The sequence below is a fragment of the Peromyscus leucopus genome, chromosome 10 (genome assembly GCF_004664715.2).
Source record: "Peromyscus leucopus breed LL Stock chromosome 10, UCI_PerLeu_2.1, whole genome shotgun sequence".
Lineage (NCBI taxonomy): Eukaryota > Metazoa > Chordata > Mammalia > Rodentia > Cricetidae > Peromyscus > Peromyscus leucopus.
The window spans coordinates 4,419,224-4,538,480 of NC_051071.1; the positions used below are offsets into that span (position 1 = coordinate 4,419,224).

At 40.0% G+C, this 119,257-nt stretch overlaps 1 protein-coding gene across 1 annotated transcript; it reads left to right on the forward strand.

Annotated features, from left to right (window-relative positions):
• Window positions 1–22,858: 22,858 nt before the first annotated feature.
• On the forward strand, window positions 22,859–94,273 carry C10H2orf73 (chromosome 10 C2orf73 homolog). The gene is made up of 6 exons (XM_028891547.2): window positions 22,859–22,967; window positions 52,205–52,412; window positions 60,468–60,621; window positions 73,174–73,289; window positions 73,983–74,051; window positions 91,414–94,273. The coding sequence occupies exons 1-6, from the start codon at window positions 22,945–22,947 to the stop codon at window positions 91,585–91,587; spliced, it is 744 nt and encodes a 247-aa protein (XP_028747380.2). The 5' UTR covers window positions 22,859–22,944; the 3' UTR covers window positions 91,588–94,273.
• The last annotated feature ends 24,984 nt before the right edge of the window (window positions 94,274–119,257 follow it).

Consider the following 119,257-nt stretch of genomic DNA (forward strand, 5'->3'; position numbering starts at 1 on the left):
TGCTGAGCTCCTGAGGTGGGTTCAACAAGACCAGAGCAAAGAACTCCGACTCCAGCTGAGTACCTGTCTCGGCCAGTGGGATCTTCAGCAGAGACCCTAGAAGGGGGAATGGTGAATGAAAGGGACAAGAGACACAAAGAATTGACAGCAAGACAGTATTCTAATCAAGCTGCAAAATTTTATTTTTCTCAGGTGGGTTTTATAGAAGCAGATCAGGAAACTTTCTTTGAGAAAAGATCAGGGGACTGTTGAGTTGCCAAGCAACCCAACCGAGCAACCTAACCACAAAACATTGTTACTAATGGTCACTGTAGCAGAAAGATAAGGAAATGTTAAGTTATTTTCTAGTAACTCAGGACTTGTCCAGGCATGTCAAAAGTTTCTGGTTAGTGGCTCAATACTGGACAACAGAAACTTAACTCAGGCAGGCAATATGGCATGACTCTTAAAACTATCCTTGGCAAGTACCCATGTAATAAAATAAAAGGGTGGATATGTAGTAGGCCAGGTCCATAGGGTCAAGGAAATTGGCTTAGACCAGTTGCAACAAGTTGGCCAAGGCATGCACATAACATATTCCTTAAGGGAGCTATTTTGTCCTATCTTCTATACAACTAAGGCTCATGTTTAAAGAGATAAATATGAGTCTGGAGTAGATTATATTGGGAGGAGACTATCCTCAGCCTAAGATTCTTGCAGAGATGATATCTAGTTTAAGATGAGAAATAATGACAAGCTCAGCAAACATACAGAACAATAAGCAAATGCTAATTTTGCAGGCAATTGCCTGTCAAAATGCACATTGACAAACATGGTATTTCACCCATGGGGAGTCTTCCCTGTGAAACTCTTCCCAGGAGCATGAGGTTAGAACACTAGCACACCCTACATCAGACTGAAAAAAATGATACCATGGACTTAAGCAAAGACAGGTGCTGTTCAGCAGTGTTATCTTCCTAGGCAAAGTACATCCATCTTTAGGAGTTCAGCTGGGCCTGTTCACAAAAGGTCATCACAGTATCTATTGATGAATATCAACATTCTGTCATAGAATGAGGAGTGCAGAGGGCCATGGGACTGAATTGAAACATTCAGCCTCTCTCTTCCCAACTAGTTACATATGCAATTCTGCCCTAATTGCACATGGTCTGGGGAAGAGGCCAAAGTACATAGGCTGGAAAGAACTAGGAAGGACGGTTCCATTAGGTGGCCATGTGGAAATCATCATCTGTGCTGGGTACCTTCCGAATAGCTCCTCCAGCCTGTCCCCTCACCCATGATCTGTAAGTATAATAAACTCATTGTTTCCCCCAGGATGAAATTTGGCAGAATTATACCTCAGTTTGTCTGTCCTTGGGACCTTGGGGAGAAGGGTAGATGTTGCTTACATCTCCTCCAGGAAAGGAATTTTAGCAACAATTTCACAAAGCTCTTTCCCATGGAACTATTTCCTGAACTCTGCTCAGATAGGAAGGATAAATGATGGACCCAGTGAACAGTAAAGCCAAAGAGGCTCAGAGGAGTCAGATTTGCCAGGGGTCTCAGGAGTAACAAACAAGAAAAGCAGTCTGTGTTATGATTTTGTATGGGGGAGGTCCTAGTGGGTAGAACCAAGGTGCCCATGATAGGTGAGAGACAGATGCCATACAGACAGTGCTCAGTGAAGAGTTTTATTTGGTGGGGGGCGGGGGGAAGGGGAGAGAGAAAGAGGGAAGAGAGAGAGAGAGGGAGAGAGAGAGAAGGGCAAGGGGTGTACACTTCATGAGAGGAAAGCAGAAAAGAAAGAAGGGGTGGGGTTTTACCTTTTACAAGCAGGGTGGCACCAAGGGTCAAGATTTCAAGGGGCAGATCAGAATATTAACATTTCTCCATTTTGATTACTATACAAAAGAGGTGAGTTATGGGAGCAAGTAGGGGAACAGGGTTGCTGAATTCTCGAGGCTACTTCAAGCTGGAAAGGGACGAAGTGGAGAGGGGGAACCAGCAGTCATGCATGGTGGGAGGCATGAATAAAGAAGCATCCAGTTAGGGGGTTGGGGATTTAGCTCAGTGGTAGAGCGCTTGCCTAGCAAGCACAAGGCCCTGGGTTCAGTCCTCAGCTCTGAAAAAAAAAGAAGCCAAACCTGCCGGGCGGTGGTGGCACATGCTTTTAATTCCAGCACTCAGGAGGCAGAGCCAGGCGGATCTCTGTGAGTTCGAGGCCAGCCTGGGCTACCAAGTGAGCTCCAGGAAAGGCGCAAAGCTACGCAGAGAAACCCTGTCTCGAAAAACCAAAAAAAAAAAAAAAAAAAAAAAAAGAAGAAGAAGCATCCAGTTAGCTGTCATCATGGAGATTTCAGGCATCTGTTCCCTGAGTGAGCTGTGTCACTGTGAAAAATCTCAGGCCTCTGTTCATTTGAATGTGCTGAGAGGGCAGGTACTAGGAGAAAAAAATAGATTGTTATCATGAATGAGTGAGACATGACAGCATGTATGTCTTTCATTGGGACATCTTGGAAAGCTAGATTCCAGTTGCTGGGAGGTGCCCACCGAGTCCGGAGAGGTGGTACCAGCAGTGAACTGAGGATGTGTGTAGTGGGTAGCCATTCCAGCTTGGATCTGGAAGTTCCAACCCCCATTGAGACTCTGGCAACTGTCACGCCTATGAGGCGGGGCCAAGGGAGGCGCCTGGGGACCCGAGAACTGGATGGGCCAGTGCTCTCTCTGTGCACTCTCTCAGTGCTGGGATGCTGAACGGTGAAGGTGGACTGTGCAGAGCTCTGGAGAACACCGCTGGACTGTGTTACACCTTCCCCAGACCCTGCGACCTACCCATTACTTAATTTGTGAGTTACGCCATTAAATAAATATCCTTTAAACTACGTGGAGTGGCCAAAATAATTTCTCCAATATCTGGCGCTCATGTGGGGCAAACTCCAAAGGCCTGGGCGGCTCCCGCCCTCTCCTCCCTAGCTGGTGGGTACCTAAACCCGCCTGCAAAGTTCCATATAACCAGGGAACACCTACATGGTTCCATTCCCGGAAAAGGGAGCAGCTAGTCCAATCTCAATTCCCTAGCTTAGCCCCAGACCAGCAAAAGAGGCAGGGGAGTGCTAGCTCCGATTTCCGCCATCTCCGCCATTTCCACCATCTCCCTCTGACTCCAGCCAAGATCGCCAGCAGGCCCTGTTTTGGAGCTGTACCAACGCCACCTGCTGGCTGAAAAATGCTACTACATGCCCCCAAACCCACGAAAGGTAAGCGTATTGTTTCAAGTAAAGGTACTTGATAATTTTACACCTTAAAATTTACTAACAAATTTTGAGTAATTCATGTAATATGGCCGACAACATTACCTCACAAGAATTTAAAAACCTTTTTGCCTGTATGATGAATGACATCTTCCTGGAAATAAACGACATTCCTAAGGCATATCTGGGCTATACCATTTTGGCATTCATCATAATAATTCACACAATGTTCAAACACTGGTTTAAGAACAAAGATGAGCCGGGCGGTGGTGGCGCACGACTTTAATCCCAGCACTCGGGAAGCAGAGGCAGGCGGATCTCTGTGAGTTCGAGGCAGCCTGGGCTACAAGTGAGCTCCAGAAAAGGCGCAAAGCTACACAGAGAAACCTGTCTCGAAAAAAAAAAAAAAAAAAAAAAAAAAAAGAACAAAGATGAGTCATTATTGGGACTGATACAGGCTTTAAAAGATAGCAATGAAGGCTTACAGAAAAAGATTCTCTCTCTGGAATCTGCTTTAAAAGATAGCAATGAAGGCTTACAGAAAAAGATTCTCTCTCTGGAATCTGCTTTAAAAGATAGCAATGAAGGCTTACAGAATCTGCTAATCAGGATTTACAAAACAGGCTTGTACCCAAAATTGATTTTATTGATAATAAATATGAATATTTAATGGATAGAACACTAACTCTCCAGAGTGAAGTTGTGGATACTCAGACAGTATATAAGGAAGAAAGATTATCGTTAATTGATAGGATAAGGTCCATGGAATCATGTGTTTCTGAGGAACATAAAAACTTCTATGATTCCATGAGAAATATGGAGTCCCTTGCAAGAGAGGAGGTTCACTCCCTAGAACAGACCCTAGGTGCTCGTTTGCAAGCCCTAGAAGAAACTCTCAGTAAACATGACAAGTGAACTAGTAAGCAGAAGGTCAAGACCATAGAGGTTGTAACATCTCCAAATGACTCTCATACAATGGCTTATCCTGTTATCGTGCATGAGAAGCCAGCAGATGACACACACCCCGAGCCATATATGACATATACATTACAAACAATTTCAACAAGGGACTTTAAAAATATAAAGGAAGCAGTAGTTACATATGGGATACATTACACATATGTAAGACAGATGGTAATTCGTGGTCTACCTCACATAGAATCATTCCAGATGACTGGCATCAGTTAATTTCAGCTGTTCTAGAATATAGCCAGCAGTTACAGTGGAAAAGCTGGTTGAGAGAAGAGGCAAAAAATTTAGAACAACAAGGTAAAATTAGAGGTTTTGTGATCTCCCAAGATCAAATACTTGGTGAGGGATGTTTTGCTGACAGGAATGTACAAGCCACTTATGATGAGCACACAATATCCCTATGCCGTACAGCAGCTCTAAATGCTTGGGAAAAAATTCCAGAACCTGGAAAACCAACTGAGGTATACACAAAGATATTTCAGGGACCACACGAACCCTTCACTGATTTTTTACAAAGACTGAACACAGCTATAACAAGAGCTGTGTCAGACAAAGAATTAAGAAAAGTATTAACTGAGTCCTTGGCGTTCGACAATGCTAATGCAGAATGCAGAAGAATACTTACACCATTAAAGATCAGATCAGCTCCTTTGGAAGAATGGATTCAATATACTAATGGTGTTCAGTCTCTTAACTACAGTAATGAGGCTTGGATAGGAGAGACAAATCCCAGAGGTGAAAGAAGGCCCCGTGTTACCAAATGTTTTAAGTGTGGTACACCAGGTCATATAAGTAAAAACTGTACATGGGGTACTCCTAGAAGTAATACTCCTTCTAGGAATAGCCTAAACAGGAGACCCCAACCACCTCCTGGATTATGTAGAAGATGTGGCAAAGGCCGACATTGGACCAGTGAGTGCAGATCAAAAATAGATAAACGAGGCAACCCTTTACTGGTGGGAAATGCCTCAGGGGGCCTCTTGCAGGCCCCCAAACCAAACGTAGTACGAACATTCCCAGCCACTGTGGAAGAAATTCCTCTCCAGGACAACTGAATAAACCAATGCCTAATGTAAAAACCGATACTGCAATGGATGATAAAACAGCTTTGATAGATGGATCACAGTTTACAAAGAACACTATAAAACAAATATTTTGGCAGACTTCCATAAATGAACAAAGACCAAAGCTTAGAATTCGAATTAATGGCCTGGTTCTGGAGGGCCTAGTAGACACAGGTGCAGATGTGACTATAATTACACCAAAATCATGGCATCTGAATTGGCCTCTTCAAGAGGTAGATGTCCAACTGTTAGGGATTGGCACCCTATCTCAGATAAAACAGAGTTCGAGATAGGTTGAATGCATAGGGCCAGAAAGACAGAGAGGAAGGCTGAAGCCATATGTAGCAAATGTAGCAGTAAATCTTTGGGGCCGAGATCTGTTACAACAGTGGAATACCCAGATTAAAATTCCTACACTTTCAGAAAAGGAATAAAGACCAATGCATGTTTCTAGGAATAATATCATAACATGCTATAAAAATCAGTCACCAAACATTCAGGCTGTTCACAAACAAAGCACGACTGTTGTTGAACTCTCAGAAGTACCAACTGCCTTACCTTTAAAATGGCTAACTAATAAACCTGCCTGGGTTGTACAATGGCCTTTCACAAAAGAGAAGCTACAAGCTTTAGAACAGCTGGTTCAAGAGCAGTTAAATGCTCAACACATTGAAGAATCTACCAGCCCTTGGAATTCTCCTGTATTTGTTATTTAAAAAAAATCTGGTAATTGGAGAATGCTGACAGATCTGAGAGCTATTAATAAAGTAATTCAGCCAATGGGCTCCCTACAGACTGGGATGCCCTTGCCCTCTATGCTACCAAAAGAATGGCCTATAATAGTTATTGACTTAAAAGACTGTTTCTTTACCATACACTTACAAGAAAATGATAGAGAAAAATTTGCCTTCACAGTACCTAATTATAATAATTCTCAGCCAGTCAAGAGATATCAATGGAAGGTCCTCCCACAGGGAATGTTAAACAGCCCTATATTGTGTCAATACTTTGTGCAGAAACCATTAGAGATAATTTGTGTAAAGTTTCCACAATCCATAATTTATCACTATATGGATGATATCCTATTAGCTGATCCAAAGTTAGATACATTAGAAAGCATGTTTGAAGAAGTAAAAAAAGTTTTGCCTCGCTGGGGACTGCAAATTGCTCCTGAAAAAATACAAAGAGGAGATTCTATTAATTACTTAGGATATAAGGTAGAGCTATAAATAATTAGATCCCAAAAGGTACAACTAAGAAGAGATAGATTGAAGACTCTTAATGATTTTCAAAAGTTATTAGGAAGCATTTCCAACTTACTGGGTATCATGGGAATACCCAAAGATGGACTACAAAATTTGGCTAATACTCTAGAAGGGGACAAAGAATTAAATAGTCCAAGAGAATTATCAGCCGAAGCTGAGAAGGAATTGGCTCTAGTAGAAAAGACAATTCGAGAAGCACATGTGGATCGTGTGGATCCAGAACTTAAATGCATTCTTGTCATATTCCCCTCCAGACATTCCCCAACAGGTATTTTGATGCAGAGGGAAGATATTATATTGAAATGTATATTCCTACCATGTAAACCAAATAAGAAATTAAAGACTTATATAGAAAAGATCTCTGATTTGATTCAAAAGGGTAAATTAAGACTTCATCAGTTGACAGGAATGGACCCAGCAGAAATTGCAGTACCATTAACTAATGAGGAAATTTCCTCACTATGGAAAGATAATGAATACTGGCAGAGAGCCTGCAGTAACTTTTTGGGAGAGATTAACAACCACTATCCCAAAAGCAAGAGAATAGAATTCATAAAGAAGACTGAATGGGTCCTTCCTCACATTGTATGACAAAAGCCAATTTCTGGAGTCCTCACATTCTATACTGATGCAAATAAATCAGGGAAAGCAGGATACAAATCAGGAGACTTAAGTAAAGTGGTGCAAAGTCCATATAGCTCTGTACAAAAGGCAGAACTGTATGCCATTCTTATGGTACTGATGGACTTCACAGAACCCCTCAATATAGTCACTGACTCTCAATATGCAGAGAGAGTTGTTTTACATATTGAAACTGATGAATTTATTCCTGCTAATACAGAATTAACTTCATTATTCATTCAATTGCAGGAAATCATCAGAAAAAGGGAACATCCTATATATATAACACATATCAGATCCCATACAGGTCTGCCAGGACCTTTAGCACAAGGTAATGATGAGATTGATCAGTTACTAATAGGTAATGTGCTAGAATCTTCAGAATGTCATAAGAAACACCATGTAAATAGCAAAGGTTTGAAGAAGGATTTCTCCATCACTTGGCAACAGGCTAAGGATATTGTGACAAAATGTCCTACTTGTTCCATCTATAACCAAACTCCATTACCTGCAGAGAGTAATCCAAAAGGTATACAAAGAAATGAAATTTGGCAGATGGATATGTTTCATTTTGCAGTGGCCAAAATAATTTTTCCAATAGATGTGTTCTTCAGGATTGTAGGAGCCGTCATATCTGCCATTTCTCTGGAGGTAGAGGTGCATCCATCTCAGTTGGTGTCCTTGGTTGGGGGTTGGCAACCTCAGAGCTGGTGCCAGCTGGTGCAGGGTCTAGTGTATCTGGGGAGCCCCTTGGCCCAGGCAAGGAAGGAAAACCGCAAGATATGCTCGAAAATGGGTGAGGTTAAAATGGGCTCTGGAGATTGCTAGGTTTCATCAGACCAGATTTCTTGATACAGTAGCAGAACTTTTCCCAGGGACCTGTAGATATCTGTAAGACAGCTGGAAAAGATTTACATCATAGCAAAAGGATTCAAAATCCGTAGAAATTTAAGGATTCTTAAGAACTGTCTGTAGTCAATGTTGTATCAGTTTATCAAAGCTGCATTTATCAATATTAAATTTTGAACCTCTGGAGTTACATCTGAAAACCATCTATCCTGTACCATGAAGTCTGTGAATGAGGTATACCTATCTGTAATTTTAATAGGAAATATATTAATGAACTGTCAGTAATCTTGGGATTGGAGCTGTCAAACTGATACACCCTGGTCATCAAACATCATCAGATCTGAGAAGGATAAATTTAAGACGTGAGACAGCTTTCCAGCTACCTAGGCAGCAATCCCAAGTCTCTCTGTGGTTGCTGGGGGGGGGCAGAACAGAAGCCCCAAAGGAAGCATTTGTTCAGCTGATAGGCCCAGAAGATCTGACAGATTTTTTTTTTTTGTGGAGTAGGAATTTGGGGAGGTTGTCCTACCTGTCTTAGGAAAGAGGACTATCTATCTGTTGCTCCTCTTTATTCATGGTCTGGACAGGATCTCAGCATTTTGCTGCATGGCTGCCTTGCCATAAGCTTTCAGGGGAAGGTTCAGTGGCCATCTATCTTCTTGGAGATGATACAGGATGCTACTGCCAGGAGCTGACATGTCTCTTTACCTTAAAAAGCTTTTATATTCTCAGATCTCTACAGGTGTTTGAGGACTGGGGGAACAATATCTGTTAGATGTATTTATGACTTTGAGAGCATATGTGCATATATATATTTTTAAACCTGAATATACAGGTTTCCCAGTTAGTTATGGCATAATGAATTTAGCAAGGGCAGGGTGGGGGCTAACCTTAAGCCTAAATAGACCTTGAGTGAGGAGAGACATTCTTTAAGCTGTTGGCTGTGATATCTGAATCTATTACCATTTTTCAGAACCTGTAGCTGTAGTTCTGATCTTTGAGTACAGCCATATTATAATCTTCAATGACTTATATAGAAATAATTATTTCTTAAGCTGTCTCCTGAGAAGGCAAAGACAAGTGACAGGGAAAGATCCCAAGGCCAAATGAGAACAGGAAAAAAGGGGCTTGTGAGTCAGGGTGCAGCCTAACTCTGAATGATTTATATAGACATAATAATTCCTTAAGGTCATATAATGTCATCTAAGTTCTGCATAAAGAAGGTCAAGTGCAGAATCTTATTGCAGAACCATTTTAATTAATAAATTTCAACAGGGAGCACAGGATGATATATTCTCCATAGCTGCTACAAGCTGAACTGGGGCGCAGCTGTTCAGGACCCAGGCAATGGGTATTTATAATCTGATCTAGCAGTAGAGGAAGAAAATAATTACATTTGGCTGGGGATGGTCCACATCACATAGACAAAAATCTCTGTTGGCATCCATGGCAGGGAAAGCTCTACATGTTCTGTAACTGCTGCTTCAATGTTTCTGCCACCCTGATGGAATACAGACTAGAGACGAGAGTTAAAATTTTATGAATTTATTTGAAGCTTTCAGGCCTATAGTTTTGGTAATTGGAGACCAGGAGAGAAAAAAAAATGCCATCTTCAGGAATAGACATATGAGAAAGACTCCTCAACTGGAGCCGGGATGGGACATCTGAAAAGCAGCAGTAGACTCATGCCTGTAGGTTTAAAATTCTGAGCTTGTGACCCAAATAGTATCCAAATTTAATGTTAAAATCCAAAATTTAAAATCTTATGTCTTGTATATATTAGTGGGAGCAGTCTTAATATTACACATCCCAGAGGCTCAGGAGAGAGAACTACAAATGGTGAGGACTATTTTTGGGAAATAGAATCTCAGCACACTGAGCTCTATAGTCCACTTGCTTTAATTCCTCTGGCATAACATCCTATTTACACAGCTTCAGTTCTGCTCTTGTGCCTAGCTCCTTTCTTGCCTGGTTTCTCTCTATATTTATCTACTGTTCCCTCTAAGTTCTATCTTTATTCTCTCATCTTAATTCTGCCTCTAGATCCTTTTCATCTTGTTCTTACCCAGCTAGTACTTCCCCATCTGACTCTTCCTCATCTTCCATCTCATCCACACATTCTCTCTGGTCCAAATCCTCCTTATCCCTCTCTGTTCTCTCTAAGTTCTCCACGTTCATCCTAAGTCTCCCAGGAATCCAGTTATATACTCAAGCAATAGCAATCCCCTGGTCGAGCAAGGTCACCAGGCTTGAATTTTACAAGGTCATAAAGGCAGGTAAGAATTTTCCTCAGGCAGTGACCGCCAGGCTTTCTTTTATAATCCAAAATGGGAGTGGCAAAAGAGGAGGTCAACTGAGTTCGAATGACCGGTTGGTATATCAAAAAGGGGAACTACGTGCTCAGTCTACATTCCTAGAAGTGGTTAGGTAAGAAGTTAGGGGTCTATTAGTAAGGTTGTATAAGAAAGGAGGGTCTCACCCTAAATTGCACAAGAAATAAAGCTATCCACCTGACCTAGGAGACAGGTGTTGTTTCATTTGGTCTTGGATGCTTGATAGGCATTTTAGATAAATATACTGTTAGTTCTTGGAAGCATGCAAGAAAATCATTTTAGGAACCAAATTATTCCTAAAAGCTAAAATATCACCAAGACTTCTTAAGCCATGACTTGACCTTTGGAGAAATCCTTGACCCAAGTAGTAGCTTTTGTGATAATAGCTGAATTCCATTATGTTTTCCTGTGTCTTACAGCACTTATGTATTAGTGCTGCTACCCTATCCAACAGGAGCATAGGAGCATGCTGTCCCCACCCCCCACAGGAGGGGCAGCTGAGGACCACCAGACCAGTAAGCTGGAAAGTTGGCTATATTGCCAACATGTAGTTCCACTGATGCCCCCGAGGGAAATATATATGTCTCAAGGCCCTGCCCACACAAGTGGTCATGGAGGAACAGACAGCAGACTAAGACTGGATGGACCTCTCTCCACCCCACCCAGATGGTTCAAGTGCTGGGCGCCCCCACCCACACTGCCCTTAGTAATATGACCTGCCTGTTTCGACCTTAGCCCAGATGGTGGCTAGACCATGTTGTTGCCCTTATTTAAGATGGTGCCACCTGATCACATGATTGTCCCTATCAAATATGGCACCTGACCACATGACCAAGTGGTGATGGAGCAGCCAGTGGAGCCCCATTTCAGGGCAGCAAGAAGGCAGGCTGCTAGAAAAGGGAGGGGCAGGGCTCCAAGCCATGGTGGAGGGGGACTCACATCAAACTCCAGTAGGTGGAACAGGAGGTTCTGGTGACAGAGGAGAAGCGACAGAGAGAAAAGATTTAAGTGATACAATTACAGACAAGGAGAGGAATTAGGAGCAAAGGACAGGCCAAGACAGCGAGCTTTGCCTGATGGGCAATTTTACATGTTACAGAAAGGAACACGGCTACAGGTAATGATGTAATTGCTTAGCAGAGGCTGAAGGAGCATGGGGTGGGTGACAGGGAGAGGGCTGGGGGCTGTAGGCACATTTTTCCACAATGAGGTTGTGAGACCAAAATGAGCCATGTTAGAAATAAGACCAAAATGCTTTCACCCAAAAACTAAGGCCTAAGATTTCTCCTTCTAGGAATAGGCCAATAGTTACTGAAACAAGTCAGTCCAGATTCCAGAAACCAGGAAGTATAAAAGTACAGAGTCACAAGGTAGTCAGGAGGTAATGACTGCCGGACTATAGAATGTTCCAACCCTGGTTTCCAGGGTAACTGACCATAAAAATGTCCCCACCTGAGGGCAGCCAATGAGCAATGGTGGTTGGCAACCACCCCCTTAGAAGTAAGATAAAGCCATGATTTCTAGAAATCCCTAGAAGCAAGCCAATCAGAATTGTACTTATACTAGCACCCCTAAATGATGCAACCTTGTGATTTTTCCCTTTAAAAATTGAGCTTGCAGACAGGCAGGCACTTCCTCCAGCCTCCACTGTGTTGGATGTATTGGACAAAGTCTCTGCCTAAGCTTGTATTGCTTTTGGATATCCAGAATTAAACCTTGCTTTTGCATTCCGGCTTGCTCATCTTTGGTGGTCTCTCTGGGGGTCACAATCTGGGCACAACAAGGTATAACAGCAAAAGATAACTAACAGACCATCACCACAATGGCATGAGCCATAGAGGGCATAGGCCTGAGGGGCTTAGAGCTCGGAAGAGAAGTGATACCAGCATCATGATAGAATCCTCAGTTGTGGGAAAATGGCCAAAAGGGAAGGGAAGAATCTTACAGATCCAATAGGGTAAAGAGTTTCCCCATGGTCCTCTGGCCAGAAAAATGGTGGGTGGTACAGGGTCCCAAAGCTCCTCAGAGTGCCACAGGCAGAAGAAAGTGTGGAACCAAAATGCTTTCACTCTAAAACTAGGGCCTAAGGTTTCTCCTTTTAGGTACATGAGTTACTGAAACAGGCCATGAGTTATTGGAATAGGCCAGGAGTTACTGAAACCAGTCAGTTCAGATTCCAGAAACCAGGAAGTGTAAAAGTACAGAGTCACAAGGTAGTCAGGAGGTAATGCCTGCCAGACTATGGAATGTCTTCTCCCTGGTTCCCTAGGTAACTGCTTGACCATAGAATGTCCCAACCCTAGTTTCCATAGTGACTGTGTAATCACCAGATGCCCCATCTGGGGGCAGCCAATGAGAAATGGTGACAGGCAACCACCTCCTTAGAAGGAAAATTGAATTGTGATTTCTGGAATTCCTAGACACAAGCCAATCAGAATTGTACCCGTACTAGCACCCCTAAATGATGTAACCTTGTGATTTTTGCCTTTAAAAACTGAGCTTGCAGAGAGGCGGGCACTTCCTCCATCCTCCACTATGTTGGATGTGTTGGACGAAGTCCCTGCCTAGGCTTGTATTGCTTTTGGATATCCCAAATTAAACCTTGCTTTGCATTCCGGCATGCTCGTCCTCAGTGGTCTCTCTGGGGGTCACGATCTGAGTCCAACAAAAGCAGTGGGATTGCCTGGCAATGCTGGGTGCCAATGTTATGATATTGTATGAGGGAGATCCTGGCAAGTAGAGCCAAGGTGCCCCATGGCGGGTGAGAGACAGAAATGCCATGCAGACAGTGCTCAGTGAAGTTTTATTTGGTGGGGGGGGAAGAGGGGAGAGAGAAAGAAGGAGGAGGGGGAAGGGGTGCACCACCTCATGGGAGGAAAGCAGAAGAGCGAGAAGAAGGGGCCGAATATTTCCTTTTACAGGAAGGGCAGCGCCAAGGGTCAGAATTTCACTGGATGGATCAGAATGTTAACAGTCTGAATTACTGTTTCTCACTGTGGCTGCTGACAAAGCTTCCTCCATCCCTGACACAGAAGGAGCAAGGACTCACTGTCTGCAATGCTCCCCATGGCTACTTCTTGAATGACTAAAAAGTGTTGAAATATCACAACTTCTTCTTTTTATTTCCTTATTTTTATTGTCAAGTACTTATTTACAGTAGTGCAAAAGCAACAGATAGAGGTGGTTGGCTTTTATAATAGTCCCCAATGACCTCTGTCTCCAAGTCTTTGTGACATTATGTAATTTTCCCTCTTTGAATGAGATTAGATCCAATAACTTTCTTCCAATGAATGGAATTTATCAAAAGTGATTAAATTTTACTTCTGCATTTAGGCCGTTAATATTTCCTTGGCTCATTCTTGAGTGTTGAACCATTCTTGCATTCCAGGAACACATTCCATTTGGTGCTAGTGTTTTTTTTGTTTTTTTTTTTCCTCTCTTTTTTATTTTATTTTACAATACCATTCAGTTCTACATATCAGCCACGGGTTCCCCTATTCTACCCCCCTCCCACACCCTCTCCTTACCCCCAGCCTACCCGCCATTCCCACCTCCTCCAGGGCAAATCCTCCCCCGAGGACTGTAATCAACCTGGTAGACTCAGTCCAGGCAGGTCCAGTCCCTCCCTCCCAGACTGAGCCAAGTGTCCCTGCATAAACTCCAGGTTTCAAACAGCCAACTCATGAAATGAGTACAGGACTTGGTCACACTGCCTAGTTGCCTCCCAAACTGATCAAGCCAATCAACTGTCACACCTATTCAGAGGGCCTGATCCAGCTGGGGGCCCCTCAGCCTTTGGTTCATAGTTCATGTGTTTCCATTCATTTGGATTTTTTTTCAATAATTGAGTAAAACAGAAATTTATTATAAGCCACAGTCGTCCTAGGGACCTCCATACTATATATATAGCCTCTATGGTTTTATGGGCTGTGGTCTGATTGTTCTTTATTTTATATCTAGAATCCACTTATGAGTGAGTACATACCATGACTGTCTTTCTGGGTTTGGGTTACCTCACTCAGAGTGATTTTTTCTAGTTCCATCCATTTGCCTGCAAATTTCATGCTTTCATTGTTTTTCTCTGCTGAGTAGTACTCCATTGTGTATATGTACCACATTTTTTCCATCCATTCTTCCGTTGATGGGCATCTAGGTTGTTTCCAGGTTCTGGCTATTACAAATAGTGCTGCTATGAACATAGCTGAGCATGTATCTTCATGGTATGAATCAGCATTCCTTGGGTATATGCCCAAGAGTGGGATGGCTGGGTCTTGAGGTAGTTCGATCCCTAATTTTCTGAGAAACCACCATACTGATTTCCACAGTGGTTGTACAAGTTTACATTCCACCAACAGTGGAGGAGTGTTCCCTTTGCTCCACATCCTCTCCAACATTGACTGTCATTGGTGTTTTTGATCATAGCCATTCTGACAGGTGTAAGGTGGTATCTCAGAGTCGTTTTGATTTGCATTTCTCTGATGATTAAGGATGTTGAGCATTTCTTTAAATGTCTTTCAGCCATTTGTGATTCTTGTTTTGTGAATTCTCTGTTTAGCTCTTTAGCCCATTTTTTAATTGGACTGTTCAGTATTTTGATGTCTAGTTTCTTGAGTTCTTTATATACTGTGGAGATCAATCCTCTGTCAGATGTGGGGTTGGTGAAGATCTTTTCCCATTCTGTTGGCTGTCTTTTTGTCTTATTGACTGTGTCTTTTGCCCTGCAAAAGCTTCTCAGTTTCGAGAGGTCCCATTTATTAATTGTTGTGCTCAGGGTCTGTGCTGTTGGTGTTTTATTTAGGAAATGGTCTCCAGTGCCAATGCGTTCAAGAGTGCTTCCTACTTTCTTTTCTATTAAGTTTAGTGTAACTGGATTTATGTTCAGGTCTTTGATCCACTTGGACTTGAGTTTTGTGCATGGTGACAGATATGGATCTATTTGTAATCTTTTACATATTGACATCCAGTTATGCCAGCACCATTTGTTGAAGATACTTTCTTTTTTCCATTGCATAGTTTTGGCTCCTTTGTCAAAAACCAGGTGTTCATATGTGCATGGATTAATGTCAGGGTCTTCAATTCGATTCCATTGGTCCATATGTCGGTTTTTATACCAGTACCAAGCTGTTTTTATTACTATAGCTCTATAGTAGAGTTTGAGGTCAGGGATGGTGATGCCTCCAAAGGTTGCTTTATCATATAGGATTCTTTTAGCTATCCTGGGTCTTTTGTTTTTCCATATGAAGTTGAGTATTTTTCTTTCCAAGTCTGTGAAGAATTGTGTTGGGATTTTGATGGGGATTGCATTGAATCTGTAGATTGCTTTTGGTAAGATTGCCATTTTTACTATGTTAATCCTACCTATCCATGAGCATGGGAGATCCTTCCATTTTCTGGTATCTTCTTCAATTTCTTTCTTTAGAGATTTAAAGTTCTTATCAAAAAGGTCCTTCACTTGTTTAGTTAGTGTTATTCCAAGGTATTTTATATTATTTGTGGCTATTGTAAAGGGTGATGTTTCTCTGACTTCTTTCTCAGCCCTTTTATCATTTGTGTATAGGAGGGCTACTGATTTTTTTGAGTTGATCTTGTATCCTGCCACTTTACTGAAGGAGTTTATCAGCTGTAGGAGTTCCCTGGTAGAGTTTTTGGGGTCACTTATATATACTATCATATCATCTGCAAATAGTGAAAGTTTGACTTCTTCCTTGCCAATTTGTATCCCTTTGATCTCCTTTTGTTGTCTTATTGCTCTAGCTAGAACTTCTAGTACTATATTGAATAAATATGGGGAGAGTGGACAGCCTTGTCTTGTTCCTGAATTTAGTGGTATCGCGTTTTCTCTCCATTTAATTTGATGTTTGCTGTTGGCTTGCTATAAATTGCTTTTATTATGTTTAGAAATGTTCCTTGTATTCCTGATCTTTCTAAGACCTTTATCATGAAGGGGTGTTGGATTTTGTCAAAGGCTTTTTCAGCATCTAATGAGATGATCATGTGGTTTTTTTCTTTCAGTTTGTTTATATGGGGTATTACATTGACTGATTTTCATATGTTGAACCATCCTTGCATCCCTGGGATAAATCCTACTTGGTTGTGATGGATGATTGTTTTGATGTATTCTTGGATTCGGTTTGCCAATATTTTGTTGAATACTTTTGCATCAATGTTCATGAGGGAGATTGATCTGTAGTTCTCTTTCTTTGTTGCATCTTTGTGTGGTTTGGGTATCAGGGTAATTGTAGCCTCATAAAAAGAGTTTGGTAGTGTTCCTTCTGTTTCTATTGTGTGGAACACTTTGAAGAGGATTGGTATTAGTTCTTCTTTGAAAGTATGGTAGAATTCTGCACTGAAACCATCTGGTTCTGGGCTTTTTTTTTGGTTGGGAGAATTTTGATGACTGTTTCTATTTCTTTAGGGTTATTGGTCTATTTAAATGGTTTATCTGGTCTTGATTTAATTTTGGTATGTGGTATTTATCCAGAAAATTGTCCATTTCTTCCTGGATTTCCATTTTTGTGGAGTACAGGTTTTTGAAGTATGATCTGATGATTCTCTGGATTTCCTCATTGTCTGTTGTTATGTCTCCCTTTTCATTTCTGATTTTGTGAATTTGGGTGCTCTCTCTTTGCCTTTTGGTTAATTTGGCTAGGGGTTTGTCTATCTTGTTGATTTTTTCAAAGAACCAACTCTTTGTTTCATTGATTTTTTGTATTGTTCTCTTGTTTTCTATTTCGTTGATTTCAGCCCTCAATTTGATTATTTCCTGGCGTCTATTTCTCCTGGGTGAGTTTGTTTCTTTTTGTTCTAGAGCTTTCAGTTGTGCTGTTAATTCCTTGGTATGGGATTGCTCCATCTTCGTTATGTGTGCATTTAGAGAGCTATGAATTTTCCTCTTAGCACTGCTTTCATAGTGTCCCATAAGTTTGGGTATGTTGTACTTTCATTTTCATTGAATTCTAGGAACTCTTTAATTTCTTTCTTTATTTCTTCCTTGACCCATTGATGTTTCAGGTGGGCATTAATCAGTTTCCATGAGTTTGTGGGTTTTCTATAATATTTGTTGTTGCTGAGGTCTAACTTTAAGGCATGGTGGTCTAATAAGATACAGGAGGTTATTCCTTTTTTTTTTTTTTTTTTTTGTATCTGTTGAAATTTGTTTTGTGTCCAAGCATGTGGTGAATTTTTGAGAAGGTTCCATGGGTGCTGAGAAGAAGGTATATTCTTTTGTGTTGGGATGGAATGTTCTGTAGATATCTATTAGGTCCATTTGAGTCATAACATCTGTTAGGTCCTTTATTTCTTTGTTAAGTTTCAGTCTGGTAGATCTGTCTTTTGGTGAGAGTGGTGTGGTAAAATCTCCCACTACTAATGTGTGGGGTTTGATGTGTGTTTTAAACTTTAGTAGTGTTTCTTTTATGAATGTGGGTGCTTTTGTATTTGAAGCATAAATGTTTAGAATCGAGACTTCATCTTGGTGGATTTTTCCCATGATAAGTATGTAATGTCCATCCTGATCTCTTTTGATTGATTTCAGTTTGAAGTCTGTTTTATTAGATATTAGGATAGCTACACCAGCTTGTTTCTTAGGTCCATTTGCGTGGAAAGCCTTTTCCCAGCCCTTTACTCGGAGGTAGTGTCTGTCTTTGAAGTTAAGGTGTGTTTCTTGTATGCAGCAGATGGATGGGTCCTGTTTTCTTATCCATTCTGTTAGCCTGTGTCTTTTTATAGGTGAGTTGAGACCGTTGATATTGATGGATATTAATGACCAGTGATTGTTAATTCCTGTTATTTTTTGTGGTTGTGTTGTGTTGTCCTTCTGTGGTGTATGTTGGTGTGGGATTATCTATTGCTTGATTTTTCATGGATGTGTTTAGTTTCTTTGGGTTGGATTTTCCCTTCTAGTGCTTTCTGTAGGGCTGGGTTTGTGGACAGGTATTGATTAAATCTGGTTTTATCCTGGAATATTTTGTTTACTCCGCCTATGGTGATTGAGAGTTTTGCTGGGTATAATAGTCTGGGTTGGCATCCGTGGTCTCTTAGTGTCTGCATGAGATTTGTCCATGATCTTCTAGCTTTCATAGTCTCTATTGAGTAGTTTGGTGTTATTCTGATAGGTTTGCCTTTATATGTTACTTGGTCTTTTTCCTTTGTGGCTCTTAATATTTTTTCTTTGTTCTGTGTGTTTAGTGTTTTGATTATTATGTGGCGAGGGGACTTTTTTTTTTTTGGATCCAGCCTATTCGTGTTCTGTAAGCTTCTTGTATCTTCATAGGTATTTCTTTCTTTAGGTTAGGAAAGTTTTCTTCTATGATTTTGTTGAATATATTTTCTGTGCCTTTGAGTTGGTATTCTTCTCCTTCTTCTATCCCTATTATTCTTAGGTTTGGTCTTTTCATGGTGTCCCAAATTTCCTGGACGTTTTGTGTTACGACTTTTTTGTCTTTAGTGTTTTCTTTGACTGACGAATCTATTTTCTCTATTGTGTCTTCAGTGTCAGAGATTCTCTGTTCCATCTCTTGCAATCGGTTGGTTATGCTTGTTTCTGTAGTTCCTGTTTGTTTAGTCAGGATTTCTATTTCCAACATTCCCTCAGCATGTGTTTTCTTTATTGTCTCAAATTCATTTTTCAGACCTTGGAATGTTTCTTTCATCTGTTTAATTGCTTTTTCTTGGCTTTCTTTGATTTCTTCTCATTTTTTGTTCGTTTTTTTTCTTCCATTTCTTTAAGGGAGTTTTTTATTTCCTCTTTAATGGAGTTTTTCATTTCCTCTTTAAGGGAAGTTTTTATTTCCTCTTTGAGGGAATGTTTTATTTCTTCTTTAAGGGTCTCTATCATCTTCTTAAAGTCATTTTTAGGGTTGATTTCTTCTGTTTCTTCTGTCTTGGTATGTTCAGGTCTTGCAGGTGTAGAATCACTAGGTTCTGATGTTGCCATATAGGTCTTTATGTTGTTGCCTGTATTTTTGCACTAGCGTCTACTCATCTCTTCCTCTGTGTGGTGCAGGTGGTGTCTGTGTCTGAGAGTGCCTCTCTTGTTCTAATTTTTAGTCTTGGTTCAGTAGGAGTTCTTGGTTAAATTGGTGCTATTAGGCTATTTCTTCAGGGGCAGCTGATCTCAGTTGGTGAAGTATATACTTATGATTCTGGTGATCTGTTTTGGTGGCTGGGCATTGCCTTCTTCTATGTTCCCAGGTCACAATTTGTTCATTTGTCAACTCCTCAGCTGATCTTGTTTCTTCAGACTTCAAACTGTAGGTAGGCATCTGAATCCTCTCCCAGATGGGTTTCAACTGAGCGGGATAGTCTCACCAACACCTCCAAGTTGTTGGGTTTCGCAGGATCAGCAGCTGGGCTCTGGGTTGTCCTCAGATGGAGTGTTCAGATTTGTTCTGGTTCCGTCCCACAGAGATAGCTTCTTCCCCGGGTGTTGGGGTTAGAGGTGTCCCTGTTCCACGCTGTGTCTGCTTGTCTCCATCGCTGGGCCTGTCTACCTCTGCGGTCCGCCGTAGGGCCTGTATGTCCCTGTCAGCCGCCGCCACTGGGCCCATCTACCTCTGCAGGCCGCTGCTGGGCCTGTATGTCTCTGCCAGCTGCTGCCGCCGCCGGGCCTGAATGTCCACAACTTCTTCTTGATGCTGCTTTCGTCTCTTAAAATAAAGTTTCTAAGATTTCTTCTCCTGAATCTAATAGCCAGTTATTAAATCCTCGTTGGTTGGCAGAGAAAGTAACAAAAAGGAAACTTAAATCAGGTTTGCCTCGGCTTGTTATAAGAGGATTAAAATTATGGCTGTTTCCAAACTCTGGAGAAGCTTGTAAATGCTGCAGTAATTAAGTTCAACCTGAAAACAAATTCCATTTACAGTTCTGTAAGGGAAGGAAGGGTAGGCTAGAACGATAGAATGAAAGGCTCAGGAAAGCTTAATTTGGCAAACTGTTTTCAAAAGAATAGCATCAACCTAGGAGGTATCAGAGGTAAACCAAACTATTCATCAAGTGTCTCCTTTTGCTTCTCAAAGTTCTCAACTGTGATTCTTTTTTAGGCTCAAACTTTTAGACTTTTCTTCTTAATGGAATCTTAAGTTGCCTCTCCACTTTACTTGTGCTACAGAAGAAGGCATCTACCCACCCACATCAGTCACTACTGCTCAGCGACCAGTGGCAGTGTCACACTGTGGCACCAGGTCACAAGCTGCAGTCATGGCCTTTGTGATTACATGCTCATTCTTGAATCATTACTGTTTCTGTTCAGCTGACCATGGCACTTGTACCTGTGTCGGCGCTTACTGTGAATGGTGACTTTCCACAAGCAGATATGGCACACTGAACCTTTGCACCCATCACTGAATAACTATCCTTCTCCACTGACGCAGCCTTCAGTCGTCAGTCTTCCACTCCCCATCCGCTCCTGTCACAGTTTGATTTCAATTGTTCTAAATCTGTGATTAAAATGATTTGATCTAAAACTTAGTCTCACAACACAGTGCTCCTAATCTTTACAATCTAGTCTACAGGAGAAACACCTTGCTCAGGGTATCATGTCCCATTGTTACTACCATGCTTTAAAGCTAAAGGTGGACAAGAGTACATGGAAGGCCATGATGTCTAAAAGTGAGAAAACGGATGCAAAAGCAAATGGTAGTTGTTTACTTCTGGCTGGATAAGGTTGAAAATAGTAAGGGCAGCAGGGAGAAATACTTATTGAGGGCTTATTTTGGATTTTGTTTCAGTTTGAGTTGTGTGTTTTTAAAAACCATCTTTATAACATTTTATTTTGTGTGTGTTTGCATGTGCACAGGCATGTGCTGTGGTGTGCATGTGAATGTCAGAGGAAAATCTGGGGCAGTCTCTTTTCTTCTTCCACCATATGGCTGTAGGGATCAAACTCAGGTTGTCAGGCGTGGCTGCAAGAGCAAGATCTGGCCAGCTTTTTTTTTTTTTTTTTTTTTGAGACAGGGTTTCACTCTGTCATCTGTATAGTCCAAGATAACCTGGAACTGTGAAGTCCACATGAGCTCAGATCCCCAGTCCTACTTTTGTTTTATACATACATGGTTTTGTGTAACTATATAAAATGTAGGAACCACAGATGAGAGAAAATGCATAATTTTTGTCTGAGAATGGCTTAATTCACTTACTCTGTTTCTACTTGCATCCATTTTCCTGCAAACAACTTCATTCTTCTTTGTGACTGAAAGTTCCCTAGGCACCACCCACAGGTCACATGGCTTGATAAAGCAGCACTAGCTATTAATTGCTCAGCATCACAATGCTTAATAGAATGAAGACATTAGTCCACAATGCAAACAACTTGCTGCTCCCAGGGCCTTTGTGCCTAGTCAGTTTGATCATTAGGATAAAACTAGGTATCTCCACGTGGATACGAATGCCTGGTTCAGCAAATGTGCACTGTGACCCCCCTCCCTTCCTAGTTTTCCAGTTCTCCAACCCATTTCCCTCATATTTGCTTACCCACACACTCCCTCCTCCAAAAACTCACACACCATCACATATTCACACACCCTCCCAGCTCTTTAACAACACAGTCCACACTCAAGTATGTAGGTTGCAGAATGTCAAATCTATCCACAATCTATTTTCCTAGGTCTGACAGGACTTTAAGAGATGCTTACAATGGTCTAGGGTCAGTCTCCACTGAACCACATCTGTCCCAAGCGAATAGAAATATGCAAACTGACTTTGGTGTCTCATGATTACAAAACTCCTCATACACAGGAGAGCTCAGTTCAACAGAAACCTCTCTAATCCCATTTTCTTTTCTATGCAGGAAAACACTTCAGTTATCACATGTGCCAAAGACATTTGACTCTGGTAGTGGAAACTGGGAAGCAATGCTAAAATGAAGTAAGAAATTCCAGGGCCAAGGTGAATGTCAAGCCTTTTCCCCCCAGCTTGTGCTTTGGGGAAAGTGCAGGCATGCAAGCCCGACTCTGCAGAAACCTGCAGTCCCCTGCACCCACTCTGCTCAGATGGGGTAGATGCACGCACCACAGGGAGCCTCATTTGCAGAGGAGTGTTCCTTTGTTCTGTTTTAAAGCTCACCACAGGTCTGGCGACGGAGATTCGTCAGAAACCATGGTAAAGTGGCAGCCAAGCTTCCTCACGGGAATTAGGACTTGCACAGCGCAGAATGAATCATGGAAAGCAGGTTTCCCAGGCAGCTGGGAAGGCCTGGAAGCCATCCTCGCTCACTACTCAAGACCATCATGGTCCTCACGAGGCTGGCTCTACGTGGCTCTCCGACTGGCTAAGTTCAAACTGATTGCCCAACCTGAGGCCAGAGATGGGAACAAGAAGTGGCTAAGTTCAAACTGATTGTCCAACCTGAGGCCAGAGATAGGAACAACACATTTGCTGGCTCTTACCCTCCCTCTGGCTTGGGGCCAGCCACGCCCGACTGCGAACGCCCAACAAAGCTCCCTTACTGCGCCTGCGCTCAGGTCCCAGCCTCCTGCAGCTTTTCCCCAAGGCTTCAGTCGCTTAGCAACACTGGAGTCACAATGGCCGCGCTCTGGAGCCCCTCTCAGAGCAATGGTTGGTCAGTGTTCTCTCCTAACGTTCCTGGCTGCCGCGTGCGAGGCCAGAGGGGGCCATGGACGGAGAGGAGAAGCAGCAGTAAGTGCTAGGGTTCGACTTTCTGTTTCCCCTTCTGAAAACCATTTCCCTTCTGCAAAATGTGAAGCGAGACCCAAGGAGTGGCTCAGCACCTATGATCCAGGACACTTCATCCAATAGGTTCCCTCGCTGCTTTCCAAGGGTTGAGTGATCACAGTATTCTTTTTTAAATGCACCGTTTACTGAGCACATACTGTGTGCCAGGGACTTTATGCGCTCCTGGTCTAGGATTCTTGAGGCCATCTTGAAACTTGAAATAATCACTCTTTACACCCCACATTTAACACATAGGCAAAATCCGTGGGGTTTAGTTATGAAATTATCCAGACTCTACTGCTGTTCATCACTTCATCTTGTCCTCACCCAGAGTCAGGTACCTCATAGTACAGAAGTCAGCTTTTCATAGATATGGGCATCACTTTGCTTCCCTAATCTCTCTGTAGCCTTCTTAATATGGCCTCTTAAGAAAATGTTTTGCACAGGGCGCTGTGTGCCACCTTTGTAAGGACTGCCTCCTCTTTGCTTGCCGCACCTACTGCCTTCCTCTGGCAGGACTGCTCCTGCATGCAGCTCATTCGCAAGTTATCTCTAGTGATCCTCAGAGTGACACCAGGACAAGCATCAGCATCACCTAAGAATGTGTGGAAATGAAAACTCTGAGTCTCCTCACACCAAACACACTGAGTTGGGAACTCTGGGACCCCAACAATCTGCTGTTTAACAAGGCCTTCAGGTGGTGACCTGTACCTTGGAGGCAGTATAGCCAGTAGAGGTGATGTGGTGCCAAGCATACCTGTTTCCAAAGTGGTATTTTTGTTGTTAGAATAGTGGCTCTTATTGTGGGCCAACTAGAGAACTAGTTGAAATAAGTCCCTAGGAACAAGCCTCCGGATTACTAGGGTGAATTACACCTACAGATTCGTATGTTTAACAAGGTCACCACTAATGCCAGGGCTGTTTACTTTGGAGACCATGCTTTATGTCCTAAGGATTGATACATTTCTAATACAGAGCTCCCAGTTACAGTTAGCTCTGCTGGAATGTTCTTTCCTCAAATATCCACTCAGTTGTGCCCATCCCTCCCTTTCTTTTTCAATTACCACCTGCATAATACAGCCCCCACCCTTCCTAAATATGCACTCTCTCCTCCCACATACATGCATGCCTTTTCCTCCCTGGGTATTGTCTTTACCATGTAATCTAGCATATTATATAAGTATGCCCCTGTTTTATTTCTCATCTGCCTTCACCAGAATGTAAGCCCTGTGAAAACAGGAATTTCATCTGTTTTGTTCCTGTTATATCCTTGGTGCCTCAAGCAGCACCAGGTATGTAAATACCTGCTGAATGATTTAGCATTATTCTTCCTCTCAAATCCTTACAATAGCTATTGTTCTTTCATATAAATAAAGGAATGGAACCTTAGATATTAAATGGCAGAGTTGGGATTCCAATCCAAGCCTAACTGCTTCAGAGCCTATTAGGGTTTTTGGTTATTTGGTTTGGTTTGGTTTGGTTTTTCGCTATTGTTTGCATTGCTGATATAGAACCCAGGATCTCAGGCACGTTAGTCTTTTATTTGTATTTTCCTTGTACAAAGATGTTACTACAGAATCATGTATTTCACATTTGTTATCTCTAGCCATTCATACCATGCAATGAAGAATTCAGTAAATGCATACACATGTAAGCCAACATCCATAGTTCTTTCCTTCAAGGATATTATTCTAGAACATCTGTGTTGATGGGTTATGACAATGAGAAACAGATGGAGAAAACTGATGCCAAGGAGTTCACAGTGATAAATTCATTAACTGGAAAGTCACAGATTTTAAATAAATGTGCATCTCTAAGAATGTACTAGAAACATCTTAGAAGGGCTAAAGGTGTACAGCTCAAACAAAGCCAGAGTGGAAAACAATACTAGTGCATTTGCCTGAAATATGTAAATGGTGCAACGTAAATCTCAACCTCGCCTGCATGGAACTTACTGATTCATACAGGTATTTCTGGTGCTTACACAAAGCAAAGAACTAGATGTATGCAATTTGAGTTATAGTAAGTACCCTGAAGAGATTTTACAAGCCTAGAGAATCATGAGGAGGGAAATCTAGAAAGTGTCTGGGAAAGTGACTTTTCAGCTGCTCAGGGAACAAGGAAAGAGCACTAGTGTTGGATAAGGAAGAGCATGAGTAGGTGCCCTGAGGAGAAGAGACAACTGAAAACAAGAGACAAAGACACTTGGATGAGATTGAGATTAGGCCACCAGATTCTATTGTAAATGCAATGGAAATCCATTTGAGGCTTTTAATTGAAAAATTATACAATAGAAAGAATGGGCTGGGTTTGATTTGAAATAGGGTAGGGGGTATATTTTAAGACATGTGTATAAGGCAAAGCATAACTACCCATTGTTCACCATAAATCTGGAATCTTTGCTGTTGTTGTTCATTTATCCTGAGTTCCCTCTCTCCTGGAAATCACACTTATTTGCTCCTGCCTAGCTATTGGCCATTCAGCTTTTTATTAAAGCAATCAGAAAGCACCTTGACAAAGACACATCTTCACATTGTACAAAAAGATTATCCCACAACATTTTCCCCTTTTGTCTAAATAAAAAGGAAATACTTTAACACAGTAAAATTATATACAGTTTGAACAATGACCAAGTAAGAATTACATTCACAATGTCTAGTCCATTTGTATTTGGCAAATTCAGAAAAAATATTCTATTATCTATCCTATCTTGGTGAGTCCAAAGTTGTGAACCTAAACCATTTCCTGTCATAACTTGTATTACCAACCTAAAAATATCTTTTTAGACATTAAAACATTTTCTTAGGTAAACAACTTAAGCTTTTATGTCTCTCAAACTTTGTAAACTTTATATCTCTTTTGTAAGTTTTCTTAATTTGATAACAAAGAAGATGCTATAACTATCTAGTTTTCAACCCTCATCAGAGGCTCAAGGAGGATAAAACATTACCTGAGTAAACAGAAAGTACAGAGCAAACAAATTCCAGAACAGTAGAAATGACAGAGCTATCTGGCTGCCTGGACAGTCAACCAAGGGTCCTCTGCAATGATGGGCCATCCATCGTTGGCCTACAGGCCTAGAATATCTGACAGACTTTTCTACGAAGCAAGAATTTTGAAGGACTATCCATTCCTTGGCTTGGAAAAGTTTGGCAGTCACTTTCTTTTGTGTCCTGCTTATCCAATTTGAACAGCATACTGTCAGCAGTTGAGGGAAGGGTAGTTTCTTGCCCCATGGCTAACTTTTGCCACAAAGAAAGTAAACTCCATATGGAGTTTCTTTGATACCCATTATCTTCTCTGAAGTAGATTGGTGCTGCTAGAAGCAGACATGTCTCATTGTCATTTAAAAAAAAAACAACCCTTTATATTATTAAAACATTTTAAATGCCATATTCTGTAGATCTCTGAAGTGTTTGAAGACCATCTGTATATCTAAAAATATGTTTGTTCTCGAAGATATACCTAACAAGTTTGATTATAATAGGTGACTAACTACTTATCTGCATTTTTTATTATCTTGAATTGTTTTTAATAATAACTTTCAAGGAATAGAAAATTAAATTATATTGTTAAATGAGATGCATAGGTACAATACCTAAAGAGTAGAAACATATGTACAGTATATTCTAATAAAAATAACCTCAAATTTGTATCAATATACAAAAAAAAACATACCAATGTAATATTTAAGACTAGTAATTACTTTTTTGGTTTAAAAGTAGATTCAATAATCTACTCTTTTATCCTATCACTTCTGTATCCCCCTTTTTTCTTTTCAAAAATGAGATCCCTTAATATAATCTCCTTTGTTCAGCTTTTTTTCTGACCATTACCAATAACAATTTGTAACCAACCCCTCTAAACAATGACAAATATCCATAACCCATTAAATGACCAAAAACCATCCACCGCACCTCTTGGGAATATGGGCATCATGTTCTTAAAATTACTTCCTGTTGTTTAGAGGGCAGTGGCATCTCTAGGAGATCCTGAGAAAATTGAAATAATGGTCAAGTCTTGGAAGAGCTAGCTATATCATTTGTTGCCCAATCTCTATGTAATGAGAAAGTGCAGGGCTTGTCTCAAGTCATGGCTAAAGTAGTTTGTGAGGCTGGACCATCTCAGCTAGCCACCTTGAAATTGTCCTGAGCAGTTTGCAGTCCAAAGCTGATCTTTGGGTGGTGTTTGTCAGCTTAATGGTGTTATCACAATCCAAGTGGAATTGTTGATATACGGCCCCGTCCTGCTTTTGGAGACTTCAAAGGTTGCTATTAGGAATGAGCATGGTTCACTGCAGAAAACTCAAACATTCTAATGTCACATGCAGCAGATCTTGAAGGTTAAAGGATCACAATTTGTTAAATACAGAAACTTAGTTCCTAGTAATCTGATACTCAAACCCAAAATTATCTACAGAAAGCTAGATTAAGCCTTTTTCTAAAATTAGTACTCTATATGTCCATTAATATCATGACAGGTTTAATATATATATTTATATATTATAAATTTTGAGATAATATTTATACCTTTATAAAAGTGTTAAAGAGTCAAAATAAAACCAAAGAATTATGAGATTAGTGGCAATAGAATAGTCCCTTAATTTTGGTTTTTTTCTGTCTCATATCAGGTAGCCCTTCTGACCTGATACAGAGATTTTGGATTATCCTTTTAACAAGCATGTTTGGGTTTAGAGAAGGAGAGAACCATGCTCTAATTCCAAAGTCAGCTTTAATTTTTAATGAAACTGGGACTACAATTTGCTTTATATGTCTGTAAAAACAAACATTTGGAAATATTTATGAATTTTATCCTGTTGGAAATGTGATATACCAATTTTTCTTGGGACATTTTCTCTGGATGATTCATCCCTTTGCTTTAGATATCTCATTTTTCCAGTGGTCTTCAGATTCCTTAGCCTTCATTCTCCTGGAAAGACAAAAACAAAATCCTGCCCCAACCCTAATTTGGTGCAGTTTCATTTTTAGCAAGTTATATCTGATCAATTGAAAGGCATTTGTTAGTCTTATAAGTTTGTTTAGAATGAATGATCCTACTGCTTGATGAACTATAAACTCTTCTAATCAAGAGGTCTCTCTTGGTCAAACCTAATCTTTATCAATTTTAATGGTATTTGTAGTTTTTCTTCTCCTGTGGAAACAAAAGCAAAACTTCTTCCCCAATATAACACATATCCTAGTTTCCATTCGTGGTCAACACATCTTTAAAGTATACAGACTGATTTAATTCAGTAGTTTTTTCCTATTATCCAATGTCTCCCCACAGCTGTCATTTCTTTCTCATTAGCATTTAGAAAATTTAAAGTTAATAAGGCATCATGTAATCTATCTCTGAGGGTCTTTATTACCCCTTTCTGTTTATTAAGCATATTTTTTAAAGTAAATTAGATCTTTCTATAACTGCTTGCTTTATAGGATTGGTATACTTGTATGGTATACTTGTAATATGCTTTATGTTATAATATACAAAAAAATGGTTTCATTTTACTACAGACATATGCTGTAACATTGTCAGTCTTCTTTGTACAGATATCCCCATAATGACCATAACTTGTAAAAAGTGTGTAATTATAGAATCAGCCTTTGCAGAACTCAAAGCAGTTGCCCATTGAAATCCTGAATAAGTATCTATGCCCATTTAAATCCTGAATAAGTATCTATGATATTGTTAGTAAACTGATTGCAAAAGGTGAGTTTTGCAACTCTGTGGATTTGGTGTCCTGGGTTTTGGTACCAAAAATGTAGGTAAATTGGTTGCAAAAGGTGAGTTTTGCAACTCTGTGGGTTTAGTGTCCTGACTACCTGGGGAGTTAGGCAACACCTTGAGATGCTTAGGACAGCTCTGATGGCTGAACTGCAAGGAGACAGTTCAACCTTGAAGGGTGAGGTATCTTGGACACCTCAAGGTGCTCAGAACAACAGCTCTGCCCTAACGGTGTACTGGAGACCTGGAGCTGTGTAGCACAGCTCTGATGGCTGGAACTGCAAAGAAGCAGCCCAACCCTGGAAGAAAAATTTATTACCTTGTGCTGGAGAGCCTGGTAGACTCATAGGGGACCTTTGATGATTTCTGTTTCTGACTATTTCTTGTAATTTATTCAATTACCTTGTGCTGGAGAGCTTAGTAGACTCATAGGCGACCTTTGATGATTTCTGTTTCTGATTATTTCTTGTAATTGAATAAATAACAAAATTAATTTTGAATCATCTGGAATAAGTTCAGCAGTTTTGATATGTAAAACAACTCTTTCTGCATATTGAGAGTCATCTAGTAATACTGTGAGAATAGCATATAATTCTGACTTTTGAACAGAATCGTAAGGGCTTTGAACCACTTTACTTACATTTTATGACTTATAACCTGCCTTTTTTTTTTTTTGCATCACTGTAGAATGTAGGGGTTTCAGAAATTGGTGTTCCCTGTACAATGTGAGGAAGGATCCAATTAGTTCTCTTTATAAACTGCGGTCTCTTGATTTCAGGATATTTGTTGCTACTCTCTCTCAAAAAATTTCTGCAAGCTCTTTATCAATGTTCATTTTCTGTCCATAATGAGGAAATTTCAGCATTAGTAAATGCTACTACAATTTCTGCTGGGTCTGTTCCTGCTAATTGATGAAGTCTTCATTTTCCTTGCAGAATCAACTCAGAAAACTTTTCTACATAGGTCTTTAATTTTTTTCCCTCTGTTTGTGTGGTAAAAAAAATATCCAGTCTAAGATACTGTCTTCTCTCTGGATAAGAATTCCAGTAGGAGAATGCATAAAAGGTAAAATAACCAGAATATAATCAATCTGTGGACCCAAATGATCCATATGTTCATTCTGTAATTTCTTTTCTACCAAACCCAATTCTCTTTCAGCCTCAGTTAATAGTTTTCTTGGATTATTTAAGTCCTTATCACCTTGTAAAGTTTGAAACAAATTACATAGTTCTTGAATTGTCAATCCAATTGTGGGCCATAGACAGTTAATATCTTCCAGCAAATTGAAAATCATTAAGAGTTCATAATTGATCTCTCCTGATTTGTACTTTCTGTGGTTGAAGTTTTTGTAAACCTATTTTACATCCCAGGTAATTAATAGAATCTCCTCTTTGTATTTCTTCAGGAGCAATTTGTAATCCCAAACAAGGCAAAATTTCCTTTGCTTCTTCAAACATTTTCTCTAAGGTATCTGCATCTGAATCAGTTAGTAAGCTATCATCCATATAATGCTAAACTATAGATTGAGGAAACTGATTACAAATTATTACCAATGGCTGTTGTACAAAATATTGACACAAAGTAGGGCTATATAACATTCCTTGTGGAAGAATTTTCCACTGGTATCTTTTAACAGGCTGGGAATTATAAGTAGGCACTGTGAAGGCAAATTTTTCTCTATGCTGTTCTTGCAAAGGTATAGTAAAAAAAAAAAAGCATTCTTTTAAATCAATCACTATAATAGACCATCCTTTAGGTAATAAAGAAGGCAGGGGAATTCCAGGCTTTAAAGAGCCCATTGGCTCAATCACCTTATTAGGAGCTCTTATATCTGTTACCATTCTCTACTTTCCAGATTTCTTTTTTATTACAAATACAGGAGAATTCCAAGGACTGGTCGAGTCTTCAATATGTTGAGCATATAGCTGCTCCTGTACCAGTTGTTTTAAGGCCAGTAATTTTTCTGATGTCAAAGTCCATTGTTTCACCCAGACAAGTTTGTCCATTGACCATTTTAAAGGAGGGCTGTCAGTACCTTTGAAAGATCAGCAGCTGTTGTGACCTGTTTATATACAACCTGAATGGGTTGGTGACTGTTATTTATAATACCTTTTAATATTTTTCCCAGAAACATACCTTAGTTTGTGGTTTGTTTCTGATATGGGAGGAATGTTAATCTGAGTATTCCATTGCTGTAACAAATTATGTCCCCATAAATTCATTGCTGCATTAGCCACTTATGGCTTTAATTTTACTCTCTGTCCTTGTGGCCCTATGCATTTGACCCATCTTGAGCTTTGTTTTTCCTGATATAAAGTTCCAGTCCCTAAAATCTGAACATTTACCTTTTGAAGAGGCCAATTTGGATGCCAAGATTTTGGTGCAATTATTGTTACATCTGCCTCTGTGTCTTACCAAACCCTCAATTACAATGTCATTTATTCACATTTTTAACTTTGGTCTTTGATCATTTACAGAAGTTTGCCAAAATATTCACTTTATGGTTTTTCCTGAAATCTTCTAAAGCTGTTCTGACATCCAAAGGAGTATGGTTTTTTAATAACAGGCATTAAGTCTTTTAATTGCTCTGTGGAGGAGTTTTCCCAATGCTCACGGGAAATGACTGAACCAAATTTGATATGGGGGCCTGTGAGAGGCCCCCTATGACATTTCCTGATGGCAAAGGGCTACCTTGCTTGTCTCATGTTGATCTACATTCATTAGTCCAGTGTCAGTCTTTGCCACACCTTCTGTATATCACAGAAGGCTGAGGCCTTCTGTTTGGATTTTCTTTAGAAAAAGATATTGTTCTAGGAATGCCCTGCCTACAATTCCTTTTCAGATGATCTGATTTACCACAATTAAAACATCTAACACTTTGATTTTTCTTTAAATTTTAAGAAGTCACTCCTATCTAAGTATCATAAGCGTGAGATCCAAAATCTGTGGTGACATTGTGTTCCCCAAAATATTGTGCACCCTAATAAACTTATCTGGGGTCAGAGAAAAAGAACAGCCACTAGATACAGAGGCCAGAAAATGATGGCACACACACCTTTAATCCTAGCATTCTGAACGCAGAGATCCATTCGGATCTCTGTGAGTTCAAAGCCACACTGGAAAGAGCCAGGCATGGTGATTCACGCCTTTAATCTCAGGAAGTGATGGCAGGAAGCAAAAAAGTATATAAGGTGTGAAAACCAGGAACTAGCCTGGTTAAGCTTTTAGGCTTTTGAGCAGCAGTTCAGCTGAGATCCATTTGGATGAGACTCAAAGGCTTCTAGTCTGAGGAAACAGGATCAGCTGAGGAATTGGCAAGGTGAGGTGGCTGTGGCTTGTTCTGCTTCTCTGATCTTACAGCATTCACCCCGATACCTGCCTTCAGGTTGCTTTTTATTAATAAGACCTTTTAAGATTCATGCTCCAAATATCAGATGTATTTCTAATCCATTCATCTATGGATGCTGGTCTTGCCTTTAAAGGTTTGGTTATCCTTTTATATTCTGAATTGGCATTTTCAAAAGCCAAAGACTCAATTAATATTTATCTAACTTTTGGATCTGACATCATTCTATTTACAGCTGAAGTCAATCTTTGCAAATAAAATCAGTAAAGGCTGCTTTTAGGCCTTGTATAATTTTAGTAAATGGCTCACTCCTCTTTCCTGATTCTTCAACTTTATCCCAAGCATTCAAAACTGCTATACAGCATAGGGATAAGGTGTGATCATCAAATGTAACCTGTCTTTCCACACCATCACAATGGCCCTCACCAAGGATTTGATCTTGGGAAATCTCATAACCTCTAACCCTACCATGCTATTCTATGACCCTAGCTTCATCTCTGCACCAGGTTCTCCACTGTAACTGAGGAAAAGCTTCCAATGCTGCTATAACTAGATCTTTCCAGTCTTGTGGAATAATTCTGTTCCAAGTGGCTTCACAAAGGTGATTGCATACCATATGAAACTATTGCTTCCTTAAATCTCTTCAAATCTAACATTTTATAGGATCCCAGTTAACTTCTGAATAGCCTTGGGGATGCCTATCATCTGGTAGTCGTTCTTGAATAGTAACTGAATAAATTAAGGTTGGGTTTCTAATAACCTTGGACTGCTCCTTTTCAGTTTCATAATGCAACGGTGTATAACTACTGCTATAAGCTCCTCTGTCTCTGTGTGAATATTTTTCTTAGTTACATTAGTCTATCTTTGTAAGGATTTTATCTTATTAGTCAATTTTTTTTTTGTATTTGACACTGATATCAAACAACTATTTTAGGGATAAAACAAGAATTACCAAAATGATAATTGACATTATGTAAATTCAACTAAGTTGATTTTCCCTTCATTTACTTGCTTCATTTTCAAACCATACATTATGGAACTATACAGAGAACTAACCCTGTGCATCATAATATTTCCCATTTTAATGTGGGAGGAAAACTCTTTTTTTAAAACTAATTTCCCCCTTTATGAATTCCCAGTTACCTCATCAGATCTGCTGATGATGACAGTGAAGTGTGCGTCTGGCTATCACTGTGTAGCACAGCTGGGCAGAGAACACAGATGGTGCACAGCCTGGCTGAGGGCAGCTGCTCGATTATAGCTGTGAGCTGTGAGTGTGTGGCAATGGCAACAACAATAGAATCCCAAGCAGGTGCTGCCGTGGCTATCCTAGTGTGGCAGCAGCCCAAGGAGGGGGTCCAAGAAAAGCCTGCAACCCATGGGAGAAGGAGTCAAGGAGCCAGCCATCTGAAAAGTGGACATGGGAATGTGTGGAAGAAACATCTGTGGTGGGAACTCCCTGAAGGCAGAGCCGGCCCATCATGGTAACTCCGGCATTTGGAGCCCTGGCACCTGTGGAGTTTGGGGCCTATGGAGTTTGGGTGGCAGCTAGACACTGTTGTAGAGAGGCTACAACAGAAAAATCCCAGATTTGCTCAGAGGGCTTGGAGCAAAGGAAGAAAAGCCAGCCAACTCTGGCAGCTGCAGTGGCTACAAAGCCAGGAGTGACAGTTCTCTCATGTTTTCACACCTCAAGTTGGATGCCAGGTGATGATGCATTTGTCTAATTATTCTTATCAATAAAAAATCAGGAGTCAGATATCGGGGTAAGATCCTGAATGATCAGAGAAGTGGAGAAGTCACCAGTCGCCATCTCACTCTTCCATTCCTCAATCAAAAGACTTGAGATCATCTTTCAGCCCTGCCTTAACTGCTTCCTGACTCCATACTTCAATCCAAGACCTCTATGGTTAGTTTTGGTCACCTAGTGGCTAAATCTGCCCTCTGACTCTAAGCAAGTTTCATTGTCAGAATATGATCAATATATCACACAACATTAACCAACCCTCCTAAATTATGATAAACATCCATAACCCATCAAATGACTAAAAACCATCCATCCTGCCTCTTGGGAATGTGGGCATCATGTTCTTAAAATACTTCCTGTTGTCTGTGGGCAATGACATTGTTAGGGGATCCTGAGAGAATTAAGATAATGGTCAAGCCCTGAGAAAGCTAGCTGTATCATTTGTTGTTCAGTCTCTGTGTAATGAGAAAGTGCAGGACTTATCTGAAGTCCTGGCTGGAGTAGTCTGTGAGACTGGACTATCTTAGCTAGCTACTTTGAAGTTGTTCTGGATGTAGATTGTTGAGGAAACTGCAAACAGGGGCATTCTGAGAAGCTGTATCATCTGGACTACCTGTGTTCATTGATGTCTGGCTGATTTTAATTTTTCTGAAAATACAAAAACTTTTAAAGGTCACATACATATCTGCATCAACACAGTTATGGAATTGCTTTGTGTATAAATCAGCTAAAGATGTTTTGTTGTTGTTGTTTTATATTTGAGCAGGCAAAAACCATCTGTCAACTTTATAAGTCTGTTTGGACTGCATAACTAAACTGTCTATGTAGCCAATAAGACTTACCATGTCTCATCTAGTTTCAGAGCTGTTTCCATGTAGAGGGATCAACCTATATGTAGCCTGTCTTGTAGGTTTTCATTTTTCTTCTTTTATGTCTGCAACCAAGATCCTCAGAAGTTCTCCCCCAATCAAATCTAATCTTCATTAATTTTGAAGGAATCTATAGATTTTTGTTTCCTGTGGGAATAAAGGCATACCCTCTCCTGCAACTCAACACATTTCCTGACTTCCATTCTGAAGTAAAGACATCCTTAAAATATATAGTTTGGTTTAATTTAGCAGGGTTTTTTTCCCCACAATCTAATATCTTTCAGTAGCTGTCATTTTTGGGGGGTCATTAGCATTTAAAAAGTTCAGTCAACAAAGCACCATACAGGATCCAGACACTGTTTATTTTCAATCTTTACATGGCTTACTTTTTTTTATATTACTTTACTCTTTCTTTAAAGACTTTGATTTTTAAACTGTGTTTTTCTATGACTGTCTGGTCCCCATTTTCTTTTCTTTCTTTAGCATCTAAGCACATTTTTTTTTGTTTTGTTTTTTTTGTTTTTCGAGACAGGGCTTCTCTGTGTAGTTTTGCGCATTTCCTGGAGCTCACTTGGTAGCCCAGGCCAGCCTTGAACTCACAGCGATCCGCCTGGCTCTGCCTCCGGAGTGCTGGGATTAAAGGCGTGTGCCACCACCGCCCGGCCAATCTAAGGACATTTTTAAGCATACTGTACTTGTTTAGAGGGTATTTTTTTCTGTCTGGATCTGACTTTTTTTTGCACCTTTGCAGTGTTTCTCTGACCATATGAGCCAAGTCTTAAAAAGCCATGACAGCTGCCACGAGGCTCTATTTATCTCATGGTGTTAGTGACTGGCTCTGCTCTCTTCAGGTCCTCAGGCAGCAGCAGCAAGAGCAACACCTAACTGTCCCAGCTGTGCCTGTTCCAGCTCTGGTCACCCTGCAGCAAGTGCTTGAATCTAGTACTGAGTAGTGAGTAGTAAGCTGGCTGTTCAAGTGCTCAGCTGCACAGCAGGGCCTCCTAAAGGAGCTGTGCCTCTGTACACAGCAAGCACTGGGTCTACCTGAGGGACCGCAGTCACCAGGAAGCCGAACCTGTCTCCATGTTTGTAAACTTTTCCAGCTTTCTCAGGCCCTATGTGGATTTATGTGCCCCACATTGGGTGCCAACTGTAATTGGTCTTTCTCATTGGACTTCCTTTTGGTACCACCAAACCCAAATAATTACATATAGACTTTTTATTAATTATGAAAGTTTGGCTTTCATAATTTTTACCTTAGGCCTGTTACCAACTAGTTCTTATAATTTAAATTAACCTGTTTCTATTAATCTGCATTATGCCACATGGTTCTTTACCTCTCTTCAATATTGTCAGTCTAACTCCCTCTGTGTCTTGCTGGCATCTCCTGCCATACCTAGATTCATCCTGAGTTCTTCTCTCTCCCTGAAAGTCTCAACCTATTCTCTCCTGCCTAGCTATTGGCCTTTCAGCTCTTTATTAAACTAATCAGAAGGCACCTTAGCTGCCACACCAACTCCAGTGTCGTCCGTGTGACATGAACAATTATGTCAATAATAGCAGATGGGAGATACGTGTCCCACGGGACTAAGCTCCCTGGAGGTCCCTGGCAGAGTGCCCGTGTTATGCCTCCTTCTCGAAGGAGACCTGCTTCACAGATCATGAGCTCTCTGGGCTATGGATTCTGTATAACTGCTTTTCTGATAATGTTCTAATTAATCTATAAAACACAGCTAAAATTAATGAATGCTTGGGTTGTGAACTGTGGAGGAAAGGGGAAGCTGGACATGGACCTTATTTAGATATAGCAGAATGAACTATTCCTTAAAGATCTCAAGCCTCAAGCCGCTAGATAATAGAAAGTATAATAGTTCAGGCACTTCTAGGGAATGAACACTCACCCACTAGGAATCCCAACTAAAGTGATTTATGGCAGAAAACATTATCTCATAGGAGGCAGATAGTGGGCCCCTCTGTTGAGGAAGTTCAGCATGGAAAACTTAAGGACTAGAATAGAACCCTTTCCCCTTACAAGTGTAAAAGTACAAGTGTCCATATTCCAACAGGTAAAAAGGTTTTATATTAGAAGAGATATATGGTAAAGAACTAAAGAAAGACTTAGGGAGGATCTTCAGCATCCAAATTGGCTAAATGGGTCATGAGAACCAGAAAAGTAAAAATGAATAATAAACTAGCGAGCGGCTGAGATAAAGATGAAGGACACAGCTGCAAGAAGCCTACACAAGTCTAGGAACTGTACTAAGTTTAAAAAACACAGACTGCTCTTTGGGTCATAAAGTTCTTGTGAGTAAAGGGATATGTCTAGCGCCGATTAGTAACTGTGTGCTTGATGTTTTTTAAAGATGATGTAATTGAATTATTGCCAAGCTCTTGTTGTTCCTTGTATGACTTGATAGTTTTCTTTTCTGTATATAAACTACTGATTTGCAGAAGTAAAATTGCAGCAGATTCAAACCACTTCTGAGTGTGTTGTCTGTCTGTCAGTCGCCGAATCCTTGCCTTCCTGACTACCCAAGCCCTGATTCTCCTACGGTCATGGTACTCCCAGTGGGCCAGTCCGTGGCACTTAGCAAAGACACATCTTCAGAGTATACAAAAAGATTATCCCACAACAATAATGTTTTTATTCTTTTGAAAATTCCATATAATGTATTTTGATCGTCATCCCCCCTCAATTCCTGCTATACCCACCCTCACATTCCTATCTACTCAACTTCATATTCACTCTATTTCTTTTTCTTCTCTTTTTTTCTTTTTAAAAATTTTATTTATTTATTTATTTATTTATTTATTTATTTATTATGTATACAGTGTTCTGCCTGCACTCCAGAAGAGGATACCAGATCCCATTACAGATGGTTATGAGCCACCATTTCATTGCTGGGAATTGAACTCAGTACCTCTGGAAGAGCAGCCAGTGCTCTTAACCTCTGAGCCATCTCTCTAGCCCCTTTTCTTCTCTTTTTTTATCCTATTGAATCCCATTCCTGTTACCCAAATACTCTTGAATGTGGGGACTGCCCTGAAGCCTACTCATCTTACCAGAATCACACCATTAAAACTAAACTAGACTACAATCCTGACTGTTCAATCCTAGCTGCTATCATATACCAAAGCTCCTTAGGTAGAGGTTAGATTTTGTGCCCATATACCCTTGTCCATGGTGATATTTGCCTGGATTGAGTTTGCACTGGTCTTATGTATGCTGTCACAATCACTGTGAGTTCATATGTGCAACTCCCCTGTTATGGCTAGAAAATACTGTTTTCTTGTAGTCATCCAACATTTCTGGCTGTTAATAATCTTTCAACTCCCTGTGAAAACCCTTGAGCCTTGAATGGATCTGGTATAGATGCCAATTTAGTGTTAAGTATTTTGAAGTTTCTTATTCTCTGTATATTGACCAATTGTGAGTCTTTGTTTTAATTGCCAATTATTGCAGGAAATAGCTTCTCTGATAAGAGATGCCCAGATCTACAGGTATAGCAACTAATTAGAAATCATTTTAAATTATGTCCATTTAGCAGAATAATAGATTCTACCAGGGCCTATGATTTATTTAGTCACATGTTATTGACTCCATTAAAGGTGCCAGGTATGGGTTCTTGGAGTGGACATTAAATCCAGTCAGAAAGTGGTCAGTTACTCCTTATATTAGTTACTTTTCTATTGTTATGACAAAACTCAAAGGCAATTTATACAAGAAAGCATTCAATCAGGCTTACAGTTTCAGAGTGTTAGAGTCATTGGTGGCCCAGCAAAGGTAGGGCAGCAGGAATGGCTGCAAGTTCATACCTTGCCCCACAAGTAGAAGGCAGAACAAAAGCACATTGGGAACGGAACAAGTCTTTCAAAGCCTCTTAGCCTGCCCCCAATAACATACCTTCTCCAACAACACTATACCTACTAATCCTTTCTAAACAGTTCCAACCAACTGGAGCCTATTGGAGCCATCTGCATTCCAACTACCACACTCCTATAATATTTATGCCCTTGAGCCTGTAGGTATACCTTGACAAGACAGTCATTATTATAGCTCACAGAATTGGGAGTGGAGTAATATTGATAGTTACTTTTCTCCTCTAGTTTTGTACATAGCACCTTCCTGCACTATAAAAGCTAGCCAGTAGAGATAAAGCTTCCAAGTCAATATGAACTTAATTCTTCTGTTTTGTGACTCAAATATATGGTGTCTTGAGCAATATGGTCTTATCATCAAGCTCTCGTGGGTAAAAAGAGTAATGGCAATAACCTGCAATGTTTGGGGGTCTATGCAATCCCACTGGCCAAAAACATAAATAAAGAAGAGATAATCCATTACTGGTACTGGGATTTTCTTTGCTAGCATGTAGTATTGGGTTATTGCTTTACCATGAACACTCTGGGTAGTGTACTGGTTTGTTTTATCATGAACACTCTGGGTAGTGTACTGGTTTGTTTTGCCAACTTGACACCAACAGATTCACAAAGGAAGAGATACCTTAACTGAAGAACTGCCTCCATCAATGTGGGCATTTCTATTGGGCATTTTCTTGATTAATGGTTGCTGTAGGAGGGCTCAGCTCACTGTGGGTGGAGCAGCTGGTCCTGGTTGTATAAGTAATCAGACTGAGCAAACTATGGAAAGCAAGCCAGTAAACAGTTCCTCCATAGTCTCTGCTTCACTTCCTGCCTCCAGTTTCCAGTTTGAGCTACTACTACTATCTTGGCCTCTTCCAATGATGGACTATGATGTGTAAGCTGAAATAAACCCTTTCCTCCCCAAGTTGGTTTTGGTCAAAATGTCATATTACAGCAATAGAAAAGCAAACTAATATAAGTAGGTGATAATATGGCTTTTCTAAAGAGCCTTTAGCCTTAGTGGTCTCTCCTCATAGTCCCACCTCTACTCTACCCTCCTATCACCCACCCCATTTAACCCTTCCTGTTTTACTATTCTTTCTCACCTTATTTCACTGTATTCTGTCTTCTCCCTGCCCCCAAGAGAAACATTTCTCCCTGCCCCATGGACCCCTTACTGGTTTCTTAACCTCAAAGAGTATTCCAAATAAAACATACATATCTGAAGATTCAAAGTCAACATCCACGTATGAGAGACAATATGCCATGCTTCTCTTTCTGAGTCTGAGTTACCCAACACAGAATGATTGTCTCTAATTACATATATTTACTTGCAGATTTTATTTTTTCTTAACAGCTGAATAATATTCCACTGTGTAAATTTTCAATTATCCATTTATCAGTTGACGGATATCTAAGCTATTTCCATTTCCTGGCTATTATGAATAGAGCAGCACTAAACATGAGTTAGCAGGTCACTCTATATGATATTAGCAGGGTACTTTGTATGATATATGCCCAAGAGTGTAGCGCTAAATTGTGTAGTAGGTCTACTTCTCAGTTTTTGAGGAAACTCTACAGTGATTTCCAGAGTGGTTTACTAGTTCCCACTCCCACCAGCAGTTAATTAAGTGTTCCCCTCTCTCTACATCTACAACAGCTCTTCTGTCTTTTTTTTTTTAAATATTAGCTCTTTTGTCATTTTATTTTTATTCTGACTAGGATAAGATGATATCTCAAAGTAGATTTAATTTTCTAGGGATGTTGAACTATTTTTGAAATGTTTCTCAGTCATTTGTATTTCATCTTTTGAGAACTGTAAAATCATGTCCTTTTTTTTTTTTTAATTGGGATGTTTGCTTTCTTCATGTTTAGCTCTTTTAGTTTTCTGTATCTTCTAGATACTAATTCTTTGTCAGATATGTAGCTGGTAAAGACTTTTCCTCCATTCTGTAAGCTGCTTCTTCACTTGAATGATGGTGTCCTTTGCTGTATAAAAGTACTTTTTTTCATGTCCTGTATGTCTAGCCCCCCTCCTGTTCAGAAAGTCCTTTCTTGTGCCAGTAAGTTCAAACTTATTGCCCACTTTCACTTCTATCAGATTTAGGATCTTATGTTAATATACTTGATTCATTTGGACTTGAGTTTTGTGTAGGTTTAGAGATAAGGATCTAGTTAGCTTCTATATGCTACTATCCAATTTTACCAGCACAATTTTTTGATGGTGATATCTTTTCTTCAGTATGTAACTTTGGCCTCTTGGTCAAAAATCAAGTGGCCGTATATTGGACTTATTGTGTGGACTTATATTGGGGTCCTCCATTCTATTTCACTGATCATGTCTGGTTTTAAAACAGTGATATTCTGTTTTTATTAATATAGCTCTGTAGTATAGCTTAAAATTAGGGATGGTGATATCCTCAACAGTTCTTTTATTATTTAAAATTGTTTTTATTGTCCTGGTTTGTGTGTGCATGTATTTCCATATAAATTTTAAGATTATTTATTCAATTTCTCTGAAAAATTGTGTTGGAATTTTGATGGAGATTTCATTTAATTTGTAAATTGTCTTTTGTAGGGTGGCAATTTTCACTCTATTAATCCTGCCAATCCATGAACATGGGAGCTCTTTCCATCTTCTTCAGTTTATTTCTTCAATATCTTACAGTTTTTATTATATAAGTCTTTTACTTCCTTAGTTAGATTTATTTATATGTTATTCTATACAACACACACACACACACACACACACACAAACACAAATACACACACTGTAGGTGAATTGGATTGCTTCCAAGATTTCTTTCTCAATACATACTAAGAAAGAAATACTTAGTACAGACTGAAATTTCTGTTTGTATATAGGAAGGCTACTGATTTGTGTGTGTTAATTTTATATGTGTCCATCAGCTTTAGAAGTTTTCTAGAGGAGTCCTTAGTGTCTTTCCTTATAGAGTCATATCTGCAAATAAGGATAGTTTGACTTCTTTTATATCATCCCTTTTATTTTCTTCACATATATTATTGGTCTAGTCAAAACTTTGAGGCCTATGTTTAACAGGGATGGGGAGAGTGGTCAACCTTGTCATGTTCTTGATTTTAGTAGAAATCTTTGTGTTTGTCTCTAACTTGACGTTGGGTGGGCTTGTTATATATTTGTAACATGAATTTCTAAATTGTCTAATTAATTAAAAAAAAACAGAGCCAGATGTTGGGGTGAAAGCTGAAAGATCAGAAAAACAGAACAATCCACCCATGTTCTTATCTGTATGAAATCCTCAGCCTCAAGAAAGTGAAGTTCCTGTTTCCTCATGCTTTATATACCTTTCTGTGTCCTGCCATATTACTTCTGGGGATTAAAGGTATGAGTCCTCCCCAAGCAAAGACATGAGATCTCAAGTGCTAGGATTAAAGATGTGTACCACCACGCCTGACTCTGTTCCCAGTGTGGACTTGAACTCACAGAGATCCAGATGGATCTCTGCCTCCTGAGTGATAGGAATAAAGTGATGCACCATCACTGTCTGGCCTCTATGTCTAATCTAGTGGCTGGCTCTGTCCTCTGATCCCCAGATAAGTTTTATTGGGGTACACAATATATCACCACATATATTGCCTTTAATATGTTGAGATATGTCCCCTTTATCCACAGACTTTTCAAAACTTTTGTCATGAAGGGATTTTGAATTTTACCAAAGATCTTTTCTAAATCCAATGAGATGATCATGTGGGTTTTTATCCTTAAGTCATTTTATGTGGTGGATTATATATATTTGTTTATTTTTATGTTTTGCTTGTTTTGAAACAGCAAAAATATATAGCTCTGGTTGGCCTGGAACTCATTATGAAGACTAGATTAGTCTCAAACTCAGAGATCTGCCTTCCTCTGCCTTCCTGAAGTCATGTGCCATCATGCCTGGCATGATTGATTTATTGATCTATGTATGTTGAACCATCCCTGCACCTCTGGAATGAAGCCAAGTTGATCATGGTGGATAATCTTTTTGATGTGCTTTTGAATTTTGTTGCAAAAATATTTTATTGGGAATTTTTGTTCTTCATATTAGCCTATAATTTTCTTTCTTTCTTTTGTTAAATCTTTATCTGCTTTTTTTTTTAGTTTTAGTTTTTTTGTGCAAGAGCAATGCTGGCTTTAAAAAAAAAAAGAATTCAGAATTGTTCTTTCCTCTTGTATTTTACAGAATAATTTAGAGGGTGTTGGTGCCAGTTCTTCTTTGAAGCTCTGGTGGACTTTTGAGATTTATACAGATGTTACTGGGTTTTGTCATTTGAGGGGATCTTTAATTACTGCTTTTTCTCAGGTGTTATGGGTGTATTTAAATTATTTGCTTCATTTTATTTAGCTTTGGTAGGTCACATATGTCTCAACTTCATCTATTTCTTTTAGATTTTCCATTTTGGTGGTATAGAGATTTTTTAAGCATGTCTTTATGATTATTTTAATTTCCTCTATCTTCTGTAATGTTACCCTTTGAGCTCTGATTTTATTAATTTGTGTCATCTCTCTATTTGGGTTAATTTGGATAAATGTGTGCCAATCTTGTCAATCTTTTCAAAGAACAAACTTTTGGTTTCTTTGATTCATTGTATTTTTTTTTATTCATTTTATATTCTAACACAGATCTAACACAGATCCCCCTCTCATCCCTCCTTCTGCTCTCCACCAAGCCTTCCCACCCTTAACTACCCCCATCCCCTCATCCAAAAGTTAATGCCTCCCATGGGGAGTTAACAAAGGCTGGTACATTGAGTTGAGGCAGGAACAAGTCCCTGCCACTGCATCAAGGCTGAGCAAGTCATCCCACCATAAGTAATGGACTCCAGAAAGCTAGTACATACACCAGGGATAGATCCTGATCACACTGCCAGGGCCCCTCAAACAGACCAAATTACACAACTATCTCCTGTATGCAGAGGACCTAGTCTGGTCCCATGCAGGTTCCACAGCTGTCAGTCTCAAGTTTGTGAGTTCCTACGAGCTTGGTTCAGTTTTCTCCATAGATTCCTCATCATGATCTTGGCCCCCCCTTCCTCATATAATCACTCTTCCCTCTCTTCGACCGGACTCCCAGAGCATGGCCTGATGCTTGGCTGTGGATATTAGATCTATCTGATCTATGATGGCATTCAGTTTCTTTAGAGTTTCTCTACTTAGTTTTTGTCTGGGTGTCTGTCTATTAATGAGAATGCTGTTGGGGTTAATTTGTGATTTTTAGGTTTAATTGTGTTTCTTTTATGAAACACTATTGGTCGCCCCTGTGCTGGGTACATGAATGTTCAGAATTGTAATATCCTCTTGGTCGATTTTTTAAAATAGTCATGAAATGTCCTTTGCTCCCATTTCTGATGAGTTTTTGTTTGAAGTCTACTTGTCATATATTAGAATAGTGATGCCTACTTATAGTGATATTTTATTTGTACTGAAATGTGATTTGTATGTTAATAAATAAAGTTGCCTCGTGGTCAGAGCTATTAACAAGCCATAGCAAAAGCTGGGTGGTGGTGGTGCATGCCTTTAATCCTAGCACTTGGTAGGCAGAGCTAGGTAGATCTCTGTGTGTTCAAGGATACAGCCAGCATTGGAGACACATGACTTTAATCTCAATATCAACCATAGAAGACCTGGAGGTCTGTACAGACAGGCAGTGACAAGGAGGTCATGTGATTGGTTTTATAACCAATGAGAAGGCAGAACAGAAACTCTATTAAAAAAAGACAGACACAGGAAGTAGGTCTCTTTCAGAGAGGTAGGCAACAGCGACAGTGAAGGGTAAGGTTTTTAGCTCTTAGCTATTGCTCTGACCTCTTGGATTTCATCTCTGTATTGGCTCTGTGTTTCTTATTTAATAACATGGTTGGTTACATCCACATATGGCACCCAACCTGACAAGAATCCATTAAAAACCGCTTGGCTTGGCTTGGTGGCAGGTCCAGTTTCCTGCCTAGGCAGCCCAGCTCCCTAGCTCAGGCCCAGGTCGGCTTGGTCTCAGGACAGACTGACCATAGCCCCAAGAGGTTAGCTGCAGCTCGAGCTACTTGGTTAAAGCCGGTGCTACAAACAACTCAGGCCTGCCCTGCGAACAGGGCCCCTGCCTGTAAAGCCAATGCATGTGGTCAGAGCTTAAGGAAGCCAGAGCCCATGCTTGAATCAGCTCAAGCAGGAACACGTGGCTGGATTTAAGCTTTAGCCAGCTATGCTTTCTTGCGTTCTCTCTCTCTCTCTCTCTCTCTCTCTCTCTCTCTCTCTCTCTCTCTCTTTCTCTCTCTTTGGATTCACACCTCGGACACTAGGTAGCTGTTTTGAAATTCTCTCAGATTTCTACTGTTCTATGTAGACTTAGTAAGTCAATTAAGATATAAGATATTTTTAAAGGAAACTATTTAAAAGAGAATTTTTTTACATTTAAAAAATGGGTTTATGTGTACACTGGAAAAAATTGGGCTTTGTTTGAAATTTTAGGCAGTCTGATAATGGAACAACTATATGAGAAGATTAATGTTAATTGAATTCTGCACTTTATTTCATTTCTTATCTTCATTTTACTATTTAAAAATATAGTCATTTAAGTGCCAGGATAAAAGTGTTAGAAAAACCTGTTAAAATGAATTATAGAGAAATTCAAATTCAGACAGAAGAAATTAACAATGAAGTTGTTTCAAGACTGGATCATAAGGTTACAGAAAGAAAGTCTGTTTTCACACCCTTAATTTATTCGGTAACCCTACAGCAGTTACCTGATCAAGTGAATACTTGGGCTCCAATTGAAATGTTAGATTTACGAAGGTTTAAGGAGGCAATAGTATCTTACGGCATGCATTCCCCATATGTAAAGCAAATGTTAAACACCTGGTCAACTTATAATAGGATTATACAGGACTGGCAGGAGCTGGCACAGGCTGTTCTGGAACCCGGCCAGAGGCTCCAGTGGCAAATGCGGTTCAAAGAGGAGGCTAAAATATAAAAAAAACAAGGGAGGGATAAAGGAATACAGGTCTTCCAGGATCAGCTTATTGGAGAAGGCAAATATGCTTCAGTACAAACACAATGTTTATATGAGGTCCAAAAGAATCTTTCACAGATTTTTTTTTTTTTTTTTTTTACAAAGACTGGCTTCAGCCATAAAGAGAATGGTCCCAGATTCAGAAGCTAGTAAGATAATAATTGAATCTTTGACCTTTGAGAATGCGAATGCAGCATGCAAAAGAATAATCAGGCCGTTAAAGGCAAGATCTGCACCTTTGGAAGATTGGATTAGAGACACAGTTAATGTTGAGGCTTATGAGCATGATGATATGTAGGTAGGAGAAGCAATTTCAAAAGGTTTAAGGAATGTTAGATGTTTTGGATGTGGAAAGCAAAGACATTTGAAAAGGGACTGTAAACAGGTCATTCCTAGAAACAATGTTTCTTCAAGGTACAATGGCAACAGAATGCCCCTTCCTTCTGGAGTATGCAGAAGGTGTGGTAAAGGAAAACACTGGGCCAACGAATGTAGATCAACAAAGGACAGACAGGGTAATCCTTTGCCTCAGTCTTTGGAAACTCCCAGAGGGGCCTCAGGCAGGCCCCTACAACAAATCCAGTTCAAATCTTTCCTGCAGTCATAGAGGAAACCCCTACTCAGACCAATTAAATAACCAAATGTCTATTGGAATAAATCATGTTGCTCAGGATGATGAAACAGAGAGAATAGAAAATTCAGGAGAAAACATAAAGAAAAAATTTTGGCAAACTTTTATAAATGAACAAAGACCAAAATTAACAATAAAAATAAATGGTGTTTTGTTGTCTGGTCTGGAAGACACAAGTGTGGACGTTACCATAATTGCACCAGATTTTTTGTCATCCAACTTGGCCTCTTCAGGAGGTAAATGTTCAGACTGGTAGGAACTGGGACATTATCTCAAGTGAAACAGAGTGCAAGATGGCTTGAATGTATAGGTCCAGAAGGACAGAGAGGAAAATTAAAACCATATGTGGCTAAGATAGCTATGAACCTGTGGGGTCGAGACCTGTTGCAACAATGGAATACTCAGATTAATATCCCTCCAATCTCAGAAACAAATCATAAACGAGCACATGTTTCTGAGAGAAATATTAGAAGATATTATTCTAATGAGTGGTCACCAGCCATCCATATTATACAAGAACAGGGCACAACAACTGATGATCTTCCAAAGACACCAACAGCTCTACCTTTAAAATGGTTAACAGACAAGCCTGTATGAGTTCAGTAATGGCCTTTAACAACAGAGAAACTCCAGGCTTAGAAAAGCTGGTAGAAGAACAGTTAAATGCTCAGCATATTGAAGAATCAACCAGCCCTTGGAATTCTCCTGTATTTGTTATTAAAAAGAAATCTGGTAAATGGAGAATGGTAAACAGACCTTAGAGCAATTAACAAAGTAATTCAGCCAATGGGCTCTCTACAATCTGGAATTCCTTTGCCTATTCTGCTACCAAAAGGATGGCCTTTTATAGTTATTGATTTAAAAGACTGTTTCTTTTCAATAACCTTACAAGAAAAAGACAAAGAAAGATTTGCCTTCATGGTGCCTACTTACAATAATTCTCAACCAGTTAAAAGATTTCAATGGAGATTCCTCCCACAGGGAATGTTTAATAGCCCAACTCTGTGCCAATATTTTGTACAACAGCCATTGGAAGTGATATGTAAAAAAATTTCCTAAATCTATAATTTATCGTTATACAGATGATATTTTACTAGCTGATTCAAATGCAGATACTTTAGAAAGCGTGTTTGAAGAAGAAAAGAAAATTTTGCCTTGCTGGAATTACAAATTGCTCCTGAAAAGATACAAAGAGGAGATTCTATTAATTATTTAGGATATAAAATAGAGCTACAAAAAATTAGACCCCAAAAGGTGCAAATTAGGAGAGATCGACTACAGACTGTTAATGACTTTCAAAGATTATTTGGAGACATTTCTCATCTACAAACTATTGCTGGGGTGAAAAATGATGAGCTGAATAATTTGTTCAAAACCTTAGAAGGTGACAAGAACTTAAATAGTCCAAGAGAATTATCACCTGAAGCTGAGAAAGAATTGGCCTTGGTAGAAAAGAAAGTACATGAAGGGCACGTGGATCGTATTGATCCAAAGCTGGATTGCATTTTGATTATTTTACCTTCTAGGCATTCTCCTACAGGAATATTAATGCAGGAGGAAGATATGATATTGGAATGGATATTTTTACCAAAAAAACCAAATAAAAAATTGAAAACTTATGTGAAAAAAATCTCTGACTTGATTTGGAAAGGAAAATTGAGACTTCGTCAATTAGCAGGAATAGACCCAGCAGAAATTGTCCTACCTTTAACTAAGGAGGGCATTGAAAAATTATGGGCTGAAAGTGAACCTTGGCAAAGAGCTTGCAGTAATATTTTTGGGAGAGATTAACAGTAAATATCCCCAAAGTATCCTCGAATCAACTCTTGACAAACAGGACAGACAGGACATGAAACAAAGGACTACTGATTCTTGTCAAAACAAGTGTAGTTATGGCTTTATCAAAAGGTGTCTTCTGAGGCCATGACAATATGGCACTATCCCTGAAGTGGCCTTCGCATCCAGAAAAGGTACAGTGCCCTTTTCTTCAAAGGCAGCTGAACAGGCAGTGGGCCGATGGCTTCTGATGTGCAGTGGAATGACAGCTGAAATAGTTATTCTTGAAGAGTATCTAAGCTCACACCTCTCAATAGTAGACTGGCATCTAATAGAGGGATATGGAGAAGAACAGGATGCTAAGATGAAGCCACATACACACATAGCCAAAAAGAATGGACAGCTGAATTAAAAAAAACATCAACAATTTCCAGAATTTAAAATCCTGAATCATGACATGACACTAGTGGAATTCAGGTGTTTCTGGTACATGGACTGTTCTCACCCAATGTGAGGTCGAACTATTGACCTTGTGTACATCCTACTTCACAAATGAGTCTGTCAGATACGCTGAGCCTATAGGCTGAAGATGATGCCCAAACACTGCGGAGAAATTTTGGTGACTGTCCAGGCAGCTGGCTGTTTCTGTCAACTCACATTTTTTTTTAGAGGCTGCTTGCATGCACTTCCTGTTTTTATTTTTTATTAGGTAATATTATTTCCTTCTTGGGTCTCTGAGGGAGTTAAAGATTAGTTAGTTATAGTTGAAGATTAGTTAGTTATAGTTGAAGATTAGTTAGGATAGAAAGCGAATTAGGTACATTTTGGACTTACCAAAATAGGATAGATAATGAAATTATTTTCTCTGAATTTGTCAAATACAAATGGACTAGACATTGTTTAGGTGTTTATTACTTGTATATATGGTATATAGTTATTGTACTTTTGTATATAGTTTTTCTTATGTTAGTTATAACCTTTTTCCTTTTTTCTTTTTATTAAAATAGAAAAGGGGAAATATGGTGATATTTTATTTGTACTGAAATGTGATCTGTATGTTAATAAATAAAGTTGCCTGGGGGTCAGAGCTATTAGCAAGCCATAGCAAAAGCTGGGCGGTGATGGTGCATGCCTTTAATCCCAGCACTTGGTAGGCAGAGCTAGGTAGAGCTCTGTGTGTTCAAGGATACAGCCAGCATTGGTGACATACGCCTTTAATCTCAATACCAACCATAGAAGCCCTGGAGGTCTGTACAGACAGGCAGTGACTAACAGGTCATGTGGTTGGGTTTACAACCAATGAGAAGGCAGAACAGAAACACTATAAAAAGACAGACACACAGGAAATAGGTCTTGTTCGGAGAGGTAGGGCAACAGCAACAGTGAAGGGTAAGGTTTTCAGCTCTTAGCTATTGCTCTGACCTCTTGGCTTTCATCTCTGTATTGGCTCTGTGTATTTGGACTTTCTTTTCTGGTCTTGTCTATTTGGTGTTCTGTATCCCTGTTACATCTTAATAAACATCTTTTTTTAGATTTAATAAATTGTTTATGATTTTTGTTGATATGTTTTCTATCCTTTGTGATGAGTCTCTTCTTATTCTTCTATATTCAATGGTTCTTCACCTGTGGGGTTTCAAGCCCCTGGGGGTAATTGTGGTGGCAAATGACCCTTTCACAGGGGTTGCCTATGACTATCGGAAAACATAGATTTTTATATTACAATTCATAATAGTAGCAAAATTACACTTATGAAAATAATTTTATGGTTGGGGCCACCACAACATGAGGATCTGTTCTATACCTATTATTCATACATTTGTTGTTTTTTTTTATATTGACACAGTTTCTACATGTTGGATTTAACATTTTTTAGACTGAGTTTCTCTACCTTGTCTTCAAGACTTGATATTCTCTCTTCTACATGATCCATGGGTCAGGCTTTCCTCTGAGCTTTTTGTTTGACTTTCTGAGTTTTCATTTTGTTTCAGTTTGTTCTTTGGAGTCCATCTCCTATTCTATTCTCTTTTCATATTGCTTGAATTGTTTGAATGATTGCTCCAGGTGTTTGTGTTTCCTAGGTCTTCATTCAGGCATTTACTCATACCTTCTATGAGTTCCTTGAACATATTTATAACTGCTATTTTGAAATGATTTCCTTCTGTATCAGCTAAGTTGATTTTCTCAGGGATTGCTATGTGGGTTCTAATTTTTGGAAGAGACATATTATCTTGGCTATTCATGTTGTTTGTATGTTCATAATGGGATCAAAGTATCTGGAATTTAGTCATTGGTGGTATTTCTTGATATGGATATATGGTCATTCTTGAGTGGGTATTTGGATCTTTGTTGTTACCCCAACTCAATGTTTCTTGGTATTCAGTCTTGGGGCCACTATGTATTAATGTACAAGTGGAGTGTCAGAAGTAACCTCAGTTCAATTAGGCATAGGCACAACTTCAGCCTAGGAGTAATTTAAAAGATTCTTGCTGCTGATCTCCAGGTGTCTATGGAGGGCTCAGTGGAGTTTTCAAGTGATCCTTGAGTGGCAGAGGATGGAATCATAATGAAAGTAAAGGTACTCCATGGGACAGGGCATAGGATGCCACACCATCCTCAGATAGAAGTGGGTGAGGTTCATTCCAGCCAAAGTCCTAAGCATGCTTGACCTACACTCTGGACATTCTCTTTCTCTCCTGCAGTCCCTGAATACAGCTACTTGCACATTTGTCTCTAGCTCAGAAAATTTGACTTCCTTCTCTTATAAATACTGCATCTTCCTTATACTGCCAATATTTAAATTTTACTCTCTCTTTTTCGAGACAGGATTTCTCTGTGTAGTTTTGGTGCCTCTCCTGGATCTTGTTCTCTAGACCAGGCTGGCCTCAAACTCACAAAGATCTGCCTGGCTGGGATTAAAGGTGTGCACCACCCCTGCCTGGTCCAATTGTCTCTCTCCATTTTTCATTCAGACTCTAATGGTCCTTGAGCTTTGAAAAGTTTTCTTTCCCTATAACCTATGAAATATTTTAAGCATACCTTTAATATTTTCCTTGCAATAATTTTTTTCGAGATAGTACCTCTAACTGGCCTGGATCTCATTGTATAGACCAGGCTGGCCTTGAACTCACAGAAAGCCACCTGTCTCTGCCTGTGCTGGAATAACAAGTATGTGCCACCTCATCTAGCAATTTTTATTTTTGTAGAAGTATTAGAAGCAAAGAACACTGAGACTGAAATGATTGTTTCACCTGCACAGTGGTATTTTCTCAAAGTTATAGACATTTGGTGATATGTTTTCCAAGTGAACTTTTAACATTAAGTCATTATTCTTGTCCAGATGCTTGAACTATGTAGGCATAGACTGTGAAAAAGGCAGTTCTTAACATAGAAACTTTTTAGCTTTATCTATTTGTCTATCTACCTACCTTCCTACCTACCTATCATCTGTCTATATATCATCTATCATCTATTTATCACCTATCTACCTATCATAGTCTATCTAATCTATTATCTATCTATCCATCCATACATCTATGTATCTATCTGTCTGTCTGTCTATCTGTCTGCTTGTCTATCTTGTGTGTGTTATATGTACCTGTGTGGATGGGTTAAATGTGCCAATGTGGGATTGGAAGTCAGAGGAGGATGTTGGGTAACAATTTTATCATTCTCTGTCTTATTGCCTTGAGAAAAGTCTCTCACTGAACCTGGAGCTGGGCTGGCTGCCAGCAAGCCCCAGTCATCCTTCTGTCTCCACCTCTCACAGCCTTGGGGCTGGAGGTACTTGCATATTCTGCTTTTTACATGGGTGCTGAGATTTGTACATGTAAGGCAAGTACCTGCTCTTGCCCATTCAGATGTCACCCCAGTCCAATAATAAAGCTTTTAAAGATGTGTTCATATTAGCATGTAACCTACCCACATGCATAAATACTCCAAATATGATTTACAAGCACAATCATGTCACTACTCTTTACTCCAAGAAAATGAATCTGTTTACTATACTAGTGTACCCTGATGAATAATCACTGTTGACACAGATTCTTTATTTCCTACATGATTTAGAGTGAGAAGATACTCCAATGTCAAATTTTAATAGCATGAGCCTATCAAAACTAAATTGTCTTCACTAATGCTTGAAATGTATTAGGCTTTATCTTCCTTATTTGTAACTAATGAGATGCTTATTGTCATAAATTATTTACTACTTAATTATGTTTTTCAGACAGCATAAAATAGAAGATGCTGGTATAGCATGCATAACTGAAAAAAAAGAAGAAATCAAACATGAAAAAAATCCTGGAAAAATCACACAACACTCAAAACTTGGTGTGGACAGAAGACGTGTGAACTATGCTAAATTCATTTACACAAATGCAAGAACATACAATGAGCCAGTTCCCTACATTGAGAATAAAGGGCCAGCAAAGCAGGTTGGACAGATGTTTGTTATGTACAAATACAGAGTTAGACTTGAAAGCTGTTTTGCAGGACAATTTGATCACAGTCTATTTTAAGGACATGACACATCTCAGAATAGTGTTGCTGTAACCAGTGGTTAAAGAAGTAACCTGGAACTCTTCTGGCAGAGAACTGGGGATCTAAGCTCTCTTTGCGTATATGGGAAGAATCCAACCAGTCATGTTTCCAGAGCATCACACTGTAGCACTGTAGTGCTGCTTGAGGATTGCTGAGAGAACTCTCTATAGGGTTGTGTTTGTGATATGTGCTAATATAGCACTTCCCATGACATTCAGATCCACTTATTTAACGCACATTTCAACATTAGCTGACAGGCATCGATGCTTCTAGTTGTATTGTCTTCATTCTGTGATCTTGTCTTCTCCATGTGTATCTGTATGGTTTTTTTTTCATGATGCCTCAAAGTAGAAACTTTAAGAAAAAATTGCCTGGAATAGGTTATATTTTATGTAAAGTATATTCTTTAATCTCTACAACAATTTCTATGAGGTATAATTGGAAATATTTTGTAGATATTACAGTGTGGTTACAAAGTAAGCAGATATAACAGCTTTTCTCTGACCCCAGAACTATTGGCCGAGCCAAACTCCTCTCACTCTATATACCATAAATATAGTAGATCATTTCAAAGTCAGTTTTGTTGAAGGATCATTTGCTATATTTGTTTCCTATTGCTGTTGTTATCAATGACAAGCCTCAGTACCAGCTCAAAGCCACTTCAGGCAGTCCTGAAGTTGGAAGTCCCAAGTCAGTCTCACTGGCTCCTTGTAGGGGTCCTAAGGGAGAATCTGTTCCTTGCCTTTCCCAGCTTGGAGAGGCTGCCTTTCTACCTTGGCTCATGGCACCTTCCTCTTCAGAGCCAGCAGCATCACACTCAACCCCTTCCTCCTGACAGCTGCTCTGCCTTCCTCTTAGGAGGACCTGTGAGATAACTGTGGGCCCATCTAATACTCCAGGGTCATCCCTCATCTCAAAACTCTGGCATGCAGAAACCCTGAGCAATGTGAAGCAATTGTTCACACATTCAGAGATTAAGACATGAGAGTATTTGGCTGATCAGAGGAACATTTTTCTGACTACGGTGTTTACACTGCAGATTTCACCCACCATAAGCCAGCTGTGGAATGCTGCCTTTGCCCGAAAACTTCTGGAGCTTATTTGTGTGCATCCTCTTTCCCTGCTCCAGGATGACTTACAAAACTGATGTGATTCTGTAATTTTACCATTTCTAGCAAGCCATACAAAATAATATGTACAGTTTGTAACTTTAAAAAAACCCTCTCAGGAAAAAAAAAAAAAAAACATTTACAGTTTGTCATGTGCTGCACTTGTTCACCCTCTTTCTACCACTGTGTGTTTTCTGACTCTGGGCAAATAAGCTTCGATGTCCTTATCTATGGAGCAAAGACATTTTTTAGGTATTTATTGCTTATATATATATATGATATATAGTCATTGTACTTTTGTATATAGTTTTTCTTAGTTATAACTTTTTTAAATAATCTCTCAGAGGGTTTTTTGTGAGGATTTGTTGTATGACAACACATTTCCTGGGGAGATGCAACACACATCTACTGATCCCAGATAGGGAACCCATGACAGACCAAAGTACAGATACCACCAAAGTCCAACTTAGTAAACCAGTGAGTTTTCTTGGGGTTACTTACAGGAGTTGGGTGACAGGCTAGTCACAGGAGTGTGAGTGATGGGCTAGTTACAGGAGTTACAAAGGCAGCTTTACCAGCAAGGTCCACACCAGCAAGGTTCACCCCAGCAAGGTCCACCCCAACAAGGTCCACCCCAGCAAGGTCCACCCCAGCATGGCTCACAGCTCACAAAAGCTGGGAAACCAGGAACACACTGTGCAGGCTGCAGGCAGCTCAACAGGTTGGAGAGTGTCCTGGTTTCCAGGAGACGCTGTTCTAAACCTCTTCCAGGCAGCTGGTCTGGTCTGGGCCTTTTTTTTTTTTTTTTTTTTTTTTTTCCAGCTCAGCTTCTTTCCTTCTGAGAGGGACTCTTAGCTATCTTTATTGCTTACTCTGGCAGGGAGGGGTCTAGTGAACGTGGTCAGTTTCAGAGACTTCTTGGAGCCATTTTGAGGTCTTTATCTTCCTGCTTAAAGAGCTTCCTGTAGGATGTAGTGTTATAATCTCTGAGGAAACTGCTACACAACAGAGTTAAGGTAGAGACCTTGGTCAAGCCCTTTTCTAGATGCTGTGCATTCAGCAGTGAGCTAAATAAATGGGGGAAATGCCCTGACTTAGGCTGCTTATATTGTAGTGGGGGTGGAAACATAAGTCAGCTAACTGGGGTGTTGGATGGCGTGGGCTGACACAAAAGACAGAAGGGCTCCTGGCAGGAGAGCTGCGATTTTATTTTCCTTTAATTCTCTCTCTCTCTCTCTCTCTCTCTCTCTCTCTCTCTCTCTGTCTGTCTGTGTGTGTGTGTGTGTTTGTGTGTGTGTGTGTTTGTGTGTGTGTAACTTTCTTTTTCCATTGAGTCCTGTGGGAAGCAACCTCAGGTCATCAGACTCAGGTGCCTTTATCTGCTGAGCCATCTATCTGGCCCAGAGTTGTGGTGTTAAATAGGTGATCAGAAAAAGTCTCATAAAGGTTTTGAGGGACAAAGTGGCCATTATATAGAACATTCATGATAGACAAAGGAAGCATTGTGTAAGTAATTGTTCTTAGTGTCAGAATCTGATCTGCACAATTATGGGACTGAGGAGCCTACTGTATCCTACTGACAGCTGGTTTCTGTAGTAGGAAACCTAACAGTGTTGAGTCATAGATGCTATTCATCATCTGCTGCTGCAGAAATGATTGCAGTTTCTCATGTATGTGTTTTCCATCATGCCATTTGTGGAAGGAGAAATGTGCCATCTGAATGGCCTCAGACATCTCACCCTCTGACATTTCTCCTCTCTGGTTAGGTGGAGTCCTGCTTTCACATCAAATTTAAATGGAGATTGTGTGGAGGACTCTCCATACTGATGCCATCTACTGTTCCTATGTTAACAGTGACTGAGTGCTAGCTCAGAATTGAATCTAACTCACCACCCCCCTCACCAACACACACACACACACACACACACACACACACAGTGGAGACACTAAGAGACACTAAGAGGTGGGTCAGAAATTTAAAAAGCAGAAGCTTGAAAAATTAATCCCAAATAATTTACTCTAGTTTACAGGTATTGTGAAAAACAACAACACAAATGTTAGGACATGCTATCAGCAAAGCTAGCTGGCAGGTGCAGTACTCACTATTTGTTGGGGCTAGACCAGTAAGACCCTGGCAAAGTAAGTCTGAGGTGGAGTAAAGCACAGATGAGAGAGATGCACCACAGTTAAAGAGGGATTGGCATGCACAGGGAAGGGAACATTTATATTTCAAAAACAAAAACAAAAGCAACAACGAACTTGCAAATGCCCTAATTTCTGAGAAATCTTGTGATAAGCGTCTTTGAACTTGCTTGAAAATGCTTACCATTTCCCAGATAGCTTTCTCTATGGGAACTCCTTCTGCATAACTTCTATTAATAAACACATTAGAGAACTGGCATTCCTCAGAACACAAATTAGAAGCAACTGTTACAGGAGACGTTAAGAGTTGCTTTTAAAAAGCTATTTTTCCATATCTCTGGTATCTACAGTTTGAGAACATTGTACCTCACATGACCTTGGCTGTCTGGTGTTTGTGATAAAATGTCCATTTTTAAAAAAAAGACACTGAGTTCTACAATTAAATTCCATGGTCTTTGTAAGGTTTTGTCAGAAATCCATGTCCTTAAGAATCCCCAGAATATGGTGGTGGTGGTGGTGGTGGTGGTGATGGTGGTGGTGGTGGTTTTGTTGTTTTAGGCAGGAAATTGCTGTGTAGTTCTGGCTGGCTGGCCTTGAACTCACAGAGATCTACCTGGCCTTGCCTCCTGAGTGCTGGGATTAAAGGGTTGTACCACAACAACATGCCCCACCTGGCTTTTGTCACCACCAGTGGTCTTAGCCAGGCAGCTGTGGCTACAGTTCTGCTTCTAGGCCTACAACCTCTTGCATTCACTCAACTAGTTTCTCTAGAATGTTCTTCTTGTTTTTACCACTTATTGTCTGAGGAAAATCCCATGATTTACCAAGGGAATGGAAGATAGTAATGTTTACTAAAACATATCTGAAAGCTTGGGGATAACATGTAGCATATATTAGCATAGTATTTTATAACAGTAATCTCCTTAGACTGACTTCTAAATCTGACCTTTGGACCCATATGGCAACAATCAAGTTTTTCAGAGTAAGAGGTTAGAGAGATCTTTACTGTCAAGAATATGTCGGCGTTTCCGAAAAACAGAGCCCCAGGCACTAGCATCCTGGGGCCTAAGAGGAGGTAGGCCTTAGACTAAGAGATAGAGCCTTTTAGCACTCAAAGCTTCAAATGAGGAACAACTCTCTTAGTCCCCTTTACAACCTGCAAAACATTGCCTGTTCTACAAAGCCTCGACAAAGCTGGCCCACTCTGCACCATTTCCCAGTTAGATTTATTTTGCCATAAAATAATTCTATACCAAAGAAAATCAATGCAAGGTTAGAGTGGGTCATGGAACAGTGATGTTTTCTATTACCTTTTACCTGGACTAAAAGGCATGCACACATGCACAGGTACATACATGTTCTTGTGACCACACTTTGCAGGTATAGGGAAGAGAGTCCAACAAAATAGGAAAGTAACGAAGGTACCACTGAAGAGAAGATGCAGCTAGTGTTTAGTAATATTGAAAGCACTCTAACTACAGAGTCTTAATTTACCAATCAGACATTAGGAAAAAGTGTTCATTATTTCCTCTATATTTGTGAAATTAAAGAGACGATTTTGGTAAAATTCTTTAGGAATTTTGCTTGAAGGTGAACTCATGATCTCTGCTTGCATTATGCTCTAGTGATAAACATGAAGGCCTCAGACATTCCCTAATGACTCCTTTGCCCAGAATCATTAGCAAAATAAGTACTAGCAAAGTAATTTTCTGCTCACCCAAAGTAGATGATATAACTATCTGCCTTACAATCTTTTTATAGGAAAACTTCCTCAGGGTAGTTACAGTTATGGTTTCAAAGTATGTCTCCTCTAAAATGTATGTTGAAGTTTAAATGTCACTGACAGCGTTGAGGGGCATTGCCTTCATGGGTAGGCCCAGTCTGTCTTCAAGGGCAAGGCTGGCCTTCTCAGCCTTCCTTTCACCTGGCTCTCTTCTTACACTTCATAGCTCCAGAATTGAAAGCCAATAAACTTAAACACGTTATAAGTTACCTATTAATGATGGTCCAGCTACACAGACTAAGACACTTAGTGCTATGAGATGATGTGGGTAAGCACAGAATTGAGGGTACGTACAGACGGTGGCTGTTGGCTGATGGCTGTTCCTGTATTTCTTATTCTCTCTGTACCTTTCTCATCTGTAAGGCGCCCACTTCAGAACTGTGCTGACAGTAAGTAAAATAAGGCATATACATTCTAGAGTTTGGACATAATAAGTGCTGTCATAATTATGGGATGGAGGAGAAAGCAGGAAGTCCAAGACCAGTAGCAAATGACTATTTTTAGCCAGATAATGAGAAGACACCATCTGTTTGTAATCTGTTCTAGTATTTTCTTAAGACCTATACCAAGCATTCTTGACTTAAAAGTCCATGTTTTAGTTAATCCTGGAAATATAAGACATTAGTCAATTTTAGTCTATTGTCCTGAATTTCCTAGTTTCTCAGTTTCTGTGAAATGTATTTACAGTTGCTCATCATTTCATTACTATTGGCTGCAAGTTGTTGGCCTAAAACTGGTGCTGATTTAATAAACTGAGATCTGTTTCCCTTGTGTCCTATTCAGGTCTTGATCCTCTGGTATATGTGCATCCCATCTTTTCCAGTCTAAGACTATCCCTTCACAAACCACCTGGATCTTAGTAGCTATGACTTCAGCTTGGAACAGTGCACCCTTCAGTATTGTTACACTTTCTTGATTTCATGCTTCCCATCCCTCGAAAATAATATTTTTTCTGTCTTCAGCATTTTCACAATTCTATTTTATTCTATTTCTAAACTTCTCAACAATGTCTATCAAGTTGACGCCATTAGACTGTATTCTGAATATGCTCTTCTTTCACACATGCTTGTCCTTTTAGAAGCTAAGCTTATTTGAGATCGGACTCCCAAGGGATGGGCCTAGGAATGTCTCTTCCTTTGTATCAGTGGAGCCTTAATTGTCAGAATTATTATAATAACATGTTCATTCCTCTTAAATCATAGACATCTTTTACTATAGACTCATAGCTGATTTTTATTATTTGTATGTGTGAGCAGGTTGGTGTGTTGTAGTGCATGTGTGCAGGTCAGAGGGCAACTTTTAGAGCCAGTTCTACCCCTCCACTGTGAGCTCTGGGGATCCAACTCGGGTTGCCAGGGTTGCTTGGTTTCTGTTGCTGTGACAAAACACCACAACCAAAAGTGACTTATGAAAGTTGATTTGGTTTATGGTTCCAGAGAGATAAGAGCCTATTGTGCGCAGGGAAGCAGGGCAGCCAGTGGCAGGAATGGCAGCAGGAGCAAGGAACTGAGAGCCCACATCTTCAAAGGAAAGCGGAGAGAAGCAAGCAGAAGACCACCTGCAGCAAGGCAGAGCCTCCTAAGCCTCCCCAAAAGGCACCACCAATTGAGGACCAACTATTCAAATTCCTGAGCTCATTTTTCTCTTAAACTGCCACACTTGGCAAGTGTTTTCACCTGCTGAGCCTTCTCACCAAGCCAACATTTAATTTCTTACACCCAAGATCACATTGAACCCTAATCAGATCCCGAACTTTCAGGTGTGGGGTTGCCTTCCGTCAAGCCTCTCTTCCTCGATCAAGCAGTTTTAGTGTTTTCATCAGAGCTGACTGTTCATTGCTCTCTCAATTTCTAAGGGTTGAATGGCCACAGATGCTAAGAATCCATCAGTTCTCTTTTCTACACAGCATTTAGTACTGACATTTCAGTAACAATGAAGATAGTTTCCCTTAGGGCAGTTTTTTTTAAATTTACAGATTTATGAATTATAAATCAATATGAGTTATGCTCAGAATTGTGACATGAAATAGAAGAGAAAGCAGTAAAATAGAAACAGTGTCCTGCAATAATCATAACAAAAATTTCATGAGAGTTGTGTTTCACTTTTATATATGTATAGCATTATATGCTCTTGTAGGATTTAAAATGTATTCCATGACGTACAGTGGGTTATGGACTAGCAAGTTTGCAAAATATCGTTTTAGACAATACATTATTTTTTTTGCAATAATAAAAAGAAGAGAATATAATTTTAGATTAAATCATGTTTAACATATGTGTGCATAGTCTATAAATAAAATAATATAAATATAAGAAATTAAGAACAAATATAACTACTGTATTATTTTTATGGCTCTATTACTAGAAGGTAGTGTAATAATTGAGCAGATATAGTTTAACTAAAATATATAACTGTTTTTAGATACCATTTATAAGCTAGTGTCCTTGTGAAAACATTTACTTCTATATTTAAGAATCCCAGGGTATAGTCTCAGTAAAGTGCTCACTGTGTTACCATGAGAACCAGAGCTTGGATTCCTAAGATGGGCATGTCTGTAATCTCAGCACTGGGGGCCAGGACAGAAAAGGAATGGGAGGAGGAGGCAGATATGGGCAGATTCCTGAGGCTCATTAGCCAGCCAGTATAGCAGCATTAGTAAGCTCCAGGTTCAGTGGCAGATCCTGTCTCAATAAATAAAATGGAAGTGCAACAGAGGAAGACACCCAATGCCATGTTCTCCACATGTATACACTTATACACATACACACACACACACATACACCATACACACAAAAAGTGAATACTATTTTAATTCTAGACTAATACTTTGTTACATTAAATCACTGAATATTTAAGTATCAAATGAAAATTTCTATCATTATTCAACAGTGTGTTTCCATTTTTTTTCTATGTAGAGAAAATGGTGGTTACATAGTGAATCAGGAGAACCTGTCTCCCAACCATCTTATGACACCAAGAGCACCCAGAGGAGTGATTTTCAAAAGCCAGCGTGCCCTCTGGTTTTGCCAGTCAAACACAACAGGATGCGGAAGCCTTCTTGTGGAATAGGTAATGTCGGCCATGGTAAAACTTTTTTATTACTCACTTTTCTGCTATTGAGCTAATATGTATTAGATGTGTGGGCACCTTCTGAGAAAATGACTTCTCTACAGGAGTTGAAAATACATGGACAACATAGAGAGCCCTCTGAAAGACAGATCTCCAGACACTGTGCATTAGTTACAACAGCTTCAAAGTCAGAAACTTCAGTTTTGCCACCAAATTCTAAAAACTGTAACTATTAAAATAGCATCTAGCCCCAAATGGCAGAATCTGAAAGTCTACTCTGAGGGGAGCTGGTTGTTGTGGGCTGGAATGTCCCTTATAAGCTGTTGTGTTTGAACACTTGATCTCCAGACAGTAATATGTTTGTAGAAGCTTCAGGATGTGGACACCCCACCCCTTAGGACAGCCCAACCCAACTTCTTGTTTTCTCTGTCTGCCTCCTAATTGTCAATGCAGTGTGACTTCACCTCAAACATCTGCCAACATGCCTTCTCTGCCAGGATGGACTCTATTCCTCTGGAACTAGAAACCAAAACAAATCCTTTTTCTCTTAAATTGCTTTATATCAGAGCATTTTGTCACAGCAACAGACAAAAAAAACAAGATGCTAATTGTTATTGATCTTTATAGCTAAGTTCTTAAAAAAAGAAGAAATAGTCAACTAAATTTTATGAAACATGAATTTAAAAGTTAAATTAAAAAAATTAACCTGTAGAATAACCTTATTCTAAGAACAAGCATAATGACTTCCAAAATATATTCCCCTAATTTTTATCATCTCACTCTTATTTTAGATCGTCTCATGATCGATGTTTAAAATACATAACTTAGGAAATACTATTATGGATTATTAAATATTTTTACATATAAAATGATTTTACCTTTTACCTATCATTGTAGTAAACTGAGTCACATTTTATTAAAACCATAATGCTAATGAGAGTCAACAAAAGATTTCTTTTAGAGATCTTTAATACTTTGACCACTGTGATTTGGTCAGTCTAGTTGAAGATACATAGGTTAGCTAGACCAAAGCTCACAGCATTAGAAAATAGAAAATGATCATATGCAGCATGATTCCTAGCTCCAGAGTAGGGGTCATGAAAAGGGCTAACTAGTCATTTTTGACCATGGCCTCTCCTTTAGAAAGCAGTTTTCTGTTTCTGACTCATGATGTAGAGTGAGCACAGACAGCTACATTTTCTACCTCCTATAAGACTCCATGAAATAGTAGCAGAGAAATAAGCAATAAAGATGAAACAAATGTAAGGAGACTTTTTATGGCATGCATGTAAGAAAGAATGGAAGCCTACTGATGAGCCAAAGAGAATAAAGAAGCAATGTCTAAAAAGAAATGCAGAAAAGAAAAGCAGATCTTTATAATGGAACCTCAGGCATGTCAGCAGACACAGGAAAAGACAAGAATGAAGAGAATAAGAAAGCATTATTCCAAGTCAGGCTTTTGCACACAGCAGTTCTACCCTGTCTTAACATTAACTACTAAAGAGCCAGGCATGATGGCACAGGCCTTTAATCCCAGCACTCAGAAGTTAGAGGCAGACGGATCTTTGTGAATTCAAGGCCAGCCTGGTCACCATAGCAAGTTCCTGGCCAACTGGAACCATATAGTGAGACTCCATCTCAAAATTAATGAAGAAAAGAAGGAAGAAAGGGACTACTAAGAGCTGGAGAGATGGTTCAGCAACTAAAGAGCACTTGCTTCTCTTGTAGAGGACCATAGTTTAGCTTCTAGAACTCACATGGCAGTTCACAACCACTTGTAACTCCACTCACAGAGGATCTGATACCATTTTCTGGCCTCTGTGGGTTCCTTAATGAACATGGGGCACATAAACTCACAAAGGCACACACATACATATAAATAAGAGAGGACTCTTTTTTTTTTTTTAAATGAAGACTACTGGAGCCTAGACTTTGAGCCAGACAATAACTACCATACTAGTTATATTGAAAAATAATTTTGGTCCTTCTCGTTTTCTTAATCATGAATGGACAGCCAAAACCAGAATTGTGCCAAGGCAATTTCCTTTGATAAAGGCAAGGAAACATTAAGAGCATAAAACAAAATGAAAACCTAAAAAGTGTGAGAGAAGAGAAGCCAGACAGAAAAACTATTGGGAGGTTCAATCTTTCTAGTGTTCTTTCCTGAAAGGAGTAAAATGAAGGAGAGACAATGTCTGAAACATAGCATTTATTGAGAACATACTGTTTATCAGGCACTTTATAGAACTTTCCAAATATAAACTCATTTTATTCTCAAATTACCTCTATAAAGCAGTGGTTCTCAACCTGTAGTTCACAACTCCTTGGGGTCAAAAAACCCTTTCACAGGGGTCACATATCAGATATTTACATTACAATTCCTAACAGTAGCAAGATTAAGATTATGAAGTAGCAACGAAAATAAATTTATGGTTGGGGGGGTCACCACAACATGAGGAATTGTATGAAATGGTCACAGGATTAGGAATGTTGAGAAACACTTCTATATAGTGCAATGATGTGGTAATACAATTGGCATTCTCAGTTTTCAAGTAAAGTACAAGACATCAAAATTTTACCTTACCCTTTTAGGATCTTTTGTTGGGCCTAAAATTAAATTAACATAAAAATCAACAATAGGAAAGCAACAAACATTTTTAAAAGCATGTTTTGTGGGACATAGGAGATCCAGTGACATGTAAATGAGTCCCTGTGTCCCGAGAAACTGTGAAGACATGAAAAGCAAGTCAGGTCATCTAACTGGGTGGAGAAGCTAGTAATCAGTAGAGAAGGGTCAGGTTAATGAGACTTCCCTGTACAGATGCCCTCCAGGTCCCGTTTCCCCAGAGTGACAAAAAGATGAGATTTTCCTTCTGGTAGAGAAAGGACCACTTATACATTGGAATCTGATCTCACACTACATGTGATCACTTTCTATTTTCTGTATAGATATATAGAAAATATATCTTCAACTAGATTGACCAAATCACAGTCAATTAAAGATCTCTAAAAGGAATCTTTTGTTGACTCTTACTAGCATTATGGTTTTAATAAAATGTGACTCAGTTAACTATAATGATATTGTCAGGTAAAATCATTTTAGACTGAAAATATTTTTTAATCTGTGTAAGGAAGCTCAAAATGTTTTTCTTACATCCTTCGAGGGGTTCATGATGGCATTTGTCTAATTAGTCTCTTTCACTTCCCTCCTCCCCCTGTACTCCCCCCAGCCAGTTCCCTTTCTCCCACATAGTCCCCACCTTGGTTTCAATCATTCCATTACTTTCTCCACTCCTTCCCTTAAGATCTCTCCTTTTATGATCCACTTTCTAATTTTATGATCTACATACATGATGCACAGTCATTCTCTCATGCATATAAAATTTAAATTTGAGTTTCTCATATGAAAGAAAGCACAAGGTGTTTGTCTTTCTCAGTTTGGTTTGCTTCACTTAATGATTTCCATACCATCCACTTTGCTGCAAATGTCATGATTTCATTTTTCTTCATGGCTGCATAATGTTCCTTTGTGTGTATGTACCACACCTTCATCACGCATTCATCTATAATAGCTAGATGGGTTCTATTATTTCCTGATTATTGTGAATGTGCAGCAATAAACATGGATATGCAAGAGTCTCTGTGGTGTGCTGATTTAGAAAACTTTGAGTAAGTGCTCCATTTTTATTTTTCTGACACTTCCATACTGATTTCCATACAATCTATTGTTTCTCAGGCTCTATTAACAATAATCAATATATGAGAGCAGCATTTTTCAGGATGCCACCTTCAGCTAGTACAGAGTTTAAGTAACTTGCTGAAGGCCATACAGCAGATGATTGGCACAGCAGGTAGCTGGTTCCAGTGTCTGTGCTTGCTAACACTCTGCTCAGCCTCTAAAATGGTAAGGAAACTTCCTATAAGAGGCATCCAAAGTGCTCACTGAGTATAACTGGAGTTGAAAAAAAGGACACACACCTGCATATCATGAAATAGCAAAACAAGTTATGACGAGAAGATTCTCAAACTTTCCATTAAAAAAGTCACCATTTAAGAAATGATTCGTGTGATGTCAAGCAGCTCTGGTGTGCATGCTTAGCAAGCTTGGTTCTGTAGATTCTCAGGAAAAATCATAACCTAGCAGGTTTAAGTGGCATCAGTGCTAGAACACTTTCTAGTGGCATCATCCATTGAACTTACTAAGAAGGAAACAAAGTTCTCTTTGGCTCTTAAGTGACAGAAACATTATAATTAGATAACATTGTAGGATTGTTACTAGAACTAAATAAAACAAAATTTGAAGTTCTACCACAGTGTTTGTATATAGTAATAATAAACGGTGGGTATGTGAGCCATTAATCATTGCATTGGTACTGGATTAGAATTTAGTTTTTAAAACCTGTCATATTCTCTCTCTCTCTCTCTCTCTCTCTCTCTCTCTCTCTCTCTCTCTCTCTCTCTCTGTGTGTGTGTGTGACTCTCTCCCCCTCTCTCTCCCTCTTCTATTGGTATTCCTCATTACTAAGTTCATTAGTGATCAAATTCAATAGTTTGAATAAACAACTGAATATGCAGTTAAATGTTAAACTGCTGACTATACCTTCTCAAATAGATACTACATATTACTCAATAAATTTAATTCACAGTCGTTATGTAATTTAAACTAACAAAGAAAAGTCCCAACATTGGCCTGAAACAATTCCTATGCAGATGGTATTTTGATATTAGATTAAAATTTTAAAAAATTTACTGTGACATTTTAGACTGTGTAAAACTTCAGCTGTGCACCAGTCTTTTACAGCATACAAACTATAACAGCATGCACTAAGGCCAGTGGAAAGCAACCTCGCATCATTCTGTTCCACCAGCCCACTTAACTGTGCCTCATCTTTGGCATTTCAGCAATGTTATCTTGTGCTGACAGTGAAAGTGCCCTTTATACCACTACAGTTTCCTGGTCACCATCCACAGTTAGTTAACAAATGGCCATGCTTCATTATGTCTGAGTCCCTGTAAGAACCAGTCATAGATTGGATTTGTATCATAAAACTTTGTAATTTGGAAAAGTTAATCTAATCGGTGAAGGGTGGCATTTTAAGTTGAAACAAACTCTTGGCTGCTAACCTACTACTTGTTTATTTTAATTTTGTTTTGAGTTATAGATTCAGACCCAGTGGTAAAATTACTTTCCAAAGATGAGTTTTTGTTTGTTGTTTCTTTTGCTCCAAGATTTATGCTTTCTTGCTGAATATATTTATTTTTTTATTTATTAAAATCTGGCATATGGAGCATCTTAGTTAGTTTTCTGTTGCTGTGAAGAGAAATCATGACCAAAGCAATTTATAGAAGAAAGAATTTGTCTTAGTTTCAAAAGGTGAGTTCCTGACAACCATGGTATGGAACATGGCAGCAGGCAGGCAGGCATGGTGCTGGAGCAATAGCTGAGAGCTTACATGTTGAGACAACTACTGTTAGGGTCCTGGAGAAGTCCCACAAAAGACCACCATCCACATATGCAATCAACAAGAGTGTTTATTATTCCAGGATGCTGGGGCCTGCCATCACACACAAAGGCAAGACGATAAAGACCCCAAGAGGAAAGTGGGGGCTCTTTTTAAGCCTAATTAAGGGGAGTGTCCAAGGAAGTTAGCTCATCTTAGATATGATTGGCTATTGTGAGCGGTAATCACGTTAGTAACTTCTAGTTGGTTGGTGTTAGTTAAGGGTTGGCCAGGGCTACAGTTTTCCATTTTGGAATAGGTCTTGGCAAGTCCCAGGCTTTGTCCTTATTTGGTTATCATCTTAAGCTGTTCATGGCTTAGGCCATCAGGCCTCCTTGCTGTTGGGGGTGTTGGAGATTGACTGCCCTTTGTTTGCGTCTCTTTCTCAGAAACTGCTTGTTCAGTCTCAGGAAATGGAAATTGAGACCTGATCTGTGAGAGAAAACTGAGCAGCCTGTTACAGCATCTGCTTGGTCCTCTTACTATCACAAGGCTGAGAGGGCTAAGTGGAAATGGCTTGGTCTTTTGAAAACTCAAAGCCAACCCCCAGGGCACATCTCAAACAAGACCGTACCCCCTAATTCTTCCCAAACAGGTTCACCAACTGGCCACCAAGTATTCAAATCTATGAGCCTATTGGGGGTAATTTTATTCAACTACTACATGGAGCTGGAGCAATGGCTCAGCAGTCAAAAGCACTGACTGCTCTTGCAAAGGACCTGCGTTCAACTTCTGGCATCCATATCCCTCACTCACACCCTGTAACATCAGCATCTGTGGAATCTGAAACCCTTCTGTGGCCTCCATAGACACCTGAATACATATGCTCCCACACACACTCACACACACATACATACATACATACATACACACATATACACATAAACACATACATACATACATAAATACATACATACATATATACATACACACATATAAACACCAAACACATGCACACTGACACACCCATACATACACATACTGACACACACACAAACACACACATATATGTACACAAATAAAAATAAAATGAAAACATCCAAAATTTATTATGAGAGCTACAGTTTTACATTTGTAATATTTTTATGTAGGACTTAAATGAATTCTGCTAAAAAGAGTGCTATTTCCAAGAGGAAAGTATTTACTGATATTTTCTAAGTAACCATAAAAAAATTAAGAAATGTTTTCAAATTAAAACTAAGTTACAGTTGGGCAGTGGTGGTATACACCTTTTTAATCCCAGAACTCAGGAGGCATAGGCAGGCAAATCTCTAAGTTCAAGGCCAGCCTGGTCTACAGAGCCAGGACTACACAGAGAAACCCTGTCTCAAAAAACAAGACAAACCTGCTGTCTTAACACCATGTGCAGAGCAAGTTGCACATTTGAATGAATCCTGGCTTTGTTGGTAAAATATCAATGGCTAGATACCAACTCTTATTTTAATTAAGTTTCTACGAATGGATTTCAAACATTCTTCATGGATTTTGACTTGTGTTTATAGTTTTCATTTTATAAGACTTCATTCAAGAAATTAGCTGAATCAAATTTAATTCTATTTTAAAAGGTTGCTTTGTATTTTTTAATTATATGTAGGTATCAGTGCCTGCATGTGGGTATGTGAGAGCAAGTGCCCATGAAGGCCAGAGCCCTCAGATTCTCTGGAGCTGGAGTAATGGAGGGTTGTGAGCCTCCTGACATGGGCACTGGGAGCCAAATTCAGGTCCTTTCTCTGCAAGAGCAACAAGTACTCTTAACCACTGACCCATCTCCTGCCCTCTTGAATTCTTTTTTAAAGGTGTTTTATTTATGTTATGTGTGTTTGCTTATGTGAGTTTATGTACATCATCATGAGTTTGTATATCCCCTGGACTGGAGTCACACATAGTTGTAAGTCACAACGTGGATGCTGAGAACTGAACTCAGGTCCCAGAACAGTAAGTACTCCTAAGCTCTAAGTCATCTCTCCAGCACTGAATTTGAATTCTTACATATCATAAACATCAAGAATCTGAATGTCTTCTTTCATCTTTTCACATTTAGGTGTTGTCTACTGTGTGAATTTTTAGAAACTCTCATATGTTTACACAGTTGAGATTAGTAGTTATGTGTAATTTTAATAGGTATAATGTTTGAGTAGACCAAAAGAGAGACATTCCTCTCCCTTTATTGGTCCCTGTGGAGAAATGGATTAAGGCCATTGTTTTTTACATATAAAAGGTTCTAGATCAGGGTTTACAAGGTGCTGGGTAGTTTCTTGACAACTTGACACAAGCTAGGATTGTTTGAGACAAGGGAACCTCAACTAAGAAAAAGCTTCCATCAGATTGGCCTGCAGGCAAGTGTATAGTGTATTTTCTTGATATGATTGATGTGGGTGGGCCTAGATGAATTTCTAAATGGTCTTATTAAATAACAAACACAGAGCCACATATAGGGGCAAAAGCCTTAGAGATCAGGGAAATAGTGAGAGCCACCAGCTAACCTTAACTCACCATGCTGCCATCGCTTCCTAAGAGAGCTACTTTCTGTCTACCCATGCCTTTATTGCCTTGTTGTTCTGCCCTCTCATTGGCTCTTAGCCCAGCTATCTCACTTCCTGTCTGTACAAACCTCCAGGTCTCTATGGTTGGTACTGGGATTAAAGGCATGTGTTACCACACTTGGCTGTTCCCTAATGTGTCCTTGAACACATAGAGACCCTGCCTGCCACATGATCAGATTAAGGGCATGTGGTACCACTGCCTGACTTTTATGTTAATGGCTTGCTATTTCCTCTGATCTCCAGGCAAACTTTATTAACATACAAATAAAATATCACCACATTTCAACACAAATAAAATATCTCTACACAGTACAGTCAATTGTGGGCAGTGCCACCCCTGGGCAGGTGGTACTGGGTTGTATAAGAATACAGGCAAAGTATGCTATGAAAAACAAGTCAGTAAACAGTCTTCCTCCATGGTCTCTGCTTCAGTTGCTGCCCAGCTTGATTTCCTGCCTTGGCTTCTCTTCATGATGGACAGTGATCAGGACATGTAAGCCAAACAAACCCTTCCTTCCCCAAGTTGCTTTTGGTCAGGGTCTTTATTGTAGCAATAGAAAGCAAAGTAGGACACACACACACACACACACACACACACACACACACACATATATATATATATATATATATATATATATATTATGTATGTATTATATATATGGCATTCTCCTTGATTTATTTATATTTTTATTTGAATGCATCCTTGGAAAATGTGGGATTAAAAAGATTGGTTCTTTTAGAAAATCAACATACACAAACCCTTACCCAAACTAACTAAAAGGCAGAGAGAAAAATACATAAATTGACAAAATCCAAAATGAAAAGGGAGACAGGACAACAGAAAATAAGGAAATTCAGAGAATCATTAGGTCATCCTTCCAAAACTTGTATGTCACAAAATTGGAAAATCCAAAAGAAATGGGCAATTTTCTTCATATATACCAGATACAAAAATTTAGTCAAGATCAGATAAACAATTTAAATAGACCTATAACCCCTAAGGAAATAGAAGCAGTCATTCAAAATCTCCCAATCAAAAAAAAAAAGCCCAGAGCCAGATGGTTTTAGCATAGAACTCTACCAGACTTTCAAGAATACCCCTCAAATTATTCCATAAAATAGAACCAGAAGGAACATTGCAAAATTCATTTTATGAAGCCACTGTCACCCTGATTCCCAAACCATGCAAAGACCCAACAAAGGAAGAGAATTACAGACCAATTTCACTCATGAACATTGATGCAAAAATACCCAATAAAATACCCACAAACTGAATCTAAGAACACATCAGAAAGATCATCCACCATGATAAAGTAGGCTTCATCCCAGAGATGCAGGGATGGTTCAACATACAAATATCTGTGAATGTAATCTACCATATAAACAAACTGAAAGAAAGGATCCATATGATCATCTCATTAGATACTGAAAAAGACTTTGACAAAATCGAACATCCCATCATGATAAAAGTGTGGGAGAAATCAGGGTTACCGCCTAAACATAGGATTAGGATCATACCTACACAAATTAAAGGCAGTATACAGCAAGCCAATAGCCAATATCAAATTAAATGAAGAGAAACTCAAAGCAATTCCACTAAAATCAGGAACAAGACTGTCCACTCTCTCTATCTCTATTCAGTATTCAATAGAGTACCCAAAGTTCTAGCTAGAGCAATAAGACAACTAAAGGAGATCAAGGGGATACAAATTGGAAAGGAAGAGTCAAAGTATCAATATTTGAAGATGATATGATAGTATACATAAGTGACCAAAAAACTCTACCAGGGAACTCCTACAGCTGATAAACACCTTTAGTGAAGTAGCTGGATACAAGAGTAACTAAAAAAAAAAAATCAGTAGCCCTTCTATATGATAAACAGGCTGAAAAAGAAATCAGGAAAACGCCACCCTTTACAATATCCACAAATCGTATAAAATATCTTGGTGTAACTCTAACCAGCCTATATGGCAAGAACTTTAAGTCTTTGAAGAAGATATCAGAAGATGGAAAGATCTCCCATGCTCTTGGATTGGTAGGATTAACTGGTAAAAATGACCGTATTGCCAAATGTAATCTATAGATTCAATGCAATTCCCATCAAAATTCCAACACAATTCTTTACAGACCTTGCAAGGACAATACTCAATTTCATATGGAAAAGAAAAAAACAAGATAGCTAAAACAATCCTGTACAATAAAAGAGCTTTTGGAGGTATCACCATCCCTGATTTCAAGCTGTACTACAAAGCCATAGTAATAAAAACAGCATGGTATTAGCATAAAAAACAGACAGGTTGATCAATGGAACAAAACTGAAGACCCAGACATAAATCAACATACCTATGGACACCTGATTTTTTATTTAAAAGAAAAAGCCAGAAATATACAATGGAAAGAAAGAAAGCATCTTCAAAACATGGTGTTAGTCTAACTAGATGTAAGCATGTAGAAGAATGCAAATAGATCTATACCTATCACCCTGCACAAAATTCAAGACCAAAAGGCTCAAAGACCTCAACATATATATTTTCCAGATACACTGAATCTGACAGAAAAGAAAGTAGGGATAGCCTTGAATGCATTGGCACAGGAGACAACTTCCTGAATGGAACATCAATTGTGCAGGCACTAAGATCAACAATTAATAAATGAGCCTTTATGAAACTGAAAAGCTTCTGTAAGGCAAAGGACATTGTCAAAAGGACAAAACAGCAGCCTACTAATGTGTTTCTGTCACCTTAGCAGCTACACATGAATCTACTGATATTTTAATTACCATTCACTCCCCACAGGCCCAAAGTCAGTGCCCTGGAGATACTTCTGGTCTAAGGCCCTAGCTCTTCCACAACTGAGATATGTATGTTTAAACTAAGCCTCTATAGTTCTGTTTACCAACAAACACTCGAAAGTCAAATGTGGGGATGAAATCTGCTAGGTTTATAAATACTTGAATACTCATCATTCTTACTAGAAAAAGTATCTTATGTCAATATCTAAATATCAAATGGAATTCATAAATGTTAATAAGTATCATTTACTAATGTATTTTCCATACTTACCTATTCCTCCAAATTAGAATATGTTCATTTGCTTGTTTTTGACAGGGTCTCATTACATCACCTTTGCTGACCTGAAATTTGTCATATAGACCAGGCTAGCCTCATACTGACTGAGCTACACCTGCCTCTACCTCCTGAGTGCTCACAGTAAAGGTGTTCACCATCATGTTAAGCAACAATCTGTCACACTGGGGAAAACCATATGTTATTTTATTTTGTTCTGTTTTGTTTGAGACAGAGTCTCACTGTGAATCCCAGACTTAGTCTTGAACTCATTATATAGCACAGGCTGGCATCAAACTTGTGGTACTCCTCCTGTCTGAGTGTTGCGACTAAAGCTTATACCACCACTTTCAGCATAAAGGTATGAGTCGTAAAAATTATATTTTGTTACATTTTAAAAGTTTATATTTTAAATGTATGTATGATACATAATTTGAATGCTATAAAAATAAAAATATATAAACAAAATTTAATTTACCTCTCTCTACCTTTCCTCAGTCACAAAATTCTCTCCCCTACAGGAACTATCAGAATCAATTTCTTATACATTATTCCAGAGATATGTCAAGGATATGCAATTTATTACATCCATGTCTATATTTGTTAGAAGGAGAATCAAAAGTATTTTCTTCGACAGAATTTATTCAGCTCTTTGATTGTTAGCAGCAGGTGGACATTGCAAATGAGTGGAACCTCTGGTATCGGATTGAAGTGTAAAGAATTTGTGTTTAGCAATGCCAGCCATCCTGGGTGTCTCAGTGACATCAGCACAGAAGTCTTTGGCCATCATCATAATCACTCAGCCATGGCCACATATCCAGCAGAAACCTTTTCATACCCTTTCTAGTTGTCAAAAATAATTTGACAAACAACTTATGTTTTCACTAAGGCATATTGGTTTCTATTTAAAAGCATATCTAATAGGAGCTGAAGAAATGGATTAGTGGTTAAAAGCACTGGCTGCTCTTCTAGATGACCTGGGTTTATTCTCAGCACCACATAGTGGCCCACAACCTTCTGTAACTCCAGTCCTGGGGAATCTGACCCCCTACATACATGCAGGCAAAATACTCAGACACATATAATAAAAATAAATATTTTTAATCTATCAATTCCATGTGTGGAACTAATTTGTTTTGATTTAGATCTTTTTATGCAGAATAAATCCTGAATTCATAATATAAAGTATGGGTAGATAACTTAATTAAGGAATTTCTGTTGACTTTTTTTTAATTGAGAAAGGGTCTTACCTTGCAGCCCTGGAACTCACTATGTACAACAGGCTGTCCTTTGCCTCCCAAGCATCAGGACATGAAGGAGTCTACCACCATACCTGGCATTTTTTGATAGTTTCATAAAACATAAATATTACAATATTTATATTTCCATACATAACCCTAGTTATTGTACTGATTTCACTGAAATATCTCTCATTTTTCCTAGTTCCACTTACCTGTCTGAGTTCATCAGCAGAACATGAAAAAAAATTTGTAGAATACATCTCCTTTATACATCAATATGATTCCAGGAAAACTCCCAATGAGCCCATCCGGGGAAAGGTGAGGCAGTGTTCAGAACTAATTATTTAATACTGTAGGACTGAGTAAACTTATGGGAGAACTTGTAAGCCTTTTAAGTCATACTTGTCTTTCTAAAAGTTTATCTAAGCAAAGGTAGTCATCAGTAGGGGTTAGTCACAGCTACAAGTCATATAAAAACCAAGGATGGTATTGTGATTTTGAACCACAGGGGCTTTTGTTTATTTATTGAGAGCACTAGCTTAAAGCAATATTGGTAAAATTTTAGATGTTCTTATACACAGACCAGAATTCAATAGTAGTTGCTAGAATGTTTTCAACTATACAGATGTTTGTTTTCATAGTTCATTGTAAGTAATCCTTTCAGACATTTGGACACAATCATCAATTCTACAAATTGTAGTTTTATTTGCAGTCATAGCAACCTACAAAGCAAAAAATAAAATTTGATACAAATAGTTGTGTGCACTCCAGTGATAGGAAAACACAGGTGCTTCCTCGACTGTCTGCTTTTGATTTCTCTGCTCTCATTATTTTCTCTCTGTTTACAAGGCTCACCAAAATTTCTGGTGGCATCTTTAGTTTTGGACTCAAGTGACAGTCAATGGAAAGGCAGACAAATAAGTTCCTTCATCATCAGGACTTGAACTAACCCACACACTCAGCTACAGTTCATGCTTCTGTGCATAATGTCATCTTTGTTTTCCTTTCCAGAGATATGGAACCTTTGTGCAGAGAGAGATAAAGCCACGGACTACACCAATAATTCCTAAGGGACCAGAGGTATTACTAAACGCTCTAGGGTCATGTTCATCAGGACAGCCCCAAAATACAGAAAAAGAAAACTCGTCTGGAGACAGAGTGACCTCACCAGGCCTGTGCTGACAGAATTCCCACGAACTGCTGCAGATTTAAAACAGCTTATCAGAAACAGAAGGCAGTCCAGACCAGCAGGCCCAGTGCCTGGGGTGTGGGCAAGTTCTTCTCACCAGGCATGGGCCTTTGAACCGCTAATAATAAAGTCAGGGGAAGTGAGGACAAATTCTGGTGTTCAGATAAAAGCGTCATCCCTGGAATGTAGGCAGATTTCCCCAGTGTCATGCGGGCACTTGGTGCTAGTATTGTTGGTGCTGTTATCAGTAACCTCAGAACACAGAATTTACATAAATAGGGGAAAGATTAAATAATACACCTCAATTTTAAGTGGTCCAAATGAGTGATAAATTAGGAAACAGTATATCTGTCTCTTTTATAAGCAAAACAACTTAACAGAAAAACAAACTCTTAAATGAGAGGCCAGTTTACACGATTATTAGTTACAGCCCTGGAATCAAACTGACTGGAATGTTGACTGTATTTCATGAAAATTGTGGGACCTTGGGTAAGTTACTTAACTTAGGGTTAAGTCAGGGTTTCTGTTGCTGCAGTGAAACACCATGACCAAAAAGCAAGGTGGGAAGGAAAGAGTTTATTAGACTCACACTTCAGCATTGCTGTTCATCACTGAGGAAGTCAGGACAGGAACTCAGGCAGGGTAGGATCCTGGAAGCAGGAGCTGATGCAGAAGCCTTGGAGGGGAGCTGCATCCTGGCTTGCTTCCCATTGCTTGCTCAGCTGAACTAGCTGAACCAAGAACTCAGAACTAGCAGCCTAGGGATGGCACCATGCACGATGGGCTGGGCCTTGCCCCTTTGATCACTAAACAAGAAAATGCCTTACAGCTGGATCTCATGGAGGCATTTCCTCAGCTGAGGTTCCTTCCCCTGATGACTCTAGCTTGTAACAAGTTGGCACACAAAACCAGCCAGTACAATTTCTTTAGATTTCATAAAGTTATTGAGCACGAGATTGTACACATTGATCAATATATGGTCATTTTAATCCCATCATTACTATTTCTACACTTAAATGTCCAATTTAAGGATAATTTTCTATAAATTTTAAGTCTTCTTTCTTATTCTAAAACTTAGACCTCCTCTATACACAACTGGGTGATTTGGGATGTCTTTCTGTATGCTGTGAATATGTGTTGCTCTAATTGGTGGGTAAATAAAGCTGCATTGGCCTATGGCAAGGAAGCTTAGAGGCAGGTGGGAAATCTAAGCATATATATGGAGAAAAGAAAGGAAAGGAGAGAGAGAGATGCCAGCTGCCACCAAAGGAGCAGCTAGAGGCCAGCAGACTGGTAATGAATGCCAGGTCCACATGGCATTTATAAATTAATAAAAATGAGTTAAGTTATAAGAGCTAGCTAGCAAGAACCCTCCATGGGTCATACAATTGGTAATTAATATAAGCCTCTCAATTATTATTTTATAAGCAGCTGTGGGACTGTGGGGCCAGGTGGGACTGGAGAAATCTTCCAGCTACAATTGGCACCCAGACATGGTAGCAAAAATTTCCTCCAAAACCCTGAGAAGGCTTTTCAAAAATTTCTAAAACAGAGCTAAAAAGCAGCTTCCTAAATGTGTCTCTCAGGGAAGCCATGAGCTACACTATGGCGGGTTCACGGCATCTGGGCTTGAGCTACAGCATGGTGTATTCCCACCAAGTTACACAGAGGTTTCTCCAAGCTGTGCAGCACTCTGCATAGTGGATTTAGCTTTTGCTAGTTCAAACAAACAAACAAAAACAAACAAACAAAAAAAGTTTCTGGGCTACACATTCCTTGATAGAGGCATAGACCTACTGCCTCCCAGAGTCGGCAGAGAGTATGGCTCCCCCAGAGCTGGTGATAAAGGCACCTCTGCCATGTTGAGAAGCTGCAGTGGGCGGAGTCAGCAGCCAAGGCTGCCACTTTTCATCCTAGCCATGCAGTTTAACAGTTTAAAGTCTCTTCTGGAAGAGAAGGATTATAGGTTCACAATAAGACAGATCCAGTCATCCTTGTTCCACATCTTCTCCTCCTATGAGTGAGTACATACCATGTTTGTCCTTCTGAGTCTGGGTTACCTCACTCAGGATGATATTTTCTAGATCCATCCATTTGCCTGCAAACCTCATGATGTCATTGTTTTTCTCTGCTGAGTAGTATTCCATTGTATATATGTACCACATTTTATTTATCCATTCTTCAGTTGAAGGGCATCTAGGTTGTTTCCAGGTTCTGGCTATTACAAACAATGCTGATAGCAACATAGCTGAGCAAGTGCTCTTGTGGTATGATTGAGCATTTCTTGGGTATATGCCCAAGAGTGGTATAGCTGGATCTTGGGGGAGATTGATTCCCAATTTTCTAAGAAAGCACCATATTGATTTCCAAAGTGGTTGTACAAGCTTGCATTCCCACCAGCAGTGGAGGAGAGTTCCCCTAGCTCCACATCCTCTCCAGCATAAAGTGTCTTCAGTGTTTTTGATCTTAGCCATTCTGATAGGCATAAGGTGGTATCTCAGAGTTGTTTTGATTTGCATTTCCCTGATGATTAGGAACGTTGAGCAATTCCTTAAATGTCTTTCAGCCATTTGAGTTTCCTCTGTTGAGAATTCTCTATTTAGTTCTATAGGATGACTGGACTGCTACTCACATCACCAATGAGGCTACCTGGAAAACAGGACCCCAGGAAAGACATGAGGATCGCCCAATGATGGAGAAATGGCTGAGATCTACATGAACAACCTGGACATGAGTGGGAGCAAAGAAGGGCGAGGGTCGAGGGAAAGAGAGCAGGAGATCCCAGCTGGATCAAGAAAAGAGAGGGAGAACAAGGAATAGGAGACCATGGTAAATGAAGACCACATGAGAAAAGGAAGAAACAAAGTGCTAAAGAGGCCCACAGAAATCCACAAAGATACCCCTACAAAAGACTGCTGGCAATGGCTGAGAGACAGCCAGGACTGACCTACTCTGGTGATGGGATGGCCAGACACCCTAATAGTTGTGCCAGAAACCCCATCCAAGGACTGAGGAATCTGGATGCAGACATCCACAGCTAGGCCCCGGGTGGAGCGCTGGGAATCTAATTAGCGAGAAAGAGGAGGGTTTATATGAGCAAGAATTGTTGAAACCAAGGTTGGATAAAGCACAGGGACAAATAGCCAAACGAATGGAAACACATGAACAATGAACCAAAGGCTGAGGGTCCCCCAACTGGATCAGGCCCTCTGAATAGGTGAGACAGTTGATTGGTTTGATCTGTTTGGGAGGCATCTAGGCAGTGGTACCAGGCCCTGGGATCATTACATGAGTTAGCTGTTTGAAACCTGGGACTTATGCAGGGATGCTTGGCTCAATCTGGGAGGAGGGGACTGGACGTGCCTGGACTGAGTCTATCAGGTCGATCTCAGTCCTCAGGGGAGGCCTTGCTCTGGAGGAGATGGGAATGGGGGGTGTGCTGGGAGGAAGGAAGGGGGCAGGAAGGGGGAGAACAAGGGAATCTGGCTGTTATGTAGAACTGAACAGTATTGTAAAATAAAATAAAATAAAATAAGACAGATTCAGATGGAATAAAACTCTAAACTGGGGCTTCAAGAAATTAGACATCAAAATGCTTAGCAGTCCAATTAAGAAATGGGCTATAGAACTAAACAGAGAATTCTCAACAGAGGAAACTCAAATGGATGAAAGATATTTAAGGAATTGCTCAAAATCCCTAATCATCAGGGAAATGCAAATCAAAACAACTCTGAGATACCACCTTATGCCTATCAGAATTGCTAAGATCAAAAACACTGAAGACACTTTATGCTGGAGAGGATGTGGAGCTAGGGGAACTCTCCTCCACTGCTGGTGGGAATGCAAACTTGTACAACCACTTTGGAAATCAATATGGCGCTTTCTTAAAAAAATTGGGAATCAATCTCCCCCAAGATCCAGCTATTCCACTCTTGGGCATATACCCAAGAAATGCTCAATCATACCACAAGAGCACTTGCTCAGCTATGTTGCTATCAGCATTGTTTGTAATAGCCAGAACCTGGAAACAACCTAGATGCTCTTCAACTGAAGAATGGATAAATAAAATGTGGTACATATATACAATGGAATACTACTCAGCAGAGAAAAACAATGACATCATGAGGTTTGCAGGCAAATGGATAGATCTAGAAAAAAAATCATCTTGAGTGAGTCAACCCAGACTCAGAAAGACAAACATGGTATGTACTCACTCATAGGAGGATATTAGGTGTGGAACAAGGATGACTGGACTGCTACTCACATCACCAGGGATGCTACCTAGAAAACAGGACCCTAAGAAAGACATGGGGATTGCCCAATGACAGAGAAATGGATGAGATCTACATAAACAGCCTGGACATGAGTGGAGGTAATAAAGGGCGAGGGGCGAGGGAAAGAGACTTGGGGGAGCAGGAGATCCCAGCGGATCAAGAACAGAGATGGAGAACAAGGAATAGGAGACCATGGTAAATGAAGACCACATGAGAATAGGAAGAAGCAAAGTGCTAGAGAGGCCCACAGAAATCCGCAAAGATACCCCCACAATAGACTGCTGGCAATGGTCGAGAGACAGCCCAAACTGACCTACACTGGTGATGGGATGGCCAAACACCCTAATTGTCATACTAGAAACCCCATCCAATGACTGAGGGATCTGGATGCAGAGATCCATGGCTAGGCCCCAGGTGGAGCTCCGGGAGTCCAATTAGTGAGAAAGAGGAGGGTTTATATGAGCGAGAATTGTTGAAACCAAGGTTGGATAAAGCACAGGGACAAATAGCCAAACGAATGGAAACACATGAACTATGAACCAATGGCTGAGGAATGGTGTCTCAAGTCTGTGATCCTAGCATTTTGGGAAGCTGAGGCAGAAGGATTACAAGTTTGAACAAGAAATGCTCAAGCCTAGTGTACATGGGGAGACCTGCCCAAGTACAACTCTCCCAAATGAAATTACAAATCATACAAGGAAGAAAAGCAAACCAAGCAAAAATCTGCTAAAAAAAAAAAAAAAAAAGCAATGAAAGCTTCAAAACTGGAGATAGTAGAATTTAAACACCTTGAAGATCTCTGTGTGTGCACATGTGCATGTAAGTGTGTGTGCATGTGTGTATACATGTGTGTGTGCATATGTGCATGTGTGTGTGTGCATGTATGGGAATATTTGTGTGCACATGTGCATGTGTACATGTGTATGTGTGTGTATACACTTGAGAATGTAAGTGTGTCTGCACATGTGTTTGTGTAGTGTGGTGATGATGGTGAGGATTATATACTGTATGGTAAGTAAGACACATGCTCTATCACAGAGCCCAGACCCTAAATATTCTTATCTTTCTCCCAACTTAGGAAATTTTGCTATATTACTTCTGTCCCGTCTGTTTCCTGTCCTCTATTTTGAAACAGCTTCTAAATGAAAGTTCCAACATTTGGATCTGCCATCTATGTCACTTACCTTTCCCCCATTATCTTTCTCATGATACTTACCACTCAGTAATGTATGAATTCTTTTACAGTAACTTTCAGCTAACTTGTTTTCAGTCATATTCATTGTTATGTCAGGCTCTCAATTTAAACATAAAATAACGTCCACTAAACCTAGCGTATAGTGCAATACCTACATATGCTTCCTTAGTACATGTGACTGTCTTACAGCACCCAGAGTGTCGTAGTTGGGCTTTATGTCTTATATTTGCCTCCTTAAATGTATTGATTTTTCCTTGTAGAGTGAGATGTCTCACATTCTTGGTTGCATGTTCTTCTTTGATGATGTGATCTCTAGACCATCATCAGTGTAATGTTTCTGTTTACTGCTGCCTGGCTTTGGAACAGGGTTGAGATACATAGACAAGCAGAACCTGAGGATGATTTGACTAATGGCTGCTCTGACTCCAGTGGCAATTAGCAATTTCTTATGCATCACCTACCTCTGCAACCCTACTGCATGACTCAGTTTCTGTCACAGCTTCCAATTTCTCAACCCATCTGAGAATAGGGTAGGATGACAGATTTTGCTGTTCTGTGTGCAATTATCTAGTTTTTTTTAACTGAAACATGCCCCAAATTAACACATAATTATCATATCCGTTAATCCTAGCTGATTGTCCATTAGATCAGTGGTTCTCAACTTGGGGATCAAACAACCCTTTCACAGGGGTCACCTAAGACCACTGGAAAGCACAGATATTTACAATACTATTCATAATAGGAGCAAAATTACAGTTATGAAATAGCAATGAAAATAAGTTTATGGTTGGGGTTCACCTCAACATGAGGAACTGTATTAAGGGTTGCAGTGTTAGGAAGATTGAGAGCCACGACACTAGCACCACTTATCTATATCCATATGTTAGGCTTTTGTTCTTTTGTAATATCCTTCAAAACTGGTTAAACATTTATTTTTTCTTATTATACCATTCCATGTTTTTTTAAATTCTCTTAAATGGATTTTATTATCTATATTTATCTACATGTACTTTTATAAATTCTAGGAGACAACAAGCACCAGATTTTATATACATTGCCCATTAGTAAATAACATATTCTCTGAAATGGACCTCATTGTTGACTGACAAACACCACTGAGGCTTTTTTAAATGATCTTTCCAACCCAGAGAGTATGTTTTACTGAAAGATGAAGGATTGGAGTAAATAGCCCAATAGTGGCCTATTGCTATCATAGGCTAGATTGGTTCTTAATCTTTTCAAATATGAGACATCTTTTTGCTTTAAGAAAACAATTTATGGTTCCTTACAAAAGTAGTAATTGAACGTTCAGGATCCATTGTTTGGGAAATGGATAATTATAAAAAACGATGTTTTCCAGGTTCCACAGTTTACTAAAGTCACAATTGCGTCTCAGGACAAACGTTGGCATTGCAGAGTGTTTGAATTTTTCTACTTAATTTCCTCACCAGGTTCTTTCATGGGTTGATAAACTTTATCAGAATGTAGTGTTTTTTTCAATTACCCCAAACCAAAATCAAACCCAGGGTGTTTCTTATAACTTAATATTCTGAGATGCCATAATGAATGTATGAATGTTTTCAACTCTAAGATTATTATTAGCACTAATGTAAATTTGTACATTAAGACATTTTTAAATCTATTAATTCATGTAATCCTTACAGTAACTTTATCAACTAGACAAAGTTTAATGGTCCCATTCTACAGACGGTCAGAAGACACAAGCAATTTCTCCACCAACTGTATTGTTAGAGCTAGCCTGGAACCAGAATTTCTCAATGAGCTGTGCATTAATTTCCAGAGGTCAACCCTCAGGATAGTGCTGCCTTCGTACAAATAAAAAGCTGAGGACAGTGTAAAAATTACCAAAGCAACTAATTACAAGATTTCTGAGAGACTGGATTTTACTGCTCTGGGAATTTAGAACCCTGTTAGACTTCTTAATTGTGATTGGCTTAACTGAAGCAGCAGTATCTTCATCAATATCCTATTGCTGTGAAGAGACACTGTGGCCAGGCAACACTTATAAAAGAAAGCATTTAGCTGGAGGCTTGTTAACAGTTTCAGAGGGTTAGTCCTTTATGATGGTGGGAAGAAGACAGGCATGGCACTTGAAGGAGTAGTTGAGAACTTCATATCCTGATCCACAGAAAGAGAGAGACAGGGCCTGGCCTGGCCTGGGCTTTTGAAACCTCAAAGCCCACACCTACCTACACCTACACCACAGTGACATACCTCCTCCAACAATGACACACCTACTCCAATAACATCGTGCTTCCTAATCCTTCAACTAGGGACTAAGCAGACAAATACATACGAGCCTATGGGGGATATTCAAACCACCCTGAGGAGAAACTCATCATTCCTAACACACATAGATGCTATGGAAAATACAGTAAAAGCATTTTAAATATGCAAATAAGCATTAGAACAAAATAGACAATACTGAAAGCATAAACATCAAATATCAAGAGCAACACTCCAAGAATTCTCACCTATAAAGAAAGAATCACCGTGTCAGGAGACTTTTCATCCACAACAACAGATGCAAAGACAATGGAATAATGCCAAAAAATAGACAATAAAAGCCAGCACCAAAATCACATGCATGAATGAGGGTGAGGTATGAATATCTTGAGTGACATCAACCATGTCTATAAGACAATTGAGCAAAGCACTGCCAGACTACTTTGCATGTTTTATTTACTGGTCCCTCAACAGTCCTGTGAAACATACACTATCCACACCACAGTCTCAGGAAAGACGGAACCAGGGTGTGGAGGAGCGAGTTGGTCAAGGTCACACAGCTAGTGTGTGGCCCAAATGGAATAATCTAGTGTGGTGGTATTTTATTTGTACTGAAATGTGATTTTAATTGTATGTTAATAAATAAAGTTGCCCAGGGGTCAGAGCTATTAGAGCCATAGCAAAAGCTGGTTGTTGTAGTACACACCTTTAATCCCAGCACTTGGTAGGCAGAGCTAGGTAGATCTCTGTGTGGTCAAGGATACAGCCAGCATTGGAGACACACGCCTTTAATCTCAATACCATAGAAGACCTGGAGGTCTGTACAGACAGGCAGTGATGAGGCGGTCATGTGGTTTGGTTTACAATCAATGAGAAGGCAGAACAGAAAGTCTATATAAAGACAAACACACAGGAAGTAGGTCCCTTTCGGAGAGGTCTCTTGGCTTAAGAGGCTAGCTGCAGCAGGTGGGTAAGGTTCTTAGCTCTGATCTCTTGGCTTTTGTCTTTGCATTGGCTCTATGTTTCTTATTTAATAAGACGGTTGGTTACATCTACAATCTAGAGTCTATAATTATTTACTATGCTACCCCACCTCCATGACCAGAAGTTATAGCTATCTACAAGTCTCCACTTAAGCAACTACCCTAGGATGACATTTAAAAGACAGAAATTAAATTTTTAAAAGTAGGGGCTGGAGAGATGGTTCAGTGATTAAGAGCACCATCTGCTCTTCCAGAGGACTCAGGTTCAATTCCTAACACCCAGATGGCAGCTAACAACTGTCTATAACTCTTAAGATCTGACACCCTCACACAGACATATATGTAGGCAAAATGCCAATGCACATAAAACAAAAATAATTATTTTAAAAAGTAAATAAATTTTTTAAAGTAGGATATAGCAGAAAATAAGGGAGATTTATCAGGAAATCATTTGTTAACGTGTATATTATCTATGAAAGTATCATTTCATGAAACAATTCTCATAATAGATTCTAAGTTCCCTGTCCCCACCCTAGTGCCGTCTTTTTTGACCAGTTAATAGATCTGTTAGTCCCACCAAAATATTTGGTAATCATTCTGTTGAAATGTCTCCCAAAATCTGGAAATCATTGGACCTATTACATAAAAAGGTTTCTAAAAGTAGATTTGCAAGATAAATTAATAAAGAATCATATAAAAATATGTATTTGTTGAAATAGAGTATTTTGTTGTAATTCATGATATAAGAGAGACAAACTGCATGAAGGCATTAGGGAGCTGTGTTTGGGTCCCACAAAGGCATGCTGTAAATCATAACATAAGAAAGGAGAATGAAAAACTCCCCACTGGAGACCATTGCCAACCCATTAAGATTTGTGGAGAGCGTGCTTTTAGATTAATAAGATAAAATAGAATGATTTGCAATATTTTGTGCAGGAAAACAGCCCAGGACTGTTCTGTGTCCATCAAAGTTGAAGATGGATTTTTCATGAGGAAAAAAACATTTTACTTGCAATAATTTCTTTATGATAAAAGTTTCTTCCAATTACTCTGTAAATAGAAAGTCCTAATACAAACTACCCCTTAATATCCACCAGGGTAGGTCCTTAAAATCCTATGAATGACAAAATCTAAAGAGAGTATGCCTTTTAGAAAATGGCAGTGTTTGTATGCACATTATGCACACCATCCTGTGTATTTAAGACTTTAAACTACTAATAATGACTAACAAAATGCAAGGGATTTGCAAATAGTTGTCATATTGTGTTGTTTAGGAGGTAACAAGAAAGCAGTCTGTACACGTTCAGGACAGGTGCAAGTTTTAAAGTATTTTCAATTCATTCAGCTGGATCCATCAGATGCAGAGTACTCAGAGCAGAGAGGACAACTGTATTTTACTAGTAAGTAACTTTTTACATCAACTCTGCACTAGAAAGAGATGCTCCCAAAGTGTACCCCAGAGATCCTGACTTCGTTTCACAATCCTAAACAAAGTTATAACTGCACAAAGTATCCATGTGTAGAATATTAATTTTAGAAATAAAGTAAATTGCATTTCCACACTCAATTCTTTGTTAAATCACCTTAATTTAAGAGTATTTGGTTTGCTTTTGCTTTTGTTTCTTTTTGTTGTTGCTGCTGTTCTGTGGTTTGTTTGTTTGTTTGTTTGTTTGTTGTTTGGGTGGTTTTATTTTTGGTTTGGTTTGGTTTGGTTTTTGGTTTTTTGAGACATGATTTCTCTATGTAGCCCTAGCTGCCCTGGAACTCCCTCTGTAGACCAGGCTGGTCTCAAACTCGCACAGATTGGCCTGCCCTGCCTCCTGTGTGCATGGGCCACCACCACCCACCTGCTTCTGTTTCTTAATAGTAGAAGCAACCGCAGCTTATGTGTTCTGATGTGGTAGGAACTGAAAATGGTGGAAAGGTATTGTTAAGAAACTGTCATAATTCACGTGAGAGTTCCTTACCTAGCCCATGCTGGCCAGTATGCAGTTTGTGTACAATAATTCTTAACCATCTCCAAATCAGAAACAAAGAGAAAATCCCTGTCCAGTATCTGTCTATCAGAGTTTCTTCCACCCTGTTTCAATCTGAGGCTGTTTAGCCCTAGTACATGCTTCTGCAGTAAAAGATTGGCCTTCCTGAAAAAGAAGTCTGACCATTTTTCTTGGCTCATATGAGATAACTTTGTCCTCCTTTTTCTCTTCCTCATCTTCTTTTATTTTCTGGAGACAGAGCCTAGTGTAACCCAGGCTAGCCTCAAAAGTGACTACATGGCCAAGGATGACTTTGAACTCCTGATTCCTATGCTTCTACCACATGAGTGCTAGATTTACAGACATGCATCACCATACTTGACTTCTGCTAAATAACTCCTAAAATCTTAGAATATCCTTCTAGGTGAAGATGTCTTTGTGCTTTCTATGGTGGTTTACACCTTTAGTCCTAAAACTCAGAGGCATGGGGGTTTCTGTGAATTCTAGGCTAGCCTGGTCTACATAGTGAGTTCAAGGACAGCTAGGGTTCAGTGAAGAGGGGGGAAGCACAGCTGATAGTCCATAGTAACATGGAGGCTCTTGGGCCACACGGTGTTAGCTTGTCCTGGGGGTGCGCTGGAGACTAAAGTCAGCTGCACAGGTGAACAGCCATGTGCATGTCTGTGATGGACAACGTTCCATGCCTGTTGTCAGCATGGTTCTCACACAATTCCACTGGAGACTAAAGTCAGCTGCACAGGTGAACAGCCATGTGTATGTCTGTGATGGACAACGTTCCAGGCCTGTTGTCAGCATGGTTCTCACACAATTCCACTGGAGAAGTAAATGGAACCCGTCCCATATCCTCCTCTGCTGTCTGATCCTTTTACTGTCATAAACTATAGCTGTCAGTTAGAGTTTTAGTGAGTCTGGGTCTTTTTAACAAATGGGGGTAGTCAGGGAGATCTCATACTTTAATTGGGGCCTTAGGCATCATGCATACAGAGTACATTTGGTCATAAGAAACTTCAGCCATCACGCTCGACCACAAAACAATACCCTTTTCATAGTAAGCATTCATGTCTTCAGTTTATAAAAACTAGCATAGGCAATACATGTTAGGTGTTGTGTGTGTGTGTGTGTGTGTGTGTGTGTGTGTGTGTACATATATATGTATGTATGCATGCATGTATGTTTGTAACATCAGTTGCCTGCACTTGTAGACATTGACATCTATCATCTAACTGTAACCCCTTCTTAGGTAACTAACAAATTTTCTGAGAATCACTCGGAATGCAGCTTGGACCTAGTACAACCAAACACTGACAAATACAGTTTAGACAGCAGGATATCCACAGAGCAGATCCTGTCTATGTAAACATTTGTTTCTACTTCACAAAGCAAGAACAATATAGTCTGTTGAAGTCATGATAACAAGGACTAAAAAGATAAAAGGCAGTTGATTTGTGCTCTGAAACTGAGCTACATATCTACCTAATTAAGTTATTTTAATGGGGACAAAAATATCCTGTTAATGTGGGATAAAATGACTACTCATTGATAAACAGTGTGTACTTACTTGTTTTCTAAGCAATATTTTATCTTTGCTTAAAATAGTGAAATCTTTATGCTCCTTTCCTCCTGATGGTTTTTCATTATATTTCAAAGAAATGAGACAGAGAATTTGAGGACACCCAATATTCTGTGGCCTTCCCACAAATACACAGGTGCATTGATTTGCACATAAATACATAGACCACACATGCATATATCACACACAAATACACACAGACAGATGCAGACACACATACACAGAGTGAGCGAGAACTGAAATATTTACTGTAGAGAGTATGGTATAGAAGAAAGGGGCATTTCAGGAAGGCATGTTTCACAGTCAGGGGTCAAGATATTTGAGAGTAAAACACATGGGAGGTCAAGTGAAAATTCTAGTGTCAAATGTTGAATGCATCCCTACTAGTTGTTATTTGGGGAAGCCTCAGAGGCCCCCCAAACAATGTAAACTATTGCTGTTGCTATTGCTAGATGGTAAGACTGTATTGCTGAGGTCAGCATGCACTTTGGTTGCAGGACATAAAGAAATAAAGCTGAAACTGAGCTAGATGTTTCCTCCCTTTGGAATAGTGTTTATAGTGTCTGATGGTACTATGGAAGAAGCTCTGGGTAAGGCATCAACAGTCTTACCCAGCAGTGACCCTTACATGTTATGATGGCAAGATGTGCTCACTGTTGTAATAGTGGCATGACAGTTATGGAGGAAACCAACCACTTTCTGACTGGATTTGAGGCCTACTCCACAGGAGGGAATTCATGCCTGATACAGTAAATATAGTTAAAAGTCCATGGCTAGGAAGGTCATAGCCCCCTGGGGTAATCTAATATTGCTAGACTGCTAAATGGACATGGTGTCAAGCTTCTTTCTAAATATTTATGTTTATACCCATAAACAAGGGCTACTCTTAACTTTGATCAGAGAAGTTTGTTTTTTGCAGTAACTATGGTAAATGCAGGGACTCATGGCTGCTCAAGGTGCTGAGAACAAGTTGCTGTTTAGTGCTTAGTCCTAAATGGGACACCTATATCATCCCCCATCCCCACAAGGCTAAGGAAACATCATAGAAGAAGGAGGAAGAAATAATATAAAAGTTGGCTAATGGAGAAGAAGAGCTATGGTGGGGAGGAGGGCTATGGTGGGGAGGAGGGCTATGGTGGGGAGAAGGGCTATGGTGGGGAGAAGGGCTATGGTGGGGAGGAGGGCTATGGTGGGGAGAAGGGCTATGGTGGGAGAAGAGCTATGGTGGGGAGAGAGCTATGGGAGAGGCTATGATGGGAGGAGGGCTATGATGGGGAGAAGAGCTATGATGGGGAGAGAGAGGCTATGATGGGGAGGAGGGCTATGATGGGAGAAGAGCTATGGGGGAGGAGAGCTATGATGGGGAGGAGGGCTATGATGGGGAGGAGGGCTATGATGGGGAGGAGGGCTATGATGGAGAGGAGGGCTATGATGGGGAGGAGGGCTATGATGGGGAGGAGGGCTATGGTGGGGAGAAGAGCTATGATGGGGAGGAGGACTATAATGGGAAGGAGGGCTACAATGGGAGGAGGACCATTTTCTGAGAATGACATGACTGTGGCATTCATGAATCCATAGTGTGGAGGACCCATTACCACTTTTTACCCCAGGGTACTCTTGAGGAGTGAGGGATAAGATAATTAGATAGAAATATAGAGGGGAAAGAGACAGATAGAAACACAAGATAGCCTCAGGAGGGCCTGAATCCTTAACCACTGACCCAGAACTTTATTCAAAAGGCTTTTTATAACAATGCCAAGGGGTGAGGCAAAAGACCTCCCCCTTGCTAGATACAACCAAGTGCAGAGCCTTCCAAATACCTGGTACCCAGACCCATGGTCTAATCATTCTCTTATGTAGCCCTGCTGAGTAAAGCAAGCTCAGCTCTCACTAGGAAACCTCTGTGGACTCCTACACCATAGCAGCTGTGGTTGCTTGCACTGGGCCAGTGGCAGGCTGGGCCTGTCAACATTCAGTCATTGACAGAATAGAGGCTCATGCTCTCCCTAAGGAACTTTATTATTGGCTGTTGTTGATGGCTTCTGAGAGAGGGTCATTGTCTTCAGTGGTGTAGTCACTGCTTATCTCTCTGTGCTCCAGTAGATAGCTTTATGCCCATGCTCACATGGACTGCTCTGGTTAAACTCAGTGGGTAGCAAAATAAAACAAGATATGAAAGTGAGAGGGGGACTTGTAGGAAAGAGGATGGGTTAATGGAGATGGGAGGGGGATAAGTGAGAAAGAGGAAGTATGATTAGAATGCATTACATACACATATAAAATTGTCAAAGATTAAATTTAATCTTACAAAGATAATTGGAAAGGTAACACATGATGTGGAACAATCTTTGTATACTGTAAATATGTATTGCTCTCATTGTTAATAAAAAGCTGATTGGCCAATGGCTAGGCAGGATTTTTAAGGCAGAGAGAATAGAGAGAATGCTGGGAAGAAGGAGAGCAAAGTAAGAGGAGTCGACAGACAGACAGGAAGGAAGCAGGACATGCAGGAGAGGTAAAAAGCCATGAGCCTCAGAGCAGCATATAGATTAATAGAAATGGGTTAATTTAAGTTGCAAGAGCTAGTAATAAGCCTGGGCTATTGGCTGAGTATTTAAATTAATAATAAGTCTCTGAGTGGTTATTAGGGAAGCTGGAGGAACAGAGCTGATAGCAGTCTGATGAAAAACTTCGCTTACAAACACACACAAATCCCAAACCAAAACACCAGTGATGCTAACCTCAGCTATCTGCTATTGCCTAGACAATGGGTAGTAAAGTGAAGTCACTATTTTAGTACTCAGAAAAAAAATGTGACCGCATGGACATTCCTGAGATTTGATGCAGACTTGTTGACAGAATAGAGAGATAGGAAAGTGGACTTTATATAAGAGAAACATGATTAGGAAGATGCATACTTGAGTGTATTTTATATACTGAGGATGGTGCCATGCTGGAGGGCAGAAGCAGACAAGAGTGCAAACTCACCTGAAAACTGGGAAACTTCTTGATTTGACCATTACTCAGCATTCCTTCAGTCAAAAGACTACTGATATCATGCCAAGGAATTCTGTTTTCACTGAAAGAGAGCCAGATAAAATTTCTGGGGAATTTTAGTTTTGGGGCAGTGATTCTCAACATGTGAGAACCCTCTATCTCCAAAAATATTTACATTACAATTCATGATAGTAGCAAAATTACATTTATGAGGTAGCATCAAAAATAATTTTATGCTTGGGAGTCACCATAATGTGAGGACTGTATTAAAGGGTCTCAGTGTTAGGAAGGTAGAGAACCACTGCTTTGGTGACTGAATTTTAAGAAACGACTTTTTGTTAGTGTAGAGATCACTGGCTGAGTGTGGCAGCAGAAGGAATTCCAGCAGCACTTACAGGCAGCCTGGGAAGCCTTGGACACAGAATAGAGACAACTATGTTATAAGAGGGACACAGACAAGCAGACATTTCGACGCACATGAACATTGATCTTGCTTGTTGATGAAGGAGGAGCTCCAAAGAGCGTGGCAGAATGTTATAGACATGAAGGAAGTACTGAGGTGTGGGCATCAGGTGTGGGAATGGGATGATGAAAGGGCATAAACATGCCTGGCATGTTTGGGGAAAAATAGGTAACTCTGGGTAGGGCACAAAACAAAGGGCTGGCAGCATGGGTGGCTGGAGAGAGGACATCCAGCTGTGAAGCTGTGGAATCCTAACAACCAGCCTTTAGAGACTTCAAAGTAAGATTGAGACTGATTAGGCTTAGGTGCATCTGGAAAGACCAAAGCCAGTTACATCATGGAGAATGGATTGAGTCCAGGAAAGTAGGATCACCTGGGAAACCATTGTCTGGATGGTGAATATCTCAACTCAGTAAGGCAGGCAATGGGTGTGGAAAACAAGAAGTGAAATGGAGAACTACAACTTGGATCATGACTGGTGGTGGGGTGTGAAAATTTCTGATCCCTTGGATGACCTAAAATGGCCCTAGCTGGAAGGGAGAACAGAGCTGTAGGGGGAGGTACATGGCAAGTTGAGGCAATTCTGGCTTGGGACGTTATAAGCATATCAGGTATCTATCACAGTAAAATAAATGACCCCAAATACAAAGGCAAACAACCCCTGCTTTATTACCTGTGAGATGGCATGTCTTCATCCTATGTGAGGCTTCAGTGTAAAGATGAGGGTGACTAGGGGGTTAGATCTGGACAATGGGCTGCAGGAGCCACTAGTGTGCCCATGCCTAGGTGGGCAAGATGAGAAGGCTGAACTGAATGAGAACTACGAGGTGAGATGCCCACACGAGGCCTTTCCATCCCAGCAGCCTCAGGGGAGTAAAGTTCCCACAGAAGTCTGTAGGAACATGTACTGAAAGTGTGCAAAGTGACCTCTTACGACCTGGCCTTAGAAGTCTCAAACCATTGTTTCTGACTTACTTTGTTTATCTAAATAGTCACAAAGCTTGCAAGATTCAAAGGGTGGGCCCAAAGACTACATCATTCAATAGAAGTGTCAGAAGGCTCGAGGCAATGTGAAAGAGGACAGCTAGGAGATACTAAGACTCCAGGTCTCCAAAGCTGGGCACTAGGTCAAAGAGGGAAGAGCCTGAGGTATATGCAGACACTGGATTCTGCAGACATTGCCTTTGTGGTGGGGTCATGGGTAGCTGAGTTCTCTGTTCCTCTTACCCACTGTCCCATCTTAACAAGTACAATGGTAAGTAAGCTACTTCAAAGGTCAGTGAGGATTTTGTTAAGACATGTAAGGATTCTACTACAGCACAGACATTGTCCCAATTACTGTTTACAAAGCACTTCCACACACATTATCTCATTTATTTCTCACCAGATACATCTGTTATAGCTGTTCAAATTACCATCATGTAACAGATGAATTGAGACCCTGAGCTGTCAGGTAACATTTTGAATGTCACACAGCTAGAAACTGGTAAAGTGGAGACTCAGAAACTTGCTTTTCTACTTCCACAGCGTCAACTCTTCCCAAATAGGAGCATGCTTGAGATCAGCCCTTCGCCCATCCACACTGTGGGGCCAGCCTCCCGGCAAAGGCACTGTGTCGCTGGCATTTGTGTTGTTCTCCCAGGAGATGCCACTGAAGCTGCCTCCACCTCACCCACCATGGGCATGTCTGAAATGTATTAGATGATTTGACAACTGTAACAGCGGGTATGTGCCTGCAGGCACCCAGCCTCTGTGCTTGAAATATAGGGACTGCCGCTTTTGTTCTGGAATGGAAGGAGTGGGTAAGGCCTTTTCTCCATGGCTAAGAAGAACATGAGACAGCCATTCCCTTGAAAACTGTGCAGGAGAATATACCAGGCCCAGCTGTGTCTGCCTAGGACAGCTGCTGGGACAGTTGAATAAAAAACGCCATGACTTTTCCTGTGACCAACGAAGCTCTTGCTTCCTGGGAATTCTGTCTATGTCTGCCCTCCCCATCTCAGCCTGCCTCCTTTTTCTATTCAGGGTAGGGGGGTTCAAAGTCAGACAAAGAAATATTCAAACAGTGACATGTTACTTCGTGCTTCCTGAACAGCCTAAAACACTGACACCTCTGTGGGAATATTCATCTACGCACTCGTCAGACCCTGCACATGCCTGCCAAGGAGCAGCATGTCTTCTGCTCCCCATTAAAGGTCACCCTCCAGGCTCTGAGGAATTTCTCCTGAATCGTGAAGAAGGAAGAGATCAAATTCCTGTCATAATACACTTCAGAAAGCAAGGAGTAGTTAGAAATTCCCATTCATCTGAGGGATCTTTGAAAATCCTGCCTTGGGTGGAGTGACATTTTCTACCAATGACGACAGTGAGGCTGGCAGGCGGCCCTGGGTGGAGCCGAGAGAACCAAGCACACTGTCCCTGTGGGGTCCGTGTCTCAAGACTTCCAGGAAGTTCCTGAGAACAGCAGGAACTCTGTCCTGGCTTGGGGATCACCCCACCCCCAGGCTTCCTTCGCAACAATACCAAAACAGGACTTTGTTCTAGAAGGAGCCCACTGGGGCCTCTTCACCTTGCCACAACTCTGGGCAGAACTTCTCACAGACTGGAGTTCCCAACAAGTTTACTTGATGCCTGCTCAGTACAGAACTAGAGGGATAGGAGTTTTGGATGTTAAAACCAAATCCATCCTATTAATTGTGCACCAACAGAACTGCACTTCCGATTTACTAGTTTTTACATATTTTAATCACCAAAATGACTAATAACCACAACACAACTTAAAAGGAATTGTCAAAGCATTTTTTAATTCACAATGCATAATTTCCACAATACTCTCTTCCCCTTATGAAAATATAATTTCAATTTTATAAAAATGTAGCTGGCAATATAGATACACAATAAAGAAGTATGGATCTACTCTTCTGTGCTGTGGTGAAGTCACCAATTGTGCTTGAAATAAGATGAAAGAACATCACAATGATTATTTTAAACTAGGGTCATTCTCCATGGCTCTCAATAACTCCAGCATCATTTTCTGAATGCTATGATGAGAAACATCAGCATGACCCTAATGTACAAGCTACCCAGGAGCCTGAGAATACAAATATTACATTAGAGAAGCAGAAAACAAATGCATTTAGTGTGCCTTTCCTTTCCTTCAAAACACTGTTTCACCAGAACTAAGGAGTTATTGCTATTATTTAAATAACCACTTAAATTTGCTGATTAAAATTTGCATGGAGGTGACATGTCACAGAACCCATTTCACAAAACTGTCCTCTGACCTCCACATGTGTTGTGGCAAGTTAGGGCCCACAGACACATACACACTAATGGTAAATTAAAACTGTTCCGTAAGATCCTGACTGCAAAGACAGAGTAATTAAATTCCATGTCTTCTGACTTGCAAATCAAACAGGCAAAAAGCACCTTGTCCTAAGTGCATTTTTACTTCAGACTCCATTTTACCTGTAGGGTGAAACAAAGTTCAGGTTCCCAAACCCTGTGGGAGCTAGGAAATTTCCAATGGCTGACCCACCTCCTCCCGAAACCATAAAACAGTCAGTATGCACCTTTAGTTCTCTAGAAACATCGTGGCTGTTCCTAACAACAGAAAGAACAAGAGAATCTGATTGGTTGGGCTGCAAAGCTTGCATCGTGTGTCAGCTGACAGTGACGGAACTCAAGGAAGCCCTGACCTGTGGTTTCTGACTGGTGACAATTGTAACTGTTGCTGGCAACAAATGTTTGTGGGCTTTATGCTTAAATATTTGCTTCACCTGGCGTTTGGGGTCACAGCTCAGCTCCTGAGTCTGTTGTGTGGCTCTGATGGGTCAGCACCGACTTTCCTTCTTTTGTGCTGACCTGCATTAAACCTTGCTTTGCAGTAACCTCTTATGTCTACTTGGGCTGATTCAGAACCTCAGACCACAGCAACGCCATTTCAAATCAACTGCCTTTTATCTTTATTAGTCCTTGTTACCAATCATAACTTCAACAGAGATACTATATCATTCTTGCTTTGTGAAGTAGAAACCAATGTTTATTTATATAGACAGGATCTGCTCTGTGGATGCCCTACTGTCTAAACTGTACTTTTTAGCGTTTGGTTGTATTAGGTCCAAGCTGCATTCCCAGTGATTCTCAGAAAGTTTATCAGTTACCTGAGAAGGGGTTACAGTTAGATGATAGATGTCAAATGTCTACAAGTGCAGACAACTGATGTTTTACACACACACACACACAGAGTATGTACCTACCATGTGTACATCCTGGGTTTAATCCTGAGTGCTGAAACAAGAAAAAGAGGAGGAGGAGCAGGAGAAGAAGTAGTAGTAGTAGTAACCAGGAGAACAAACCAGGTATTCACATTTTTGTCTCTTTAGGTCATGCCATATATATATATATATATAATATATATATATATATATATATATATATATATATATATATATATATATTTTAAATCTGCATCAGAAAAAAATGTGACATAAGCCTAAGCTGGACTGTAATCACCTTTCAAACATAAAGCATGCAACAGAGTTGTAATTCTCTTTCTTTCGTTTTTCACTTGGTAAATAAATAAAGGTAAGATAAGAGTGCTAAATTTTGCAAAAGGTTCCATGATAATACCTGCCAATACCCTTCCTGTGTCTCACTGTCTCCCTCACTCCATACCTTTCATGTTTCAGTATCCACAGAATTTCAGTGCAGAGTCTGCCCTGTTTTCCCCCGGTCAGCAAAAAACATTCTAGTTTTTGCTCACCAGAATATTTAATGAAAAATTAAATGCTATCCACCACCACCCAACCCCCACTTTTTTGGCAAGGTCTCATTCTAGCCCAAACTGACCTGGGACTCACCCTGTAGCTCAGACTGAACAGGAACTCACAGTGATTTTCTCACCTTAGCCTCTCAAGTGTTGGAAGCATGAGCTTTGAATTAGAACCACACCATATCCAATGAGGGGAAAACCTGGCTAGAGCCAGAGTCTTCAGGGGAATACAGATACAGTATTTAATCCCAGCACTGGCAATGACCAACTAGTACTGGGGCTAGCATCCAAAACTACATGCCTGAAGGACAACCCACAGCATCTGTGACCTGATCCATAAAAGATTACCCAGAAATGGGGTAAGCATCTGTGACTTGTCCTCACAAATGACTTCTTGGGAGGTTGGCAGGCACCTAGGAGCCAGGATTGATGCCAGCCAGTGAGACTGCATTCTGACTCTAGATCTCATCCAGGTCTCTGTTCTTCACATTTCTTTTATTATTAAGAAATTTTTTTAGTCATTTTACATACCAATCAAAAATCCCCCTCTTTCCTCCTCCCACTCCTCCAGCCTCCCCCACAACCCACCCCCCATTCCCTCCTACAAGAAAGTAAGGCCCCCCATGGGGAGTCAGCAGAGGTTGGTACATTTAGTGGAGGCAGGTCCAAGCCCCTCCCCCTGCCTCAAGACTGTGCAAGGTGTCCCATCACAAGTAGTGGGCTCCAAAAAGCCTGCTCATGTACCAGGGCTGGATTCCAATCCTACTGCCAGAGGGTTTCTTAAGTAGATCAAGCTACACAACCATCTCACTATGCAGAGGGCCTAGTCCTGTCCCATGCAGGCTCCACAGCTGTTGATCTAAATTTCATGAGTTCCCACTAGTTTGGTTTGGTTGTCTCTGTAGGTTTCCCCATCATGATCTTGATGCCCTTGCTCATAGAATCCTTCTTTCCTCTTTTTGACTGGACTCCTGGAGCTCAGCCTAGTATTTGGTTGTGGATCTCTGCATCTGCTTCCATCACTTACTGGAGAAGGGCTCTATGATGATAGTTAGGGTAGTCACCAATCTGATTACTGGCGTAAGCCAGTTCAGGCACCCTCTCCACTGGCAGGCAACTGGGGCAGATGTGGGTGGGGGCTCCTAAGGACTGTTTGTGTCTCAGGGCCTAGGTCCTAGAGGCGGAACTCTGGGTGAGAGAAGAGTCACTCACCTCTTGGTCCAGTGAGAGCTGGTGGCTTCTGTGGGGGATTTTGGTGGAGGAGCCTGCCTGCAAAAGTCTTCTCTGCTAGCCAGCAACTGGGGCAGCTGTCCTTCACATTTATTTGTCTTTATTTAATACCCAGCGCCAATCTAACAGGTCAGCTTTGTCTCAAACTCCTCAGAGCCAGAACTATTTTACATCATTTGATTGCATTTCTTTACTTCTATATTTTCATTCTCCCTTAACCAAAATTGCCTCACCTTTCCCCTTGTCTCCTGTTGTTCAGCTTTCTCTGGCCCCACATTGGAATGCTAAAATGTTGTTGGTTGTTTTTTACTCTTTTGGCTCTTTGGTCTTTGGCACTTTTGGGGGCCTGCCACCCAGCTCCCAAATAAATCACACACAAAGAGACTTATTATTATTTATAAATGTCCAGCCTTAGCTTGGCTTGTAGGTTGCCAGCTTTTCCTAAATTATCCCAGCTACCTTTTGCCTCTGGACTTTTTCCTTCTCTTACTTCTGTATATCTTACTCCGCGGCTGGCTATGTGCATGGATGATTGGCTCCTAGTGTCCTCTTCACCTTGTTCTCTTGCCCTTTTTTCTTTTGCTCCCAGATTTCTCCTACTATTTACTCTCTCTACCTGCCAACCCTACCTATCCTTTCTCTTGCCTCACTATTGGCCATCCAGCTCTTTATTAGACCATCAGGTGCTTTAGACAGGCAAAGTAACACAGTTTCACGGTATTAAACAAATGCAACATAAAAAAAATGCAGCACAGCTTTGCATCATTAAACAAATGTTCTACAGCATAAACAAATGTAACAACATGTCTTAATATTCTACAACATCCCCCCCATTCCTTCCTTCCATTTATTTTCACTGTACATTTTTAAATTTTTTATTTTATGTGCACGGTTGTTTTGCATGTATATTTGTGTGTCACATGTGTGTCTAGTACACATGGAGGCTAGAATAAGGCACTGGATCCCCCTGAACTGGAGTCACACATGATTGTGAGTCAACATGTAGGGGCTGGGAACTGAACTTGAGTCTCTCAAAGAACAGCTGAGTCTCTTCACTGCTGAGCCATCTCTCAGCAGCACCTATACTATGATTTAATTGAAAATGCTTTCTATAACTTTAGCATGAAATTATTCTTCTATATTCATGATTTGTAAATTTGTCAGTTTTTCCCAGTGTCGCATAGCTCTTGAGTGTCTGTTTTCCCTTTCCTACTGGTTTATATTGTCATTGTCCAATTCCTCTACCTTGCCTTTAAGCCCTGGTAGTCTATCCTCCCCTTGATTTGCTCTATTAGTGAGGCATTCCGTAGAACTCTTTTTTTGATTTATTGAATATTAAATTCCAATACTTCAGGGTTCTTTTTTAGGAGTTCTCTTTATTGAACACTACTTTCATGTTCTGTACTGACTTCCTTATTTCAATCAGTTTTTTATCTTCTCTTGGAATACACTGGGAAATATATTGTGTTATCATTTATTTGAATTTTATTTGATCATTCTTTTGAATTCTTTGCCTGGCACTTTATCTAATTTACTCTCTTGGGAGGTTGTGCTGGCTAGTTGTATGTTAACTTGATGCAAGCTATAGTCATCTGAGGGAGGAACTTTCAATTGATAAATTGCCTTCGTAAGATTGGGCTGTAGGCAAGCCTATAAGGCATTTTCTTAATTAATGGTGTGCACACAGCCCATTGTGGGTGGTGCCACCCCTGAGCTGAGCAAGTCACAAGGGGTGAGCCAGTAAGCAGCACTCCTCCGTGGCCTCTGCATCAGCTCCTGACTCCAGGTTTGTGCCCTGCTTGAGTTCCTGACCTGACTTCCTGTGATGTGGAGCAGTGATGTGGAAGTGTAAGCAAACAAACCCCTTCTTTCCCATGTTGCTTTTAGTCATAGTGTTTCATCACAGCAATAGAAACCCTAACTAACACTGGGGTCATTACTGTGGATTAGTAATTTTTGGAGGAGTCATGGTGCGTGCCTTGATTTTTTCCATGTTTCTTGTGTTTCTGTGTTGGGACTTCTGTATCTGGGCTTAGGTCATTGGTTATATCTCCTTTTAAAAAATCACCCACATTCTTTCAGTGAAGGGTTTGCAATGTTTAGGATATAGTGTTGTGCAGTATCCACTAGAGAAAACTACTTGGACATGGGTTTAAGCCAGTAGTAAGTCTTTATTAGCCAGCCAGAAACTGCACTGGGTGTTTGGGATCCCAGTGTAACCCCAAGCCTTCCTCAGGGTGAGCTTTTAAGCACAAAAACCATATCCTGAGTTGACATACCTCAGTTAACAAGAACAGTTAGCCAAAAGCAGAATGACAGAAGCCAAAAGGCAAGGTTCATACATTTAGAGATGTTCCTATAACTGTGGACTTTGATGGATTAGGTCTTTATTTTCATTTTGGCAGGTGTACTGTCTATGGGCTGATGTCCATCATGAAGTCAGCTGTGCTAAGATCTGGGGGCCTGTGATAGTCATAGAGTGAAGGTATTGTTTTCCGACCCTAGATAAGCGTTGGGGGCATGAGGCTCTCCTCTAAGAATGGAGTACTCTCTGCAAAAACAATCACTATTGAAGACTCACTATGAAAAGGCAATAAGAGGTGAATGACTTGGTTCATACCCAGGGAGGCCTGCCCCTAGGTCCCATCACTGGGCCCTAGCCGTTCCCAGGAAAGACCCACCCAACTCGACCCCAGTTGCTGGCCAGTGGGCAGGGCTCTTGTGGGAAGGGTCCCCTTCTCCAAGACCTCCCAGAGGACCCTGCAATCTACACGCTCTGCTTCCATACCCATCTGCCGGAGACTCCTGCCACTTCCTGAGGAGTGGAATCCCCAGCTCTCATCTGGCCCAGAGAGCTCCCATCTGGCCTAGAGAACTCCCACCGGGCCAAAAAAGCTCCCATCCAGCCCAGAGAAAGAGAGAGCTCTCATTAAACAAAGAGCCCTCATTGGACCAGGAGACAGGGAATCTGCCAGCCCTGATTAGACCAAGAGTGGCTTTCTAAGAAGTAGAATCTGCCACCTTTCATTGGACCAAGAGAGACTTCCTGAAACACAGAATCTGTCAGCTCTTACTGGACCAAGAGCCCTGATAAGACCAAGAACGAATCCAAGTTACAGAATTAACTAGCTTGGGTTGACCCAAGAGCAGCTCACTGAGACACAGAAGCTGCCTGCTCCAATCAGACCAAGAGCTAAGACCCAGAAGGGCCCCCTGAGACACAGACACAATAAACACAGAGTGGACCAACAGCAACTCACTCAGACACAGGCACCTCTTATACCTATTAGATGAGGAGATGGGCAGACATCAAGGCAGAAGCACATACAACAACATAAAGAGCAATACAGCATCATCAGAACCTAGCCTTCCTCTAACAGCAAGACCTGAACATCACAGGGGGGAAGAAGCAGAAGAAAGCAATTTTAAGAATAGCATCATGAAGATGCTAGAGGCCTTTCAAGAAAAAAATCAGAAATGAAATTGAGGAAAACATAAACAAAAAAGTGGAGGAAATCAATAAAGAAAATGAGAAAAAGTCAAACAAAAAATGGGAAGAAATCTATAAAGAAATAGAGAAAAAGACAAATAAAAACATGGAAGAAAACAATATATAAACCCTTAAAGAAAAAGGAATGAAGCAGGTGAGGGAAACAGTTCAAGACCTGAAAAGGGAAATAGAAACAATGAAGAAGACACAAACAGAGGGAACGCTGGAAATAGAAAATCTGAGTAAACAAACAGGAAACACAGATGCAAGCATAACCAACAGAATACAAGAGATGGAAGATAGAATCTCTGGTGTAGAGGATACAATAGAGGAAATGGATTCATCAGTCAAAGAAAATACCAATGCCAAAAAGTCATAACACAAAATGTCCAAGAAATCTGGGACACCATGAAAAAACCAAACCTAAGAATAATAGGGACAGAGGAAGGAGAAAAATACCAACTCAAAGGCACAGAAAATATATTCAACAAGATCATAGAAGCAAACCTTCCCAACTTAAAGAAGGAAATGCCTATGAAGATACAGAACACCAAACAGACTAGACCCCCCAAAGAAGTCCCCTCTCCACATAATAATTAAACAACTAAACCTACAGAATAAAGAAAGAATATTAAGAGCAGCCAAGGAAAAAGACCAAGTGACTTATAAAGGCAAACCCATCAGAATAACACCTGATTTCTCAATGGAGACTTTGAAAGCCAGAAGGACCTGGACAGATGCAATGCAGACACTATGAGACCATGGATGTCAGCCTAGACTAATATACCCAGCAAAACTTTCAATCATCATAGACAGAGTGAACAAGACATTCCAAGACAAAGCCAGATTTAAACAATACTTATCTAAACCCAGCCCTACAGAAAGCACTAGAAGGAAAATTCCAACCTAAGGAAGTCAGATACACCCACAAAAACACAGGCAATAGATAACACCACAGCAGTAAACCCCAAAGAAGAGAAATACACAACACTACTACCAAAAGATAACAGGAATGAACAATCACTGGTCATTAATATCACTTAATATCAATGGACTTAATTCACCTATAAAAAGACACAGGCTAATCATTGTCAGTGCAGATCAAGCTGTAAGTATTTATGTTTTAAAACTTAAATTATAAAGCTAGTTACGTCTTTCTAACAACTAGTTTTAATGTTTATGAGCATATTTTACCTACATTACCTTTTCAGGATGTTGAGAAAGATGCATCACAAGCACAGGCTGGAGGCTGGGGGCTAGATTGTTTTGAGGAAGAGGTCTTGGTGGACTCTTTCATAGAGCAAAGGGAAGCAATGCTTTCTGGGAAATGAGCTAAGTTTTAATCTAGTCTTTAAGATTAGAAGTCAAAAACAAAAATATTAAGGAAAGGAAAACCTAATTGATCTTTGAAGTATTGTTATGTGGAATTGAGCGGGACTTTTGAGGCCTTTCTTCCAGAAAACAAGGACTTGGTTGTCAGGCCTGTATTAGGCCTAAACCTTGGTGCCATGTAGTTGTACTTAAATCATTTCAATGGAAAGTGTCTTAGTGATTGGAACTTGTAGTGCAGTTTGGAGTTCTTCCATTTGAAAAATGTGATATTTGCATGGGATTGTTTGAATCTTGTTTTCTAGTCCCTCCCCATCACCACCCTCATAGTCTGAAGGTAGATTTTTCTCTTGATAAAGGAACAAAAAAAAGTGAACATCTTGTTTGTAAATAGGTATCTAGTAACTAGTGGTAAACTTGAAATAGTAGAATTCTTTAAAGCCTAATTCTAGGTAGCCTTAAGAAAATGAATCTTAATTATTTTTGAACCTGTATTCACCTTGTTTTTTTCAAATATCTTGTTATATTTTCTTTTTCAGAGCTGCTTCTTATTTGGGGCTACTTTTTTTTTTTTTAATTGAGGCGTAATTCATAAAAAGGTATATTGTTTTGATGAGACTTTTTACAACTGTGGCTGGATGTCTTTCTTTAGTCTTCCAAGAAGGGCCATTTTACTTTTTTAGAGTTACTTTTTAAAGTCATGAGATCAACAACTTGGACTACTATGCATGTAAGTGCTAATGCAAATTAAAGCCCAAGTTGACCTCCAGCAGCAGTTCATTCTATGTTGACAGCGAGAGAACACTTTGCCTGTTAGGATACTGTTACTCGTGGACTGAAATGCTGAAGAAATCCCTCCCCCTATTTTGTTTTTTGCAAAAATCAAGGTATATTCTAGGGTTTCCTGGTTGACCTCAACAGATAAACTGAGATGATAGTCTTAGTTCAGAAAAGATCTGAATGTAGATTTACAGTCTACGTGTACAGCTGGCTAAGTGAGATCGCTTTCACAGTTCTGCATGTATCCCATCGGCTCCCCATTAGTCACTGAACTCTTAAAACTGGTATTGTAACATTATCACAATGTTTTGCGCCAATTTTATAAACTTTACAGTGCAATGTGTGTTCCTTTTCTGAGGCAAACCAAAGGTATATTTATCAAGGTTCTGCTGCTATCAGCAGCGTTGATGGAAGATTTTTTATACATTTGTAATAGATAGAAATAAACCAGAAAAAAAAAAGTGGTGGAGGAAAAGGTGAACACTGCAAGAATACTCAAAAGGGCTGAGAGTTGCAAACGCCAAGAATGGCTTTGCATAGTAAATGGAATAGAACAGCTCTGAACTATAGCTTACTTTTCCTGGTTTGGTCTGACAGAATGATTGAATGCTTTTGTACAAAAATCAGAGCCTTAAAAACAAGGATTTGGTGAGATTGTAAAATGGTGTGCCACTTTGGCAAAACAGTTTGGTGGTCGGTCAAAATGCAAAACATTGTTACTCTGTCACTCAACAATACTACCCTTAGGAATATATCCTCAAACTACTGAAAATGTGCACCTATGAAACATGTACATGAAGGTTTACAGCAGTGTGTTGCTAATAGTAAAAAAGTTAAAACAACTCAAATAGCTATCAAATACTGGAGAGAAATAAAATGTGGCTTATTCATACAATAGAATATTATTAAGACATAAAAATGAACGAGAAACTGACAGATTAAATGACTTTGGTGAACCTTCATAATTTCATTTGTAGATCTTTCCATTTCTAATTTATAAATACATTTGGGGTTATAAATTATAAATGTACTGCCTCCTGTCAACATTGTATACTTGTATTTGATGATTTCTGTGTCAAACATTATATGGAAATGTTTCCAAGTATTTTCTGTATTAACTGTGAATGAATAGAACAAAATAAATTGCCTGTGATGGAAAAAAAAAAGACACAGGCTAACAGAATGGATATGAAATCAGGACCCATCTTTTTGCTGCATACAAGAAACACACCTCAAATTCAAAGATAGACACTACCTAAGAATAAAAGGCTGGGGAAAGTCTTTCCAATCAAATGGTCTTAAGAAGCAAGCTGGTGTAGCCATCCTAATATCTAACAAAATAGACTTCAAACTAAAATCAAAGGAGATCAAGAAGGACATTACATATTAATCACAGGAAAGATCCACCAAGATGAAGTTTCAATTCTGAACATTTATGCCCCAAACACAAGGGCACCCACATATGTAAAAGAAACATTACTAAAGCTTAAATCACATATAAAACCCCACACATTAATAGTGGGAGACTTCAACACCTCCTCACTCTAACCACTGGACAGATATGCCAAATCGAAACTTAACAGAGAAATAAAGGAGTTAACTGATGTTATGACTCAAATGTACTTAATCGATATCTATAGAACATTCCATCCTAACAAAAAAGAATATACGTTCTTCTCAGCACCCCATGAAACCTTCTCTAAAATTGACCACATACTTGGCCACAAAGCAAATCTCAACAGATACAAAAAAATTGGAATAACCTCCTGTGTTCTATATATCAGACCACTATGGTTTAAAGTTAAATTTCAACAACAACAAAAACTACAGAAAGCCTACAATCTCATGGAAAGTGAATAATACTCAACTGAATTCTGGGACACCATGAATTGGTGGGTCACCAATGGGTCAAGGAAGAAATAAAGAAATTAAAGATTTCCTAGAGGTCAACAAAAATTAAGACACCACATACCCAAACTTATGGGACACTATGAAAGCAGTGCTAAGAGGGAAACTCATAGCACTAAATACCCACATAAAGAAGTTGGAGAAATCTCACACCAGTGACTTAACAGCACACCTGAAAGCTCTAGACCAAGAAGAAGCAAAGTCACCCAGGAGGAATAGATGCCAGGAAATAATCAAATTGAGAGCTGAAATCAATAAAATAGAAACAAAGAAAACAATACAAAGAATCAATGAAACAAAGATTTGGTTCTTTGAGAAAATCAACAAGATAGACAAGCCCTTACCCAAACTAACCAAAAGGCAGAGAAAGAGCATCCAAATTAGCAAAATCAGAAATGAAAAGTGAGACATAACAACTAACACTGAGGAAATCCAGAGAATTATCAGGTCATACTTCAAAAACCTCTGCTCCACAAAACTGGAAAATCTAAAAGAAATGAATAATTTTCTGGATAGGTACCACATACCTAAGTTAAATCAAGACCAGATAAACTATTTAAATAGTCCAATAACCCCTAAGGAAATAGAATCAGTCATTAAAAGTCTCCCAACCAAAAAAATCCCAGGACCAGATGGTTTCAGCGTAGAATTCTGCCAGATTTTCAACAAAGAGTTAATACCAATACTCTTTAAATTGTTCCACACAATAGAAACAGAAGTAACATTACCAAACTCCTTCTATGAGGATACAATTACCCTGATTCCTAAGCCAAAAAAAAATGCAACAAAGAAAGAGAACTACCAATCTCCCTCATGAACATTGAGGCAAAAATACTCAATAAAATACTGGCAAAGAGACTCCAAGAACACATCAAAACAATTATCCACTGTGATCAAGTAGGCTTCATCTCAGGGACGCAAGGGTAGTCAACATACAAAATTCTGTCAACGTAATACACCATATAAACAAACTGAAAGAAAACAACCACATGATCATCTCACTAGATGCTGAAAAGGCATTTGACAAAATCCAACACCCCTTCATGATAAAGGTCTCGGAGAGATCAGGAATACAGGGAACATACCTTAACATAATAACGGCTATTTACAGCAAGCCAACAGCCAACATCAAAGTAAATGGAGAAAAACTCAAAGCAATTCCACTAAAATCAGAAACAAGACAAGGCTCTCTGCTCTCCCCATACTTATTCAATATAGTACTTGAAGTTCTAGCCAGAGCAATAAGACAACATAAGGAGATCAAGGGGATACCAATTGGAAAGGAAGAAGTCAAGCTTTCGCTATTTGCAGATGACATGATAGTATACATAAGTGACCCCAAAAGTTCGACCAAGGAACTTATACAGCTTATAAACACCTTCAGCAATGTAGCAGGATACAAGATTAACTCAAAAAAATCAGTAGCCCTCCTAAATACATACAATTGACAAACAGGCTGAGAAGGAAATCAGAGATATATCACCCTTTACAATAGCCACAAATGATATAAAATACCTTGGGGTAACTCTAACTAAGAAAGCAAAGGATCTGTATGACAAGAACTTTAAGTCCCTGAAAAAAGAAATTGAAGAAGATGTCAGAATATGGAAAGATCTCCCATGCTCATGGATAGGCAGGATTAACATAGCAAAAATGGCAATCTTACCAAAAGCAATCTACAGATTCAATGCAATCCCCATCAAAATCCCAACACAATTCTTCACAGACCTGGAAAGAACAATACTCAACTTCATATGGAAAAACAAAAAACCCAGGATAGCCAAAAGAATTATGTACAATTAAACAACCTCTGGAGGCATCATGATCCCTGACTTCAAGCTCTACATTAGAGCTACAGTAATAAAAACAGCTTGGTACTGGCATAAAAACTGACATGTGGACCAATGGAATCAAATTGAAGACCCTGACATTAACTCGCACACCTATGAACATATAATTTTTGACAAAGAAGCCAAAACTGTACAATGAAAAAAAGAAAGCATCTTCAACAAATGGTGCTGGATATCAACATATAGAAGGCTGCAAATAGATCCATATCTGTCACCATGCACAAAACTTAAGTCCAAGTGGATCAAAGGCCTCAACATAAATCCTGTTACTCTGAACCTAATAGAACAGAAAGTAGGAAGTAGTCTTGAACACATTGGCATAAGAAATCGCTTCCTAAATATAACACCAGTAGCACAGACACTGAGAGAAACAATTAATAAATGGGACCTCTTGAAACTGAGAAGCTTTTGTAGAATAAAGGACACAGTCAACAAGACAAAGTGACAGCCTAAAGAATGGGAAAAGGTCTTCACCAACTCCATCTGAAAGAGGGCTGATATCCAGAATATATAAAGAACTCAAGAAATTAGACATCAAAATGCCCAACAGTCAAATTAAGAAATAGGCTATATAGTTAAACAGATAATTCTCAACAGAGGAAACTCAAATGCCTGAAAGACATTTAAGGAATTGCTCAACATCCCTAATCATCAGGGAAATGCAAATCAAAATGACTCTGAGATATCACCTTATACCCGTCAGAATGGCTAAGATCAAAAACACTGAAGACAGCTTATGCTGGTGAGGATGTGGAGCTAGGGGAACACTCCTACACTGTTGGTGGGAATGCAAACTTGTACAGCCACTTTGGAAATCAATATGGTGCTTTCTTAGAAAATTGGGAATCAGTCTCCCCCAAGACCCAGCTATTCCACTCTTGGGCATATATCCAAGGAATGCTTAATCATACCACAAGGGCACATGCTCATCTATGTTCATAGCAGAATTGTTTGTAATAGTCAGAATATGGAAACAACCTAGATGCCTTCAACTGAAGAATGGATAAATAAAATGTGATATATATACACAATGGAGTACTACTCAGCAGAGAAAAACAATGACATCATGAGGTTTGTAGGCAAATGGATAGATCTAGAAAAAAATCATCCTGAGTGAGGTAACCCAGACTCAGAAAGACAAACATGGTATGTACTCACTCATAGGTGGATACTAGATGTAAAGCAAAGGATGACTAGACTGCTGCTCACAACTCCAGGGAGGCTACCTAGTAAAGAGGACCCTAAGAAAGACACAGGGATTGCCCAATGACAGAGAAATTAATGAGATCTACATGAGCAACCTGGACATGGGGGGTGGAGGTAATGAAGGGCAAGGGTCAAGGGAAAGAGAGCTTAGGGGAGCAGGAGATCCCAGCTGGATCAAGAACAGAGAGGGAGAACAAGGAAAGAGATAACATGATAAATGAAGACCCCATGGGAATAGAAAGAAGCAAAGTGCTAGAGAGGTCCCCAGAAATCCACAAAGGTACCTCCACAATACTGGCAATGGTCGAGAGAAAGCCCGAACTGACCTACTCTGGTGATCAGATGGCCAAATACCCTAACTGTCGTGATAGAACTTTCGTCCAGTGACTGATGGAAGCAGATGCAGAGATCCACAGCCAAGCCCCAGGTGGAGCTTCAGGAGTCCAATCAGCAAGAGAGAGGAGGGATTATATGAGCAAGAGATATTGAGACCATGATTGGAAAAAGCACAGGGACAAATAGCCAAACTAGTGGAAACACATGAACTATGAACCAATTCCTGAGGAGCCCCCATGGAACTGGATCAGGCCCTCTGGATAAGTGAGACAGTTGATTAGCTTGAACTATTTAGGAGGCCCCCACACAGTAGGACCCGGACATGTCCTTAGTGCATGAGCTGGCTTTTTGGAATCTAGGGCCTATGCTGGGACACTTTGCTCAGCCTAGGTGAAGGGAGGAGGGGACTGAACCTGCCTCAACTGAATCTACCAGGCTGAGCTGAATCCCCAGGGGAGTCCTTGCCCTGGAGGAGTTGGGAATGGGGGGGTGGATTGGGGGAGGGTGGGGCCTGGGGTGGGAGGAGGGAGGACAGGGCAATCTGTGGCTGATATGTAAAATTAAATTAATTATAAAATTTAAAAAAAGAAAAGGCAATAATATTCAAATAAAAACATGGAAAAAAGGAAATTACTGACCAATCTCCCTAATGAACATGACTGCAAAAATTCTCAATTAAATATTTGTAAAACAGACTCAAGAACATATCAAAAATGTCATTCACCATGATCAAGTTAACTTCATTCCAGAGATGCAAGGATGGTTCAAAATATGCAAATCAATAAATGTAATACATCACATAATGCACTCAAGAGCTGAAATCATATATTTATCTCAATAGACACAGAAAAGGGTTTTGACAAAATCCAATATCCTTTCCTGATAAATGCCTTGAAATATACCAGGAATAAAAGGAACATATCTCAACAAAATAAAGCTCCATATCACCACCCTAGACTACATTATAGTAAATACAAAAAAATTCAAGATATTTCCATTAAAACCAAAAACAAGACAAAGGTTCTTCTTATCCAATGGAATACTTGAAGTCTTAGCTAGAGCAGTAAGGCAACAGAAAGAAATCAAAGGCCATAAATAGGAAAGAAAGACATTAAAGTTCATATTCTTTTGCAGATATGATTCTATACACAAGAAACCCTAAAGACTCCACTAGAAAAGTCTTAAAACTAATAAACTCTTTCAGCAAAAATAAACAAGATATGAAATTTGCATGTAAAAACCAGTAGCCTTCTGATATACTAACAACAAACATGGTAAGAAATAAAGCGGGGAGACAATTCCACTCATGTCTGCAACAAGTAAGCCCTCTTCTACAGGGGATTGGGAGATGGTTCCATTGATAAAGTGGCTGCTACAAAAACATGAGAACATCCATGTAAAAAACAGTCCCATTGGCATGTATCTGTCATCCCAGTACTGTGAGGGTGAGAAGTGGATAGGGCAGAGCCAGCCAGAGCTGCAGATTGGCAAGCAGAGGACATGCATGTGCACACAGTGGGAAAAACACCCAGCTCCTGCAGGTTGTCCTCTGACTGCCACACACACACTGTGCAAAGAGCTTGCATGCTCATGAAATTGGAAGAATTCATATTACAAAATAACTACCCTTCTAAAAGAAATCTATGGATTCAGTACAATCTCTGTAAAAATTCCAGAGCCATTCTTCAAAAACAGGAAAAAAGTCTTTAAATTTATATGGAGCACAAAAGATCACAGATAGCTAAAACAATCCTGAGAAAAAAAGAACAGTGTTGGAAATATCACCATACCTGATTTCGATTTATACTACAGAGCCACAGTAGCAAAAAGGCTAGTGTTGGTACAAAAACAGACATGTAGATCAATGGAGCAAGACAGAGGACCCAGAGAAAAACCCACGCAGCCATAGTCACTTGATTTTTGACTAAGATGTTAAAATATATGAAGAAAATCATAGTATGCAAATAAGTCGATTTCAGAAAGACAGGTATTTTACGTTTTCTGTCATTTTTGTTAGGTGTAGTGACACAGGTCTATAATCCCAACACTCAGGCATCTAATACAGAAAGGTCACAAATTCAAAGCCAGCCTTGGTTACACATCGACTCTCAGGCCAGCCAAGGCTACATGGCAAAACCTGTCTCAACTTTAAAATAACATTGTTCATACACAGTATTGGAAAGGATGAGGGGGAATAATTTGCTGTAATCTAGAAGCAACCTTTCAGAAGGGCAATGCTATAAAAATTGTCAGCTTTGTAAATTCACTCTACCATTTGCTCTATTTCTATTTATAGAAATAACTACAAGTAATCAGTGAGATCTTTTAAGGACTCCACTTGCTATGTTACATAAAGTGCAAATAATTGAAGAAAACTTCAATGTTCTGTAGCAGGGAACTCAAAATGTCTCATGATATAATTTGAATACTGTATATTCAAAACAAAGCTAGATCTTTGCTCCAATTTTGTTTAATTTTTTTACAGTGACTTGGATTTATTTAATATCTTTACATTTTAAGAAACCAAGAAGTCTGCTGTGTGTTTGCCTCTCTTGTGTATGAAATGACTTCATAAACAAAACCTGAATAATGACAATATTAAGAGACTTGACAACAAAAAAGAGGGAAAGCTACAGGCAACTAATGACTACTGAGAGAGAGAAAATTAGCCGCTCCCAGGGATGAGCTCTCTGATTGGTTATCCAATACAAAGCAATCAGCCCCCAAATCATGACACATGACAAAATAGCCGCATTAGAATGTATTTACATATTTGTCTGTCTCTCTCTCTGTGTGTGTGTGTGTGTGTGTGTGTGTGTGTGTGTGTGTGTGTGTGTAAAACAATAATAATGCAAAAGAGACTATCAATTTGAGAGTGGGGAGCTTGAGAGGCTTTGGAGGGAAGAGTCATAGGAGGAGCTAGAGGAAAGAAAGAGAAGAGGGAAGTGATATAATTATATTTTAATTAAAATGTAAATAAATAAAACAATTGAATAAGAAAAAATATACTCAAAGAAATTCCAGCTTTATTCCCATGATCAGCCCATAGTATTATATTTAGGAGGCATATTACAGTGTGGCTTGCCTATAGTCTAACTTACTGAGGAGCTGAGCCAGGCAACTCACAAGTACAAGGCTAGTCTAGCAGCACAGTGAGACCTTGTCTTAAAGGGGGAAAAAACTGAAATTTTATATTATCTTGAAGCCACAAGTTCACCTTATGATCTCTTTGCTTACCTGACATTCACTTCTGACTCTCAATGACTGTGTCTGACTCACTTCTCATTTCCAGATAACTATTCTCATGGATAAATTTGGCCTGTCATAGTGATTGCCCCAAATAAAACAGTATATGCTCACCAGGGAAAGGGCTGCCCATCCCCAGAATAACACAGAGTGAAAGTAAGTCAGGCAGACTTACCCTCTGCCACCTTACACTGACTGTGTGCTTACATATCCCCCAGCCAGGCCTGCCACTGTTTAGCCATTTGTGGTGAGGCCCAGGAAACTGGAATATTCTAGAAGAAGCATTACTCACACCCAGGGCTTGTGTCAGATTGTTTTTTCTTGGGGACAAAGGCACTGCTTCCAGGAGCCCCATGAGGCACACACAAGGGTCTCCACACAGGAATTTGGTGAGAGGCCAGAACGCCTCCCGTCTTTACTACTCAACCTCCGTTCAGCACAAGTCTCTAGTGAGAGGATAGACTCTTGGGCTTATAGAAGAGAATTCATTAGACCTTTTGGTATGTTTATTTCCTTATAAAGGAGACTTAGGACAATGCCCACCTTCAGACTGTCTGTGCTGTGTTGATAAATGTCTGGGGGTTTTGTTTTTGTTCTTTGAGTTTGGGTTGGTTGGTTGGTTGGTTTTCTGAGACAGGATTTCTCTGTGTAGCCCTGACTATCCTGGATCTCTGTAGACCAGGTTGACCTGGAATTCAGCTCCTCCTGCCTCTGCCTCCTGAGTGCTGGGATTAAAGGTGTGTGCTACCACCACCTCGCAAATGTTTTAAAAACCAGCTCCCATAAGGAATACCACCCTGGTGTGTAATGCTTGAAAATTCTGATAGAGTTACAATCTCACGGCTGATTTCAAGCTACAAAAATATATCACTGGGTATCAGTTTGGAAAGAATGCACATAAGTATAATACCATTATAAAGTATTTCTACCTCAAGGGCAGAGATAATAAAGTATAGTGAAAAGTAGTAATGTATTACTAATATGTATGCCATTTGCTTTTGGCATAATTTAATCTTAATTTATGTAATTTAATTTCTAATAATAGCCAGATTTTATGACAAACTCAGAAAATTTTGGAAAATTTAACAACTAACTCTTGCAAGCCAGTCGAGCCTGGCTCCAGCACACTCCAGAGATCACTATATTGCAAGATGCTGTACATGTATTTTCCCAAGTGTCCTGGTTGGTTTTTTTGTCAACTTGACCCACCTGGAAAGAGGTCCCTAGGTTGATGAATTGCCTCGATGGGATTGGCTTGTGGGCATGCCTGTGAGGCATTTTGTTTTATTGCTAGTAGATTTGGGATGGCCAAGTCCATTGTGGGCAATGCCATCTGTGGGAAGAGACAAGGGCTGTAGGAGAAAGGTAAGCTGAGCATGAGCCTTGGAAATGAGCCAGAGAACAGTGATATCCCCCCCCCCCCCCCCCCCCGTCTCCCTCACCTCCCCCTCAAGATTCCTGCTTTGGCTTTCTTTGTATGATAACCTGTAAGCCAATTAAGCCCTTTCCTCCCCATTCTGGTTTTGGTCAGTATTTTATCAGAGAAAGCAACTAAACATTCATAGCAGAGAGGGATATTGCAGTGACAGACATGGACATGTTGGTTTAGGGGAGGGTTCTTGGAAATGTTTGGAATCCTGAGCTGTGGGAACCTGGGAGAATGCTGAGAGCAGCACTATCTCTGTCTGGAGGAAGCCTGCTTTGTAAAGTCTCAGACGGAAGTTTGAGAATCTCTCAAAGACTCCCATTTGTGTGAAATTTTAAATGAAGAATCAGCTGTGGATAACAACGGACCAGCACCACTGAAGTGAAAACCTTTGCTTTACTGCAACAGTTGATGCTGGTCAGCTAACGATAAGAAATCCCCTGCGATGAATAAGACACAAATCGCTGAGGTGAAGTCTTCTGGAACATATCTCCTCAAGGTCAACACACAGAGCCTGTGGCCCAGGGGAACCAAAGCTTCACAAGAAGCTGGCAGTTGATGTGGCAAATAGTGGGTAAGAGTCCCACTGGTGCTAAAGGAATGAAGGAGTCGTAGATAGAGGGTGAGGCTTGACCCTCTGAGAGATCAGAAGTCATTGGTGAAGGCAATAGCTGCAGCAACAACCCCATGATATTGGAAATGCCAAGGGTGGTAGTAATTATGGAATGGAGTCAGCTTAAGCCTAGAGACAAGCTCTGTGTGTGTGCATGTGAGAATCACAGAGATGGGACTATGATTCCTGATGGACTGGAGTCGAGAAGCTCGTGGGTGAGTTCCAGATGTTACACATTGAGCTATTTATACTGTTGAGCTTTGGGTTTGTTTTAATCTGATTCTAACTGTACTCTGATTCTTTCCTCTTGGAATAAAAAGAATGTAACTTAATTTGGATTTTATGGTAGCCCAGTTAAGAGTCTTTGCATCTTTATTTTTTTAAGATTTATTTTTATAGCCAGGCAGTGGTGGCGCACGCCTTTAATCCCAGCACTCGGGAGGCAGAGGCAGGTGGATCTCTTTGAGTTCGAGGCCAGCCTGGGCTACCAAGTGAGTTCCAGGAAAGGCGCAAAGCTACACAGAGAAACCCTGTCTCAAAAAAAAAAAAAAAAAAAAAAAAAAAAGATTTATTTTTATGTGTATGGGCATTTTCCCTGAATGTGCCACTTGTATGCAGTGCTCACAGATGTCAGAGGAGGGTGTTAGATCGCCCCAGACCTGGAGTTATAGATAGTTAGTGAACCACCATGTAGGTACTTGGAATTGAACCAGGGTCCTCTGCTAGAGCAGCAAATGCACTTAACAACTAAGCTATCTCCCCAGCCTCAAGTCTTTAGAGTTTTAAAGGGAATTTGGACTCTGAAATCACTGGAATTTTAAAAAGACTGTGGGACTTTCTGAAAGTTGAACCCGTTGTGATGTTAGTGTGAGATCTTGAAAACAAACAAAAAAGGAAAATTTACGACTTTTGGTGCTATGTTTTTGCATCAAGTTGACAAGTGTGAAGTCCTACTTGGTTTTTATTGTCAACCTGACACATTTGGGGAAAGGAAATCGGCTGACAGCTGGCCTTTGGGCACGTCTGTGGAACATTTCTTGATTGACGGTTGATGTAATCCCCTGCCTGCTGCAGGCAGTGCCATCCCTGTGTAGATGGTCCTGGGCTGTAGAAGAAAGGTACTGAGCATTACCCTACACCAGTAAGCTGCATTCCTCCATGGTGTCTGCTTCAGCTCCCGTTTCCAGGTTTCTGCCTTGAGTTCCCACCCTGGCTTTCCTCAATAACTTTTAAAACAAATACTCAAAGTTGCTTTTGGTCATGGTGTTTACTACAGCAACAGAATTCTAAGTAGAACAAGGAAAACCAGGATCACTACTTAACAGGACCCCAGTTTCCCCAGTGTTGTGGACAGCACATGGGCATGTTTGTGCAGCATCTGTAGAATCTGTACTCACACTTCCTTGGGTTTAGAGCAGAAGCTACACAGTGCCTAGTATAAGGGGAAAGCCATGGATATCCACATGAGATAGACAACAGCTGCATCGGTTTCTAACTGGGTCTGTACTGATATATAACTGGCCTTTAACAAGTTGGCCTTTTATTAATTTATTTATTTTAAAAATATTTATTTATTGAGACAATATCTTACTTTGTAGCCAAAACTGGCCTCAAATTCTCAGTAATTCACCTCCCTCAGCTTCCTAAGTATTGGGATTATAGGCATGAGCTACCAGGCCTGCCTTGGTCCTTCATTTAATAATAGTTGTTGCCTACTGAATCATTGTAAAAAGCAAAAGAAATAAAGCAGGCAGCAAATATACTTAAACAGAAAGAACCCATTTAAAGAGACTGCTAGAGCTCGACATATCAGAACCCAATCGGCTAGACCCAGCCCTCCCTTTTCATCTGACCCAGAAATCAGAACGGACAGACATAATCATCCTAGTGTCTTGCAGTTATCTATAGTTTAACCCTTTCAATTTGAGTTACCAGGGTTGGGCACAAGTGTCAACAGAAAGAATTGTCCTGGGCTAGTGAAGATAGTATCACCAAGGCATTCTCAGGAAAAATCCCAGCCCAACATTTCTTTCCAGCCTCCACAGCTTATTCAGGGTGTGGGGTCTTCACTAGAGCTAGTTCAAAAGAAATTTAAAATATTTTTATAAAGTACTGATGTGTATACGGTTGGGTGCCCCACAGATTAGAAGAGGCATCAAATCTCCTGGAGCTGGAGTTACAGGCAGTTGTGTGTCACACAGTATGGGTGCTGAGATCTGAACTCCAGTCCTCTGCAAAAGCAGAAAGTTTTCTAAACCACTGACCATGAAAAGAACATTTTTAAACAGGAAAACTACTACAGTACTTTGAATTTCTTCCCTAACTGATGAAATCATATGCTTTTTACATAATGAAGGACTTTTTTAAATCAAAATTTTGTTATAAGGATGCATTTGGGAAAACACACAGGTACTTTTTTAACTCATCTAGAAAAGGAACACAGGTACCCTCTCACTCTCTTACACTTGACAAAGTACAGAGGTACCAATAGGAACCACAAAAACAACTGAAGAGTAAACTGCAATTCACAAAACGTTTTGAAAAAGACACAGTAAATGAAAGGAGGAAGCTGGAAGGCCTCCTCTTCTCTGCACACACAAGGCAAGCTCCTTATCAGGTCCTAGCTACTTCCCAAAGGCTCCAGCAAGCCTTCTGGACCCACATCTCTGGAATCCCCATGCTGTAAAGCTCAACTCCATGTGAGTCTGCACCTACATCACGCTCTGTGCTGCTGTCCCCCACAGAGGTTTACAGTGTGTATTCTAACCTCTCCTGGTTTTGAGGACATGAACTATGAATTTTTGCCTCATAAAAAGTACTCCATGAGTGAAAAAAAAATAGACCAGTAAAGCTACAATGAAGTAACTAAACTCTAGATACAGGCAAACAGCTTTGAGGACCTTGATTTCTTCAGCTGGTCTACAAGAAAATGCATTGATGCAACTTAAAAGCCTTTTGCTATTGGTGTGCTCTATCAGCTTGGGCATCGTGACTGATATCTGTGGAAAACAGTCTGGCTGCTCCCAAACACAGCTCCTCATCCACATAAGACAATAAGAACCAAGGAAGGAAGGATGCCTGGCGTTCACTTTATGTTATGGAATAATCTTTTTTGTACACTGTGAAGATATGTCTTTGCCAAGGCACCTTCTGGTTGGTTTAATAAAAGAGCTGACTGGCTAGTAGCTAGGCAGGAGGTATAGGCAGGACATCCAGTCAGAGGATGGTGAGGGGAAGAAGGACAGAGTCTCAGGAGTCATGAGAGACACAGAAAGAAGCCAGATGAACATGTTGTGTTGAAAGAAGGTACCACCACATGGCAGAGAGTAGATAAGAAATATGTGTTAATTTAAAATATAAGAGTTAGCTAGTAACCAAGCTGAGCTATCAGCTGAGCATTTATAATTAATAATAAGTCTCTGAATGGTTATTCCAGAGCTGCTGCTGACACAGAGAAATTCTTCCTACAACTTCAGACTGCATCCTTTGACTTCTGCTTCTTCACATTCTAGGACAGTGTCCCCTCATAGGCAGCTATTAGCCACCCTAATAGGTCATCTATGACTCTACTCAAATATAAGGATTTCTGGGCTCTAATGTGTACTTTGGAGCAGATTCCTGGGATGAATTAAGGTATGTGCCTCCAATGGGGGTCTTACATACTAAAGATTCTTACATCTAAAGTTTGAAAAGAGAAGAAAAAGAAGGGCAATAAATATATCTGTCTCCTATATGCCAGGTTCTTGTGTTTGTATTACTTAGTTTGATTTTCACAGAACCATTAAGGGTTTTCAATGATGAGTCTCAGACACTAATATGACAATGAGACAAGTCACCAAAAGCCCCACAATGAATTACAATTGAGCCTGGATTTTACAGCAAGTGCACCTAACCTCAGGGCTCAGTCATCATCCCCTGCCCCGCCCCGCCCCCGCCCGCCCCCATCAAGTTCCAGTGTTTGTCTATTTGCATGTTTTCAAGAATCCACATTTCAGCTGGTAATGTCTCATTTTGACCCCAAGTGACCTCTAAGGTATTATGTCACAACTCATTTGGCACAAAAGTAAGAGCTCAGAAAGCTCCTGAGAATTGTGTTCTCAGAGCCCAGAACAGTGCTTATACCCTCTCTTCCAGGGTGTGAATTGGAGTTATCTCTCTCTCTCTCTCTCTCTCTCTCTCTCTCTCTCTCTCTCTCTCTCTCTCTCTCTCATGCACGCGCGCACACGCGCGCACAGCGCACACACACACACACACACACACACACGCACGCGTTACACCTGTGCCTCACCTGGCACTCTGTACAGACACGTGCTACCATGGAAACCAGCACACATAATGAATACATAGCTGGCTCTCCTCTTTCCTTGGTAGATATTTTCAAGTAAGCGTTTCTTTGCAACTTTGTTTTTAGCCTTCCGTTTCCTTGACTACAGATTGAGAGTGATGAAAAGTCTCTGGATACCTTTGAGTAGATCTGTCTCAGTGGACTTAGTGGCTGAATGACTGTATTCCTATCCCTGAATCAGCCCATTGTATTCATTCTATCATTCACCTTCAGCATTGGAACCTCAGAATGTATTTGCATAAACTACCACCTGACCCAAGCCCCTAGCTTTCTGCTTTCAAACACTGTTTCTCCATCCCTCTGCTTGCACTTTCCCTCTGCGGCCTTTGTTCAGCTCTGTGATATCTCCAACCTGTGTACCTGTGTTCATGCTGGTTCCACCAGGGTTCTAATTCTTCACCAGTTCCCTAAGGGGCTTTTCCATTTACCATTCAGAGGCTCTTCCCTCACCATAACTACTTCCACTTACTGAGGCTTAATTTGACTAACTGCCCCAAGCATTTTAGCTGTTTTCTCAAAGCCACCTAACACCCTGAAAAGGGAACATAATTCTGATGAGAAAATGGAAACTGAGAAATACTAAGTAAATTGCCAAAAGGTATATAAAACCAGTGAGGAGCAAGGTTATGCTTTGTGCTGTCAGCTATTAGCTATACATACTTCAGAGGCATTGCCAACCCTGGCTTGATAGCTTTATGAAACCCACTTAGCCTTTCTGCTCTCTCAACTTACAAAGCACGCCCCAGCTCAGAGCTCTACCTGACTTAACATGTGACTTTATACCAGGGTACTGTATACCCATTGTAGCTGTGTGGTCGCCACACGAGAGTGTGTGGGTTCACGCGGGTCCGTGGAATGAAGACATAGAGGCATCTTAAGAATGAATCTAGCCTTTCATGGCTGCAGGGGGTTCCAGCCTCGAAGGACTGAAGCACTCTTCCTTTTGCCTAGGGCATATTTATTTATTCTTTTTTACAGTTTAGATAGTTAATTTTTGTACCATTAAAGCAACCCAAAAGGAACTCCCAGAGACCAAATGCCAGGTGCAAATTACTTGATTTCTCAGGTACCTCAGTTTTCTGGGTTTCCTGGACCAAGTTTTGCATAGGCCTTTGATCCTTGGGGCACTCTCTGATCCTTGACTCTCAGACAAGATTCACATAGGGTGATAAGAGAAACAAAAGGTGTGATTAAACAAAGGAAGGATTAGGGCTAGGTGCTGCTCTCTGGAGCCAAGCCAGGAGCTCAGCAGGAATGTCACTACAACCCATGATGCCTTGAGGGGTATTGCTGTTTTCTAGATGACACCTTGAGGAAAGAAGCCAAAGGGATTATTTCCTACTTCATTCTGGGCAGAGAAACAACAACCATTTATTGACTCCTTGCAGTTTATGAACTCCCATCCTAGAGGTCATGTCTTCTTACTTCTTAGCACTCACTCAGAGAAAATATTAATTGTTGTTTTTATTAGTAAGGAGACTGAGGCCCAGAGAGAGAAAATAACTTCCTCCATATTAAGTGGTTGAAAATTAACTTAATAAAGTTAATTCTATTTCAAAGCACAAAATGAAAAACAATATAAGTTCTTTTTTTCCTTTAACCATTCCTCTAAATATCAGCACCGTTTGTATAATCAATTCAACACTATATTGTAAACTGTTATGCTGTCATCAATATCCAATCAACTGAGCCAGTACAGTAAGATGTTTACTAATTAAAATTATTGATAATGTCACCATTGTAAAATGTGCCTTAGAGAACAATCTTAATGAAGAAATAATTTTAAAAAGCAACCACTTCTATACACAATTCCTGGTAGGCCCAGCACATCCTCAAATACTGTATTTCACCACTGTCCTGATTAATCTCAATTGTCAACTTGATCAGATCTAGAATTGCCCTGGAAATAGGCCTCTGGGCATGCCTATGGAGAATTATCTCAATTTGGTACACTGAAATAGGAAGACCTTTCCCACTGTAGGTGGCTCCATCCCCTGGATTGATTTCTTAGAATGCATAAAAAGGAAGTAAACTTCTCAAAATGAACATGCCTTCATCACTCTCTGTTTTTTCCCTTTATTTCTTTTTAAAATTTTTCCCACATAACATTTTTATTGATTATTTGGGAATTTCACAACATGTACTCTGATCACATTAACTTCCCAGTCCTCCCTGGTTCACACACACACCCAACCTTATGACCTCTCCTGCCCCCCCCAAAAAAAAAGGAAATTTAAAAAAAAAAAGTCCAATTAGTGCTGCCCATATATCCACAGGGGCATGGTCAAATTCCCAGTGGCCAGCCCCTTAAAGAAAACTGAATCCTTCCCACCCATAAGCCCGAGAGAAGTCATCAGTTGTAGAGGGCTGCACTTCAGCATTCTTATCATAATTCAATGGCTTTCTGTCTAGGCTGTTACTTTTGGGGGAGGTGGAGGAAGGGGTTGTCACAGAAGCCTTCTATGTCCTTCTTTCTCAACAGTGAGTCTACAGTCATAGATACAATGCCAAAGTAGCTTTCTTGTCCTTTACAGTCCATTGGAGAATGGATCATGGACTTCCAGATGGTCTCTAGTGATAGCATGGACCACACACATGTTCTCTGGCATCAGCATGTGCCACCAACTTCAGCATAACATAGTCTCCTGTGGTAGTACAGACCATGGACATCAACTTGGATTTAGGCGGCAGCACAGACTACAGATATCCACAAGGCCTTCAGCAGTAACACTGGCCATAGACATCAACATGACCCCCATCAGCACCAGGAACAGGAACTCCAACATAGTCCTTTGTGCCAGCATGGACCAAGGACATCAACATGGCCTCAGGTGGCTG

What these genes read in the sequence shown, in the direction of transcription:
- C10H2orf73 (XM_028891547.2), top strand. Translation starts at nt 22,945, where the DNA reads ATGGACGGAGAGGAGAAGCAGCA. An exon ending in GAAGCCTTCTTGTGGAATAG is followed by an intron (nt 60,622 to 73,173) that starts GTAATGTCGGCC and finishes CATTTTTCCTAG; the next exon opens with TTCCACTTACCTGTCTGAGT. An exon ending in ATGAGCCCATCCGGGGAAAG is followed by an intron (nt 73,290 to 73,982) that starts GTGAGGCAGTGT and finishes TTTCCTTTCCAG; the next exon opens with AGATATGGAACCTTTGTGCA.